The following is a 140,767-nucleotide window of genomic DNA, read 5'->3' as shown; positions in this document are numbered from 1 at the left end:
ACTCTTTGAATGCCCAATGAGAAAACACTCGATTTCCCCTCTCCCATCATCTTTGTTTTTGAAATAATAGTTGGGTGAGAGAAAAAAATAAAAAAAAGGTGGCTCACGCCTGTAATCCCAGCACTTTGGGAGGCTGAGACGGGTGGATCACCTGAGGTCAGGGCTTTGAGACCAGCCTGACCAACATGGTGAATCCCCGTCTCTACGAAAAATACAAAAATTAGGCTGGGCATGGTGGCTCACGCCTGTAATGCCAGCACTTTGGGAGGCTGAGGGGGGAGCGGATCACGAGGTTAGGAGATCAAGACCATCCTGGCTAACACGGTGAAACCCTGTCTCTACTAAAAAATACAAAAAAATTAGCCAGGCCTGGTGGCAGGCGCCTGTAGTCCCAGCTACTTGGGAGGCTGAGGCAGGAGAATGACATGAACTTGGGAGGCAGAGCTTGCAGTGAGCCGAGATCGTGCCACTGCACTCCAGCCTGGGCAACAGAGCAAGGCTCTGTTTAAAAAACAAACAAACAAACAAACAAACAAACAAAAAATTGGCTGGGTGTGGTTGTGGGTGCCTATAATTCCAGCTACTCGAGAGGCTGAGGCAGGAGAGTCGCTTGAACTTGGGAGGCAGAGGTTGCACTGAGCCTAGATCGTCCCATTGCACTCCATCCTGGGCAACAAGAGCGAAACTCCGTCTCAATACAAAACAAAACAAAAAAACCCTTACTTGCATATATGTTACATATAGAGAAAGAGCCAGATTGGGACCTGGGTCATTTGGGACCTACAGAAATATTACATTTGATCTGCAATTTTTCTTCCTAAATCAGGCTGGGGGTGGCGTAGCTATTGATCCATTTTCTCTGCTCAGTGCTTGGGGTCTGATCAAGCGTCCCTCTGCTCAGTGCTTGGGCCTCGATCAAGCGTCCCACCAGCTTTCCCCTGCCAATTTTGTGAAAGTGTGAAGCGGACGGAAGCCAGGACAGGCCTCCTTGTTGTTGGAGGGAGTCAGCCACAGGCTAAGTTCTCTCATTGTGCAGTGAGGACTCTGATTCCCAGGGAGGGGAGGGAAGGGACCCAGCTGATGTCTTAGCTGGGAACATGGCTGCAACCTTTCTGAATAGTGATTGATTGAAGCAGTGTGGGTCTCATGGAAATAATTAGGGTAACATCATTTCAATTCAATTCAATAAATATTAAATGGTGACTGTATTAGAGGCTGTAGACACCACAAAATTGTACCGACATCATCTATGTCTGTAAGGGGGTCAGGGTCCTTCCTTTATGTGATGGATACAATTATTTCCCGAAACCCACATATGATGATCATCTGACGTCGTTGTTTGAAGCTTTGTGAACCTCTCCTTTGAACTTTGCATGACAAAGTGGGTCTTTTCTATTCTCCTCCTAATGCTCCTGGGTGGCCTCTTTCCCTCCACTGTGTAACGCACAGTCCATCCTCCAGCCAAACCGAACCTCTCCCAGATCCCAGGCATGGCTGATTGCACATGGCTTATTGCACCTGACTTCTCCCACTTGGGTTGGTTAGCATTACCTTGGGTTGCCAGTAGAGGATACTGGAGTAAGTGGGCTTAAACATATAGGGCTTTATATGTCTCACATGATAAGAAAGCAGGCAGTGGCCAAACATTGGGTGTTCAGGAATGCTGCCATAATTCCAAATTCCATGTCCCTTTCCACTCTACTGTCTTTAGCTTGTTGACTTTTTGTCCTCGTGCTCAATACCTGATGGTCACAAGATGGCTATAGAGACTTTAGGCATCACGTTTGCATTCAAGACAGGAGGAAAGGAAAGGACAGCAGCAAATCCATCTGCTCTTTAGCTCAGGAAAGCAAATGCTGCCACAGAATCCTCCCTAGCAGACCCTCTCTTATTACCTTAAAAAAAAGAAATCTGGGGTCTTGCTGTGTTGGCTAGGATGGTCTCAAATTCCTGGCCTCAGGTAATCTTCCTGCCTTGGCCTCCCCAAGTGCTGAGATGAGATCACAGGTGTGAGCCATTGCACCCAACCCCCTCTTACTACCTTTATTGGCCATGGCCAGTTGACACGCCCGCTGCCAGGTGCAAGAGGGGCTGGAAAACCAAGACTCTGGCAAATGGGCATAAGGATTTTGCAACAGGTGCAGACCAGTCCTAGAGAGGTACCTGGGGCTGAGCACAGTGCACCCTAAGCAGAACTGGGTCAGCTGGGAAGAAAGGGACAATGAAGGTGATGGGCAGGCAAGCAGTCCCCATTGCATCTCTTCTTCCTCTTCTCAGAGGTAACTCCTACTTGGCCTTCAGGATTCAGCTCAGATTTGATCACTTCTAGGAAGTCTTTTTCCATCCTTGGGAGAATCAGCTGCTACCTCCTCTGTGCCTGGACACTTTGTTGCTTCCTCAATTGTAGCATTTTCTCCTTTGCTAACGTTTATTTGCATATCTGCCTCTTTCTTCTCCTGCCTGGTAAGTTCACCTGTGTGGAAGCTGGGGCTGTCAGTTTCCTGCTCATTTCCCTCAGACCTTACCCTTACTGAGAAGTTTGCTTTGGGAACTTCACCTGCCACTGTTTGCATCTCTTTGAACGAGGGATTTTTCTGGAAGCTTACTCCACTCCCCTGAGTGAGTGGAGCAGGCTGGAAGGGCTGGGGCACTAACATCCCTCAGGGGCAGCCTGAATCAGTGCTTATGGGGAGCGGGTTGAGAGAGACTTCAGCTTCCTCAACCCTAAAGTGGGGATAATTTTGAGGTGCGCTTTACACTATTTTCCAGACTTTCTCCATGGGATTGGGCTTCAGACATCCACTGAGGTAACAGGCTTAATAAAATGCATCTCCTGGATCACTTCCCTTTGCCCTGCTGGTGTTCTCTGCACTTCCCAGGTTAACCAGGGACACTGTGATCCTCAGCTCAGGATTGCTTCTGGCGCCATCCAAACTGGGACAGTGTCTCAGTTACTTCTCTATTCCCAGATATTAGCATAGGGCTTGCTTTACAGCAGACCACCAGAAGTTCTGTGGAATGACTGCCTGAGGAGCTGGGGAGGCAAGTTACATACATAGAGTTTTGAGGCAAAACACCTCGGGCAGTGTTACTGTAGAGACATTTGGCTGGGACCAGAGGCTCCTACCTGTTATCCCAGCACTTTGGGAGGCCAGGGAGGCAGGAAGATCACTTAAGCCTAGGAGTTTAAGACCAGCCTGGGCAACAAAGTGAGACCCCATCTCTACAAAAAGATCAAAAAATTAGCCAGGTGTGGTGGTGCATACCTGTGGTCTCAGCCACTTGGGAAGCTGAGATGTGAGGATCACTTGAGTCCAGGAGGTTGAGGCTGAAGTGAGCTGTGATCATGCCACTGCACTCCAGCCTTTTTTTTTTTGAGACAGAGTCTTGCTCTGTTGCCCAGGCTGTAGTGCAGTAGTGCAATCTTGGCTCACTGCAACCTCTGCCTCCTGGCTTCAAGCAATTCTCTTGCCTCAGCTTCCCGAGTAGCTGGGACTATAGGTGCCCTCCACTACGCTTGTCTAAGTTTGTATTTTTAGTACAGACGGGTTTCACCAAGTTGGCCAGACTTGTCTCAAACTCCTGACCTCAGGTGATCCACCCACCTTGGCCTCCCAAAGTGCTGGGATTACAGGTGTGAGCCACCACGCCCAGCCCTTTGTTTGTTTGTTTGTTTGTTTTTTTGAGACAGAGCAACACCCTGTCTCGAAAGAAAAGAGAGAGAGGGAGAGAGAAAGAGAGAGAGAAAGAAACAGAGAAAGATGAGGAGGAGGGAGGGAGGGAAGACACGAAGTAAGGGAGGGAGGGAGGAAGGAAGGAAGAGAAAGAAAGAGAGACGCCTACTGCTTCTCTATATTTCCCTTCCTCTTTGCAGTTAGGTGGGGGCTATGAGGCCAGGTCTGGCCAGTAGCTGGGTGTAAAAGGGACACAGGTCACCATGGACAGCCCCTGGCTCTCTCTTTCCCTGCTACAGTTATCCATGCATTGATCCAGCAGGTAGGGTGACATGGTGCAAGCAGCCTAGATTTCTGAGCTACTACCTAGGGGACAGCCACCCTGGAGTTACCAGACCTAGAGTGGACTTGCATAAGTGAGAAATCAACCATGTTAAGCTGTGGAAACTTTTTTTTTTTTTTTTTGAGATGGGGGTCTCCCTATGTTGCCCAGGCTGGGCTTGAACTCGAGATCCTCCCACCTCAGCCTTCTGAGTGGGTGGGACTACAGGAGTGTGCCTCCATGCACAGCTGTTTTTGATTTCTTTTTCTTTTCTTTTTCTTTTTTTTGAGATGGAGTCTTGCTCTTTTGCCCAGGCTGGAGTGCAGTGGTGCAATCTTGGCTCACCACAAGCTCCGCCTTCCGAGTTCATGCCATTCTCCTGCCTCAGCCTCCCAAGTGGCTGGGACTATAGGCGCCCACCACCATGCCTGGCTAATTTTTTTTTAATATATATTTTTTATTATACTTTAAGTTCTAGGGTACATGTGCACAACGTGCGGGTTTGTTACATATGTATACATGTGCCATGTTGGTGTGCTGCACCCACTAACTCGTCATTTACATTAGGTATATCTCCTAATGCTATCCCTCCCCACTCCCCCCACCCCAAATTTTTTGTATTTTTAGTAAAGACGGGGTTTCACCATGTTGGCCAGGATGGTCTCGATCCCCTGACCTCGTGATCCGCCCACCTTGGCCTCCCAAAGTGCTGGGATTACAGGTGTGAGCCACCGCGCCTGGCCTTGATTTCTTTTGTTATCACAGAGTAATCTAGCCTAACTGGTGTGCTACCCATTCATTGACACTTATGCCAGGTGCCACGAGAGAGGTAAGTAGAGAAACCTAGTCCCTGTCCTCATATACTTTCCTCTCCCATGTCAGAGTGGCTCCAGCCTGGCTGACCCCCTCACTCTCCTCTCTTCTCCCTGACTTCACTCCTGGTGTCTTTGGAGAAGTTAGGCAGATTTTAGATGCTTGGTACTATTTAGGATGGAAGGCATTAATATCCAATGTTTTTCAAAGGTTTTGACTGCAAGAAGCAGTAAGGAAGGTTTTTTATATCACATCAGTATGCAACACATACGTATGTTCATATACATGCTGTGATCTTTATCACAGACGGTATCTTCTGATATTTTGTATTCTATTTTGTTAAAGAATACTCATTGCAATGCCCTGAATTGATGTCCATGACCTGCTAATGATACACCACCTGCAGTTCGAAAAAGCCTCTGGGAGCTAGAAAATGGAGGTAAACGTTGGCCTGGGGCTGATCTAGGAGGGCTTCCAGGAGGAAAAGACGCTTGACCAGCCTTGTGGAGGATGGGTAGGGGCTGAATCGGTAAAAGTAAGTCATTCTAGGACAGAAGATTCTAGGAGGAATGGTGGTCAAACTCTCTGTAGGGGAATAGATATCTGGGGAGTAATGGGAAACAGGGATGCAGGCAGAGATGATGTTCAAAGTAGGTAGTACCTTGAACAGCGTGGGCTCTGATCAATCAGAACATGCACCCGTGGTGAACTCCCTCCACCCCGCCCCACTCGGGCAATGGTGCTAGTGTAAGGCTGACCTTCATGCTGGAAAGGGGCTAGGCAAGGAGAGGGGTTAGAACCTGAACAGCAGTGGAGGAGGGCTGGGTATCAGAAGTCTTGTAAAATGGCAAAACAGCTCTGCAGTATGCTTTTTAAAAAAGAGCAGTCGATCCCCTTTGCGTGCCCTTCCAAACTCCTCAAGGTTGTGAACCTCTCATGCTTGGGTGAGGGTCCTGTCGGGCTGAAGCCTGGCAGAGACGCAGGACTCCACCAACGGCAGGGGCGGGTCACACGTGGGACCCACTGTGAGTGCCGGAGGACAGACGTGCAGATCGCCTGCCAAGTTGCCTGTGCTCCATGTTGCTGGACTGGATGCTGAGAGAGGCATCAGGACCTGGCTGTAGGTCCAGCCCCACAAACGTCCTTTACCTTGAGTTTCAGTATCTAACAAAGGAAGTACAGCAACTTCTACTCCGTCGACCTCAGAATTACACGGTGAGCTTATGATGAGGAGCAGTGAGAAATTGCCTTGAAAGGGAAAAGTGTTTTACAAGCAGAAGCATTGCCTCGGGGTGGTATAGGGAGTACTTTCCTCGCAACTTTCCTGAGAAGGGAAATTTTGTTTAAATAACACAAATGTAATAATAGAACTGTCCAAGGTACATGATTTCAGCAATGAAATTTGTGGAACCTAACTCATGGTTCTCTTAGGTTTATAACAGTGTAAAAATAATACATTTTTCATCAAGATAGAAGTAAAAACAACAATAAAAATCTAACATTTATTGTGTGCTGATTATATGCCAGGAACTATACTAGGTACTTTGCATCTCATTTAATTCTCACGAACATCCTGTGCGGTGCATACTATTATTGTCCTCATTTTGCAAAGAAAAATGATGAGAAAGTTGGTATAACTCAACTGACAATGACACAGTAGTTATTTTGTGTTGTGGCGAGAGCTAACGTTATGGTGTCTAACATCTTCCTGCAAATGTTTAAGTCCTATGTCCACAAAGGCAAGGCATTATAGGACTGGTCAGCCCTCTAGCGCATTCCTGAGCTGTGTAGGACTGGGTCTTCCCCACAAAGCCACTTTCTTACTCCTTGCCCCCCCGACCCCACTCCTTCTCTGATTTGTCTCTGCTAAAGCCTCTTACCTTTCCAGGCCTTGGGTAGGAGTGAGGAGTATAGAATTTGGGCTCTGGGAGCACAAGAATCCCATCATTTTCTGTGAGGTCTGATCAGTCCTCCTGTTAATTCAGGAGTGGGGTTGAAGTATGTGGGGGGTGGCGAATGGGTTAGACAGACATCTGGAAACTAAATTGGGAGTTGGGTTTCTTCTCACTCCCACCAGCCTAGCCACAAAAACCCAAGGGAGACCTGTGGGTTTTAGTAGGTTCTCCCTGACCTTCTGTCAGTTTCAGGGTCCTTAGCTTTCATCTGCCTTTCTACATACTCCCTGTTGAAGATCAACCTCCAGGCACTTGTACTCAGGGCTTTTTTCCTTCTTGGTACGATGTTTGTTAACAACTGGCCATATGTGGGCCTTACTGTTGGTGAGGTGAATGTAATCCGTGGAAGCCTGTAGCTGGGATGTTCCAGCAGGTAGCTTTCAGGACTTCTTCCTTTGGGACACCCTCACACATCCCCAAACCCACTCAGACTCGCCTCTCTCTGCCCCTGATGAATATTTATGAGAAAGAATGGGATAATAGACTTGAATTCCTCGCCTGCCACTTTCTATCTATGCGACCTTGGGCAAATCACTCCATTACCTCAATCCTGAAATGGGGATAATGATACCCTGAAAAGTTGCTGTAAAAATTAGAAATAATTTATGTAAAGCGCTTAACACAACGGCTGGCTTCAACAAATGGCCCTGGGGTAGTGGAATAAACCCGGTGTCAGGAGAATCGAGTTCTCTTTCTGACTCTGAGACTATCTGGCTGAACTTTAGCACGATACTTCTCTCTTCGGAGCCTCTGTTTCTTCGTTTGTGGAATTAGCAGACAGGTCTGGATGGTAGTTGAGTCTCTTCCAGTTCTCATTATTGTCTCTGACCCTATCCCCAGCCCCCGCAGGGCCTGGATGAAATGTTTTCCTGCTGGGAACCAAGCCAGTAAGACTCAACTTGAAATCCCAAGCACTGGAGTTCGAAGGTGCCTGCTTTTCCCCCGGATCTGGTTGGCTGCCTTTTGTGATGGGGGAAGATTGGGTCCTTGGCTGTTTCAGGCCTGGTGTGGAGAGGAGCCAGGGGCAGGAAGGAAAGAGGGAGGAGGACAGAGTGACCTTGAAGTTGGAGCCCCGTCATCAGCCCAGAAATGACAGGTAAAGGAGGAGTTCTGGCGTGTTGCTCTTCTCAACTTCAATTACTTTAATTCAGAGAAGACTTGCGAGTAAGCCTCAGAATTCCTCCATGGAAAACCATGTCTTTGCAGCGTCCGCAGACAAGGACGTTAGCAAACTGGCAGTCACCGCTCCATCAACTCCCCACGCAGGGAGGGCCGTCGCTGACAGATGGAGGTGTGTTGGCAGCATGGGTCAGAGCCTGCTCGAGCCCCTCCCACGTGCCTGGCTCCCCATTCCCTGTGATCACACGGCTGCTTAGCCACAGTCACTATTACAGAGCTATGAAGATGTCTCTTACCTCTGGGTGGAGGGATGAGGCGGTGGAGAGAGAGGAAGGAGCAATTCTGAGAGAGGTGAAAAGAAGACAGGATGGGAAGAACCAGGGACGTTGGCTTTGGACGTCTTTATGTTTGGCGGCACTTCTGTGTCAGTGGAGTGTAGTCTCTGGTGGGTGCCTTCTTTGTGTGTGTGTGTGTGTGTGTGTGTGTGATTCTCATGGTGAGTGAGGGGGAAGGAACAGCTGGCTTCCACACTTAAGAAAGTGCATCAGGCCCAGAAAGCCCGGACCTTCCCTGATTTTGGAAATGATTATTCAGTAATTTCAATGTTGACCCTTGGCAAAATTCCAAAACTGATGACTGAAACTGATGATTTGTGAGTTCTTGGAAAAGAAAGGTGATTGCTGGAAGCCAGTGTGAGTTCACTTAGGACAAAGAGGATCACTCCAACTTTTTCCTCCTTGTGATCGCTGTTTGATTAGAAAGTCAGTGTAACAGGGCACTTCTGCTCGGCAGGGGCGGCGGGGGGTGGTGGGTCAGAGGTGGCTCCTTTCCTCATCTTATCCATGTGCACATGGGACTTAAGTGTCACAGAGTGGCCTTGTGGGCTGTGCCTCTCTTATGTCTCTATTTTTATTCTGAACCTATACAGGAACAGAGGGGTCCCCACAAAGACTAGGCAATGAGACCCCTATCCTCACATGGCTGGAGAGAATGGCTGCAATGAGGTGAGCAGGCAGTAAAGAACAGCATGTTCCTCAAGAGCACGCTCACCACAAGAGAAAGGGAAGCAAGACCGGGGCCAGGCTTCCAGAACCATCAGCAGGGGCAGCTGGCATGGATAGCTGGCTGCTGCCAGAACCCAGGGCCAGTGTAGAACTCTGGGTGGGCCTTGGGAAAAAGCTGCATCCATCTCTCTCTCTCTCTCTCTCTCTCTCTCTCTCTCTCTCTCTCTCTCTTATGATCTATCTCTATTATCTGTCTGTCTACTATCTATCTATCCATTATCTATATCTATATATTATCCATCTGTCTGTCATCTATCATCTATCTATATTTAGACAGGGTCTCACTCTGTCACCCAGGCTAGAGTGCAGTGACACAATCTTGGCTCACTGCAGCCTCTACTTCCTGGGCTCTCAAGCCACCCTCTTACCTGAACCTCCTGAGGAGCTAGGACTACAGGTGCAGGCCACCGTGCCTGGCTAATTGAAAAAAAATTTTTTTTGTAGATATGGGGTCTTGCTCTTTGCCCAGGCTGGTCTTGAACTCTTGGTCTCAAGCAGTCCTTCTCCCTTGGCCTCCCAAAATGCTGGGATTACCAGCGTGAGCCACCACACACAACCTAAAGCTGCATACTTCTGATTAAATGTGTAATACTTAGGTCCCAGACAGATGAAATGTCCTTCTCCTCACCTCACAGAGTCATCATGGCCACCCCCCAATCAAGCAGACATCCATGGCTAGACCAGTCAGCAGAGTGAGTCTTTCTGAGTTTCTGCTTTCTTTGCAGGTAGCAGCCACATAGCCTCAAAAGGCCTGAGTTTTAGACAAGTGTATACAAGCCTAGGTGTTCTTGGGAACTTCTGGGAATTAGACCCTTGGCTAAGTGGGTGGGGACTCAAGTGGGCTGGTCCGTCTGTGAGCAAGCAGTGCAAAATCTTTCCTGGCAGCCTCATGAATAAATGAAAAAAATAAAGTCTGGTTGGCAGCTCACTTGGGTGGATTTAGAGCTGCTGAATAATGGTTTGTAAAGGGGTTGCTGGGATCCCAAATCTCACTCTTTCCCCTCTAGAAGGGGCACCTACTATTATACCAGAACACTCTGTTCTAAGCCCTGCTCAATTCGACGATTTTATCTGTGACGTGGACGAAGATACAGACAGCAGGATGATTCAATTTCTAGATGACAGAAGAGATAATTGAAGTTCAGAGAGATAGCTGAGGATTTGAAAGCATCCTGAGAAGCTGAAAGGATGCCTGAAACAAACAAGATGAAATTTAACAGGACCAAATATTAAGCCCTATATTTAGGTAATAAAAGTGAATTATGTAGGTACAGTATGGGAGAAGCATGACTTGGGAGAATTTCGAATTAAAATCCTGCGGCCGGGATGCTCTGAGCGAAGGCTGCCTGATGGGGGCAGCAGAGAGCAGGGTGCGGGAGGGGCCCGCAGGAGGGGAGTGGAGCCAGCAGCTGAGGCCCCGGCAAGGGCAACCAGGGGTCTGGAGTTGGAATGGGACAATGCGCCATCAGGCCGGCAGAAGCTGGCAGATGAGGGCCGAGTTGCGGCACACAGGTGCCAGGTATGTGAGTTGTCTGCATTCAAGTGAGACTGGGTTCCCTTTGTCCTGGGCCATTTCTGTCCCAGGACTGCCTGCTCTGATCAGCTGGGATCTACCCCGTCTCCAAGGTGGTTTCGGATGGCCACACGCTTCAGTAGGGGCAGAGACTGGAAATGACAAAATGACAGAGAACACAGATGGGTGATAGCCAGGCGCTGGGGGGAGTGCAGGATGGCGGGATCTATATGGAGAGGGAAGAGTTGCCAATCTTGATTTTCAGTGTTGGTGAAGTAATCAAAGGGCACAGAACTATAGACACACATTGTAACCAAGTCAGTTTCCTGATGTAGCATAGTTATGTAAATTGTAACTCAGGGAAAATGGGCAAGGGTCTGTGAGATTGCTCTGTACTATTTTTACAACTTCCTGTGAGTCCAGAAGTGTTGTTTTAAGTTAAAAGAAAACAAGAGCCAAGCCTTTCTCTGCAATGAGGGGGCTGGAGGTTGGGGGTTGGGGGGCGCGGGGGCAGATCTCCATTCACTTGCAGGGGAAGCTATCTGTTAGGACAGCCTGTGGGGAAGGCGGGGGGAGGACTTGTATGCAGGAGAAGGCCAGGGTCCCTGGACTTTGAAGAGCCTATGACAAAGGGCCCAGGACATGGGGAATGTAAAGCTCAAGCCGAGACTGTTCCTCTGACCCGAGTGCCCTAGGTGGATGGAGGACCCGGGAGGCACCAGACCCTTGGGTTCCTGCCTACGAGTTTGATTTCTTGTTGCCAGGGAGAAATGGTTGGGGATTTAATTCTAGGAAGGGCATTTAAAAGGCCTCTGATCCAGCCTGGGAAAACCCATCCCGAGTTCTCTAAGAGCTGGTAAAGTCACATGTTAGGATCTCCTGCTTGGGAACTTAGCAGGGGTTAGAGTCCCAGGGGAGACACTGCCTCTCAATCTCAGTCCAGCTCTGGCCGATGCAAAGACCCGCTGTGAGGATGCCTCACCAGGAGGCCGATTCCTGCTTCTGTTCCAGGGGAGGCCCGGGGCAGAAAGTACAGAGGGATGCTGCTGGCTGGGCCTCCACAGGGGCCCTAAAGGCCTCTGAGGAGGTGGCTGCCCATGCCGGCTGTGTCCTGGCCCTTGCTCTCTGCAGGCTGCCCCCTTCTCGCCTGGGGCCCAGGAGGGGCCAGCCACAGGCCTGCTTTTGAGATCAGTGTGATTTAAAAATCGGTTTTCTGGAGAGGACAAGAGTGTCAAGCACTTCTGCGAGGCTGTCAAGAGGCAGCCCCTTCCCCTGATGGGAGGCCAGGTGGCTCCCCAGGTGCTTCTTCTAGAGTTGCTGGGAAACGTGACTTCCTTTGTACCCATAGGCTGGTGGCCTGGTTGTGGGGGTTGCTTGGTTGCTGGGGGCTCCTCTGCAGCCCACCAAGTCTGGTTCCCAGGACAGGAGCCTCACTTACGCCTCAGTGACCACCTCACTTCATTCCAGGGGCCCCCTTCCCAGAAGCCTGCACCAACTCCTTTTTTTCCCATAGAGTCCCTGAGAATTCAGGCTCTGTACCTGACATCTCTACTGTTGCCATTGGCTCCACTGAGTGCCTGCAGCCCCCTCCCATGATGGCATATCCTAGGCCCTTGCTGCCATCACAGCCACTGAGATGGGGTCTCTGAGTGACAGCTCCTTTGATGCCTCCGTTACCCTCAATGCCAGCCAGGACCTGCCATTTCTCTGCTTCCCTGTGGCCCAGTTCTTTTGTATTCTGAGCATGCCAAGGAGCTGGCACCAAGTGGTCATAGATTTTGATCTCCATTGGCAGCAAAAGCCCAGGAAGGACTCTGTCCAGGAGGGGAGGACTTGACGGGATTGTGGGGCTACGGCTCCAGGTCAGTGAGGGGGGTGGGCAGAGGGAGAAGGCTGACCTCCCCCCAAGCTGGAGGGGGTGCTAAGGAGGGAGTGGGGAAGGATTGCATGTTGTGGGTCACTTCCACTCCCACAGTCCACTGTTGTGGATGGTATCTGGGGGCAGGTTTGGGTTTGGGGCTCCTGTGTTCATCAGAGAAGAAAGCTGGAAGTGATGTGGTGGTGGCTCAGGTGTGGGAGGGGCTGGATCATCTGCCATGTGCTTTTTGCATTTGGCTTTTTATGGAGCCTGTGAGGCTCACAAGTTCTCCTTGAGCTGAGCTGGTGAGAGACCAAGGCTTGTTTATTCTGCAGCCTATTTCAGATCATGCGTTGGGAGATGATCTAGGAGGGTAAAATATGTGTTCCAGTTCTGCCCAGGACTGTAGGAGAAGCAACATCTGGTGGCTTAAGGTACTGGATCCCACCAGCTGCTGCAAATTTATGTTGTTGGGTGAGGGTTTGGGTGATGTTGCATTTGCTCTTCCCCTGTTTCCCTTCCTGGGCCGTGTTCTATAGCTAAAGACCTCTCCCACCCCTGGTGCCATTGGGCTTCCCAAGGAAGTTACTGCAAGGCTGTTTTTCAAAGACCAAACAGAGGCTGCAAACTCAAGAGCCATTAGCAGCCAGACAGCAACACAAAAGTGTGGGCAACACAGTGTGATGATGCAGGGGCCAGGTAGGGAACTGGGGGGTACAGGCCTCAACTAAAATCATTCAGATACAAATTGTTGGCCGGGCGCGGTGGCTCACGCCTGTAATCCCAGCACTTTGGGAGGCCGAGGCGGGCGGATCACGAGGTCAGGAGATCAAGACCATCCTGGCTAACACGGTGAAACCCCTTTTCTACTAAAAATACAAAAAAATTAGCCAGGCGTGGTGGCGGGCCCCTGTAGTCCCAGCTACTCGGAAGGCTGAGGCAGGAGAATGGCGTGAACCTGGGAGGTGGAGCTTGCCGTGAGCTGAGATCGCGCCACTGCACTCCAGCCCGGGCGACTGAGCGAGACTCCGTTTCCAAAAACAAAAACAAACACAGATACAAATTGTTCAAAAGCTCTGCCAAAGGAGATACATCTGCAGCGGACATGCATTCGTTTCTCTCCTGCCCTTAGAAGGGCTCTCTCCTGGTCCACTTCCTCAGTGTTCCTCCCACAGCAGCCAGCGACAAACAGGAAAAAGCATGGAGTGCGGGTCTAGGCCTAGCTTATTCACTTACTCCTTGCGTGCTGTTGGGCTGACACTTGGCCTCTCTCTGCCTTGCTTTACCCGTCTGCTAAATGGGCACACTACCCTCGTTATCCACTCTGAAACATGGCCCCAAGGAGGAAATGAGATAGTGTGTTTTTAAAATTCATACCCTGCTTCATTCCACAATGCATTTGAGGCAGCTTCTAAAAATACCCGTGATAAAAAGAGGTAGAAATAAATAATATGTGAAATCACTTTGCAATTGTACCGTAAACTCATTTTCCTTATTGTCACTCGTAGCAGTGTGGAAGTGATAATAGATATATTTCCAGACTCATTTTCAATTCAACCTTGGCTTCAGGGCTTTCACTGAAATGCAGCTCGGGTGTGGGAAGCTCAGACCCTGAAGCGGGCCATCCATGTGGCCCTAGGGCCCAAGGGCTTGTTTTGCTGGAGGGGATTTGGGTGGCTGTGTGGTGGTCAGTCCTGAGACTTCAGCTCCTCTGGATAGAGGCTCTTCCAGTAGCTCTGTTATTATTAATGCTAAACCTCCCTGAGCATCCCCTTTGTGCCTGGACCTGCGCTGGAGGCTCAGCTGCAGAGAAGAAAATGACCAAGTCCCGTCCTACAGGGGTTCATAAGGAGGGTTAACGGAAGTGAAAGGCACATACTAGGCTTACTCTGACTTTGGAAAGTTGACTAATTCCTTTTTATTTCAATTCCCTGTCCATAAGATGGCCATCATAACACCTCTTCCTCCATCATAGCAATGCTGGAAGGATAAAATGAGACTGTGCTCTGATAAGAAAAATTGCTATGCAAATGCAAGAAATCACCATCTCTATTCAGTGCTGCTCTAAAGTGATTTCAAAAATAACAGAGCCATTAGGATTTGGGAGCCGACATGACAAGAGGGTTTGGCTTAAATATTCCACCATGGAGTTTTTCAGGGGTTTGTGCAGGACTAGGAACTCCGGCCACAAAGGTGAGCCCTTCCCCCAGAGAAAATGGAATGTCTACCAATTTCGGAGGATGTGTTAAATATTTAATATGTGCCCAGCCCTGAAGTTGGCATTGTGGAGTGAGAAGGTGTTATGAGCTGAACTAGTGCCCTTCAAAATTCATATGTGGAAGCCCTGACACACACTACCTCATATGAGTGTATTTGTAGGAAGGGTCTTTAAAGAGATGATTACATTAAAATGAGGTCATTAGGGTGGGCCCTAATCCAATCTGCATCTGCATAGTAATTTTTCTTATCAGAGCACAGTCTCATTTTATGCTTCTAGCATTGGCATGATGGAGAAAGAGGCGTTATGATGTCCATGTTACAGACAGGGAATTGAAATAGGAAGGAATTAGTCAACTTTCCCAAGTCGGTATGTGGCTTTCACTCCCAGTATCCTTTCTTGTAAGCCCCTGTAGGATGGAACTTGGTCATCTTCTTCTATGTTTTCTCTGGAGTTCTTATAAGAAGAGGAATTTGGACACATGAGGAGACACAAGGGGTGTGCATGCACAGAGGAAAGGCAATGTGAGGACACGGCAAGAAGGTGGCCATCTGCAAGCCAAGGAGAGAGGCCTCAGAGAAGCCTTGATCTCAGAATTCCAGCCTCCAGAACTGTGAGAATATATATAAATTTCTGCCATTTAAGCTACCCAGTTTACAGTACTTTGTCATGGAAGCTGTCTTGGTTTGTTTTCTGCTGCTATAACAGAATACCGCAGACCGGGTAATTTACAAAGAATAGAAGTTTATTTGGCTTATGGTTCTGGAGGCTGCAATATAAGAGCATGGTGCTGGCGTCTGGTGAGGGCTTTCATGCTGTGTCATCCCATGGAGGAAAGTGGAAGGCAAGATAGGGTGAGAGTGAGCAAGACAGCAAGAGGTGGCCGAACTAACTTATGTAACAAACCCACTGTTGCAGTAATGAGCCCACTGTCTCAATAATGACATTAATCCATTCATGTGGGCTGTCAATGATCTCAGTGCTGAATACTACTATAATGACAATTACATTTCAATATGAGTTTTGGAGAGGACATTCAAACCATAGCAGCAGCCTGAGCAAACCAATACAGATTTGTACAGAAAAGTATGAGTAATTTGCTCCTTTAATAAATACTTATAAGGGACTATGGGATTACGTTAGGTACAAGAGATACAAGGATGAATGAGAAAGTTATGGTTTCTGTTTTTAGGAAGCTTGAAGTGACCAATAGCGACATTGTAGCTGCCTTTGAGATAGGAAGATAGAACCAACACCCTGAGAAAATATGATGACATATCATTATGTGTGGATACAAAAAGTTTACTTTGAGAACAGGTGCCCCTCTATTTACAGTGGAGTTATTTCCCAATAAATCTGTTGTAAATTGAAAATATAATAAATCAAAAATACATTTAGGCCAGGAATGGTGGCTTGTACCTGTAATCCCAGTGCTTTGGGAGGCAGAGGTGGGAGCATCACTTGAACGCAGGAGTTCAAGAGCAGTCTAGGCAACACGGCAAGACCCCATCTCTACAAAAGTTAAAAAAAATTTAGCTAGGTATGTTGGCTTAGGCCTGTAGTCCCAGCTACTCAGGAGGCTGAGGTAGGAGGATCGCTTGAGTCCAGGGTCCTGGGCTGCGGTGAGCTATGATCGTGCCTCTGCACTCCAGTCTGGGTGACAAGAGCAAGACACTATCTCAAAAAAATGCACTTAATATACCTAACCTACCAAAAATCATAGCTTAGTCTAGCCTACCTTAAATGTGCCGAGAACACTTATATTAGCCTACAATTGGGCAAAGTTATCTAACATAAAGCCTATTTTATAACAAAGTGTTGAATATTTAATGTAATTTATTGAGTACTCTTCTGGAAGTGAAAAACAGAATGGTTGCATGCATATTGGAAGTAGTTTCTACTGAAAATGTATCTCTTTTGCACCATTGTAAAGTTGAAAAATCGAAAGTTGAACAATCAGAAGTTTGAGACCCTCCGTAGTTCTGACTTCAAGTGGTGGAAATTCAGAGAAAATAAAAAGAAAAGAAAGCAAAAAGGGGAAGTTTTGTGGAGAGGAGGCTTGAACAATTAGGGTAGATGAAGAGCTGGGCTGCCTCGACCCTTTGCAGGGCAGTTATAGGACCAGCAAGAGGTCGTTTACCAGAGGCGCCCATCCCTTGGGACTCAGCTTCAGGTGACTGACCAAGACAGGCTTCTCCCTGAGGGAACTGCCACCCTCTGGGGCTCAAACCTTCTGCCCTGCAGCCGCTGGGGCTTGGCCGGCCCTTCTGTGGTTATTTGCTGTTGTTTCTCCAGGCAGATGGGAACTGCTGGCTGTTCATCAAGTTAGCAATTAACAAGTAATTCATTAGGCGCCTAATGAACAAATTATTAACCTGGCAAGTCATGTCCAGCCACTGACTGGGGAGAGAAATGGCTATTAATAAGGTCTTGGAGTGGCAGCTGCAGTTTAGTGGTTAAGGCACTGGACAGGACCACAGGAGATGTGGGCTCTGGAAGCTTGGGCCATATTGCTTTACGACTCCCAGCCCTAGTTTGACTGCTCATGTAGTGGGGGTAACCAGACCCTATTAATGAGGGTAAATGAAATGTCAGAAACTGTGTGAATGCAGAGCATCAGATTGTATAAACTCCAAGGCCCCTTAGTTCTTAGTCTGCATGACTCTACCTCCCCAAGCCACTGTAACATATACTGGGGCCGTCCCATAACCCCTGTAATTGGTAAGTACTCAGTCGCTGCTTCAGCTCTTCCTGAACTGTGCAGAGGGCTGTGTAGCATAGGGAAAATATGTGTAATATGTCCCCTGCTCTCATGGAGCTTACCATTTGGTTGGGGCTACCAGATGTTCATGCCCAGCAAACTAACTAGAGTATAAAGCAATTTATGATCGGGCCAAGAGCTGTAGAATTTCACAGAAGAAACAAAATCGTAGACTAGGATGAAGGGGAGGGGCTCACAGGAAGGTAGGAACTTAAAACATGACTTCATTGTGATTTCTTTTTATGAGAAAAATATTACGTGCTCATTCCCCCAGACCTCCAAATAGAGGAAATTGGAAAGAAAAAGATAAAGCTAATCTGTAATTTCATCACCCGGAGACAACTGCTGTTGACATTGCATTGTGTGTCTAAGGAGGACTTTGACAGGCGAGGTGGTGGGAGGATATTCTAGATGGGAGGCATGCCTTGAGTGAAGGCTCTGGGTTTGGGGAGAATGTATGGTGGACACTTTTGGGGATGGATGTGTGGACCAGGCATGCTGAAATAGTGGTCCTGTTGCAGAATGGAATTGGAGGCTGGAGCAGGGGAGAAAGGGCAGTAGGGGCCATTCACCAATGAGGCCGGGGTGAAAGAGGGTCGGGAGAGCTTATGAGCCCAGAAGCCCCAGCCAGCAGGCCAGACACTCTGCTCTTCAATAACACTCATGACACAATGGAACTTATTGATGTCGCTGCCCCACTTAGCAGAAATCCTGCAAAAACCTCTGCAGGAAAAGCAGACAAATCTGAGGCTGTGCTCAAGCTGCCAAACAGAGCGTGGGAACAGAGGAAGAAGCAGGGTGGGCCCACCTCTGGTTGTTGTTAGGGGCTGCTTCAGGGGTGTCAGGAAGACTCCTCAGAGTAAGGCATCTGTCCTATTTTGTTCCCCACCCAGGAGTTGTGACCTCCCTTCAGAACTTTGCATCATCCCTAGGGCATATCTAATGCACCATTTTTTTTTTTTTTTTTAGCAGAGAAGTTTATAGTTGACAAAACTCTTTTCTATAAGATAATTAAATAGATAATAGATATTTCTATTATTCCTGTTTTGCCGATGAGGAAATTGAAGTTCAGAGAGGTGAAGGGACTTACCTAAGGTTATGTAACTAGTGTCAGAACCAGGCTGAGAATCCAGATCTTGGAACTGTAAATTGTGTGTATGCATGTGTGTGTGTGTGTGTGTGTGTGCATGTATGTATGTAAAATTAGTGGCTCCATTCCACTATAGGCAGCAGTATAGGTTTGTGGTAAAGCGAATGATTTTTGGAGACAGGGGACTGACTTCTGCATTCAATTTCCTGCTCTGATATGTTATGAATTGAAGAATATGAAGAACCTTTGACTTGTTCTTTATTATCTTCATATATCAAATGGGGCTATTAGTATTATTTATCTTCCTGGGTTATTGTGAAGCTTAAATAATATAATACAGGTGATGTGGACTTTGCACACAGTAAGTGTTCACTTAATGTTAGCTATGGGCCATGCACAGTGGCTCACTCCTGTAATCCCAGTGCTTTGGGTCGCTGGGAGTTTCAGACTAGCCAGGGCAACATGGCAAGACCCTGTCTCTAAAAAAGTAAAATAAATTAACCAGGTGTGGTGGTTTGTGCCTGTAGTCCCAGCTACTTGGGAGGCTGAAGTGGGAGGATCATTTGCACATAGGAGTTGGAGATTACAGTGAGCTATGATTGTGCCACTGCACTCCAGCCTGGGTGACAGAGTGAGATCCTGTCTCTTCAAAAGAAAAAGTTAGCTATGATCATTATTGTGTTAACTCTGTGCTCATTGAGTCATAGAAATAACTTGAGTCTTGTTGTTCCTCAGTTCTCTGCCATTGCCAGTCACTTTGTAGTTAGGAAGAATACATTTCCAGTCCTGTAGCCCAGGAATTGCTTGGCTCTGAGGGGACCAGACTCAGAGTTCCCTAAAGGACTCTCTGATTAGCCAAACACCCCAGTTCTGCGAAATGCAGACAGTTCTTTGTTCTCTGTGGCAGAGCTCTTGATGCTCACCAGACATTCCATGTTTCCTCATATCTTCTAGTCCCACTGTTGCTACACAGGAGCATGTAATTGGTTCTGGCCAATGGGATGTGGGTGAAAGTGACATGTATTCTGGCCAGCTCTCTGCCCTTCAGTTGTCTCTCCTCTTGCCTCAATGACTGAAGAGGACTTGTGTTCTAGGTGTAGCAGCTACAGGATGATAATGCACGAGTCAGCCTGGATCCCTGAGTGACTGTGTGGAGCAGAGGCCCCTGCCAAAGTACATTGAACATGTTGCATGAGGAATAAATAAACCTTTGTGGTGTTAACCCTCTGAGACTTTGCAGTAGTTTGTTGCTGCAGCAATAAACTTAGCTTAACCTAGCTTAACTAATACAACCTATTTTTGTTGACCGAAGTCTGATATTTTACATGAATGCTTTGCACTGTACAAATCCCCACAGCCTATTATAGAGTAGGTTCACACCCATCATCTTTTTGGATATCTAGAACAACTATGTATATGGAAGTACCTCCTGGGAAGAGCTTAGCAAGTGTTATTTCCTTATGAAATGATTTCTCTAAAACCTCCATTTCTATGTATATGCATTATTCAGTCAATCCTTCTCCCCACTATACCATAATTCTACCACCATAGCTTCCAAACATTATTGCACTTATTCATTTGTACATCTGCCTCCCCCTACTAGGCTGTACGCTTTTTGATCCTGTCTTATTGAAGACAGAAGGCCAGGCGTGGGGGCTTACACCTGTAATCCCAGCACTTTGGGAAGCCAAAGTGGGAGGATCGCTTGAGCCCAGGAGTTCTAGATCATCCTGGGCAACATAGAGAGACCTCATCTCTATAAAAAATTAAAAAATTAGCCGGACATGATGGTGCACATCTGTAGTCCCAGCTACTTGGGAAGCTGAGGTGGGAGGATCACTTGAGCCTGGGAGGTCAAGGCTATAGTGACCCGTGATTTAGCCACTGCACTCCAGCCTGGACAACAGAATGAGACCCTTTCTCAAAAGAAGAGGAAGAAGAAGAAGACAGAGGCAATGTGTCTATGTCAGTGCCTGGAACATAGTAGGTGCTTTAAGGCTGGTGGAATGAGTCACCAGTCATGTGAAATAGGCAGGGCAGGTGTCATTGTCCCTGTTTTAACCAAGGCACAGCCAGATTTAGGGACTTTCCCAAAGCCAGGCAGCTAGAAAGTGGCAGAATCAGGGGTGAGCCCCGTCTCCTGACTAATGTGCGAGGGCACTTTGTACAGGGTGAGGAGTGAGAAGGGTGAGACATTCTGGTTCCTTTTGCATTTCCAATCTGCAGACCGCCAGTCAGGAGTCCCGCATGGTGGTGTCAGAAATGGAAGGACCAAACTAGAGCAAGGCAGCGTGCTGAGGAGCACGGGATGAAGTTCCCTGGGGGAGGAGGCCTTGCCTGCCACACCCTCATCTGCAGGACGGAAAGGATGCCTTTCTCATTCTCCAGCACCCGAGTCCCATTCATGCTTCTGGGTCCTATCCAAGGGGCGTGCTGGATGGAGCACTGGGCGTGGACAGTTTGGCGAGGGCTGCGGGCAGCACCTTGTGAAGGGATGCCGCCTTCCTCAGGGCTGATGAGATGTGGAGGCCCTTCTGTAGCAAGGATTTGTTTTAGTGAGTTGTCAGATTCCAGCAGGGGCTGACGGTTTTTCTTGGCAGGATAAGTCTCTAAAAACCCACTTCCTTTACCCACTCTGCCTGGAGCACAGTAGGTGTCTAATGCCTTGTTCCATTGAACCAAGGGGAAGCAGGAAAGAAGTCTCTCACTTGATCTCCAAAGGGCCAGGCCTGTGAAGGGGGTGGGTGGGGTGGGTGGGGTGAGGAAACTGCTGGGCTCTCTTCCTGCCCCTCCTCTGCCTGCATGAATTTCCTGGACCCATAACGGTGCCTGTCTCAGGCCCCTTGCTAACAGCAGCAGGGCTGTGTTGACTGCTGAGCAGATGACATTGTGTGTGGCTGGCTATTGGTTGCTCCTGTGCAGCCCATTTCAATGCTCCCAGAAGGCTCATTAGCAAGCACAACATTAGCCCCGCCCTCCTGCCTCCCAGTCCTGCAGCCACTGTGTTGGGAGGCCTGAGGGGTGACTCTCATTGAGAAATGAGACCACGAGTCCCATTCATATTCCTGGGTCTGATCCAAGGGGTGTGATGGATGGAGCATCAGGTGTGGACAGTTTGGCGAGGGCTGTGGGCAGCACCTTGGGATGTCCCCCTTCCTCAGGGCTGATGGGATGTGGAGGCCCTTCTGTAGCAGGGATTTGTTTTAATGAGTTGTCAGATTCCAGCAGGGGCTGATTGTTTTTCTTGGCACAATAGGTCTCCTCCACAAATCTCCTTCCCTGTTCTCCTTAGGGAAGTGGGATGGTATCTGTCTTCTGAAAAATCTTGTGGATGCCCTCACTGGACTTCTTTTTTTTTTTTTTTTTTTTTTTTTTTTTGACACCAGGTCTCACTCTGTGACCCAGGCTGGAGTGCAGGGGTGCAATCATAGCTCACTGCAGCCTGGAATTTTTGGGCTCAAGCCATCCTCTTGCTTCAGCCTCCCAAGTAGCTGGGACTACAGGTGTACAACACCACGCCTGGCTAATTATTTTTTATTTGTGTAGAGATGGGGTCTCACCGTGTTGCCTGGGCTGGCCTCCAACTCCTGGGCTCAAGCCATCCTCCTGCCTTGGCCTCCCAAAATACTGGGATTACAGGCGTGAGCCACCATGCCTGGCCCCCTGTTGAACTCTTATGGTATGGCTGGGCATAACACAAGTCATCTGTGGTGTGAAGGATAGAGGGCTTCTCAGTTATCTCACAGAAGCCCAGATCCTACAACTGGAGGGGACTCAGAATTCATGGAACTAGGACTTGCAGATGGGTTAGATAAACTTGTGTGCCACTCCAAGCTACTGGTTGTGATGCCTAGAGCATTGCATCCAGAAGCCTTACAATATCTGCCACGATTAGGAGAGGGAGTGGCGTGTGCATGCTGCAGATTCACCTTCTCGGATCTCATTCGAATTCCTTTTTCGTGGTGCGGGAGTTCTAAAGTTAGACATCTATTATTTTACATTAGGGCCTTGTCTCTCTGTTAACATTTCTTTAAAATGCATATGCCTCAGAGAGGAGTAACAAGAAGGTATTGAAGAATTCAGTGATTGATTGAGATTGATTGCAAAAAAGGGCCATTATCAGTTTTGCTGGTTCTGGAAAAAGAGTTTACTGTACCAGTAACTCTTAAAATAAATAGATGATCACTTCCCTTAGGATCCGTTTACAAGACTGTCTTCCAAGGTGGCAGCTGGCTGAAAGGAAATGGGAGAGCAGACTCATTTGGTGGAAGGTGAGGTTGGAAGCTGGAGATGTCCCCTAGCCAAAGTGCACCATGCAATGGGAACACCCGGGGGCCAGAAGTACAGAGGCTCTGACTACCTGTGGGAGGACACAAGGCCAGCTCTACCTTTTCCTTTATTTAGAAGCCACCAGCTCTTGATCTCCCACCCCGAGAGCCTTGCTTGGTTTGTCTGCACAGGACACAGGCTTCTTGTTGGGGGAGCCCTGTGTTTCCAGGACTGTTGCCAGCTCGTTATGGGCCATGCCTTCATCACCCACTTCAGGGGGATTAGCTTGAGGATTGCAACCCCTTTGTTTCTTCAGACTAACAAGTGACTTGGTTCACTAGGCTGGAAGGAGGTGGGCAGGGGATCACACTGCTAACAGGTGAGAATGAGGCAGTTTATTGTGTGGACTGGGAATTCTAATGAGTCTGGCTCCCATGAATGGACTGAGTCTTTATAGAATTAGACTTTAAAGTCAAGAGCATAAGTCAATCTAGCTTGAATTAAAAGAACTTAAATGGTTAAAAAATCCTCTGGTCAGGGCTGGGTGCAGTGGCTCATGCCTGTAATCCCAGCACTTTGGTAGGCCAACGGAGATCGAGACCACCTGGCTAACATGTGAAACCCCGTCTCTATTAAAAATACAAGAAATTTAGCTGGGCGTGGTGGCGGGCACCTGTAGTCCCAGCTACTCAGGAGGCTGAGACAGGAGAATGGCGTGAACCCAGGAGGCGGAGCTTACAGTGAGCCGCGATCGCGCCACTGCACTCCAGCCTGAGTGACAGAGCAAGACTCCGTCTCAAAAAAAAAAAAAAAAAATCCTCTAGTCAGATATATCAATTTTCACTAAAGAGAACGGAAGGGGAGGAAAGAGAAGCATTTATTGTGTGGGTCAGTTAGACCCTAGTGAGTCCCAAACAAGTAGATAAGTGGTTTGAACTAGGCTAGTGATCCTGGGCCTCAGCCCCTGTGCTAAGGTTATATTGGGTTGGAGGCATCATTTGCCCATTCATTCATTCTACACTTATTGGGCAGTTATCATGGGCCAGCCCCTAAGGCTATGGAGATGAAGAGGATGTAGGTCATGTTCGAACAGAGCTTTGAGTTGAGTGAAGAGTACAGATAAGAATGGGAGACTTCAACAGAGTGCAAGAAGAGCTAAGAGAAGCATACACAGCAGGACCTGGAGGCCTCAGTATTCTCACCTGTGAAAAGGGAAAGTTCCTTTTTACAAAGGAGCACCGAGTCACTGGAGTAGCAAAAGCTGTCCCAAGTAGTGCAGTGGGCAGGGGGTACTCATCCTGAAACAGATAGCGAAGGGTGGTCCCCAGAACTCACCATGGGATGTGGGCTGCCTGGAAAAGTCAACAGGTTCTTACGTCTGCAGGGCATTGCTTACATTTCAAAGCATAGTCATATTCAGTGTCTCATTTGATCATCCTTGTCCCTTGTGACAAGGGCAGGGTAGAGGACTGTTATCCTAGAGGAACTAAAGTCACATGGTCAGCTGGTGGCAGAGTGGGTGGCTGAATCCAAGTGTACCTTGCTGGCTCATTCCATGAGGTGAACTGGATGGAAGATGAATTTCGGGAGTTAGGTTGGAGCAGAGATGAGGAGAGCACCGAGATTCAACAGTACACACATCCCTCCCTCCCTCTCTCCCTCCCTCTCTTGCTTCCTTTTTCTTTCTTTCCACTAGGAAATCCTTCCTGAGGGCTGACCATGGGCATTGCGCTACCCCAGACTGTGCTGAACTCTTTTCTGGACTGGCAGCATGTCTGGGGTCAAAGCTAGAACTCAAACCCTTGTCCAAGCCTCTTTCCATAATGCTGGATGGGATGTTCTCCCAGGAGTCAGGTAGGAAGAATATGAAAGGCTGGGCCCATCCCAGGGCAAGGGAAGACTGCAGAATCCTGAGCTTCATTGCTTGGGGGAATGCAGAGTGCCTTTTGTAGTGGGGAGGGAGCAGGTGCCTGTACCCCTGGGAATGTCCCATCCTGGAGCCCACTGTGTGGACTGGACGTGATGGTGACTATGGTGACTTTTGCTGGGGAGTAGGAGAGGGAACTGTAGCTGCTCGTTGTGGCAAGGAGCAGCCTGCGGCTGTTGAAAGCAAACAGCATCCACAACAGCTAGCACTTCAGGGGCAGACATGCTGCTTTCTGCCCAAAGGCCACTGCAGTCTGAGGGACTTCCAGGATCCTCCCCATATACTGGATCCTTGTGGACATGGGAGTTATGGAAAGGCAAATTCCATATTGGTATAAGGAAAAACCACTCATCAGCCTGGGCAACATGGTGAAACCCCGTCTCTACAAAAGATACAAAAATTAGCTGGGTGTGGAGGTGCACGCCTGTAGTAGACAAAGATGGAGATACCATAGCCCATGGAGACCACCGTAAAGTGAGAGGCACGGGTGGCAAAGGCTTTACGTTGACCTTGGCCTGAGGGTATCTTCAGAATGGTGGAGATGATGTAAACATAGGTGATCACTGTGAGTGAGAGGGAGCTGATGAGCAGGACCAGGGAGGTGAGAAAGTTCAACAGCTCAATGGCGCGAATGTCAACACAGGCCAGGTGTGCACCTCCACGCTCAACTAATTTTTGTATCTTTTGTAGAGACGGGAGGCTGAGGTGGGAGGATCACCTGAGCCTGGGGAGGCTGAAGCTGCAGTGAGCTATGATGGCACCACTGCAATCCAGCCTGGGTGACAAAGTGAGACCATGTCAAAAAAAAAAAAAAAAAAAAAAAAGCAAAGAAAGAAAAAAAAAAGAAAGAGGCCACTCAATTGTCCGCGTTATCTGTGATGTAGAATGCAGCCCCTGAGTCAAACAAGATCCTGTCACTGGAGATATTTATAAGAAATTGTCTTTGTTCTTAAAATTAAAAAGTATTTTATTTTATTTTACTGAAGCATTTAAGCAAAAGCTAACTCACAAATAGGGAATTTGGGGTTAGTGAGGACACCTTGGTCCAGTCCTAGATCAGCAACTTCCTGACTGTGTGATCGCTGTCACGTAGTGGGACAGATCGCTTGATGCCTGGACGATACATCTTCCCATGTGAGAGACACTGATTTCAGAGAGCTCTTGGGAGGCCCAAGGGAAGCAAACTTGCAGAAAAAAGCACCGAAGGCTGTTGAGGGCTGTGCACTTGCTGGTAGTTCATTACTGTTGTCATGTAGGGCTCCTTCCAACCTACAGCAGGTGATGACTAAAATTCTACCATTAGCAATTCATTCTTTGAGGTTAAACATTGCTCTGCCACCCAGGGTTTCCTGTTCTGGAAAGAGAGATAGGATACCAGGAAAGCAGGAGTGCATGGGGACAGTGGGGGGAAGGAGAGAAAGTTCTAGATGATGGGAAAAGAAGTTTCCAGAATGAAAGGTCAAGGTGAGAGGGTAGGCATACAGGTAAATGTGCTCATCTGGCCAAACTCTGGGTTGGGCCCAGGGAAGGCATGTGTCCTCAGAGAGAGACACTAGTTTCTGTTTTCTGGCCACAGCCCCTTGGGAGGTGCCCTCTGGGTCCTGCAGTCAGACCTGTGCCTTTTGAGTGACAGTCCAGCTCAGACCTAGCCCTTGGCTAAATAGATACTGCCTGTGGAGCTGTTGGGACTGAGAGCTCTCTGCGGGGGGCATCAGGCAGCAGGAGCCGGCTCCCCAAGGCTTGGCAGGAGGAGTCATTGTCCCTCTTCCTTGATTCTGCCTTGACCTTGGGTACCTGGCAGATGGCCAGTGTCTTGAGAGATGAGGTGGGCGTGTGTGCCCAGAAGAGAAGCTGTGAGGTTTCTCCAGGCAGCTTTCATCTGCAAACACAGCACCAACTTCAGGATAAGGCTGGGGTGTAGCCAGTATAGTGCCAACTACAGAGGGAGTGCAGTGTCTCTGGGGCAGCAGGGGCAGACCAGGCACCCAGCTAGGATATTTTAGGCTTAGGATAGCTCAACAGAAGGGTGGTTTACTAGCTCAGCTCCTGCTGCCATCGGGCAGCTGTGAAGGGGGAAGGCGAGGAATGAGGTTTCACAGTTTTCTCGAGAAGTCTGGGATTTCTGGCGAAACAGGAATTCAGAGAAACAGCCCTTCCCAGGTCTGTCTTGGATGACACAAAGACGATGCCAGATGACTTGAGTGCTTTTTCCTTGCCCTCCGTGAGCCCCTATTGTGGGACAAAGCAGCAGAGAAGCCCAGGCCTGTAGTAGGTGGATGCCTGATTTCTGGCCTGTGAGAGAGGCCAAGTTGGAATTGGAAAGCCCACTGGATGAGTCCTTAGCTCTGCCACTTGCTGGCTATGTTGTAACCTTGGTCATGTCATGAGTGGTCTTCAAGAGTGAGTTTGTTCCCTGAGGCCAGGTGCAATGGCTCATGCCTGTACTCCCAGCACTTTGGGAGGCCGAGGTGGGTGGATCACCTGAGGTTGAGAGTTCGAGACCAGCCTAGCCAACATGGTGAAACCCTGTCTCTACTAAAAATACAAAAATTAGCCAGGCAAAGCAGCACACGCCTGTAATTCCACCTACTCGGGATGCTGAGGCATGAGAATCGCTTGAACCTGGGAGGTGGAGCTTGCAGTGAACTGAGATTGTGCCACAGCACTCCAGCCTAGGTGACAGACTGAGACTCTGTCTCAAATAAAAAATAAATAAATAAATAAAAAGAAAAAGAAAAAAGAAAAAAGAAAAAAAGAGACAATGTGTTTGAGTTTGTTGTCTGAGAAGGGAAATTAATTCTCTCACGCCCCCCTCCCAGGGATGTTGTAAGGACTTCAAGATCATGGATGTGGAAGATGCTTTGTACAGCCGGGAAGTACAATAGTCACATAAGGTGGTCTTGATGGCTTCCTGTCAGAGCAACTTCCCATCTGCTTCCACGGTCTACCCACTCTGCCCAACCCCCATGGGAGCTGCAGCAGCTGCAGGTTCCTCCCTCTCTAATGGGCTACCCTGGGGCTTGCAGGACTCCCTGAGATGGGTGGGGCTACAGAGAGGTCTGCGAGGCCCTGGGGAGAAGCTGGGTAAAACCAGAGCTCCACCTCCTGCCGGTGCCTACCTCTAAAGAGAATGATGAAGCACTGAGAACATTGACCGAAATCAATTAGAGAAATCAATGGCCCTGAGTGCAGTATGCATTTCTTCCCTCCTAGCCCAGTCCCACCCAGCCTGCCCCAGCAGCCCTGTTCATTCTTTGGGATCAGATGGTTTATTTAAATTCCTGCTGGTCTCCATTGCCAGACTAGTGTGCTCCTTCTAGGCTGGGACTCTGGAATCTGGAGTGTGGAGGGAATGTTAGCGATGGGTCAACTTGCCAGTAGGAGGGAGGTAGGGGCTGGAAAAGCCCATGCATGACCCAGGCCCAGGGCACTTAGCTGGGCACCAAGCTGGGCACCTGACAGAATCCTTTCTGGGCTCTAGACTTGAACTCCAAAGCTTATGCCAGACAAGGTCCACAGTAAATATTTTATTTAGTTTTTAAATAAAAAATAAAGTGGTCAGCTGGGTGTGGTGGCTCATGCCTGTAATCCCAGCACTTTGGGAGGCCAAGGCGGGTGGATCACCTGAGGTCAAGAGTTCGAGACCAGCCTGGCTAACATGGTGAAACCTTGTCTCTACTACAAATACAAAAATTAGCTGGGTGTGGTGGTGGGCGCCTGTAATCTCAGCTACTTGGGAGGCTGAGGTAGGCCATTCACTTGAACGTGGGAGGCAGAGATTGTGGTAAGCCAAGATCACGCCACTGCACTCTAGCACTGCAGCCTGGGCGACAGAGTGAGACTCTGTTTCAAAAAAAAAAAAAAAAAAAAAAAAAGTCACTCTCAGGATAAGCTTAATTTTTTTAGAATAAAAAATAAAACAAGGTCCACAGTACAGATTTTAAAAGTAATTTCAGGCTGGGCACAGTGGCTCAGGCCTGTAATCCCAGCACTTTGCCAGGCTGAGGCAGGAGGATCACTTGAGGCTAGGAGTTCATGACCAGCCTGGGTAACATATGGAGACCTCATCTCTGCTAAGTAAATAAATAAGCCAGGTGCAGGCCTATAGTCTCAGCAACTAGGGAGGCTGAGGGGCGAGGATGACTTGAGCCCAGGAAGTCAAGGCCACAGTGAGCTATGATTGCACCACTGAACTCCAACCTGGGTGACAGAGCGAGACTGTCTCAAAAAAAAAAAAAAACTTTGATTCTCATGATTTTTTTCACACTATTTGTGGATAGGGAAGGGAGGAAGAGGGTATCTCAGGTGTTGTGAAGGGGAATATGAACATGTGTGGGCCTGGAGAGCCGCCACTTTTCTTGTCCGATACAAGGCACAGAATTGACCAGTTGAGGGTGCTGGATCCTGACTGCCCGAGTTTGAATCCAGATTCTGCCACTTAAAATATGACCTTGGGCAGTTGAATCACTTCTCTTGCCTCTCCTCTCTCACTTGAAAATGAGGCTATTAATAGTACCTAATAATAGCCATCGAGTTATTATAGGAATTTGAAGGAGTATTAACTTGTATCTAGCCATAAATTTGGCTACTTTAATTATTATTTTTCCAAGGACAAAGGCTGAGCCGCTAGGCTGGTCACTTTGTCTTGGCCTGGCGACTCTCCCTGTGTTCCAGCATCATGCCAATTCATCCTTACACTGCCTCTGACAACCCTCTCCCTCCGTCCACGCCCACTGCCACTCCCTGTTGGGCCCTCATTACCTCTGCCTGGGACTGTTACAATCGCCTCCTAATTGGCCCCTGGTTTCCATCCCTCACACAGTCATCAGATCAATCTTCCTAAAACATTATTCTCATCATGTCAGTTGCCTGCTCACAAACCTTCAGTGGCTCCTGGTGCGTTAATCTGAAGACTGCAAGGCTTGGTTCTTCTCCACTTGAGCACCCCAATTGGACCCTCTAGTTCTTCCCCAACCTGTGCACTTGGCTCCTCCCACCCACTGGATCGTTCCTTTCCTGAGAACTTTCTCTTTTTTTTTTGAGGCAGGGTCTCGCTCTGTTGCCCAGGCTGGAATGCAGTGGTGCGATCTCGACTCACCGCAACCTCTCCCTCCCAGGTTCAAGTGGTTCTCCTGCCTCAGGCACTCGAGTAGCTGGGACTACAGGTGTGTGCCACCACACTTGGATATGTTTTTTGTATTTTTTGCAGAAACGGGGTTTCACCATGTTGGTCAGGCTGGTCTGGAACTCCTGACCTCAGGTGATCTGCCCGCCTCTGCCTCCCAGAGTGCTGGGATTACAGGCATGAGCCACCATACCCAGCCTCCTGAGAACTTTCTAATCACTGTGCTCTTGCCTCTGCTGTTTGCTCGCCTGGAGTGTCCTCCTCTGTGCTCAGCCAAATTCTACCCATCCTTCCAGCTCCAGCTTGAATCCTACCCCTAGCAAGTCCTCTCTGATTGCACTCCTGAAATCCAGTGGTACCAACTCTTCCTTTCTCCCACTGTGCCTTTGTTTTTTTCAGTATCTTCTCATAGCTACACGCTTGACTCTATAAATGCTTTCACGGGAGGGGCAGTCTTGCTGTATTCCCCACAGCCTTTGGCACTGCTGGGGCCAGAGAAGTCGTTCAATAAGTCTGTGCTGATGGATTGATTGTGGGGTGCCCTGGATCAGGCTCTGTCCCATGGCAGAGGACACTTCCACCTTGCCAGTTCTGTGGCTCCTGAGAGTATTAGCTGGATGTGAGGCACCTTCTTTTCACTCCTGGTCGATTTTTATCTCTGGGGTCAGGGAACCCTCAGCCTTCTTCCCTTCACAAAGGAATGAGATTGTGGTCAGTGAGCAGTGTGGCCCAGGCCTAGGTGCGCATGTGTGCGTGTGTTGGGGTGGGGCCGCAACGCCCTCCCCTCCACTGGTCCTTCTTCCCTCTCCTGCTATCCAGAGAACCCACTCCATAAGCAGAGAGGACTAGAGAGATAAGAGAAAGGGAAGGAATGGAAGGATTCGGTGTTGCCTTTCCCTCCCCATGCTGATTTGGACTCTAGGATCTGTGATGGCGAGGGACTGTGGGCAGGAGGCTCAGCTGCTGGTGAACTCAGGAGCACTGGAGTGAGCCAGGAAGGCTGTAAAAGGACTCAGGCACTACGGAATGTGTGGAAGTCTGTTGGTGAGCCTAGGGCTTGCCTCCTACCTGCTAGAGACTTCACATTTTCCTATAACTACCTCTTACGACAGCTGCTTAATAGTCTCTGTTGCCCTTGAACCCCTGTAGTTTTTTGTTTCTGCTTCTCATTTGCCCCTTAGGTTTTATTGCCTTGTCATAGGTCCCTAATTCTTCTTCTAGAACCCAGAGCAAAGCAGTAAACAACTTTATATGGGCCAGGCATTGTACTAGCCGCTTTGTGTAGTATCTTATGTAATTTCTACAACTTTGGTTTATCTTTTTTAATCCCCATTTTATAGATGAGATGACTGAGGTTCAGAAGTCCTCTTATCTATAAGATGTTACAGTACATGTTCAACTGTGTTTCCTCTGTAGATCCCGGCACAAGGCGGGGGGTCTTCCTCATGGCAGATGCTCAGGAAATAAGGGATGATGCCATTTTTAAGAGCAGTTTGGGTTGAGTGTTGGGGTGGGCAGAGGGTGGGGTGTCATGGGATACATCTGTATAGGCAGTAGGTAAGAGAGGGTCCAAGGTCAGAGCGCCCTGCAGTCACACGAGCTGAATGCTGGTGGTGACTGATTGGTGTTCTCTACTGTTCTTGGGATGGCTGGGTGGTCTTGGGTCGCAGAAGGGCCACTTACCTCCTGCTACCGGAATCCTCTTTCCTACTCCCGTGGGAGCTGAGTGAGAACCATCCCCAGGGCTTCATTGCTGCTTTCTCAGCCCCATTTTCTGGATAGGTGGGAGGGGAGAACTACATATATGATTCAGAGAATTTCTCTCATTATGCTCAAATGAAGTTAAAAGAAAGTGAAATTCTTTTTTTGTGGGGAATGGGAGAGGGATATGCTGAGCAGAAATTCTGGAGTTTGGAGCAGGGTCCTTGGAAGAGGGAAGGCCTGCGTGAGATTCCGAAATGGGTGGTGGTGGGGAGTATTTGGACAACCAGAAGACCCTGGAAGTCGAGGAGATGAGAGGGGGACATTCATTTAGGCCAGGCTCCCAGCCTCGGGCCTCCAGGCCAAGCCTGCCTGGCAGTGTAATTCCTGTCAAGTTTTATCTTTTAACCTACACTTATCCAAAGCCGGTTCCTTATGCTCCCCAATTTTTGGAAAAAAAGCCAAGAGACCTTGTCAGATGCGAAGTCACTTCCTAGAACATGAGAGGCTTGGAGGAATGACAGGGAGGGCAGGCCTGAAGGGGGCTTTCCCCAACTCCAATCCCTAAGCCCTCTGTCCCAGACTCGTCACTACCCAGCTAGGGCCTAGGCTCGAAGCAGGCACAACTGGATGGCTGGGGGAGAAGATGGAGGGAGGAAGGTCGATGCCCCAGGACGGACCACAGGAAAGAGGCGTTCACAGGAGACTCGCTCTCTGTGCTTCCAAGGCCGGGAGCAGCCGCCTTCCCGCCTAAATCCTCAAGATGGAAGTTGCTCCCTCTAGCTTTCCCAATAGCTAAGGCTGCTGGTTTTGTTAGTGACCCCTCCCTTCTCGTCCAAGTCGATTTCTAGCATTTACTGGATTCCAGAGTCTTGTTATTTAAGAATGCATCTTAAACGGTACTATCAAATTCATGTTACGTGCAGCCCAGATTGTTTTGGGCAGCACGAAAAGTTTCTGAGGCGCTGCGTGTACCCCACCCCAGGACACCGTGTGTGCGCGCCGAGCTGAGTGCGAGGAACGTGGCGCGAGGGCCGGGGGATGCCGGGCTGCGTCGGTGTGAGCCCTCGCGCGACCGCGACCCCGCGCCTCTCCCGCTCTCGCCGGAACGTGACCGCAGCCGCACCTCTCCTCTAGCCCTTTCCCAGCCAGACGCTTCCTTTTTGGTCCTTCTGGGCGTTTATTGTAAATTCTGCGACTAAAACACGCCGGTGAGCCCGGCCCACCGACAGATGGATCAATCGCCCCCTTCCCGGCTAGGGGAGGAGGAACCCCCCAACCCCGGAGCCTAGGGAGCCGGGAGCTGCCTCGGGACGAGCTCCTCGGAGCCCAACCGGCTGCGGAGCCCCGGCCCGGGTCGGTCTCGGGGCGCTCCTGCCGGGGTGGGGTGCGAGCCCCTGCCCGATCCCTCTGGGGCGGTTCAGGCAGGTTTGCCGGCCACCGAGGAGGTGGTCAGGGCGCCCTGGCCCAGCAGGCTTCTTCCCGAGCCGGGGGAGGGGAGACCGGCTGGGGAAGGGGCATCTCGAAGGGGTGGAGGCCGGGGCGGGCGGGAGGCAAGCGCGCCGCGGGCGTGAGGGCAAAGTTCCCGAGGTCCGCGCGGAGAGCACACGTGTATGTGCGCGCGGGGCTAGGCCGGGGCCGGCAGGCTGCGTTGGGTTCGGGGGCGCGCGGGGCCGGCGCCGAAGGGGATAATTCCTTTCCCTGGCACCATCGGGGAGACGCTTTGTCGGCCTCGGCTCCTGGGCGCAGGGACGCCTTAGCCCACGGAGGGTGGAGCCCCCCTCAGACCCGGGCCACCGGCTGGGGTTTTTCTAACGCCCTGCCCCCCGAGCCCCCGGATGGCTCGGGCCCCACGGACTCCGCGCCCTCCAGCCTCAGCTCGGCTCCCCAGGCTTCCCAGACCCGGCGGCGCAGGGGGCGGGGGCAGGGGCAGTGGGGGTTGGAGGGCGCAGCCCGTCCCCAGGGTGGGGAGAGCTGCGGGGGGAGGAGGAGGAGGGTGCCGACGCTTGAGTGGGTTCGAGCCCGAGCCGTAGCCGGGGGAGCCAGTCAGTTTCCGGCCAAGGCAGCAGGTCAGTCCCAGGAAGGGCGGGCGATTGAGCCGAGGGAGCCGGCGGCTGGGCTCTCCTCTCGGCCCGCGATCCCCGGCGCCGCCGCCGCCGCCACCGCCACCGCCACCGCCTTGTCGCCGCCGCCGCTGCAGAGCATCGTAGCTCCGCCGCGCTCCCGCGCCCCGCGCCGCCAGCCGCCTGGGAGCCCGAGCGCCGAGCCCGGGGCGGAGGAGAGGGGCGCTGGCGCGAGAGCCCGGGCGAGGGAGCCGCGAAGGGAGAAGGGGGCGGGCGGAGGGAGGAGCAGGGAGAGTGGGAGAAGGGGGAGGGAGAGAGGAGAGCGAGGGAGAGCTAGAGAGAGCGAGAGCAAAGAGCGAGCGAGGGAGAGGAGAGAGAGAGAGAGAGGAGAGAGAAAGACACACGCACGCAGAGACACACGGTCACTGGAATTCCATTAGAAAAAAGTGAGCCGAGCAAGGGTTAGCGGGAGAAGATTTTTTTGAATCTTGTCTTCGTCTTGGTGCGAAAGAAGCGACTCCAGTCTCTCGTCCTCGAAGCTCCGACTGGATTGTTCTTGGGCGCTGACACCCGTCTGTGGATTTCTTTTCTATTTGCATTTTATTCCGACCCCCTCCCTCGCCGCTTCCTTCCAGCCCTTCACTCGCAAATCGCCTCTCTCCCCACCTCCCCAGGCCCCTCCTGGGAAGCGCAGGGGAATTGGACCCGCGGGGACTCACGCCTTCCCGGACGATTGGAGGGGAGGGCTGACCCTAGGACTGGGCTGTTGGCTTAGAAAGCCGATACACAGATACGCGTATATTTGACTGTAGCAGGCAAGGGGGGCGTCGAGAGGCAGCAGCCCATCGCCCGCCTCTCACCCCACCCCCTCCAGCCAGAGGCGAGAATCGCAGGACTCGGGATCTTCATCGGGTGGACTAGCTGGGATCTCCGCATTGGATTTGGGGCTGATTACCACTGCTTGGCTATTATTATTGTTGTTGTTACTACTATTATTTTTTTTTTACCCAAGGGAGAAAGACAAAAAAAACGGTGGGATTTATTTAACATGATCTTGGCAAACGTCTTCTGCCTCTTCTTCTTTCTAGGTGAGTACCTGCGGGCGGCGAGCTCGAGGGGGAGGCGAGAAGCCGGAGAGGCGGGGGGCGAGCGGAGCGCCGGTGGGGGGCTGGCGGGAGGTCGGCGGGGAGAGCGCGCCGTGGAGCTAGCCGGGCCCGGTGCTGGCGAACCGAGCGGGGCCGGGCGGCAGGGACGCGGACGAGGGACCGGAGCCGCGGCTGGCTGGCGACGCGGGGGGATCGGGAGGGAGACTCAACATCCGAACCAGCCCCGCAGACACTGTGCACGCACACACACACCCGCGCTCGCTCACACGCCAGTATAGCGCGCATCTCCCCCGAAATAATGGGTTCGAATTGCGGCAACTTAAGGAAAAAAAATATCCAACTCTTGATCTGCAAGAAGGGAGGGAGAGAGAGGCTCCTAGGCGGGGAGAGAACAGTCCTGCGGGGTCTGCCTTTCCTGGTCTGCTCCCCGAGTCGGTCGTGGTGGAGGGCGCGGGTTTCTCCGGCGGCTCCCGCTTGGACATCGCGCGGGGAGCGCTGGCAGTCACTCCCCACCTGCCAGCCGCGCCTGGCAAACGCAGCCCGCGTCCCCACGCCCTGAGCCCCTAACCGGCGGCTCCACTCCCCGGAACACTTTTCAAGTTTCTCCCCACCGAGCCCCGAGCCAGATGGGTGGGCGGGAGCGGAGGGTTGTGAGCAGCCGTTCCCGGCCTTCCCTCCTCCACCTCTGGGGGCCGCGGACCCCCGTGGCTGGTGGGAAGAGGCGGGAGGGAGGCCAAAGTTTGCTTCCTCCGTTGAAGAGGGTGGGAGGCGAGGGAGGAAAAACGGGTCTGAACAAAGACCACGGCTCCTTCTGTAAGCCCCCCCCCCCCCCCCCGCCTCCAGGGCAGGGAGGAGAGGCTGCCTGGCGCCACTGAGCCCCACGCAGTTTCTTTTCCACACAGAATTCCCAGCTCCTCTCTCCCTTTTAAGCTAGGTGAAATCGCAGCTGCTTGGGAAATGGCAATCTCCGGAGGGAGGTGAGGAAAGGCGATTGTTTGCAAGGCTGTGCACCACCGGGAGTCCCAGGCAGGGCTGCTGCCAGGGAGTAGACGCTCCCATAGAGGGAGCCGGGTAACTACTGTGTATGTGTGTGTGTGTATGAGTGTGTTTGTAAGGAGCACACGTCTGCTTCAGTGAGGGTGTAGTTCTACCACCTTGGCTTGCTGTGTAGCCAGTGTTGAGCCAGGCTGCCCAGCGGGGTCATGATCTCACCCTCTCCCTCTTGCAGTAGGGGATCTGGGAAGGCCCGGAGTCGGGAGGTAGGAGCTGGTTACAGGAGGATGTGCGTCGTCTAAGAAGTGCTCGCCAGACTAGGATAGGGGACCGGAGTCATTGGGTGTCCACACAGGCTCTGGACTCTCTGCCTGTCCCCTCTGCTTCCCGCCAGGTGCGAGTCCCCAAGGGGGCAAGTCCCTGCTCTAGGGTGTGGCCTCAGAGGTCCTACCTCCCTCAGCCAGAGGCAGCTTCTCTCTGGGGTGGGAGGGGCTCCTCTAGGAAGCTGGAAGTTGCTCTGGGCCCGCTGTGATCCCGAAGCCCTTCTTGGCAACCCTGGCAAGTGGACTCTCGTTCTGAAGGGGCTACTATAAAATCTGACCTTTTTCTGCCACTGCTAGCTTGAAAACCCAGCCTTCTGGGTCCAAGCATGATCAGGGCCAAGGTGAAAAAAAATTGTATTTCAGGCAAAACAGCCAGATTGCCTGCTGCTGAGCTGCACACCCCAGCATGGGCAGGGCTCCCAGGTGTGGGCACCATCTGTGGTCGGGGGCTGGAGAAGAGCAGTGTGGGCCCCTGGTCATTGCAGGCAGGCTTTCTCCAGCCGGGCAGGCTAAGGAGTCCACCTTTCTCCTTTTCAGAAGTGGCTGGGGTTCCTGCTCGTGGTGGGTGTGTATGTGTGTGCATGGGAGATGATCAGAGAGGCCCAACCCAATGTCTGCAACCCTGGAGGCTGAGTGTTGAGAGGCGGGGGTGAGAGCAGAAGAGCAGCAGGCTCAGCATCCCCTTGCTCCACAGCCCTTCAGTTTCCTTCCCTCGAGAAGTCCCCTTCTAAAGCTGGGCTGAGTGGAGTGACCACGGATACTGAAAGGCTTTGGGTTAGGCCAGTGGAAAGGAAGGGATGGGTTGGTGTTTAGGAAACTTCAGCCCTGGGGCCCTTTTCCTGGCAGGAAGCTGGTTGAAAATCCCACTGGGTGGGTGGGTGGAGGGTCGGGGGAGGTTTTTCTGGGGCTTGAGACTTGGTGGGCAATTTCAGCTGGGGGCAAAGGCCTTTGGTGTGCCCCTACTGAGATTCTGAGTGAGGTCTGGGCTGGATAACCCATGGTGGAGAGAGAGGCCTTTCTTGCCCAGTATCTTGACCTCCAGTGCTGACCCAGGGAGAGAAGGAGATGGGGAAAGTGACTCGGGTGGGGGTGTTGGGCTGGCCAGAGGGGGCCACTTCCGACTGACTTTCTAGCACACATTCTAGCTCTGGTGGGATGTTGGATGCAGTAGGGCAATTGTAGCTCTGTGTTGCTTCTCCACCCCCCTCTACCCCTGTGTCTCTAGCAGCTACTCCCTGTGTCTTGATGGATCAAAGTTTTCTCCTAATTTAGGATTTGAAAACATCACCAGGACACCCCCTGCCCTTCACTCTCTTAGGATTCTTAGCTAAAGGCTGCAGGCTGCAGGGATTCCTTTCTCTGGCTGGGCTTGATTGGTTCTGGGGGTCATGGAATGAGCTAGAAGAGTCAAGGATGGTTTGGTGAATGGATGCCCCCCCGGCCCTTCGCAGAGTGTGTCCCTTGCCTGGCCACACGTGCCAGGTGGCAGGATGGGGGAAGCCCTCAGTTCTGGCACGGGAGCCTCCCTAAGATTGTGTAAGGATCATCCTGTGGGGCTCTAGGCCCAACTGTAGGACAAGCAAAAAAAGCGTCCTTATGCCCTGAATCCCCTGGGCTAATCTTCTGACCTTTAAGCACGCGGTGAATTCTGTGCCTACAGAAGGCTAAGGAAGCCAGGAAGTTCCATTTCCAGGCCCCCATGACAGTGCAGCCTTCAGTTCAGTCAAGGTGGGAGGGCATTAGCCTATGGGGAGGCAGGGTGGTTAAGTCAGTGGAGGGCCCAGGGCTATATTCTTCCAGAGGCTCCCACAGGCTGGCTGGGGGCCGCAGGTACAGGCGGGGCCGTGTCAACTCAGCTGCTCTTGGGGGGCCCGGCTGTACGCGGGTCCTGCTCAGGGAGGTAGGAATCTGCTGAAGCCGGGGAAGAAAGACGCTTGTGTGGAGGACAGCTCTCCAGCCAGTGCCGGGCCTCAAACTCCGGTCTGATTTCTTCTCTGGTCTTGTCTCAGCCTGGCCACATCCATCAGCCTTCCTGTTCTGGGGCAGAGGTCTGGTCAGTGGGAGAAGGGCACGTCTTTGCTCTGGGCCCCGAAGAAGCCTTCTGTACCCCAGGCCCATCCCTGCTGTTCTTCTCTGTTGTCCCCTGGGGATGGGTCTCCTGGCTGGTCCCACCGGGAGTGGATGGATTCCTGTTCTCTGGGGGCTCTCGGGAGCGAAGGCCCGCTGTGCAGCGCGCTGCCTCTAGGTGTCGCTGTCTCCCTGCGGTAGCGCCCCCCTGAGCAGGGCCTCCCGGGGGATGGCCTGAGAGTGGCTGTTCTGGGTAGGGATGGGGAATTCTGCGGTATTGAGGAGGGGACTTCTGGCCTAGGATTTTATTATGTTCTGAGGCGAGATGGAGTCGAGGAAGCCTCCCAAATTACTCTTTCGGTCCAGGAAAGGGCAGTCATGGCTCTGGGCCATGGTGCGGGCTTTTCCTGGTGGCAGGATCTCGAGTTAGGGGCTTATCAGAGGACAGGGGGACTGGGAAGACGGTGTCTGTGTCTGGAGGAAACCATTTTAGGAGCTTGGCTTTGAAAGGATCAGGCGAGCCTGTCCCTGCCGTTCACCTACCTCTTTTTTTCCCTGTCCCCTCCCTCCTGAGGCACTGTGGGTGTGGACATGGGGGCCAGGATGGGAAGGTGGCCTGATGGGGGATTGCACATTGGTGGAGGAGCAAGGTTCCATTTGCAAGGCTGGGGTCCGAGGAGGGGAGCTTTTCCCTTTTGCAATTATTTGGCTTTTGGAAGGAAGAACAAAATAAGAGATAGAGGGGAAGGGAGTTTCAGAGGAGGGTGGAGAGGAAAGAAAGAGAGGAGCTGAGAGAGAAAAAACAAGGCCATTGAAAGACGAGGTAAAAGGTGATGAAGAAACAGACCTCTTGGGAGGCCATCAGCAAGAGAAGCGTAAGATATAGCCAGGCGCAAGCAGAGCTAGAGTGGGGAGGAGAGAGCAGGGGGCGCGGGGGGCATGGATGCTCCCCAGGCTTGCCAAAAGCATTTTCTATTGGAGGGGGCCGGGGCGGAACTTGTCTCTCGGAAGGGGAGAGTTCAGGTCTCCGTCTGGTGTGAAGTTGGACTAGAAGGTGTGGAGGGGTGAGGGGGGAAAGGGGTAGCTCCTCCTTCCTGGGCTCGCCTGGACGGTAGAGTTAGGCTCATCTCTCCCTGTCTTGTCGTAAAGTCAGAATGAGAGTCAGAGTGAGTTCACTGGGAATCAGAGGGGGTGTTTCCACCGCTATGTGTGACCTTGAGTTGTCATCACTCTTCTTTGGGCCTCAGTTTCCCTAGGGTAAAATGTGGGGTTGGGCTCTATGGTGTCTATAAGGTCCTAACAGGCAATGACAACGAAATGACTTCGCACTGCATCCAAGGTTTAGTGCAGCGCCATGGATGGGCCTCTGGCTGGAGCTGGGGTTTATAGGAGGCCTGGGTGGTATGAAAGTGAGATGTTCCCCACTCCCTGCACCCCCCAGCAAGCCATGCAGCCCCCAGCTCTCTGCTGAGGCTGTGACATTCTCCTCTGGGCTCCTGACGTCTTAGACTGAGGTCTTGAGCCGGGACCTTCCTGGCTTTATTGTGCTGTGCTCCTAGGCCCAGGGCCGCTGCTGAGGAGGAATGGAGTGCAAAGGGAGAAAACTTGCTCCTACATCCAGGGGAGGATGACGCCTGAGTTCTCCCTGGGGTATGAGGAGGGCTGTCCCACAGAGTCGCCTTGGTGTGCTTTGGCGAAATGGGGGTGACGTTCCCAGCAGGGCCCAAGCCCCCAGGCCTGCATCTTGGGTGGGAGATTGTGGCGGCCGTCATTCATGCTTGTCTTCCCTCCCCACCACCCAGACGAGACCCTCCGCTCTTTGGCCAGCCCTTCCTCCCTGCAGGGCCCCGAGCTCCACGGCTGGCGCCCCCCAGTGGACTGTGTCCGGGCCAATGAGCTGTGTGCCGCCGAATCCAACTGCAGCTCTCGCTACCGCACTCTGCGGCAGTGCCTGGCAGGCCGCGACCGCAACACCATGCTGGCCAACAAGGAGTGCCAGGCGGCCTTGGAGGTCTTGCAGGAGAGCCCGCTGTACGACTGCCGCTGCAAGCGGGGCATGAAGAAGGAGCTGCAGTGTCTGCAGATCTACTGGAGCATCCACCTGGGGCTGACCGAGGGTAAGCCTGGGCGGGGCTTGCCCAAGGGGAGGGGGTGTGGCGCAGGCAGAGAGGACGTGTGGCGGGCCAGGGGTTCAGGAGGGAGGACTAGGTGGTGGCGCAAACTGGCCAGCTCTCTATGTCTACCTGCTAGGGGAACCTAGAACCCAGAGAAGTCGCCGCCCCACCTAGGAGGGTGGCATTGTTTGGAAAAGGCCAGGAGAGACAAAGAGGAGGCAGAAGCAACAGCTGGAGGAGGAGAGAGGGAGGTGGTGGGAGGAGGAGAACAGGCGCTGGAGGAAGGGGGGTGAGTGGGGTGGGGGAGGTGAGCAGGGGTTGGGTAGGAGCAAGACCACGTGATTCAAGCAAGGACGGTGTGAAGTGGTTCCAAGAGAAGGTGAGGCAAGAGTGACCAGGCAGATGGAGAAGTGAGAACCAGGAGAGAGAAGGGGCAGGCTGGGTGCAGGCTGAGAAACCAGCCACTTCCGCTGCCACGGCTGCTGCCCTGCTACGGCTGCTGCCCTGCCCCAGGGCTGATCCCAGAGCTGGCTGCCCCTACTCTGTCCTTCTGGCTCCTGCCTCCCTGCTTCCAGGACACCAGCCCTTCATGTGGCTTCTGGACCCCATGGCTGACCTGTCACCTTCTACAGGGCTTGGGGCAGTGTGCAGGCAGCAGGCCCCACATCCCTTGGCAAACCAGCCTCCGAGTCACAAAGTAGAACCTATAAGTCCCCCCGCCAATAACACACCTTCACATCCCCTCCCCCTCCAGACCTGGGTGTGGAGGATTTGCATCTGTTTAGGAGGTGGGCCACTGTAACCAGATGTTCATTTATTAATTGAATGCATGTTTATTGAGAGCGTACTGTCTGCTACACTCTAGGTGTTGTAGGAACAGTTGAGGGCAAGCTGATGCAGCTTCTGCCCTCCTGAAGCCGAGTCTGGGGGGGTGCGGATAAATAAGGGGGCTTCTGTCATTTGATGGCATAAGTGCTGTGAGAGGGAAGACACAGGGTGCGATGGTAGCAGCTTGGAGGGGGCATCCACGTCTTTGCTGTAAAATCTAAAGCGTCTTCCTGGAAGAGACAGGCTCCAAGCTGGGGCTGAAGGGTGAGTCAGAGTCACGAAATGGAACATAGGTGAAGGGAGGCAGGAAGAGTGTGGGAGGTGGAGGGAACAGCATGGAAAGGCCCACTGTGAGAATGGAACCTGTTTACAGAGCTGCAAGTGGCTTAGAGTGGTGGTGGTGGGTGGCAGGTGGTGTGTCGTGGGTGGTGGTGGAAGTGGGGAGGAGAATTAGGGGCACAGGGAGGGATCCCTGAAGGGTTTTAAGGGCGATGATCAGATCTGTGCTTCAGCAAAATGCTTCTGTGGTTCCAGTGGAGAGAGTAGATTAGAGGACTGTCCAGAAGCTGCTGCTGTGATACAGGCCAGGAACAGTTGTGGCAGAACCAGCACAGTGGCAAGGAAGGAAAAATGGGTCTAAGAGCTATTTATTTGTGTATTTATTATTTTTATTGGGGTCTCACTAGGTTGCGCAGGCTGGTCCCAAGCTCCTGGGCTCAAGCCATCTGCCCGCCTCGGCCTCCCTAAGTGTTGGGATTACAGGTGTGAGCTACCACACCCAGCTAATTTTTAAATATTTTTTTGGTAGAGATGGGGTCTCGTTATGTTGCACAGGCCTATCTCAAACTCCTGGGCTCAAGCAGTACTCCCACCTTGGTTTCCCAAAGTTCTGGGCTTACAGGTATGAGCCACTGCCCCGGCCCTCTGAGAGCTATTTAGAAGAGAGAATCCACAGGTCTTGGTGACTGATGGGAGAGGAGAAGGGGAGGGGAGGGAGGAGTCAAGAAGGGCACCCAGTTTCCTGTCTTAGGCAGCTGAGCAGATGATGGAGGCCTCAGAAGAATCAGGCCAGTCTTAGAGTGGAGAGGGGCGGGCGGGGGGATGGGGAATCTGTTTTGGGGCCCATGCCTCTCATTGACCACACCCTGCAGATGTGCAGGTCTAGAGTTGAGGGAGGAAGTGGGTCTGAGCGAGACTGAGGAAGGGACATGAGCCTGCAGGTAGAAACCAGGGCCAAGGGGGTGTGCATGACCGCAGTGAGAGGAGGGCGGTAACAGACCCCGGAGACCATGGCATTTAAGGATGTGGGGAAGGGAGCCTGCAGGGAGCTGAGAAGGTGCTGGGGAGAGGTGGGAGGAACAGCAGGAAAACAAGGTAGGGTTCATCCCAGAGGAGAGGACCCTCAACAGGGTCAGATGCCTTAGGGTAAGCTGAGGCTGAGGCTCTTAGCTTCTTAGACACCTGCTGTGTGCCTCAGAGGGTGACACACTGGATTAGCCATGCTCCCCGTGCCGGCCATCGGCCATCGTATGGGGCAGGAGACCTTTCCCCGGGCCCTCCTGCTGGAGGGAGGAGCCTGGTTAGGGAGCAGACAGGAACAGGGGGATTGGGAGTGATGAATGCAGATGACTCTTTCCAGAATTTTGGTGTAAAGAGGAGAGAACAAAGGATGCTTAAAAAAAAAAAAAGATGGGAGAGGATCGAGCAGTTTAAAATCTAACATCGGACAGTAGTGATGGCGATGTTGCCATGAAGAAGACAGAAGGGTCTTCTGTGGAATGGTGCCTTTGGGAAGGGGAGGGGCTGGGTCCAGGGCGCAAAGTGGGCCAGGGGATGAGCCTTCGAACAGGGGAGCAAATGCTCCCTCCAGGTGCTGGGCGGGAGGGAGGAAGTGGCTGCAGGTGTGAAGCCAGATAGAGAGGGATCCCTGACCAGTCAGAGATGGCTCGAATATGTTCTAAATATGGGAATAAGAAATGCATATAATTACTACCATCATTAATAGCAAAGTATTCCTCATGAATCAGGCGGTGCCTTCTCCCTAGCAACCTGGATTCCTAGAACTAGCATGAGCAAAGGGAGGAATACTGTCCTGAGGGTACTGCACTCTATTCTTCAGGAGATAAGGCGCTGTCTTCACCCAGAGCCGGACTCTGTAGCGTACAAATAATTAAAGCGCTCGATGCCTGAGCCGAGTAGTTGTGTTTCTTGTCTTCTTTCTGGCAGCCTTCAGTTTCCACCTAAGGGAGACTGGGCAGCGGGTTCGGGTGGGCTGCAGAGTGGACAGGGGAGAGAACAGGACAGAACTGTCACCCAGAACAGCTGGGGGGGCACTTGGGCCTTTTAGCACCAACAGCCCTTCCCATGTCACTGGCTCCCTCTGTATCACTGCATCAGGCCACGGGAGGACTGTGCTGATGGGATCCCAGGGAAATGAGCACGATGCTGTGTGCGTTTAGCTGCACGCTGCTGTGTGGTTTTCAAGGCCCCTTGATCGGGAGTGCCTGACTGCAGATGGCTTCTCTGGTTCCAAATCTCGTTTTTTGAGACAGGGTCTCACTCTGTTGCCTAGGCTAGAGTGCAGTGGCATGATCACAGCTCACTGCAGCCTCCACCTCCTGGGCTCAAATGATTCTCCCACCTCAGCCTCCCGTGTAGCTGGGACCACTGGAGCCTGCTACTATGACTGGCTATTTTTTTTTTTTTTTTAAAGTAGAGATGAGGTCTTACTATGTTGCTCAGGCTGATCTTGAACTCTGGAGCTCAAGCAATCCTTGTGTCTTGGCCTACCAAAGTGCTGGGATGATAGGCGTGGGCCGCTTGTGCCTGGCCTTGAGTCTTTTTATTTATTTATTTTTTAATGAGATGGAGTCTTGCTCTGTTAATGCAGGCTGGAGTGCAGTGGCAAGATCATAGCTCACTGCAGCCTCAAGTTTCTGGGCTCAAGTGACCCTTCTGCCTCAGCCTCCCGAGAAGCTAGGACTACAGGCACGTGCCACCACGCTTGGCTAGTTTATTTTTTATGGAGGTGGGGTCTTGCTATATTGCCCAGGCTGTCCTCAAACTTCTGGCCTCAAGCAATCTCTTCCCACTTTGGCCTCCAAAAGTGTTGGAATTATAGGCATAAGCCGCTGCGTCCCGCCTGGTTCTAGGTCTTGAGATGGTTTATTCATTCATTTATTCAACAACCATTTGTTAAGCACCTACTGTGTGCCTCAGAAGGTAACAGCACTGTAGGAACCGTGTTCCCTGTGCTGGCCAGCAGACAGGTCGGGAGACCTTTCCTCTGGGCCCTGCCTAGAAAATACACCCTTACTTTTTTCCTTCCATAGAAGACTGCATCTTTTCTCTGTAGGGAAATTCTACCTTCTCCTGGGTCTTGGGAGCCCAGAGGTAGTTTCTGCCCAGGGCTGACCAGGGGAAGCCAGGAGGCCTCCGGGTAGTGTTCTTGTGAGTGGCGGGGTCTACCTGAGAGGTAAGCGTCCATGGCCTGTTGAGCAGTCTCCCTGAGGGAGGCTGCGAGTCCTTCCTCCCTGTTCCTTGATAACATTTAATAACCTGATGCAGGCCTGGGGCTGCGGAGAGGGCAAGAATCGCTGAGAGGAGCGATGTGTGTAGGATTGGATTTTCCTTCCGATTCTCAGCCTCTCCTTGACCCCTGCTGGTGGGCGTGATTTACCATGGGGCTCTGCTCCGCCTTCCTGGGACTTAGCTCTCAGTATGCAGTCAAGGCGCACAGCAGGTGCAAAGAGCCCGTGGCGGCAGTGGGGAGGATGGGGAGAGGGCTGGGGTGGGAATGTGACCGCAAGACGTGGCTGCTGAGCTTCTAGAGTCTGAACTGCAGAGGATCTGGCGATCATTCAGGCTCACCCCTACCATCTGGCAGGGAAACTGAGGCATAGATGGGTGAGATGGCCTCCCAGGGCACACAGCAAGCTCGTGGCAGGACCCAGAGTGGGTCCCAGGTCCCCGACTCCTTATCCAGGTCCCTTTTCACTGTCTTGGGGGCGATCCCACGGCCTGGGCCCCGTTTTCCTCACTGCCATTACCACCACCAGTATTTACACAGGGGGCTGCCACTCTTGGCTGCATGGGGGCTTTGAGACCAGGTTTCTTGCCTTCTGCAAAGGTGACACTGAAATTCAGGGTTCTTTGGTCCGAAGGTGAAGAGCAAAGCCTTCTTCCATTCCCAGAATCTGACATTCTGGCTCTGGTTTCAGTGGCTCACGCCTCGGGATTTCTCACTGGTGAATTCTGTGGCAGAAACAGGCTACACAAGTTGACTTAAAGAGGCTGGGCCCCTCCAAATCAGTTCCGGAAGAGGCTGTTCCCACCCTGCCACCCCCACCCCATTAATCAGACTGGCCTAGCTAAACCTAGGCCCATGGCTGCGCTAGATGCAGTAGGGAAGGACAGGCCCCCCCACCACCCCGGGGGACCATCTGGCAGACAGAAGACTGATCTTGGGAAAAGGGGAACAACAGTACTTATTTAGGAATGACTTGGTTCCGGTAACACTCTGCATTTTGGGAGACAGTATTCACAGCAGTGAAGCACTTGTGCTTTGCCTGGGTGTGAACCCTGGCTCTGTCGCTTGTTAGCTGTGTGACCTTGGTCAAGCTACTTAATGTCTCTGTGCTCCTTGTTCCTCCTTATCAGTCAAACAGGGAGAAAAATAGTGCCTATCTCATAGAGTAGTTAAGAAGATGAAATGAGCTATATCTAAAGCACTTTCAGTACTGGCACCTGGAAAGCGCAGTCTAACATTATTTTTATTGTAAAAGTGATTTCCTAAGTTCCTATATTGTTTGGCCTCAATGAATAGCAATGGCTGGTAACCCCACCCCAAGGAGTTTCTCAAGAGAGTCTAAAGTGCCAGTAGGTGGGGTGGAGGACATTGAGATCATCCAGGCTGGTCAGGGGCCCAAAGGCCCCAAGGAGAAGGTGGGATCAGATATGGGCCGTAAATAATGTGTCTTGGCTGGGCGCGGTGGCTCACGCCTGTAATCCCAGCACTTTAGGACGCTGAGGTGCACAGATCGCTTGAGGTCAGGAGTTTGAGACCAGCCTGGCCAACATGATGAAACCCCATCTCTACTAAAAATACAAAAATTAGCTGGGCATGGTGGCACGCGCCTGTAATCCCAGCTACTTGGGAGGCTGAGGTGGGAGGATCGCTTGAACCCAGGAGATAGAGGTTGCAGCAGTGAGCCAAGATCGTGCCACTGTACTCCAGCCTGGGTGAGAGTGAGACTCTGTCTCAAAAAAAAGAGTCTCGTTTGGATGAGGCTGTTGTCAAATTCCAGCTGGGCACCTGCTGTGTGTCCTGGGTGTTGCAGGGCATGAGGGTTGCTTTTAGGAGGTGACATGAAAGGTGGAGGCTGTTCCTAATGCAGGGAATGTGCTTCCTCCTTGTCCTCTGGGGCTGCCCATTTCTTGGGGGTCTGCCGGAAGTAACAGGCAGCCTCCTTGCTCGGTGAGCCTGCAGGGGGCTAGTTGAGTCTCCAGTTCCAGCCTCTGGGTGACCACATGCAGTGGGGTTGCAAAGCCCCTCTTCCAGGTCCATGATACCTTGCTGCAGGTAGCCCTGAAGAGGCTGCCCCACCTGTGCTCTCTTAGGCAGAGGGTGCCTGCCTGGGCACCAGGCCCTGCCTGGATGGGAAATGAGTCTGTGAGGCTGTGCCCTGCTTTTCACTACACACACACACACACACACACACACACACAGGATGAGTGATAAGCCATCAATTTCCCCTCACCAATAATGTCTCAAGAGACTATTTCCTTTCCCGCTGAGGCCTCAGCAGAGGAGGGTGGGATTCCTGACACTGGTGGGGTCTTCGGGGGAGCCCTGGGCCATCCATCTCCTGTTATTCACTTGCTTTTCCATTCCTGAGCCCCCAAGGCACCCAAAGCCTCGAGGAAAGGTCCAAGGAGACTGCAGGTGGTGGGGAGAACAGGAGGGCCCTGCAGGAGAGGGGCCACGCAGATGGAAGCTAGGGATCAGCCCACCCACTGAGCAGACCTTCAGCCCCTCCAGCAAGATTCTCCTGGTGACACGATGGGGGGCAAAGAGGAAATTCTGTCCTCCTCAGTGACCTGGGCGGAGCTGGCGTGGTGTGATGGGAAAGGGTGCTGGTGGGAGGGCCAGGACAGCAGAGTCTAATTCTGGCCCTTCCAGGAGTAGCTGCGTGATCTCAGGCAGGTTTCTTTACCTCTCCGGGCCACCTCAGAGCCCTCTCTTGTCAAATGGGGAATGATTGTGGAGAGCATTCTGGCTTCAAATCCTGCAGTTGATACCTGGCCTTACGTGGGCCAGCATTGCTCCACTTCCCCCAGATGCACCTGCAAGTCCTTCCAAGGGGGCTGGCCATGCAGGGTGGTCACGAGAGAGAAGCATCAGGCAGTTCTGAGCTGCTGTCAGGGAGCTTCTCCTCTAGTTGGGGAGACAGACCTGCCCAGATGAAATGCTAAACATTTCGTTGCTAATGTGCCCTGGTCCTGCACTCTTCACTTTGGGAAGGGCTGCCCTGTCTCTTATCCTTTGGGTGGCACGAGCTTTCCCCTGGTAGAGAGCTTTCCTCCGGCAGATTTGCTAAGTGCCGGCAGCGCTCTGGCCCGGAGGAGCCCGCATCTGATGCCTGTTCTGTCTTCCAGGTGAGGAGTTCTACGAAGCCTCCCCCTATGAGCCGGTGACCTCCCGCCTCTCGGACATCTTCAGGCTTGCTTCAATCTTCTCAGGTAAGTGAGCTCGCACTGGGACTTGGCCCGTTCTCCTCTCATCCCTGTGGCATGGCAGATGGAGCTCTGGGCTTGGACAGGCATCCTGGCGTCCGATGATGGCCCTGCTGCCCATCAGCTCGTCCCTTAACGGTTCTGAGCCTCAGTTCCTCCTCTGTAAAGAACACGATGCCCACCTCCCTGGGTGCTTCTATGGAGCAAGGCGTTGGTGGAAATTGCCTGGCCAGGTGGCTGTCATGGAGTAGGGCTTGAATCTGGAACCTGGTGTCACCCTTCTATCTTACCCTTGTTCCCTCTTTCCAGTTCCCTGGCTCTCCTGCTTTGGAGCTCTTCCACTTCGTCAAGTTGCTTAACCTGTCTGGGCCTCAGTTTCCTCAGCTGTGATGGCAGAGTACCGTACCGACCTCATTGGATTGCCGCGAGGTCTAAGTGGGTCAGTGGGTGGTAAAGTGCTCAGCGCGCCGCATCAGTCAGCGTCAGCTGTGGCTTGTTATTACTGGTCCTATGACGATCTGTTCTGCCCTGGGTTTTCCCTCTCTCTTGAGGGCTCTGCTTCTTGAACCACATGAAGGGAGGTGTCTGCAGGAGCCACTCTGGTCCTCAGGCCACCCCCTGGGGAGTGATACCGTCTGCATTGGGTTCTAGCTTTGTCTGCCAGGCTCCACATGTAGGCACCAGGTAAAGCTCTGGGGGTCTTTCTTCTCGGCTTTGTTCTCTCTGGCATCTGGGAGACACTGGGCCCAGGGCAGCCCACCCTGCCTGGGCACTGGGGAGGGGGTTCCGGTCTTGGGAGTGCTCTGTGGGGGTGGGGGGTGAGCTCCTCTAGGGGATTGCTGGAGATTGATGCTCCAGGGGTGGCCAGAGTGGGGCTTGTTCTCAGGGATCTTTGAGCACAGGAAATCTCGTTTACATGCAGTTTTGTGGCAGTCTGAAATCTTCTGGAGTTTCTGTGGCTCTAAAGCGGGGTTTTCAACAGCAGCACTATTGACATTTTGGGCCGGTTAATTCTTTCTTGTGGGAGGAGCCGTCCTGTGAGTCTGAGGATGTTCAGCAATGTCCCCGGCCCCACTGGATGCCAGCCGCGCTCTTGCAAGCTGTGACAACAAAGATGTCCCCAGACAGGGCCAGATGTCCCCTGGGGGGCACAGTCACTGCCAGTTGAGAAGCACTGCTGTAAACTGTGAGCTGAAAGCATTTCCAGTGAGACCCTAAGCCCTTTCAAATAAAGAACTCTCTAGGACCATGTTTCTCAACCATTCTTTTTTTTCCATTATTGTTTTCCAAGGAGAAAAAATAATTCTTCCTAACTAGAGAAATTAAATACCAAGGAATAACATTTTGTCTTGAAGGTTTGAGTTTTGGAGGACCATAAACCATTGTAAGATCTCCTTTTTCTTTTTCTTTTTGTCCACCCAAGAACCAGCTTTTGCTCCCTTGAGGTGACGCCCTTCCTTCCCGTGGAGAAAGCACGCTCTAGGAGATTGAAACAGGGATGATACACGTGTCCATAGTGGGAGAAATCTTGGATGCCCAGGAAGGGAGGCACTGGCCAGTGGGTGGCCATCTGGGTGTGGCCTTGGGCACTGGCGGTGGTTGGGGTGGTGGTAAATGGAGTGGAGACCTCAAAGTCAGCTGGGTTGAGCACCTTGCCCTGGGCTGTCAGCATCATAACCCCCAGTGGGGCCATACAGAGGCTCTGAGCTCAGAGCAGCTCCCATGCTGGCACTGCCTGTGGGCACCATGGCAGCTGTACGGTAAGTCTTGGCCAAGGGCTGGACTGGATGGGGCTGAGAGTCCTTCCCGCACAGACATTCTGATTCTCACATTTCCTGATGAGTTTTGCATAGAAATCCACTTGGGACCATTCCTTCTGAGACAGTGCTCTGGGGCTCAGAAGCAGGTTGAGGATGCCATTGGCCTGTGGATGCTATGGTGGGCACACCCTGGTGGCCGCCAGATGCACCCACGTTCTACTCTGTGTGAAGCTCAGGTACCAGCAGATTACTACTGCGTGCACAGGTGGCACTGGGCTGCCCTCCAGTAATAAATAGCTTTGACTTGCTCCTGGATGTTGAAGCGCAGAGATCCTCGCCTTAGCCCAAGCCCCTTCTGCTCCCTGGACTCATGCTTAAGTATCTTCCTAGCAGAAAATCTTTACCTAATGGACTTGACACTCTGTGGGACAGGATGTTGACAAGACAAATGAGGAAGTTACTAGGTCTGCAGCTCACCGAATTAGCCCCCTTTTACCTGCTGCCCAGAGATAACTGGGCCCCACGCAACTCTGGGTTTCTGTGCTCCAGGGACCACTCCCTGCCATGAGGGCTGGGCTTTGGGGACTGTGCTGTTCCCTCCTCATTGCCTCTGTTGACTCTGCTTCACCCAGAGAAGCGTTAGGGTTAGGTGAGTAGGCAGCTGTGTCTGGGGAGACTTGGGCACATAGTTGAGTAGGGAGGCCCCGGCCCTGCTACCAAGAAACCAAGCTGGGGCTGGGCACAGTGGCTCACGCTTGCCTGTAATTTCAGCACTTTTGGAGGCCAAGGTGGGAGGATTGCTTGAGCCTAAGAGTTCGAAGCTGCAGTGAGCTGTAATGACACCACTGCACTCCAGCCTGGTCGATAAGAGTGAGACCCTGTCTCAAAAAAACCTCCAAAAACAAAGAAAAGAAACCAAACTGGCCATGGTGAGGAGCTCAGCAGAAAGAAGGCGAGAACGGGAGCTGGGAGGCGGTTCCAATGCAGTCCCCACCACAGATCACCTGTAGGATCTTGGGTAGGCTCATTTCATGTGCCAGATCTTCTGTCTGAATGAGGACATGAGCTTGGAGCAGTGCTTCCCAACCTTTGTCCCATCAAGGCGCACAGAAAATGGTGATGCGGCAGGGTGAGCAGACCAGCTTAATGCTCAGGCCATCACGAGCCTCCTGCTTGTCAATATCCGGGCACATGTATCCCCTACCTGTGTGTCGCACGCTGGCTGCAAAGTCTTGTTGTGAGTATCCCAAGACCTGCACTAGAGCTTTGGCATTAAAAGGCTGCCACCCCATAGGATTGCATGAAATCCCGTGGGAAGCCCCTCCCCACCCAACTCATATTGCCTGCGTGCTGCCCCCTTCACTTCTCTGTGGGGAAAGACTGTGGGTAGGGAGGGAGGCATGGAGTCTTGGTGGCTGCTTCTGGGTTGTACTACCTCCAGGTGGGACACCAGGGAGGATGCTCCTGTGTCTTTGGGACTCAGTTGCTACTATCTGTTTACCAGCTCCTGTCTGAGAATTCAGGGCCCTGTTATAGGGGCCTCCTGGAACGTGTATTCTTCTTCATCTCTTTCTGTTGGGGTTCTCGGAAAGTCGTACTGGGATTCTGTTGCAAAGAAGCTGCCAGGATTCCTGCAACACCCTCCAGTGTCCAGAAGCCTTGGGGAAGGGCAGCTTCTTCCCTCCTCTCTGCCCAGTGCCGCCTGACAGGCCCTGGGCTCAGCAGTGGGTCAATGAGTCCTGAGTCCAGGGCGAAGGAGGGAGCAGTGTGGCTGTGTCCTGAGTCACAGCGACAGTGATGTTGGACGTGTCCACATGTCCTTCCCTCCCCTTCTATGTGGGAAGAGATTTCATGGAGAGGAAGTGAGTTTTGTCCTGTTTCTAGCAATTCAAACTGCCCTTGAAAGTGTGAGACAGTATTTAGGGAGGTGCCTGGAAGAGCGCGGGCCTTGAGCCAGATGGTCCTGGGTTCAAATCCTGACTTGGCTTTTTAGGGGTGTGTGATCTTGGGGCTCACTGTGGCCTTTTTGAGCTGTGGTGCCTGTGTGTGTAAGATGGACATGTGATGCCCTAAGAGGGTTCGGTGGGAATGGATGTTGGCACAGTGCCCACGGCGCATCAGGGACTGAGCCAGCCTTGGCGCAGTGGGTCATCCTCTGTCTGCCTGGGGTGCTCAGTGGAGGCAGGAGGTTGTTTAGGTGGATGCAGGGGTTGAGGAGCTGAAGTGGAGCATCCTCCTCATCCCCAGGCTCCATGACCCTGTGAATGCTGAATCCCAGCTGGTTTCACCTGGGGAGGCAGGAGAGGGTGGAACCAAGGTGGGGAAGAGAGATTGCGGAGGGAAGGAGGACCTGGAAGGGTGGTGTGGAGCCAGCAGAGGTGTGGACTTGTGGAGCTAGAGAGAAGTGGGTGGACATCAAAGTGGTGATGAAGAGGACTGGGCGGGTTGGGCAGAGGCATCCTCACCGCCACTGGGGCCATGCCTAAAGGACAGGGAGAAGTGGTGGGCAGATGGCCTTGGCTGTCATCAGGCGCTGTGTCTGCATCCTGGGTGAGGGGCAGGGGCTCTGGGGTCTGGCCATGCCGTGCAAGTGTGGCTAGAGGCTTGGGCATGGGGCATCCTTTCTGAAGCTGGAAGGGAACTTAGGGATCATGGAGGCCCACTCCTTCACCTGACAGAAGGGAAAACTGAGGCCCAGAGGGAAGGCACACATGTTGATGGGATTCTAATCCCTGTCCCACCTCTGAAGCGCTTCTCCTCTAAGCCCCAATCCTGTCCTCTCCCCCAACCTGGAGCCAATGGCAACACCTACCTCTGAGGATTTTTGTTAGGACTAAATGAGATAGTGCAGGTGAGTGCTTGGCCTGAGCCTGGCATGCTGCACTAAGCCAGGTTAGCTTTTAAAACATTCGTATGGACTGATTTCTCCAAGGTTCGATGGCAGGTTGTGGCTGGGCCAGCCTAGAACCCGGCATTCTAGAAACTGTGTGTGCCTTTGCTGATTCGAGGCCACCTTTCACGCTGGGATAGTGCTTGGTGGTGATTGGAGTAGAGGTGATCAGGTGATTTCCAGAGAGCCGTGGGTCCCTGAAGCTCAGAGGGAGTCTTGGGTGGGGACGGTCATCATGTACTATGCTGTGACAGGGACAGATAGAGGCTGGTGAGTGGCCTGGCCTCAGTGGCCTTTGTGAACTGAAGGTAGAAGACATGGCATTGTCTACCGTGGTTGGCCAGCATGCATCTGGGGTGGGCCATCTTGCTTGGTTGGAGCCTGGAGAGGGCCAATGATGTTCTCGTTGGATGCTCCTGTGGTCCTTCTTGGAGGATGGGCTCAGGAGAGGAGGGAACTAGCACTCAAACGCTACCCCTTGCCAAGAAGCCTTGCATACGGCCTCTGAGAGGTAACCACCACCGGCCCCTGGTGCCACAGCACTTTGTCCTTTATCATGGTGCTCACTGCCACGTGTTGGGGGCATGTGTGCGATTGTACGTGTTGGTCTCTGTGTCCTGTGTGGCCATCACCCTCTGCGTCCTCTGTGTGTGTGACACTGTGCTTTGTATCTAATACATGGCCCCCGAGGATCCTGGCATCACGGCTGGAATGTGAACTTTGAGGCCGGCTAGTCCTCGTTTTGAATCCTGGCCTTACCCTACTGTGAGAGCTTAGGGTCACTAGACCCCCGGAACCTCATGTTTCTTATCTGTAAGGTGGAGCAGTCCAGCTGCCCTGCAAGCACTGGCATGCAGCGTGCCAGGGTACAGGAGCACCCTAGGTGCTGGTGAAGGGTGTCACCGTTCTCTGACTGGAGGGAACTGATGGCTTTGCAGGAGGTGCTAAGCAATTGTGAGGTGTCACATGTGTGTGACATCTTAGGAGTATCTGGGGCATTGAGAAGGGGTGGATCCTGGCCGTGGTGTGCAGGAATTGATCATGGAAGGGGCAGGGCAGGGGCGGGGCTGGGGCGGGGCTGGGGCCAGACTTCAGAGGAACATGTTTTGTTCAGTAAATAATGAGTGCTCTGTGTGTTCCGGAGACGGTCAACCACTGCTGTAAGAGAATCAGACCTGTGTCCTCACTGTGTGGTGCAACAGGCAGATACTCACTTAGGCACTCCCTAAGTGGCTTGTTTTCAGTAGCAATGTAGACCAAGTGCTGCCCCAAGAGTTCAGGGGAGGCAGCAACCAGCAATGCCTGGGGAAATTGAGGAAGTCTTGGAAGAGGAGGAAGTGTGATGTGGGAATGATGTTCCTGGTGGCATCATGGCTGGGAGGCCTGGCTAAGCCTGGGGTGATGAAGGAACCTCAAGTCTTTTGAGCCTGGGGGCTCAGGGGACGGTGAACAGGGATCATTGTGGCAGACAGGACAGTGGCCTCTCTGGGGTGCCCCAGCCCAGGACTTCTCCATGACAGAGCTCAGGATGACTGCCTGATTAGGGGTCTCGGGTCCCTAGGGAGGAGCTGGTCTGTCCTTGGTGTGGGGAGAGACTTATCCCTGGGCTCAAAAGTCAGTTCCCAGGAAGACACACCTGTGGCCTTGGTGGGGGCTGTGGGAGGATTGGGCCCGGCTTTGCTCGGCCGGTGTCTAGGGAAGCCCCTTGCCTTCCCTGGGTCGGCTCCCTCTGTGCACCCCAGGCCTGGGAGCAGGAGACCCAGCCTTTGTGCAGGCACCCCCTGCTCTCCTTGGGCTGCTGAGCAAAAGAATAGACGGTGAGGCTTTAATGTTTCAGCAGGTCGGGCTGGTGCCTCTCAGAGACCCCCTTCCGAGGCCGCCCTGTGATGAGGTGGGGGCACAGGGGGCTGAGGGCAGGGAAGAACTGGAAGAACAGCAGCAGCTCTCCCTGCCCCCTTCATGGTGGCTCGGGCGATAAACTGCTTATCCTCAGGTTGTCTCCCTGAGCCGAATGCAGAAGCGTGTTATTTAAATTTCAAAATCACATTCTTCTTCTAACAGCTGTCAGAGACTCTGAGTGTCAACGAAAATTGGGCTTTAGCTGCAGCTCTGTCACCTCCGACACCTGCCCTTTCAGGGAGAATTCATCTGATGGCCAAGGAGCAGGTGTGGGGTGCAAGAGAGTGGGGGCTATGGAGACGGGGAGAGGTGGACTGTCAGGAGGTGGAGATAGGTGACCGAGTGACTCTCACGGCACTTGGGGCCGCCAGGAGGAAGGCAGCTTCCCTTTCCGCAGGTACCAGAGCTGGAGGGATCGACATTTTCCCTCTTCTGTTTTCATCTGCTCTCTCTCTCTGTCTGTCAACGCCAGTGACCTCAGGCTCTTGTCAGTCGGTAGAAGGATTTGCTGGCACTAAGGTGTGAGCAGGGTGTTGGTGACTTCATCTGTGGTTGCCTTTGTGTCCAAGGAAGAAATTGCTGTGAAAAAGACGAGGAGGGAACAAAATTTAGTGCCCCCTCCCACAACCAAAGCCTCTTTCATGGTGGTATTTCAGGTGCTGTGGTTGAAGTGAGATTTTTTTGGATGAAGGTATTTTCTGGTACCCTCCAAATAACATCTTCCGGGAGCCACCTGCCTGCTTCTCCTTCCGTGTGTGAGGCAGGCTCTGCCAGTGGCTGGGGTGTGGGGCGGCTCTTGGCCGGACGCCCCTGCTCTGTGCTGCTCTTGAGATGGCGCTGGTGGGGCTCCGCGCTCCCTGAGCACACCCTGGCTTCGCCGTCAACTGCAATCACTCCGGCTCAGAAAACAGGATGTGAGCACGTGCCCTGGGCATTCCCCTCCCACCCATGCCTGCACGCTCCTGTAACCCCCGTGCACAGTGAGGAACAGCGGGAGAGGGGTCATTGTGTGACGGGAACACGTGTGTGTGCCTGGTGTGTGGAGAGTGTAAGTATGCATGGCATATGCATGGTAGGGTGTGTGTGTGTGAGAGAGGTGGGGTGTGTGTGTGGAGACGGTAGATATGTATAGGCAGTGGTGTGTATGTGGTGGTGGTGTGTGTATGTGATGTGTGTGAGGTGGTGTGTGTGTGTGGGCATGGTGGATATGTGTCGGCAGTGATGTGTGGGTGTTCGTGGTGGTGTGTGTATATGTGATGCATGTGTGTGGTGGTGTGAGGTGGTGTGTGTGTATGTGATGTATGTGGTGGTGTGTGTGAGGTGTGCGTGAGATAGTGTATGGGGTGCCTGTGATGCATGTGTGGTGGTTTTGTGCATGGCAGTGTGTGTGTAATGTATGTGCTGGTGTATGTAGGTTGTGTGTGGTATGTAGTATGAGGTAATGTATGTGTGTCGGTGGTAGAGTGTGTGTAGGTGTTTGTGTGTGTAGGTATGTGTTAGCATGTGTGTGGATGTGGGGTGATGTATGTGTGCGGGTGTGTGTGATGTGTGTGTGGGACAGGGTGTGCATAGGTGTGATGTGCATGAGGTGTGTGTGTGGAGTGTGTGGGTGGGCGGTTTGTGTGTGTAGGGGTGTGTGTGAAGTAATATGGGGTGGTGTGTGTGTAGATGTGTGTAAGGTAGTGTATGGGGTGTTGTGTGTGTAGTGTGTATGTGTGAGATGGTGTGTGTGTAGGTGTGTATGAGGTAGCGTATGGGGTGTTGTGTGTGTTGTGTGTGGGTGTGTGTGGGGTGGCGTATGTGTGGGGTAATGTGTAGGTGTTTATGAGGTAGTGTATGGGGTGTTGTGTGTGGTGTGTGTATGTAGGTGTGTGTGGGGCGGTGTATGTGTAGGATAGTGTGTGTGTAGGTGTGTGTGCATAGGTGTGTGTAGGTGTGTATGGGCTCTTGTGTATGTGGTGTGTATGTGTACTGTGTGTGCAGGTGTGTGTGGGGTGGTGTGTGTGGGTGTGTGTGAGGTAGTTTATAGAGTGTTGTGTGTGGTGTGTGTATGGTGTGTACATAGGTGTGTGTGGGGTGGTGTGTGTGTGTATGTGTGGGGTGGTGTGTGTAGGTGTGTGGTGTGTGTAGGGGTGTGTGTAGGTGTGTATAGGGTAATGTATGGGGTATTTGGTGTGTGTGTAGGTGTGGGGGTGTATTTGTGGGGTGTTGTGTTTTGTGTGTAGGTGTGTATAGGGTAATGTATGGGGTATTATGTGTGGTGTGTGTGTAGGTTTGTGGGGGTGGTGTATTTGTGGGGTGTTGTGTGTGTGTTTTGTGTGTAGGTGTGTATAGGGTAATGTATGGGGTGTTGTGTGTGGTGATGTGTGTGTAGGTGTGTGTGTAGGTGTGTTTGCGGTAGTGTATGGGCTGTTAGTATGTTATGTATGTTTAATATGTGTGTGTAGGTGTGTGGGGGTGGTGTGTGTGAGGTAGCATATGGGGTGTTGTGTCTGTATGGTATCTGTATGGTAGGTAGGTGTGTGGGGTGGTTTATGTGTGGGGTGGGGTGTTTATAGGTGTGTGTGGTGTGTGTAGGTGTGTATGGGGTAGTGTATGGGGTATTGTGTATGGCATGTGTAGGTGTGTATGGGGTGCAGGTGTATGTGGGGTAGTGTATGGGATGTGTGTGGTGTTGCATGGTGTGTATGTAGGTGTGTGTAGGGTGTATATGTGGGGTGTGTGTGTAGGTGTGTGGTGTGGTATGTGTGGTGTGTGTGTGAGGTAGTGTATGCGGTGCTGTGTGTGGTATGTATAGGTGTGTGTGAGGTAGTGTATGGGGTGTTGCGTGGTGTGTTTAGGTGTATGTGTGTAGGTGTGTTTGGGGTAGTGTATGGGGTATGGTGTGTGGTGTATGTGGTGTGTGTGTAGGAGTGTATGGGGTAGTGTATGGGGTGTTGTGTGTGTAGTGTGTGTGTAGGTGTGTATGGGGTAGAGTATGGGGTATGGTGTGTGTGGTGTGTGTATAGGTGTGTGTGTACGTGTATATGGGGTGTGTGGTGTATGTGTGTAGATGTGTATGGGATAGTGTATATAGTGTGTGTGTATGTGTGTGTGTGGTGTGTGTGTAGGAGTGTATGGGGTAGTGTATGGGCTGTTGTGTGTGTGGTGTGTGTAGGTGTGTATGGGGAAGCATATGGGGTGTGGTGTGTGTATAGGTGTGTGTGTACGTGTGTATGGGGTAGTGTATGGTGTGTTGTGTGTGTAGGTGTGTATGTGGTACTGTATATAGTGTGAGTGTGGTGTGTGTGTAGCAGTGTATGGGGTAGTGTATGATGTGTTTTGTGTGTGGTGTGTGTGTAGGTGTGTATGGAGTAGTGTGTGGGGTGTTGTGTGTGTGGTGTGTTTATAGGTGTGTGTGGGGTAGCATATGGAGTGTGGTGTGTATAGTGTGTGTATAGATGTGTGTACGTGTGTATGAGGTGTATGGTGTGTGTGTGTGTATGGGGTAGTGTATATAGTGTATGTGTGGTGTGTGTGTATGTGTCTATGGGGTAGGGTATGGGGTGTGGCGTGTGATGTGTGTGTATACGTGTGTATGGGGTAGTGTATGGTGTGTTGTGTGTGGTGTGTGTGTACATGTGTATGGGGTAGTGTATATAGTGTGTGTGGTGTGTAGTGTGTGTAGGTGTGTATGGGGTAATGTATGGGGTGTTGTGTGTGTGTGGTGTGGTGTGTGTTTGCGTGTCAGTGTGTGTGTGTGGGAGTGGCTGTGCGTCTTTGGCAGTGCCTTCTGTCTGAAGGGACAGGGAAGGAAGGGAAGGAGGGACAGGGAGGGAGGGGCCAGAGCGGCTCAGAACAGTCTCAGCTCCGACCATCAGGGGAATGACCCCCCAGGCTCCTGTTCATCCTCTTAGGGGAGCCATGGAAAGAGGGGCTCAAGGGTGAACAGGGAGGGGCATTAGAAAAAGGGAGGCCATCTTTGCCTGATCAGTAACAGGAATGTGTGGACTGCACTTGGTTCGTGTGTTTGGGGCGTCCTGCGACTGGAGGCTTCCGCGCTAACTCGGGGAGCTTAGGCTCAGAGGGAAGGTGTGTGAATTTATCCCCAGATAACTCACTGAGCACCCTCTGCAGGCCATGCCTTGTTCGAGGTGCTGAGGATACATCAGCGAACAACATGGGTGGGTGCTGCTCATATGGAGTTTATGTTCTTCTTCTATTAGTTGGAGACAGAGAAAAATAGAAAACAAGCCAACAAACAAATTAACAAGACATGTGAGATAGTGATGAACGCCAAGCTGAGAATTAAAATAGGATGATGGGACAGAGGTGACTGGGAACCACAAAATCTGACTCACAGGAAGGATCCAGCCGTGGGAAGATCAGGGAAATGGCAGAGGGAACAGCTAGCGAAAGGCCTGGGTGGGGTCCTGCACTTGGAGGTTGGGACCCAGGGAAGCACATGTGGCTGGAACCTTTTATTTTAAGAGTGATGAGAAACCGTTGGAGGCATTGAGGCACTTGACTAGCACAGTATGATCTATGTGTTTGAAAAGATGACTCTTGCACTGTGGAGGATGGATCATGGGGCTGGGCACAGAGCAGAGTGGAGCCGGGGAGATCAGTTAGGAGGTTGCTGCAGACGGTCATAGGTGAGATGGAGAGGTTGCATGGGCTGGGAATATATTTTGGAGATGGAGTTGAAAGGAAGTGAGATGAATTTATGGATAACTTGATATTTTGTACTTGAACAACAGTGAAGCTGCTTGTGCCATTTACTAGGATGGAGAAGATGAGAGGAGGAACAGATTGGGAAGTTCAGTGGGCAGAAATTAAGAGTTCTGTATTGGCCATTTTAGGGTGGAGTTGCCAATTAGATCGCTCCCCGGAAGTGCCAAGGGACACAATTAGATGTAGGCCTGGAGTTCTGGGGAGAGGTCAGGGTTGATACATGGATTGAGAGTGATTAGCATATAGACAGTGTTTAAAGCCACGGAACCATGAGGTCATGGAGGGAGGGTATATAGTCAGGAGAGAGTGAGGCTGGGTCTCACCAAGTAGAGGAGGAAGAGCTAGCAAAGGCAGCTGAGACTAGGGCCAGAGAGGGAGGGAGAAATCAGTCAGCTGTGTCAGAAAAGCCAAGTCAAGTAGAAGTGTCAAGAAAGGGGAAGTGGGCCAGGTGTAGTGGCTCACACCTATAATCCCAGCACTTTGGAAGGCTGAGGCGGGTGGATCTCTTGAGTCCAGGAGTTCGAGACTAGCCTGAGCAACATAGCAAAACCCCATCTCTACAAAATACACAAAAACTGGCAGGCATGGTGGCACATGCGGGTGGTCCTGGCTACCCAGGAGGGTGAGGTGGGAGGATTGCTTGAGCCCGTGAGGTCAAGGTGGCAGTGAGCTGTGATCATGCCACTGCACTCCAGCGTGGGTGACAGAGTAAGACTATGTCTCAAAAAAAATAAATAAATAAAAAATAAAAAGAAAGAAAAAGAAAAAAAGAGGAAGTGGTTAGCCTGGTCAGATGCAGCCCAGAAGTCAAGCCAGTGAAGTTTAGCGAAGTGACTTTCTGATTCAGTGACATGGAGGTCACCCATGATCTTGCCAGAATATTCTTCTCGGAGGGTGAGGTTGGAATGTTGACGTGAGGAGGATGGAGGAGAAAATGTGAAGGGAGAAGGTAAAATCAGCAAGCAGAAATCTACTCTTTCAAGCTTTGCTAGGAAGGGGAGGAGTGAAATAGGGGGCTGGGTGGTGGTCAAGGGAAGGCTTTGCTTTTGGTTTTGTTCTGTCTTGAGAAAGGCAATGATGGTGGCACATTTGTACCTGTTGGGAAAGATCCCGAGAGAGGGTGGAATTGAAGGATGTAAGCAGGAAGGGGCGATTTCAGGAGTGATGTCTTCAATAAGTGAGGAGGGATGGGGTCCATGTGGCGTGCACCAGCACGCATGGCAGGGCAGCCTTTGGCGAGGCTGGAGCTGGGTCCTTCTAACAGAGAGAAGGCAGAGCTGGATGTCCACGTGAGACAGACTGGTCACTGGTGGGTGACAAGGCGAGGGCATTTCTGTCCAAATCTATTTTCTTATCAAATAATGAGTTAAGGTGCTTTGGTCTCAATATTTGGTCCTGCTGCCCAACAAATTTATAGGTTGAAATCCTAAGCCCCAAGGCAAGGGTTTTAGGAAGTGGGGCCTTTGGGAGGTGATTAGGACATGAGAGTGGAGCCCTTATGAATGGGATTAGTGTGCTTCTAAAGGAGACCCCGGAGAGCTCACTTGCCCCTTCTAACAAGTGAGGACACAGCCAGAAGATGGCTGTCTGTGAACAAGCAAGTGAGTCCTCACCAGACACCAAATCCACCAGCACCTCGATGTTGGACTTTGCAGCCTTGAGAACCATGAGAAATAAATTTCTGTGATTTATTTATAAGCCACTCAGTCTGTGGTATTTGTTATAGCAGCCCGAACAGACCAAGACACAAGGTAATCAGCTTCAACAGGGGAAGGTGAGAAATGGCTGCTTTAAGCCATTTGGAGCTTGAGATTGGGACCTCAAAGTGAGACCACTCAGCTGGTGTGTGTGTGTGTGTGTGTGTGTTACCTAGTGACCTTTGGCTGCTCAGGAGCCAGCATGGAGTGGGGGTGGCTGGGTTTCACTGGGGTTATTGGTTTGTGACTATGATGGAGGAAGAGAGGAGGAGAGGGGCTGAGGAGCTCAGGAGGTTGCATGCAGGCTGGGAAGTGTAGGCTGGGTAAGAAGGAATTGAGGACAGGGTAGGGGGACGGATGAGGGAGAGCAAGTGTCTGGGTCAGTGGGTCAGGGTCTGGGAGAGGTTGAGGGTTTGCTGCAGTGGGAATTCCAGAGAGGGAGCTGGAAGGTGAGGAGAGGGTGGCTTGAGGTTGGGATGTGATGTCAACCTTTCAGCAGGGATTTGGATGTTGATGAAGGTCAAGGTCAAGGATATGACTATGGCAGTGGGGAGCTAAGGGTAGGAGGAGATCACTGGAGGCAGATAGAGTGTTGTGCAGACGGACTGTCCCTGTTGAGTGGAAGCCTCTAGGAATGGTGCCCAGGAAGGGATGAACCGGAGATGGTGAGCCAGGCGTGAGGTCATTCCTGAGAGAGGGGAATGGCAGGGTTGGTGAGTGACAGCTTCCAGGGGAGTAGGGGCAGCTGATGACATGAACTTCCCAGGAGGACAGATGGGGCAGAAATGATGAGGAGAAAGGAGGCCCCCAGCCATCCATGAGCTGCCCAATAGCCACTTCTTTCAAAATTAGGATGCTAAATAACAAAGTCACTGAATTTACGAAATGCATTGATTTACCCAAACTAAGTCTTTGAATTATTTTTCATGGTTTTAGAAATTCACATTTAATGGTTTTCATGGCTTTTGAAGATTTTTGCAAATGGTCTTCATAGCTGTATTTTAAGATATATTCAGTTTTTGGGAAGCTAAGGGTCATGAGTTGATGTGGACTTCTTATGGTGAGAAAAGTATATTTCATAATCAGTAAACAAAAGTTTAGCTTATGATGGGTGCTTCATATCCTGTGTCCATTCTCTATACCATCAAATAAAAAATGCTGAGGAAAGATTTAGGTTAATCACATCAATATGAAATGCCTCAAATTTGGTTTTTAATGGTTACAAATACAAAATTAAACCCAACTCATCATTGTGGGAATTTGTATGAGAATGGTAAAAACCCCAAATATTAAAAAACCCCCCAAATACCAAAACTATATTTAAAAGAAATAGGCCACTCGAAAGCGGTTGAAAAAATTCCTTTGAATGTGAAAGAATAGAACTTAAATTTTTAATTGTCAGAACCACAAAATTAAGACTAACCTGAAATTTGAGGACTTGGAGAAAGAAATTTAAGTGTGGTTAAAATTTGACAAAATATAAAATGCAATTTGAAAGGTTCCAAATTGATTTTATTTCAAATTGATGTTCAGTGTATTTGCCATTCATCAAATTGATTTTTGGCGGGTTAGCCTGCTTCCAAAAATGCAGCTTGACCTGGAGAGTGCTGGGTGGTCCTGGTGTCATGGTAGGGCTGGGAATGAGGGGAAAGTTCAGAAAGAAAGTTGAGATTATAAAGAAGCTTGGACTAAGACTTCCAGGACTGATTTGAGGAGGGTAAGCACCCTGACCTACAGAGCAGTAGGGGACAAGGGTTCAGGTCCCATTGGATCCTTGGGCTTTGATTGACAACTGAGAGGACTGGGAGGCAAGGCTCTGCTATTGGTCTTGCCAGCTCCTGGGGACGGGGACACTGATGTATTGCTTCCAGCTAGATGGTATGGTGTTCCTGGCCCCCACTCCTGGTGGTGAGGGGGCCCAGAAGGGAGGAATATGCCCCGAGATCTTGCTTGGGATGGAGCAGAGGAGGCCCTGAAGATCTTTTGCTTATGGAAGGGAAGACTGGGGACCATTTTATCTTTTGCCACATAGTGTGTAGAGGCCGGAGCACAAGGGACTGGCTTCTTTTCCTAGCAGGGCAGTGTAATGTGAAGGTAGCCAGAGAGGTGAGATGGGAGGGAGGACCTTTCCAGCCAGGGGACACTTTTTTTATTTATTTTATTTTTTTAGACAGAGTCTCGCTCTGTCACACAGGCTGGAGTACAGTGGTGACAGCCCTCAGCTCACTGCAACTTCCACCTCCCTGGTTCAAGCAGTTCTCGTGCCTCAGCCTCCCGAGTAGCTGGGATTACAGGTGCGCACTATCACGCCCAGCTAATTTCCATATCTTTAGTAGAGATGGGGTTTCACCATGTTGGCCAGGCTGGTCTCGAACTCCTGGCCTCAAGCGATCCACCCACCTCGGCCTCCCAAAGTGCTGGGATTACAGGTGTGAGCAACCGCACCCAGCCAGGTGACACCTTTTTAAACAAGCATTTATTGCCTGTGTACTATGGATTGGAAACTGCAAGGGGTATTTTCATCCACATTGTCCCTTTTTCTCTTAGCGTAGTCCTCTGTGTAAGGCAGGTAGATGTTCTATCCCAGTTTTGCAGGTGAGGAAAGTGAGGCTCAAAGAGGTTACATAACCTGTGCACACTTGCTCTGATAGTGGCCCCGTCAGGTCCTCCATCTTCCCCACAAGCCACTGCTGGACCAGGGTCTCTGCTTTTTATGGGACTCCACACCCAAAGGGGAAAGTTTCCATCTGTTTACTTGTGATCTCTCACCTGAGCTAGAATGTGAGCCCCAGGATGGCAGGTGACTTGGTGGTTTTATTCGTCAATCCAGCCTTACTTTACACACAGTGGGTTGTCAGTACGTGTTTGTTGCAAAAAATAAATGGATCTTGAGGGCGGGCTGGGGTTGGATGCTCCATGAGGAGATCCAACGTGAAGTGTGGAGGTGATGCACATCCAGCATGAGGTGTGGAGATGACAGTCATCCAGCATGAGGTGTGGAGGTGATGGTTGTGGTGGCTTTAACCCTGCAGGGAGGGCTGGGATTAGGGGAAACTCCCTGGAGTCTCTGCTCCTGGACCCTCCCTTTCTCTACCCGCCCTTGCTGTCTTCCTTCCAGCCCTGCTGAGAGTTTATTTATTCTACATCTCATTGTGAGTTGCCCCTCCGCTCACCCTTATGCCCCTAAGTATTTGGGGGGGTGTCAGTTGACCATCCTCCTTTTCGAAACTCTTGCCTTCCATGAAATCAGCATCTCTTGATTTTTCCACCAGCTAAAGGTCCTCTCCTTTCTGGCCTCCATTGAACATAAGGCGACCCAGAGCTCTGTCCTGACTTGTTTCCCCTTCTTTGTTCTCATCCCCAACCTATGGCACCTCACTGAGTTATGTGGCTTTCCACAACCTCCTCCAGTGTCAACCGTGCCAAGTTTTGTGTCTTTAGCCCAGACCTCTTTCTTGAACTCCAGGCTTGTGGACCCTTCTGCCTATTCAACATCCCTGCTTCGACATCTGATAGACATCTCAAACTTAAGTCGAAAACAGAATAGTCCATTTCATTCTGCCTCTCTTCTTTCCTTCCAAGTCTTTCCTTTTTCGTGAAATGATATCTCCATCTACTTGGTGCTCAGGCCAAAAATACAAGATGTTTTCTTGATTTCTCTCTCTCCTCCCACTCAAAATGCAAGCAATCCTTGGCTTTATCTCTAAATTATATGCAGAATGGGTTCACATTTTGCCCTCTCTGCAGTCACCACCCCACCCCAGCCTCCACTAGCTTTCTGCTACTTCAACAGCCTGTGACTGGTCTCCTTTTCTGCTTCACACCCTCAGATATACCCTCAGTTCCATGTGTCATTGAATGAGGTCATGTGCCTTCCTCCTTAATGCTCTCCAGCGCTTTGCATTTTAGAATAAAATCTGAAGTTCTTACCTGCCCCGCAAGGTCTCCCCTGACTGTCCCTCTGAATTCTACTTCCTCTAACTTCTACCTCCTCCAGGAAGCTCTGGCAACCTTACCCTTCCTTTTGATTAGGAACGTGCCAAGCTCATAGCTGTCTCAGGACCTTTGTGCTTGCTCCTCCTTTGCTTGGAATTCTCTTACCTTGTTTTTGTTTTTGTGTGTGTGGTCCATTCCTGCCCGCCATTTTAGTCATTCTACCTCAACTTGATGTCACCTCCTCGGAAAGGCCCCTCTCTTATTTGCCGGTCATTCTTTTTTTTTTTTTTTTTTTTGAGACGCAATCTTGCTCTGTTGCCCAGGATGGAGTGCAGTGGCGCGATCTTGACTCACAGCAACCTCTGCCTCCCGGCTTCAACCGATTCTCCTGCTTCAGCCTCCTGAGTAGCTGGGATTACAGGCACATGCCACCACACTCGGCTCATTTTTGTATTTTTAGTAGAGATGGGGTTTCACTCTGTTGGCCAGGCTGGTCTTGAACTTCTGGCCTCCACTGATCCACCTACCTCAGCCTCCCAAAATGCTGGGGTTACAGGCGTGAAACACTGCACCCAGCTGGTCATTCTCTTTTAAATTCCCTTATTTTCCTTTCTTTAAATTTCCTTCCTTCCTTCCTTCCTTCCTTCCTTCCTTCCTTCCTTCTTTCCTTCTTTCCCTCCCTCCCTCTCTCCCTCCCTCTTTCCCTCTTTCCCTCTCTCTCTTTCTTTTTTGAGCCAGAGCCTCACTCTGTCGCCCAGGTTGGAGTGCAGTGGTGCGATCTTGCCTCTCTGCAACCTCTGCCTCCTGGGTTCAAGCCATTCTCCTGCCTCAGCCTCCCTAGTAGCTGGGATTACAGGTGCACGCCACCACTCCCAACTCATTTTTGTGTTTTTAGTAGAGACGGGGTTTTGCCACGTTGGCCAGGCTGTAACTCCTGGCCTCCAGTGATCTGCCCGCCTCAGCCTCCCAAAGCGCTGGGGCTACAGGTGTGAGCCACTGCGGCCGCCCTTCTTTTATGTATTTTTGTGTTTACTATGAGTCTTTCCCTTACTAGAGTGAAAGCTGTAGGAGAGGGAAGATTCTTTCTTTCCTGCACACAGCTGGATTTTAGGGCCTGGCATGTAGTTGGTGTATGAAAATATTTGTTGACCGGCTACTAATGCAGGGACTCCGGTTCTGCTCCTGGAGAGGTGGGTATGGTTGGGTGTCTTCGTGTGTGTGTGTGTGTGTGTGTGCACCTCGGTGTGCACACATGCTGTTGAGTTTGCACAGTACCAGAGTGGGCTCCTTTTAGCCTGCCACAGTGGACCTGTGGCTCCGGCTCAAAGGAATGAGGTGAGACAGCAGGGCTTTCCCTGGCCCTCCATCCCTGAGAGTCTTGCACTGGTGTGTTGGGTGGGTAAGTGAGAGAGGCACAAAATATAAGGGATTAGGCAGTTCAAAACCCATCATCATTCAGGTAAAGAAATGAGACCGAGAAAGGCACAAAGATTTACCTGGGGTCTTCTTCAGCTTGGAGAAGCAGAGACAGAATTAGGACCCACGTTCTTTAACCCCTATTTAAGTAGTAGAGCTCCATATCTTGGTTCAGGGACCCAGGGTGGGCTCAGGGACGGACACTGCAGCTGCAAATGGGATGAGGGGCAGTTTTCTGGGAGGCAGGAAGGGTGGTTAAAACGCCTGGGTCCCCACTGGCTGGGAAGCTTTACAGCATGGGGAACCTCTCCTTTCTGCCCACGGGCACATTTGTGATTGGAAAGTCTACCTTGAAGATCCTCTCTGTTGGGAGGTGGCAGAGGGGGATGAAACAGTTGAGGGGCGTGCTTAGGTGACAATAGCTGGCCACAGACCACCGTCTGTGAAGGGCGGGCTAGCTAAATTGTGTGCTGGGTGAGGTGTGTGTGTGTGTGTTTGGGGAGTGGGCCAAGGGCAGCCCTGCTCCTCCCCTAAGCTTTGGGTCTCAGTCTTTGGAAGGTGGCCTCAGAATCACAGGGAGCTTGTGAAATCCAGATGCCCAGGTGCCAGCCACAGAGCTCCTGACTCGGTGGGGCCTGTGAGTCACAAATGCACCAGAGGTCAAGTGCCTTTTCTCTAAACCAGTGACTTCCCCCTCCGAGTGCATTGCACACCACTGCTAGAATGGGAGATGGGGCCGACGAATATGTATTTTTCTCTTTATTGCATTCTAATGGGTTAGAAAAATTCAGAACCAACATAGGTGTTATCATTTAGGATAAATCTAGATAGGTATTGAAAAACGTAAAAGGTGAGTCAATAAGGAGTTAAACAGATTCATTATTTAAGAATTAAGGGATTTAGGTCCAGTGTGGTGGCTCATGCCTGTAATCCCAGCACTTTGGGAGGCCAAAGCGGGCGGATCACCAGAGGCCAGGAGTTCGAGGCCATCTGGCCAACATGGCAAAACCCCGTCTCTACTAAAAAAAATACAAAAAATAATTAGCCGAGTGTGGTGGCAGGCGCCTGTAATCCCAGCTACTCTGAGGAGGCTGAGGCAGGAGAATCTCCTGAACCTGGGAGGCAGTGGCTGCAGTGAGCCGAGATCATGCCACTGCACTACAACGTGCAACAGAGCGAAACTCCATCCAAAAAAAAAAAAAAAAAAAAAAGGATTAAGGAATTTAAAGAAAAAATCAATTAAACATTAGTAGAGGTGGTACTGTTAATATGACCAAAACGAGATAGGGAATTGAAATTTGGTAAACCTAGCTCAATATAAAAGCCAAATAAATATTTAAAGAATATGAGTTTAAAGAGCACTCATATGCCTGCCTGCTGGTGGTGGGGGCTTCCAGTGTCTGGAATCACAGCCTAGTGGTGCAGATGGGCTCTTGGCTCAGGGCAGCACTCCAGGAATTAACAGGAGAGGCTGGGCTGGGTGTGGCCGGGGCAGGGCAGTTGGGGAGGCTGAGCTGCAGCCTCTGGTTGTGCATTCCCCAGCCGTCCTGCCCGTCTGCTGCTGGCTGTACTCCCCAGCTGGCTGCGCTCCCCGGGTCTGGCCCTCACCCAGGGAGGAGGAGGGGAGGAGATGAAGAAGCCAGAGTGTCCCCTAGGGCCAGGAGCCGGGGGTTGGGAGGATGACTTAACTGAGGTTTTGGAGAAGGCCAAGTGTTAAATCCCGCCTCCCTCTCCCTTGGGCAGCTGTTTACCATTTACTCCTTGGCCATCAAGGCTGCTCTCAGCCAGCCTGGGAGACCCACCAGGGCTGGCGCTGGAGCACGTGTTGAGTTCAGGCTCTCCAGGGCCAGCCCAGGACTGGGATCAATTTCTAGCTCTGGAATCTCCCTCAGGTCTTGTGTGTTCTCAGCTCTCAGTGCAGGGGATCGGGGCAGGGAGACGGAGGGGGCTGGGTTTCCTGAATCCCCATTTCCTGCCCTTTGTACATTTTAGCTCAGGGGCTGTAGCCCCAGTGCCAGGCAAGGACTGTGAGGGGTCTTGGTAGGTGAGGTTTGTATTTAGAATCCCCCACCTCCTTCTTCCCAGTGGGGACTCACCTTCCTGACAGGAGGGACAGGAGCCTTAGGGTAGGTGGCAGGGCAGTGGCTGTCTCAGAAGGAGTGTGCGTCCAGTTTTTCTGCTGCAGATGGCAGTGGCTGGCCCTGTGCCCAGCCCTGACCCCACCATCTCCCTCATAATGAAAACGCAGCACAGGCTGCCTCCTTGGCGAGGTGCTTGGCAGAGCCTCAGAGCCCAGGCCCGCTCCTGGGGTCTTTTCTCCCGTCATCCGGCCCACTCAAACCCGGTTCCTGCTGGGAGGATCATGGGGCATCTTCCTGGTAACCAGGTAGGAGCTGCATTTCTTGATTTTTTTTGTTTCCTAGGAAATTTACCAAGTTTTGGCCCAGGAGTTTACACGTTCTGCCCCCTAGCAAAAGCTTTCACTATTCAAGCTCCAAATGGAAGCCACGGAGGCTATAATTACACCAGCACTAGCTCAGGAACCTGCTGAGATGAGTGGGAACGGAGCACCTGGGGAACCTGGGGGCAGCCGCAGCCCTAAATTAGCTGCTGTTCCGCTTGCAGTTGCTAACCTCCTCTCTGGGGTCCCTCCTGTTGTCTCTCCTCACCTTGGCCCCCGGCCGCTCCACTCCTCCAGCCAGCAGCCAGCCAGCCTCTGACAGGTGCATCCTACGGCTGGCCTGGGAGAGAACCTGTCCCTTAGAGGCAGTGTCCCCACAATAGCCCTTGTGTTGACAGGCATCCTGGGATCCTTCTGTCCTGGGCAGAATGGTTTGGTAGCAGCTCAAGGAATTGCCTGAGAGGCCACATGCCCCAACGTGGCTGAAGGCCCTTGTCTTGGCATTCCTTGCCTTGGTTTCCATGTTCAGTCGTATTGAATTGCTTGCAGTTCCTCCCAGCGATTGCACCTGCTCCCCTCTGTGCCTGGGATCCTTTTTCTGCTGTCTTCACTTCCTCTGAGTCCTCCTGTAGGTTTCAGCAGTGATGTCACTGCTTCCAGGACCCCTCCCCCGGCCCCCACCAAGGTCTGGACAGGATGTTTTTCTCTCCACACCTGACTTCCCTGACACAGAACTCACATTGGCATGGGCTGCTCCTCCGTCCCTAGCTGTGTCTCTGGCAGGGTTGCAGCCTCAGTGTCTGGGGAAGTGCCTGGCACATAGTAGGACCTCATTAAAGATATATTAATGGATTGATTGGGAAAACAAACCTTGATTCTCTTTCTGCCTTAATTTCCCCCAGCCTCCATTTTTGTAGTAAAAGGCTTATTTTTTTAAGAGTGGTTTTAGGTTCATAGCAAAATTGAGAGGAAGGTACAGAGAGTTCCCATCTACCCGCTACTCCTCCCCAGGCACAGCCTCTTCAACTATCAGCATCCCTCTACAGAGGGATGCATTTGTTACAATTCTTGAACCTACATTGACACATCATTATGAGGCAAAGCCTAGAGTTTACGTTAGAGTTCACTCTTGGTGTTGTACATTCTGTGGGTTTGGACAAACGTCTAATGACATGCATCCTCCATTACAGTATCATACAGAGTGATTTCATTGCCCTAAAAATGCTCCATGCTCTGCGTCTTCCTCCCCCACTCCCCACTGACTCCTGGCAGCCACTGATCTCACTGTCTCTGTTTTCCCTTTTTCAGAGTGTCATACCTTTACAATCATAGGGTGTGATACATGTCTCCTTTCATGTAGGTTTTCTCCGTGTCCTTTCATGATTTGATAGCTCATTTCCTTTTATCACAGAATAAGATTCTTTTGTCTGGATGTACCCTCCCCTCTTTTATTTTTATAACAAGAAGAGAGGGCAGTTTTCTCTTTCTGCCTTTAAAGGGCTATTGTTGGCCAGGCACAGTGACTCATGCCTGTAATCCCAGCACTTTGGGAGGCCGAGGCGGGCGGATCACCTGAGGTCATGAGTTTGAGACCAGCCTGGCTAACATGGTGAAACCCTGTCTCTTCTAAAAATACAAAAATTAGCTGGGTATAATGGCAGGTCCGTGTAATCCAAGCTACTCAGGAGGCTGAGGCAGGAGAATCTCTTGAACCCAGGAGGCAGAGGTTGCAGTGAGCCGCGATCACGCCATTGCACTCCAGCCTGGGCGACAAGAGCAAAACTCTGACTCAAAAAAAAAAAAAAAGAAAAGAAAAAAAAAAAGACCATTGTTGGTCAGACAAAGTGTTGGGTGAATGGCTTAGTCTTCGTTGATCATCCCCCAAGTTTCAGGTCTGGGCTAGGCCCCACATGGTCCTGTGTTGATCACTGTTGCCTACTCTGTACCATTTTGCTTGCTTAATAATATTAGTCAACATTTTTTGAGCACTTACTGTAAAATAGACACTGGCCTAAATACATTTATTCCATCACCCCTTAAATACCTATTGCATAGCACCTGCCTGTCAAACACAGGGTACTAGGGACACAGCACTGAGCACAGCCCTGTCTTCCTGGAGCTTGTATTTGATGCAAACAAACAAATGAGGAAGTAAGTACATACCATGGCAGATAGTGATGAGTGCTGTGGGAAAAATAGGTTGGAGTAGGGGGTACATGGAATGTGCATGGGGTGTTGTTACTATGTGTGGGGTGGTCAGGAAGGACTCACACATTAGGTAACATTTGAACAGAGTCTTGAAGTAGATGAGGAGAGTGGTTGTATGGCTGTGGTGGGGAGGGAGAGACTTCCAGGCCAAGGGGACAGTAAGTGCAAAGGCCCTGTGGCCACGCCATGATGGGCGTGTTCCAGGAAGATCCAGGAGGCTGGGGTGGCTGGAGTGGAGTGAAATGGGCCTGGAGAAAGGAATAGGAGGTGAGGCCATATACAGCCTTGCTGGCTGATGGAAATATAATATGCATCACATATGTAATTCTACATTTGCTTGTAATCACAAAAAAGAAACAGGTGAAGTTATTTTTATTACTACATTTGTTTAACATCATAGATCAAAAATACCCCTTCGATGTGTAATCAGAGTAAAAATTTATGAGATACTTTACGTTATTTTTTTCTTTTCTTTCTTTCTTTTTTTCTTTTTTTTTGAGACAGAGTCTCCCTTTGTTGCCCACTCTGGTGTGCAATGGTGTGATCTTGGCTTACTGCAACCTCTGCCTCCCGGGTTCAAGTGATTCTCCTGCCTCAGTCTCCCGTGTAGCTGGGTGTAGTCCACCACATGTCACCACGCCCAGCTAATTTTTATATTTTTAGTAGAGACGGGGTTTTGCCATGTTGGCCAGGCTGGCCTCCAACTCCTGACCTCAGATGATCTGCCTGCCTCGGCCTCCCAAAGTGCTGGGATTACAGGCGTGAACCACCGTGTCCAGCCTACATAATTTTTTTCTTATTACATTTTCAAAATCTGGTGTGTGTTTCAAGGCCTTGTGTGAACATGTGAAATGACCTAGCCACATTTCAGGTTCAGCAGCCGTGTGTGGTGAGCGGACAGCATTTCAGAAAGCACTAATTGTTCTGTCACAGCAAATCAGACAGCACACATATAGAGGTGTGTAGGCCATGCTGAAGCCCCCCAATGAGCTGGGGAATCCAAGGGGGGCTTTGGAGCCTAGGAGCAATGGCTCTCTGCTGTAGGTTCTAGAAGGTTCTCTCCAGCTGCTGTGATGAGAGAAGATTGTCATGGGGTGGGGTATGGGGGCGCAGGGCAAAGCAGGAGGCTGGGAGAAGGAGGCTCTTAACAGGCACAGTGTCGGTGGCTCAGATCCAGGTGGCAGCAGTGGCGGTGGTGAGAAGTGTCTGGATTCTGGCTGTGTTTTGAAGGTGGAGCTGCCAGTGTTTGGCGGTGTATGAATAAGAGTCAAGGAAGCGCCGAGAGTTTTGGCATGGGCTACTGGAAGGATGCAGTTGTTTCCAGCAGGGTGAGGAAGACTGTCAGAGGTGGAGGGAAGCCCCAGGTTTTGGGGGGAAATACGGGGTTTGGTTTGGATGTGTCAAGTGTGAGATTTGGGTATTAGGCTTGCAGCTAGAGGTGTTGAGTTGGCAGGTAGACAGATAAGTCTGGAGCTCAGGGCAGAGGTCTTGTCCGGGGGTATAAATCTGGGGGTTGGAAGCACAGTGATGGTGTTTCAGGCCATGAGATGAGTCCCAGGGAGCAGGTGCATGTAGAGAAAAGGAGACTGGGCCCTGGGTATGGAAGATGGGACCAGCAAAGCAGGCTGAGGAGGAGACTGTGGGGAGGTGGCAGGGAGCCCAGCAGAGAGTGGAAGGAGGCAGGAGGGAGGAATTGGCTGTGTCCAGTGCTGCTGATGGGCTGAGGGAGATGAGGCCCGTGGATTCCTGAGCATCCATCAGACAGGCGGGGCCAAACACCAGGCTGAAGCAGGCCTAAGAGAGAATGGGAGGAGAGCAAGGGACAGGTGGTGTAGACAACTCGATTGAGGGGTTTTGCTTTCAAGGGGAGCAGAAAAATGGAGTGGTAGCTTAAGAGGGGTGTGTGGTCACGAGGAGGTCTTTTTTAAATTGAAGATGGGTGATGTAATAGCTGATGGGAATGGTCTAGAAGACAGCAAAATCATGATGTAGGGGAGAGAGAAAAAAATGAGCTGTCTCATTCATGCTTACAAAGGCCCTATGTGGTAGATACCAGTTTGCAGGCAAGGAAACTGAGGCAGAGGTTCAGCCATTTGTCCCAGGTCACAGAGCCAGTAAGTATCAGGGCCAGGAGTTGAACGCCGATGGCTGAGCTCTAGAACTCCCAGTCTTGGCTATTGTGCTGTTCTCCTCTTGGTTTTCTGGCTGGAGTTGTGAGCTCTTCCAGAGTGGGCCCTCCTCTTGCGCTTTTATATGTAACACGGCACCCTGCAGAGGGCTGTGCAGAGGTAGGACCTGATCAATCTTTAATGGGCAAGTGATTAGAACACCAGGAACTGTGTGCTGTAAGTGCTCGGTCAGTCACCTGGCCCATGTGAGAGGGACGTGTGGCCTCAGCCTACCTCACCCCGAGTCCTTCCCACCACCTTGCGGGACCTTGTGTGGAGAGAGTGGTGCTCAGGAAATACTGGAAAGCGTTTGTAGGGTGGATGAAGAATGGATGAGGAGCTTAGACCAACGGTTCTAGCTGGCATAACTGCACTACTGGGTGTGACTTGGGTTCCTGTGCTGGGCAACCTTGGGCAGGCCCCTTGCCCACACAGTGCTTCAGTTTCCTTATCTGTAAAATAACAAGGTTGGGTGAGGTGATCTCCCATCTGGCTCTCACCAGAATTCCTCAGGAGGGCATGTGTGTGCTGTCTGCACCCAGGCTGCTGACAATCCCATCATGAGCATTGTCTGACCCCAAATGCCAGTGTCCTGCTGGTGGGTGCATGGGGGCCCCCTCGTTGTATGACGCTGAGCCAGTCACTTTATTTCCCATATTTGTAAACAGGGCCATACACACCTGGTTGCTTGCCTTTTAGGCTTGTGATGAATTTTAAGTCCACTATTGTCCTAGATTGCCATGGTACAGCTCACCCTGCACCAGCTGCTTCCTAAGCGCTCCCTCAACCTGTATATTAACTCCTTTACTCCTCACCACAGCTTTAGGAGGTAGGTCCTGTGAAGTGATCCCCATTTCACAAAGGGGGAAACTGAGGCACAGAGCAGGCACATGGAAGCATATTGAGTACTGGGAGTCATCTCCCAGCGAGGGGGCAGCTGTGTCCTCCTCATGCTTGTGTGGCCTCTGACCTGCTCTCTTGTTCCTCCTCCAGGGACAGGGGCAGACCCGGTGGTCAGCGCCAAGAGCAACCATTGCCTGGATGCTGCCAAGGCCTGCAACCTGAACGACAACTGCAAGAAGCTGCGCTCCTCCTACATCTCCATCTGCAACCGCGAGATCTCGCCCACCGAGCGCTGCAACCGCCGCAAGTGCCACAAGGCCCTGCGCCAGTTCTTCGACCGGGTGCCCAGCGAGTACACCTACCGCATGCTCTTCTGCTCCTGCCAAGACCAGGCGTGCGCCGAGCGCCGCCGGCAAACCATCCTGCCCAGCTGCTCCTATGAGGACAAGGAGAAGCCCAACTGCCTGGACCTGCGTGGCGTGTGCCGGACTGACCACCTGTGCCGGTGAGTGCCGCGGCAGCCCCGGGGGTGCTGGCAGGAGGGCGCTCGCATTGCCAGGCTGTGTTTTCCTTTCTCTGCATTCCTTGGGTGCATCGAATTATGACCCTGAGTCCAGCAGAAAGGGTGTCAAAAAGGGTAAAACTGACTTGGACATGTGCAAAATGAATTTTCCATTTCATTCATCCATTCATCCATCCATCTACTTCTTTATTCATTCATTTGTTCATTCATTCACTCAGAACAGGTTTATCTTTTGCTTACATTGTGCTCAGCTGGGGAAACCAAAATGAACAACCCAAGGAGCTTATAATTTAAAACCACAGACTCCTTGAGTCTTGGAATAAGAGACCTTTGGGTGCAGTGGCTCATGCCTGTAATCCCAGCGACTCAGGAGGCTGAGGCAGGAGGATCATTTGAGGCCAGGAGTTTGAGACCATCCTGGGCAACATAGCAAAACTCAGTCTCTACCTATATATGTGCGTGTGTGTGTGTATACAGACACACACATATATACACATATATATACTTACATATATTGTATAGAGCTAAATTTCAGCTCAGTATAACCATGCATACCCCCCACAACTACCTTCCTAATAATGAGGCTACTATGTTGTTAAGCACTTACTATGTTCCAGGCTCTGCGCTAAGCTTTGGACCTACGTTATGTCATCTAACGTTCACAATAACCCTGTGATGTGGGTATTTTTACTCCTATTTTATAGGTGAAGGGACGGAAGGTCAGGAAAATTTTGTAAACTTGCTCAAGGTTACATAGCTAATGAGTGGTAAAGACAGGATTCAAAGCTAGGACCGTCCGACTCCAGGACCCATTCCTCACCCTGACTCTAGACCGGATCAGACCTGAATACAGAGTGAGCTGGCTTTATATATATATAAAAGGGACTTTAGACAATTTAGTCCCACTTCTGAAGACAGTTTCTGCCTAATATCCCAACGTAGGTCACGTGGCTATCAGGAAAGGTGCTCTCATAAAACGAAGAGCCAGCTCACTCTGTATTGAGATATGATCCAGTCTCAATGATCATATGAGTGAGGAATGGGTCAGGGTGAGGAATGGGTCCTGGAGTCGGACGGTCCTAGCTTTGAATCCTGTCTTTACCACTCATTAGCTGTGTAACCTGGAGCAAGTTTACAAAATTTTCCTGACCTTCCGTCCCTTCACCTATAAAATAGGAGTAAAAATACCCACATCACAGGGTTATTGTGAACGTTAGATGACATAACGTATGTCTAAAGCTTAGCACAGAGCCTGGAGTATAGTAAGTGCTTACCAAGTGTAGCCTCATTATTAAGAAGGTAGTTTTTTTTTTTTGCAAGGGGAGGGGCGGGTGGTGGTGCATGGTTATACTAAGTTGAAATTTGGCTCTATATAATTCTCATGTTTGTCCTTTTTGTTTGCTAAGTATTTATTGAGACTCTGTTGTGTGCAGTTCTTGGTCCTAAGGCCTGAGGATACAGGGGAAACAGACAAAGGGAGTGGTAATCCCAATTCAGTGGGGTGAGGCTGTGGGCTCCCAGAGGAGAGAGCACAGGAGAGGGGCATCTGCCACATCCTGGGTGTCCAGGGGAGGAGGGGGCCTTGATCTGAGCCTTGGGAAACAAGGAGGAGAAAGCCAGGGAAGAAGCCTGTTGGAAAAGCATGGCACAGGGTGGAAGTGGGAGAGGGCCTGGGCTCTGGGGAGCTGCAGGTGTTGGGCACATGTAGAGTGGGCCATGATGGGAGGCAAGTCGGGGGAGGCTGTTGGAGAAATGGGGATTGTAGTGGGTGCAGGTGTTTATAGATAGCCTGTTGTGTTGTGGACACTGTTCTAGAGGCTTTCTGTCTCATTTAATCCTTGCAACAAATAGTAGGTGCTATTATATTTATCTGTCAATGAGGAAACATCTGGCAAGTTACAGAGAAAGTAACTTGCTGAAGGTCACACAACCATACATTTCAGAGTCAGATTCCAGCTAAACTGCTTCTTTTCAGTATTATTGAGTGCTCCAGACTAAGATAGTGAGTGTGGGTATGGAGAAAACTGGATTATTTCAGAGGAGATTGGGAAGTGGCCTTGATGGGGCTAGGTGACTGGCTGAAAGTCACCTGGAGATAGAACCCTGGTGGCAAGAACTATTTCTGTTTTGTTTACTCCACACCCTGTCCTGCATGTAGAGCCTGGCACTTGGTGAACATTCCATAAGGTTAGTTGAATGGATAAATGAATGATGTCTGCCATGTTTCCTAGTTGAGTAATTCTGGGGAGATGGAGCCATTCAGTGGGGGTGGTATTGGACATGCAGCATTTGAGGGGACTGGGGGACTATTGCCACCTTCATGGCAACACATAGGGGGCGCTTGGACTTGTGGGTCTCGACCTCAGTAATGAGGCTGGAAAGAAGAGATGGGTTTGGAAGTTATTGAGTACTTTGCTAGTGATTAAAGCCACAGCAGTAAATGAAATGGCCTAGGAGGGGTTGCTAGAGCTCAGGAGGGCGTCTGGGCTGGAGATGCCTGAAGATTTGGGCATCCTCAGTGTTTAAGTGATAAGGCTTGGAGCGAACGTTGGAGGCAGAAACCTACTGGAAACACCAGTGCTTAAGGGAGGGGCAAAGGAAGTAGGATGTGAGACTGGAAGGGAAGGGGGTTTCAGAGGGAGGAGGTGACTGAGCTGTGGTGTCTCACAGAGTGTGTATACGTGTGTGTGCATGTGTGCATGTGTATGTGTATGCCTGTGTGCATGTGCATGTTTATGTGTGTGCGTGTGTGTGTGTGTGTGTGTGTGTGTGTGTGTGTGTGTGTGGTGGAAGATGGACCACAGTGGGCCCGGCCTGGCAGGGAGGCAGAAGTAGAGGCATTGGGCACAAACCACCTTCTTCAGAAGGAACCAGGGCCAGGGCCAGGGACCGCAGAGAGATGGGAGATGGGGAGGAGAGCTGGGGCCCTGTGCACACTGAAGGGGAAGTGGTACTTTGTTTGGTTTGCAGAACAAGCTCTCCTGGAGTTCGGAGAGGGGCCTGATCCCAGAGCTAGCTGCAGGGCTCAGGGAAAGCTCTGTGAAGAAGGTGGGTTTTTCTCTTTTGCTTACTTAAAAAAATATATCTTATTGCCTACACAAACCGATTGAGGCGATTGAAGATGAAACTATGCATACCACAATGAGGAGGGCCAGCCTTAGAGAGGAGGAGGGAGCAGATGTGGCCACGCTGCCATTTGCCACAGTGACTGAACTTGAGCTCCGAGCTTCCTGGTTGCTGGGATAAAGGGGAGGCTTGATGGGCCAAATAACCCCCCCAAACAGGATAGATGGGAGCATGATTTGAGACACATTAGCTTCTTCTTCTGAATGCTAAAATGACCTTGGGGGCTGCATCCTACACAGCTGCGTGGAATGATGGAGCAGACCGGAACTGGGCCTTGAAGGGGCTGGAAAAGACCAGCATGAATCCAAGCCCAGGACCCAAGCGTAGGAGTGGGCTGGGTGCGCTCAAAAGCTGGAGGACAGCAGGGGGCCTGGCGACGGGGCCTGGAATCAAGCTGCTCAGGTGTCTGAACTAGGCATCTCAGGTAGAGGAGTGGCTGGGACAGGGCACCCATTTTATTAGTATTGCTTTAAGGAAGGATGGATAATGTGACAATGTAGTGGACAGCTCCTACCAGGCCTGCAGCCCTGAGATGGGCGAATTTGGAGCAGGGTAACTTGTGGCTTGGAGAATTCTGTGTCAGTTTAAAGAACTAGAAGCATTTTTCTTTTTTCTTTTCTTTTTTTTTTGCTTTTCTGGAGGTGGGGGAAGCTAGGAAACAGGAGAATCAAGTGATACACTTCACACAGTGGAACCAGAAAGGGCGTTGAAACAGGGCTAAGTATTGGGAGGGTCAGGACTGAGGAATCCTGGGAGCTGAGGGCTGACAGTTTCTGAGGTGTGCTGAGCCAAGCAGATGAGCTTCTTGCACTGGGAAATAAATTTAAACAATGGAGACTCCAGGGCCCACAAACAGTGCTATGTCTGGATTATTGAATTAGGTACATGGCTCACTTTAGGAGGCCTGGGATCCTGAGTAGGAAATTCTGATTGCTCCAGGATGTGGCTGGGTGAGCTCCTGATCTTGAAGCAGGTCGTTCTTCCAATCCCTCTTTCCCTATCTCCCACCAACACACCCATCTGCATGCAAATTTCAATGTGGTCCCGAAGAGGTAGGGAAGGAATAAGGGCGGAACCTGCATTAGGAAGAGTCTGGCAGGAGCATGGAGAAGTGCCCTTTAGGGAACCTTGTGCATGATGGAGAGTGGAGGTTTGGGGTGGGGTGCATTGAGACATGCATCCGGAGCAACAGAGACTGAGATGCACAGACACTGCAGGTGGTGGATGGAGGTTGCTCTGGTGGTGCCCCAGAGTCAGGGGACCTACCTTTACTCTTCACTTGCCTGGGGCCTCCTGCATGGTCCTCAGTGGGCTATTTCACTCCTTATGCCCTGGGGGGGTCTTCATCTATCAAATGAGGATGCTGAACCAAGTCATCTGTAGGGACCCCGAGGTCTTACAAGTCTATGGTTCTGATTCTGTTGAAGCAGTTTTCCTGCCTGCTTTCTCCCTCTGCTCCTGCCCTCTCCACTAGAGGTTATTTTACTGGAGAGATGAGCTCTTGGTATAAGGGGAAATGACTCAGCCAGCCTCATCAGGGTGGATGGTGTGGGAGCAGGTATTTGAAGGGCCCTTCTCACCAGGCTCTTCCCTGGGCCGGGCCTGGAAGGAGAGGAGTGGCTTCTTTCTACACTCTTGCAGGCCTGACTTGCCAACCCAAGTGTCACTGTCCCCAGAATCCACAAAAGTGCTCAGTTGTCCTATGGATGCCAGTTGTTAGCATCAGAGGTGACAGGTGGCTCAAGAGGGGCACCCGGAGAGCAGGAAGCTGGGTCATGGCTCTTGACTGTGCCTGGGAAGGGGTGCACTTCTTCCTTTCCCTGGTTTGACTTCCTCCAGGCTTCTGACCGCAGGTGGAAATCTTCATTCTGAAAATGGGAGAGCCCAATGCCAGGGTGTTTGCAGCAGGAATTGCAGAACCCCCAACCTGCCTTTGCTGGTACTTTAATGAATGAAGCCGGCTTTGATGGGTGTCCCGGGAAAGCCTCTCTGGGCTTGCGACTCTGGAAGTAAGGCCCCAGCCCTTGGCATCTCCTAGGAGCATGCCCATGCTGCAGTGCTACAGCACCCAGCCCTGATACAGCCAGGCCTGCTTGGCCCCTGTGGTCCCTCCTCCTGCTGAGGGAGTTGGCCTAGAGATGCCCAGGCCTCCTGCAGGGCGAATCTTGGTGGAGGATTCTTGGGGGAAGCTCTTCCAGAGCCGACCTCACCTGGCACTACATGAAAGCAAGCGCATCGATTCGCCGTGTGGCACACTGCGTGGCAGGCCTCGTCCATCACCCGTGTGAGATTTAGCAGGCTCTGCATGCTGTCTTATTAAATGTCACCAACGATAAAGTGTTGGAGGTTTCCTTTGATCTAGGGTTTAAAGATGCCTTGGTTAAACAAGGATATCTGCTTGCTGGGCCTCGGGGTTTTGGGAAGCACTTCTGAATCCTCCCATCATCCTTTGAACTCAGAGCAGTTTGGGGTCAGTGGCTGAGGATGGAGCCTCTGGGAGTGGAAGCTTTGGGCTCTACTGACAGTTCCACCTGGCTTTGAAGTTGCATCTCAGGAACCTTGGCTTATGTCTTTGGCCTTTGTCTGGTTCATATCGCACGAGCCTTAGGGCTGTGGAGTTAAGCTAAGTGAGCATCTAGGGATAGATCAGGAGAGATGTTTCCTTTAAAAGCCTTCTGATAAGGAGCCTGGAAAGCCTGGAGAACTTCTTGGAATGCATCCATGGCATTTGGCTGGATTCATTCCAACCCCCACATTGGGCCGAGATCTACATTTTAAAAACACAGTCTTTCGGTTTTTACCCTCTCAGCTTACAGCCATTGCAAAGATGGTCTCAGATTGTGTGTGTGTGTGTGTGTGTGTGTGTTGGTGGTGGTTGGGGGGTCGTGGGAGGATGATTCTGTTGTTCTCTAAGCTGTGTCCCTACCAGGCCTCATTTGGAAGCGGTCCTCTGAAATGCCCTGTTCCTCTTAGTCTGCCAAGAGAACATAAATAACTCCTTGCTGGCTCCGTGCCATCTCCTGGGCTGTAATTTAACCTCTGGGTGCTGAGGATGTGTATAAATAGATTCCAGCCTGGAGCTACCCTGGCAACCTGGGCCCTTTCCTGCAGTGGACACTGCCCTTGTCAGAGAGGCTTGTTGGGAAGCAGAGGAAGTTGGGCTCACCTCCCTCAAGGCTGTCCTCAGGGGGTGGGAAGGAGTCCCTTCCACACACTCTCTTTCTTGCCCAGCATGGGGGGTGTTCAGTGTCTTCAGGCAGTGTGGATGGACAGGTCTGGGTTTGATTCTTGGCTCCTTGGGACTGTCCCTCAGCTTAGTGGCTTTCCATAGGATCTGTTGGCTGATGTTTTTAGCAGATCATCTCTAAATGGCAGCAAGTGGTTACTTGCACAGGGTTAGGTGGGCTGTGGTGCTTCCAAGCCTTCACTCCCCTTAAAGTAGAGGTCCTTGAATATCTTGAAATTATACGGAAAGTTTTGTGTGTATTTTCTAGAAAGAAATTTGTTGCCTTCATTAGATTTCCTAAGGGTTCCTTGATCTCTCAAAGCATAGGAACCTCTTCCTTCCCTAGATGACCAACTTGGATTGGCTCCCTAGAGAAGGATTTTGAGTCTGGCTCCTGGCTCAGCAGCAAAGAGGGCTGTGATTGATTAGTGATGCCTGCCACAGGCATAGGAGGGGCAGCATGGATGTTCCACGGAACCCAGCCAGTCCTCCCTGGGGCCAGCAGATTATCTATAGCAGGAGGAGTGGGGGTCCTGGGACTATTTCTTTATTAATTTCACTACACTTTATTGGTCATCCACTTTGGGCCAGGCATTGTGTTCGATTGGGAGAGTTAATGAAGTAGGTAGAGCTTGTCCTTGTGGCACTTAGAGCCTAAGGAGGGGACTCTGTGTCAATCTTGTCTGTGGTGGGAGAGGAGCCCCACTACCATTGTAGCTACAATTGTGTAGATGATAGCTTTTCACTCAGGTTCTCTTGAAATCCCAATTCTACTAGGTCTTCCCTGGGTAACCCTGCTGGCATTGCAGAACAGCCCTTGCTTAGGGGAGATGAGTCACAGAAAAGTAAAATCTCGCTCAGGGGCCCATCTGGCCTTGAGCAGTGCCCAGAGTCCAACAGCCACATCCAGCCCCAGAGCAAAGCTGTGCAGAGGAGCGTCGGGGGGAAAAGGCCACCCCCTTCCTGAAGAACCTAACTGCAAGGAGCCGAGACCCTGAGATCCAGCTTCCCCTTGGGGATCCCATGTGGCTGCTGTTGCTGGTCTCAGTAGGGGCTCTGCTCACTCTTTAACTCTGGGCCAAGGGTCCCCGAGTGACCCTCCCTGGAATTTCCCGCGACATGTTGAGACAAGGCTGGAATACTGGATATTACTTTACTAAAGGCTCTGGGGAAATAAACACAGAGAGAAGCTCCAAACCAGAGCTCTAGTTTACAAGATAGGGTTCATGCTTCGCCCTGCTGTGGCTGCTACTGCTTGGCAGGGCTGCACAGAGCCTTCACCTTAACTTTACAGGCTTCTCTCAAGGCATCTGGGCTCCAGAGGCTCACACCCCAGGTGAATGAGATGCGGATCCTGTTTGGCTAAGGCTCCCACTTGTGGAGTTGTGCTTGAGGACCCAGGCATCTCTGAGTGGTTGGGGAGGAGTGACCCATTCGTGACAGGTCACTTACACAGGGAGAATCCGAATGCAAGCCAGCATAGTTTGTTTGTACCAGAGGCCTCACCTACAACTGGGCATGTGTTTGTTCACACAGGGGCAGACACACTTTCAGCCACCCTGGTCTTGCATTGTTCACACTGGCTCCCTGAGTATTTCTGCTTTCACTCACTGGCATGGACTGTCTCCTTGCCTGGTATCTTAGTCAGTACAGGCTGCTATAACGGAATATCATAGACTGGGTTGCTTCAACAGCAAACATTTACTTCTCATAGTTCCAGAGGCTGGAGATCTGAGATCCTGGCTGGGTTCTTGATGACACCTTGATCCATAAAGGCCCTGTGATGAGGGCCTTTTTCCTGGTTATGTCCTCGTATGGTCTTTGTTGATGTGTGCACACAGAGGCAGAGGAGAGAAAGAGAGAGATCATTCTGTTGTCTGTTCCTCTTCTTATAAGGCCACTAATCCCGTCATGAGGGCCCCACCCCCATGACCTCATCTAACCCTAATCACCTCCCAAAGGCCCCATCTCCAAATACCATCACGCTGGAGATTAGGGGTTTAACATATGAATTTTGGGGAGACACAAACACTACATTCATAACATCTAGACTTCCCCTCCATCAAGCCTGTTTGGCTCCCATTCTGTATGTTCCCCTGGTCCCTGCTTTTCCAGACACTCTTTAGAACTTGTCTGTATCCTTCCTGTGACATCATGTGGCTTTCCTTTAATATTTTTCTTCCCAATCAGTCCTCTGTTTTTAAATATTCTTATTTTATATTACTACCTCATTGGCATCTTTCTTTTTTTTTTTTGAGATGGAGTCTTGCCCTGTCACCCAGGCTGGGTGCAGTGGCATGATCTTGGCTCACTATAACTTCTGCCTCCTTGGTTCAAGCGATTCTCCTGCCTCAGCCTCCTGAGTAGCTGGGACTGCAGGTACGCACCACCACACCTGGCTAATTTTTGTATTTTTAGTAGAGACGGGCTTTCACCATGTTGGCCAGGCTGGTCTTGAACTCCTGACCTCGTGATCTGCCTGCCTCAGCCTCCCAAAGTGCTGGGATTACAGATGTGAGCCATTGGGCTTGGCCAGCTTATTTCTTTAACAGCTGTTTGTTGTGTGCCCACTCTGTGCCAGGCACCATGCTAGACACTGGCTACCCCCTGGAGAATACAGTGTCAGTGGTCTCTGCCCCCTTGGAGATGACAGTCTGATGGAGGAGGCAGATGGTGAGCAAGCACACAGACAAGCATCTAGATAATGCTGCCGAAATGAGCAGGATGTGGAAATAGAGAATAACAGGGGCAGAGAGGGGGAATCTGCTTGGCCAGGAAAAGTTTATCTGCAAGATGACATTTAAACTGAGACCTGAGGAATGGGGAGCCTGGTGTCAGACCAAGGGAGAAAGAGCATCATGTGCAGACGGCATAGCATGTGCAGAAGTTTGCAGGAGGGAAAGGGGGAAAGGTGTGGCTGGGGCAGCGGGGCTCGGAGAGAGATGCACAGGTTGAGGTTGGGAGGCAGGCAGGGGCCAGATCACTCGGGGCCTCACAGGCCACAGCAAGGAGTTTGGACTTCTGAGTACAGTTGGAAAGGAGCTTCTGAAGCCAAGCAGTGCATTGTGAAAAATTGTGATAAGAAAGATTACTCTGGCTGCTGTGTGGAGAATTAAGGGAGGAGGCGAGAACGACTGCAGAGAGGCCAGGGAGGAGGTTATTTTAGAATCACTGGATCAGAGATGATGGCCACTCAGCCCAGGGTGGTGGCCAGGTGGAGAGAGATAAGTGGATAAATTGGAGATATTTCGGAGGTAGAAGTGATATACCTGGTGTGTGGCCTGAGGGTGATGGAGGAGCTCAAGGATGACTCACCGGCTTCTGGCTTGAGCAGCTTGGTGGTGATGGTGCCACATTCTGAGATGGCGAAGGCCTGGCGGGAGATAAATCAGGAGTTCCATTTTGGGCATGTTAATTTCGAGATGCCTTTGAGACATTCATAGCTGGTGCTTGACTGAGGTTGTAAATTCTGGGGGCATTAGCATATTTATGGCATTTAAAGCTAGAGGAATGGGTAGGATTCTCCTAGGGAGAGTCTGGGTGGAGAGGAGGCACTGGGAACCTGCCTGGCACCCTGTCAGTGCCCAGTAGTGCTGGATGCTGTTATTACGGTATTCTAGGAGTCAAAAGAATGTGTTCTGAAAAAGAGGGAATGGATAGCTGTGCCGTATGCTGTAGAGAGGTGTGGAAGGATGAGGACACCTGGGTCACCATTGGGTTTGGGGATGTGGAGGGCCTTGGTGACTCTTACACAGAAGTTTTGATGGATTGGTGATTACAGAAACCTGATCGGGGCTAGAGAAATGTTGGCCAGTTGGTTGGTTAGAGCTTCCTGGGAAAGACGTTAGTGGAAAGGGAAGATGTCTGCCCCTTGGGTGGAGACATGGCTGAGGAGAGCTCAATAGCGGTTTGGCTTTGATGGCTGAGGAGAGCTCAACAGTGGTTTGGCTTTGGGAAGTGTGGAGTGAGGTCGAGGAAGGCAGGAGAGTGAGAGTGACCCTGCCATTGCAGAGGAGCCAATCCCAGCTGCTCCGTCATCGCACTGGGCAAGTCTCAGCCTTGGGACAGCCTCTAGTGTGGGGAGCACACCACTGTTGGTCTTTGATACGGACTCTGTCCACTGCACTGTGCTTGGGACCCTAGAATGTCCCACCCGCCATGTCCTCCCCGGGCTTGGAGGGGCCACGATATGGCTGCCACCAACTCAGCTTCTCCTGCTATGGCTAAAAGAGTCCTTCAGGTGTGGGAAGAGACTCTTCCCCACATCACTGTGCTCTTGTGAGCAACCTTGATGGCCCAGCCCCTTAGAGAAGCCAGCTCTCGGGCTGCCCAGAGGAGCCTTGCTTTTCGGCTTTCAATCTTCCTCCTTGAGGAGGTGTTTGAACAGTGCAGGGGCTGTTGGAGAGGTGCCCCTGGCTCCTGCAGTGGAAGTCCTGCCCAGGATGTTTTGAGGATGTGGCCTTTCCCATGGCAGTCTTGGGATGTGCTCTGCCTTCCACGTGGGCATCCCCGGGGGGGGCAGCCCTGCTCTCCTTCTTGTGAAGTGGCTTGTGGTGCCTGGGTGTCCTGGATCCAGCTCTCAGCTTCAGGGCCCTTTTGGGGTCTCTCATGGAAGACTCAGAGGCCTCATGCAGGTAGCCCTGTTATCTCAGGGTTCTCTAAATGTGTTACTTAATAACAGGACAAAGTCAAGTCAGGGGGAAGGGGTCCTGGATTAGGAGTTACACTAAATCCTCACACTATCCCTGCCGATAACTAACTCTGTGATCTTGATGGAAATTAGGGTGAGTTGCTTTGTTAGATAGTGAGTTCCCCATCCTCAGGTGCAGAGGCTGGAGGTCCTCTTGCCAGCATTAGAGGAGTGTCAGGGAAGGGGTCTTGGAGGTGAGTAGGCACATCAGATCACTACTGGCATCCTCCTGCTTAGAGCAGAATGAGGACATTGACTTATGAGCAAAGGAGCAGTGAGCTATTTGCTCTTCATATAGAGGGAGAGGGAAATTTGGAGATCACTGTCCCTACTCTCCCTGGTCCAAGACACATTCTCTGAGTCCAGGAGGAACCCTCTGCAGCACGTGACCCTTCTTCCCTCCATCCATGGGGGTGCACTGTGATCTCTGGGAAGTGCCCAGGAGAAGAATCCTGATGAGCTGGGGTCAAATAGATGCTCACTCAGCAGCTGCAGGAGCTGGGCATGTTCTTCACAGCACGGAGCTCCTGTTTTCCTTGTCAAAATAAGGACAGTAGCACCTCCATGGAAGCTCTGGAGTCCATTCAGGAGGCCTTTCGTGGAGCTCTGTGTCTGGGAGCCTTGCGCCTGGGATGCTGGAGTGAACCGCAGACCTTCCCTAAGGCACCCAAAGGCTCGCCCTGGCTGTCACATGGCGGGGCCGGCCCCCACAGGCTTGGTGGGGTTGTTGAGAAGGCCTCTTGGAGGTGATGTCTAAGCTGGGTTTGAAGGAGGAGTAGGCCTGTACTAGGAGGAGGCCCTTCTCTCTGTTCCTTGCAGAGGGCACATGCATGTAAAACTAGAGGTACGCCAGAGGAAAGAGGGACCCAGCTCACAAAGCCGTGGACTCTGGGCCAGGGAGTCTGATTTTCCCCAGAAGACGGTGGGGAGCCATGAAGTATTTTAAGCAAGAGATAGACATGATTCAACTAGTGTTTTAGAAAGATCCCTTTGGCCGCTGTGTGCAGATGAGTTGGAGGAGAGCAAGGCTGGAGAGAGTCCCTTAAGGAAGCTGAAATGTGATGGAGTCTGAGATAGGACCAGGGCAGAGGGCAGAGGGTACGTGGTCAGAGACCTTCAGAGGTCAGCTCCCAGGGCCTCACTGGATGCAGACAGTGAACGGGGGAGCTTGGGATGGTGCTAAGGTCTGTCGCCTGGTGGCCAGCTGGCTGGTGATGTTGTCACCTGAGAAAAGGGGGTGGGGAAGAGGGGAGGAGGATGAGGGGGAGGAGGAGGAGGGGGAGGAGGAGGAACAGGGGGAGGGGGATGAGGAGGGGGAGGGGGATGAGGAGGGGGAGATGGTGGTCCTTGTCTGGCATGGAGGGACAATGTTTGGGTTTCAGACTTATTTGAAAGCCTTCGGAACATACAAGAGGAAATGTCAAATCCAAAAAGTGTTTGTGTATCTGCGAGTTCGGGAGAGAGGCAGGGGCTTGGGATGGAGATTATGGGATTAAGGGAAATAATGCATGAAAAGCAGCGAGCATCCGGCCCGGCACACAGGCACATGGTAAACATCATTCCTTCAAAGAGTGTTTAAGCTCGTTTGGGGAGACAGGGCTCACCCGTGTGAACCACTGTTAACTATGAAGAGGAGGCCCTGTTTGATTAGGTGTTGTAAGGATTACACTGCTCGATGCAGGCATTCTGAGAAGGGAAGCCGTGAGGCTGGGAGAGGCAGGGAGAGTGGTGTGGAGACAGGGTCCTGTGGCGGGGGCCAGAGGGAGGGAGGCTGTCTTGGGCGGAGGCTTCTGGGAGAAGAGGACAGGAGGGGGAGGCAGGACTGAGCCTCCTGTACGGCGGGACTGTCCTGCTCAGGGCTGCAGGTGCCGGCTGAGGGAGGAGTCTGTGCGTGTAAGGTTGGAGCTTTGGGATGTCCTGGAAGACATTGAACAGGCGGGGGCTCCCCTGTTCCTCCCAGGCCCCGCACCTACCAGTCCTCAATTCCAGCCAGCTCAGGGTTCTCTAAAGGTGTTGCTTGATAAGAGCATGAAGTAGAGTCAGGTGGAGGGGGTCCTAGATTAGGAGTTACACTAAATCCTCACACCACCCCTTTTTTTTTGAGATGGAGTCTCACTCTGTCGTCCAGGCTGGACTGCAATGGCGTGATCTTGGCTGACTGCAACCTCCACCTCCCAGGTTCAAGCGATTCTCCAGCCTCAGCCTCCCAAGTAGCTGAGACTACAGGCACGTGCTACCATGCCTGATTAATTTTTGTATTTTTAGTAGAGATGGGGTTTCGCCATGTTGGCCAGACTGGTCTTGAACTAATTCTATGATCGTGTTGGAAATTAGGGTGAGTTGCTTTGTTAGGTAATGAGTTCCCCACTCTCAGAGGGGCAGAGGCTGCAGGCCCCCTTGCCAGCATCAGAGGAGTATTGGGGAAGGGGGCTCTTTTAGGTCCCTTCTGAGCATGTGTAACTCGGACCTGCTGTTTCTTGGGACAGGTGAAAGGAATAGATGATGTGCTCTTGGAGGCCTCCCCTCCCCTCCCCTCCCCTCCCCTCCCCTCCCCTCCCCTCCCCTCCCCTCCCCTCATTTCTTCCTTTCCTTCTTTTCTCTTACTTTTTCTCCCTAATTCTCAAAATGAAATTCACTTTACTGCTTTGTTGATTAAAAAGCCCTATGTGCTCATTATAAAAATAATTTCAGGACAGAGCACAGTAGCTCATGCCCATAATGCCAGCACTTTGGCAGGAGGATTGCTTGAGGCCAGGAGATTGAGACCAGCCTGGGCAACATAGTGAGACACTGTCTCTATTAAAAATACAAAGGAAAAAATTAGCCAGATACGGTGGTACCTGCCTCTAGTCCCAGCCACTTGAGAGGCTGAGATGGAAGGATCGCTTGGACCCAGGAGTTCGAGGCTGCTGTGAGCTATGATCTTGCCACTGCATTGCAGCCCGGCAACAGAGTGAGACCCTGTCTCTAAAAAATTAAAAAAAAAAAATCAGACAAGACAGAAAGGTATACCTAAAGAAACTAGAAATTATCTTCAATCCTAACACCCCAAAATAAGCCATGGCTAACATTTTGGAGAATGTAACTTGCAGCTATTTTTTTAGGTGCATATACATATTTGAACAAAAATGATGTCACACAGTATGTGTTGTTTTGTAGGCTATTTTTTTTTCTCTCTAAATACATTGTTAACATTTTCCCACTGGCTTTTTATGAGAGTCTGTTTTTTCCTGATGGGTGTGTGTCCCTGTGGATGCTTGAACAGCTTGGCTTTGCACACTTGTCCATCCACTCTCATTGAAGAAATGCGTGTCTGGACCTGAGCCTGCCAGATGGTAGGGAACAGCCATGTGCTAGGCTTTCCAGGGGAAGGGGATGCGCAGGCAGTAAGACCCTCAGAGAGCTCTTGGATCCCCGACGTGGGACTTCCCAAGGTGAAGGGAGGAGAGGGAGCCCGAGTGAACCAGTGGTCTTCACAGCAGGTGGGGAGTGTTTCTGGGCAGTTTCAGTTTCTTGAAAGCAACAAGAATGTGGCCAGGTGCTTTAGCTTACACCTGGAATCCAAACACTTTGAAGACGGAGGCAGGAGTTCAAGAGCAGCCCTGGGTAACATAGTGAGAGCCCATCTCTACAATTTTTTTTTTTTTTTAATTAGCTGGGTGTGGTGGCATGGGCCCGTAGTCCCGGCTACTCAGGAAGCTGAGATGGGAGGACTGCTCGAGCCCTGGAGGTCAGGCAAGGCTGCAGTGAGCTGTGATCATGCCATGACACTCCAGCCTAGGTGACAGAGTACAGACCCTGTCTCAAGAAAAATGAAAACAACACAACAATGAGCACCCGGCTATATTCTTGCTGCTTTCATTTGGGCTTATAAAACCTCGCCTTTAAGGAGGTTGGCCCAGCTGGGGGTCCTCAGAGAGACCAGACTCAGCACCAGCAGTGGGTGGGGAAGGGTTCGTCTCCACACAGCAGCTCTCTGTGCCCTGGACCACCTTGCCTACTGGCCCAAGCACTCTGCCTCATCTCCTGTGTGTGTGCGAAGGAGAACTGGGATAGAGGTGGTCGCTGGTATTATGGTGCATAGCAAGGGGCTTGGCAGGGGTGGATTGGGGGGGGGCTTGGTTTCCACATCTTTCTACACCTTCACGATGGGATAGATGTGTGCTATCTAGAAAGGCAGCGGCTGTGGGGCCTTGGAAGACGTCGCTGTGCCTGAAAACATGGTTGATGGACTCCACGGGATGTAAGACTTCACCTTTGTGAACCCTGAAAATTTGAGACAGATCTCAGTCAATTTAGAAAGTTTATTTTGCCAAGGCTGAGGACGTGAGCCCGTGACACAGCCTTAGGAGGTCCTGATGACATGTGCCAGAGGTGTTCAGGGCACAGCTTGGTTTTATACATTTTAGGGAGACGTGAGACATCAATCAGTATATGTAAGATGAACATTGGTTTGGTCCAGAAGGTGGGACAACTTGAAGCGGGGAGGGGGCTTCCAAAAGGTGAGAGACAAAGGGTTGCATTCTTTGGAGCTTCTGTTCTCAGTGAGCAGAGGGATGACTCTGAATAGAATGGGAGGCAGGTTTGCCCTGGGCAGTTCCCAGCTTGAATTTTCCCTTTAGCTTAGTGATTTTGGAGGCCAAGATATTTTCCTTTCACACCTTGAAACGGAGGAGATATAAAAGATCATCACAGCAGAATTTCATCTGATAGACGAAAGAAGCTGAAGTCCAGAGAGGTAAAGTTATTTGCCCAGTGTCACCCAGCTAAGGAGTGACAGGACCCAGACAAAAGGTCAGGTCTCGCCTCCCTGGGCAGGTGCCCTGTTCTTCGAGGCAGCTTCCATGGCACAGGGCGAACTGGACAGTGAGTCAAAAACCTGGGTCCCAGACTTGGGAGATATCCCATCTTTGACCTTTAGTTTCATTATGAAAAAGAATGGACAGAATCAAATCTGTCCAGAACACCTCACTAGGCTGTTGCAGAAAAAAAAGAGAACCACTGTGAAGGCAGTTGGAATGCTGCAAAGTTAAAAAATGTGATGTTTCCCAGTGCCTCTGCTGGCCTGCAGACCTGGTCTGCTTCCTTCAGGAGAAAGGTCTGCATGTTGGGTAGACCCCCAGAAGGCAGCAGGGGCATGGGCAGAGTGGCAAGGAAGGCTGGGTGCTTGGATACGTGTGGAGCCCTGGCAGTGGCTTCTGGCTTCTAGCTGCGGGTAGAAGGTCTAACACCAGCTGGATTTCAGGCTAGTCCAATCTTGGCAAAAGGGAAACTGCCTCTGCTTCCTTCCCTTTTCTTCCAGCTGTTTCCCAGGGAGCCCAACAGACTGCCCCGAGCCCCTCTGCTTCTTCCAGAAGCCAGGCCGGTCCACTGCACGCTGCAGGCTTGGAAGGAAGGGGTTGGGGGTGTTGGGGAGCCCATCGGTGGAGGCCCCCAGTTCAGAAAGCACGGTCCCCTTTCTCCATGAGGACTCAAGCCTGCATCGTTTTCGTCCCCCGCCCTCCCTCCCCTGTGGATCCACCTCCCAGAGGTCAATGGCAGAAAGGAGGGGGAAGAAACAGAAATGATGATGACTTTGATTTTTTTTCTTTTGTCGGAGCCTGGGGAGGGTGGTTGTTTTGCTTCCTGGACCTCAGCGGAGGATTCTCTGCCAGACAATCATCTCGGCGCTTTCATTGCTTTCTGATGCTCCTCTAACTGCGCGGGGTCGGCTATTAAATGGTCATCAAACCTCAGCCTCTATCCCATCAATAGTCATAAAGTTGGGGAGATAAAAGCCATCAGTTTTCCATTATAGCTGAAAACAATACTGTAGATAGCTATTTTCTGAATGCTGCAGAGAGATGTACTTTAACTAGAGCAGGGTATCCAGTGGGCCCCGGCTCAGCCACGGGTCCTATTCGGCCTGGGATAACCTGCTAGGTGTTTAAAATGCGGGAAGGGCTGGGGCTTTCTCTCCCTTTGCCCTCTCTCTCCTCAAAGAATGGAATGGGCAGATCATTAGGCTTGGGGTGCAGGATGACACCTCCGTGGTGGGACTATGGGTTTCTACCTTTCATTCTAAGCCGATGCTGGGGAAGAATGCAGTGAGTTGTCATCAGCTCATTCTCATGAGAAAGGACCCTCCTCTCCCTGATCTTGGGCTTCCGGCAGGCCAGGGCCTGGGTGTGGGATAGGTGTCTGCTCATCAGATGATCTTCGGGGAGCTTGGCAAAGGCAGGAGAGGTCGGTGCCTGCAGGGTGGGTCTGCGTGGATCAGGAGCGGCGGCAGCCGGAGGAAGGTGGGTACCAGGGATGCGGAACATTTCAGGGGATGGCGTCTCCTGATATACAGTCCCCTGTAGCTTCTCACAAACGAGCAGGCCATTTGGAAATGGATTTTGCAATCAAACAGCCTGGCAGCCGGCAGCCAGCAGATAAGTCCTCAGAATGAACTTTTCATCGCACTCACAGCCCAAGGCTCTCCTGACTCTGTCTCAGAAGAACCTGGGTGCCAAGACCTCCTGCCTAGGTTTCCACATCTGCAGTGGCCTTTCTTGGCACCCCTGGCCTCCCTGAATGGGTGACTGGCCTCTGGCTTTCCTGCCTCTGGGGTCTTGCAGGAATAGGTTCCCCTGCCTTGGAAGTGCCCATTCCTCAGCTCTTTGTAGCCTGTCCATCTTTTCCCTTTCAGAGCTATTCTTATGTGTTGAAGTGGTTAAGTGTGTGGATTTAGCTCCACAATACTCTAGGGGGTGTTTACATTTCCTAATTTTTTGAATTCCTTCAAGTTCCTCCTCCCTAGCCTGGCTAGCAGGAAATGTAGCTGCAGTGAACTGAGCCGCCCCTGTCTGTGGCCTGCAGGACCCTTGGGCTGGGCTCACGGGACTCAGACCAGGCTGATCTGTGCTCTTGCACCTCCTCCTGCTGGTCTCATGGGGGCTCCCTGGTGGATCCTTCAGCATCTGCTGGGGGCTCTTCCCTGGGTGGACCCATGTGCCCCCATGGCTGTAAACTGCAAAGACCCTGGATTTGCCCAGAGAGATACCCCCCTCCCCTCTCCGCAGACTCATCCCTCACAGCCATGGGGCTCCCTGTTCTGTAGCTGCCAGTGCCTTGCATCTGGGCCATAGGACAGTGGCCTTTCCCACCTGCTGGCTGCTCCACTCGGCAGGCCCTGGGCATCTTCAGACCTTGACCTTCCTTCTTAAGGCCTCTGAAAATGAGGCCTCTTCTTAGTGACAGAGACAACCAGACTTCCTGACCTCAAAGTCCTGCTTGTCCCCTGGAAGGGACACAAGAAGGCGAAGGGAAAACACATCTCATTTATTTTCCATCTCCCCTGCTGTGTCTCTAGGAATGTAAGAGGCAGCTTCCTTGTCTACCATGTTCTATGCAGTGACGCCAGGAGCTCTTGGCCCGCTGGCATGTTCACTCGCCCCTGCATTGGGCCCAGGGCCTGGCACGACTCAGGGCCCATAAATACTTGTGAAGTTCTTAAATGCTCTTTGTCTCCTTAAACAGAGATAGTGGAAGACACCTTCACCTTTTCTTGGTGACACAGTGTTATTCTTGACTCTGGGTGAACTTGCACAGATGGTGTACGCCATGCCTTCAGGTGCTACTGACTTACATAGAACTGTTGGCCCCCATGTTAATGAGCGCCAGATACTGTGACTTTTGAGTCATTGTAGTTTGCTTTTCTAGTATTTCTGTCTCCTTCGCTGTTTGCTGTCACTTCTTGCTGCAGTTTCTGTCTGCCTCTCGGAGCTTTCTTCCATCACCCTTTCTCCTTCGCGGGTTTTCTGTGGCACAGAAAACCAGATAATTGAACACGTTGGAATTATGTATGCACGAGGAGCCGTTAGACTTTAATGGGGGCGCATAAAGGATTTTCTTAGGAGTTCATGATCTGTTTTGATGAACAAACTTTATACTGTCTGTTCAGGGGACTTCCTCATTCCTGGCAGGCTGCCAGATGAGTGACCTACAAATGTGCCGTTTTGGCGGAGCCCTTTTAGATTAAAAAAAAAATATTTTAAGATGACTTTGGAAAAGAGAGAAGGGGCATATGAAGGCCTTTTGGAGTTAGAGTTGGCCATTGAGATGGCTACGGATGATGGACCTCCCAAGATTCCTCTGTTTCTTTGCTAAATGATGTGGCCACATCCTTATCGTTCTCAGCTCTCCTTGGTGACCTAACATATTTTGACCCTGTGTTTTTGTCACAGACTGTGGGTCCTGGGGTTTGATGAGGATGATTTGGTCTCAGTGGGTGGGGTTATGGCACCAGCATAGAACATTGACTCAGAAGACGAGGCTCTCATGCTAAAGCTGTCACTGCCTCGCCACGTGACGCTGGGAGAGTTGGTGGTGGTGACAGTAACACTTGTTCTAGATGGGGGTGCTGGGAGGATCAGGCAGAAAGAGGGGATCACATGGTGGCAGGGCCCCTTTCAAACGAGGGGACATGCGAGCCGAGTTAGTGTCCGCAGCACGAGGAAGGGAAGGAGCCCGGGGCCAGAATTCCCGGGTCCCAGCCCTGAATCTACCTCGTCTCGCTGTGGAAACCTCGGGGTACGCATGGAACTTCTCTGGGCCTGCTCCTTTATCTTGATAATTAATACTTATCTCAAATTCTGTGCTTCCTACACTATGATTTACCTTATTTCTGAAATGTGGGGAAAGGAAGGAGGGAAGATACGATTTGAGGAGAACCATGGGCTCAGGGCATTAATAAAGCACGTGCTGCCCTGGGAGGTGGGGCCTTGAGGGCTGTACATTCTGTGGCCATTCTGCCAGCGTTGTGCTTCTGCAAGTCTGAGTGAGCTTGTGTGGACTGTGTGTGTTTCTGAGTGTAGTACCTGTGTGCATTTGTATGTGTGAGAGATACAGAGGGCGATGGTGCTGGAGAGGCACCTGGAGAATGAGGAGCCACTGGGAAAATTAGGAGAGGGTCTCTCCTTCTGCATTGCCATGGAAGGCTCAAACCTTCGCTCCCTCTGTGGTGCAGATAGGGGCCAAGGAGGGACCTTAGGTAACCCATGTCCCCATCTGGCTGCAGCTCCTTCATTTCTGTTGCGAGAGGATGGGTAACCTGTTTTTTTTTTCTTGAGACAGAGTTTTGCTCTTGTTGCCCAGGCTGGAATGCAATGGCACTATCTCGGCTCGCTGCATCCTCCACCTCCCGGGTTCAAATGATTCTCCTGCTTCAGCCTCCCAAGTAGCTGCACTATAGGCATGCGCCACCATGCCTGGCTTATTTTGTATTTTTAGTAGAGATGGGGTTTTACCATGTTGCCCAGGCTGGCCTCAAACTCCTGATCTCAGATGATCCACCCACCTCAGCCTCCCAAAGTGCTGGGATTACAAGTGCGAGCCACCGCGCCTGGCCGGGCGACCTGGTTTCTAAGGTCCCTTCTCGTGCTGTAACACTGAGAACCCAGGAAACACCTTTATGAGGCCACCCCTCCCACCAAGAGAGGCCCTCGAGGTCCACCCTGCAGCTCCTCCTCCTCCTCCCTGGATTCCCCAGAGTGTGGTGGGATCTCTGCCTCTCTAATTCCAGGCTTGCTGGGTCTGGGAGCAGACCTTTGGGCCCACCAGCTGTTCGGTTTAGTATTTGTGCTTCTTAGGCCCAGAAACAGGAGCTCCAGGCAGGTCAGGGTGGGATGTAGTCCCTTAATTCTCATGGTCTGGAAGAGTGGAGAGGAGAGTCGTTCTCTGGTGACTCTGAGAAGCCCTTTGGGGGTGGCAGTGGGAGGGAGGGGAGACTCAGTGTGCGGATTCTTTGGGCTGTGAATGTGGGTTTGTACCAGGCTGTGTGAGCGAACAAGTGTGTGTGGGCTTGAGAAAGGGATTTCCCTGCGAGCTTGTCTGTGTGTGTCTGTGGATTTTGACAACATTGTAGGTGCTCCTTCTGTAAGGAAACTGCCGTCTTCTTTAATGACAGTGAAGCCCAGTTTTCTCTGCGGATATGAAGAGGGGAAATCTGTAAGTGCGAGGAAGGGCGGGGGGGGGTGGGGGCGGTCTCCCAGGCCCAGCTTTCACTCTCTGAGACCTTCTTCCCCTTGGGGATCTTTTGGAGAGGACCTCAGCCACTCCCTGTGGGCCTGGAGGGGAGGGGCAGCCCTGCTCCCCTGTAATACTCAGGTCCCAGTGGGAATGCCTATCCACTTTTAAAGAAAATTTATATAGAGACAGAGTCTCACTCTGTTGCCCAGGCTGGAGTGCAGTGCTGTGATCACGGCTCACTGCAGCCTCAAGCTCCTGGGCTCAAGTGATCCTCCCACCTCAGCCTCCCGAGTAGCTGGGATTACAGCGTGACCCAACACACCTGGCTCCTGTCAACTTTCTAATGCCCCACAGCTCAGCCAGAACCAGGCGGAGAGGTTTATGACTGCTAAGTAAAGGCCCAGGGAGACAGAGATGAGCAGAGGGTCACCTGGGCTGCCTTGTTTTCCAGGCCTGGGTTGGCCCCGTCCTCCTCTGGTCTTGAACTGCCCCATGTGGTGGACACCACTGCGGAATCTGCCACTCGGGCACAGGCCTAAATGCCCGATTCTGCTGTCCAGACCCCAGACAGCAAGGCTGCAGAGGAGAACTACCCGCTCCATCCAGTAGTACTAAGGTGACCCTGAGTGAGCTCTTGTGTGTTAGCCACTGTGTCACCATTTTAGGAATTTCCATGTCAAACCGTGCATACGTACCCTTTATAACCCTTTGAGGTCCCCACTCTTAGAATTTCTTTGTGTTCAGATAAGGACGCAGGATTAGAGATTTTAAGGGACTTGCCCAAGGTCACATGGCTTATGATAAGGTCGAGCAGAAACTTGAAGCAGGGCCTATTCTGAGGGTTGCATTTTCCATGCATCCTGCACTTTCTCTCCAGATGTGGTCCATGGACGCCACATCTCCATCCATCATGGTGCTTATGAAAATGCTAGTTCTTGCCTGGGTGCCGTGGCTCATTCATATACTCGCAGCAGTTTGGGAGGCCAAGGCGGGTGGATTACCTGAGGTCAGGAGTTGGAGACCAGCCTGGCCAACATGGTGAAACCACATCTCTACTAAAAATACAAACAATAGTTGGGTGTGGTGGTATGTGCCTGTAATTCCAGCTACTTGGGAGGCTAAGGCAGGAGAATTGCTTGAACCCGGGAGGCAGAGATTGCAGTGAGCTAAGATCACACCACTGCACTCCAGCCTGGGCAACAGAGTGAGACTCCATCTCAAAAAAAAAAAAAAAAATGCTGGTTCCTGGAGTCTGTGGAAACAGAATCCTTGGATGTAGGGCCCAGGAATCCAGTGTGTCCTGGGCTCCCTGGGGAATTTTGTTCATGGTGAGGGTTGAGAACCACAGTGGGCGGGCACACCCTATGGCACTGGGGCCCGTACCTGGAATCAGTGCTGTGTGGTGGCCTGTGGACCAACAAACTAAATTAGTCCAACAAACTAAATTACTTTCTACCATCTATTAACATGTGCCTAATGTGTGTGATGAGGAGTTTATTTTCTGACGTCGCCCCTGCCTGTGCATTTTCTAGAACTCTTCCTATGGTAGAAGGAGTGTGCCTGGGCTGAAGGGCGGCCAGACTCATCTGCACGGTGCATCTACACACTTTTGTTTTAATATCCAGCTGGCATTTTTACTACGAAAATAACCCCCGTTTGTTTATCCTCTGGAAAATAATCAAAGTATTTTCCATGAATCCAGACAGTCCCTGGACGTGGGCTGTCATTGTGGAGAGACTGCGGTGGTAAGGAGAGGACAGATGATTGGCCCGGCCCTAAAATACTGAGGGAGGCCCAGCGGGGAGGCTGCCTTCTGCGGGCAGACGAGGAGCAGTAGTGTCCACCCCGCTGTTCTGGCGGACTGTGGCCTGTCTAACCCTGGTCCGGAGCATGCCTGGTCTTGGGGAAAGGGCACTGGGAATCTAGGAACCCGAACCATGCCTTTGGTCATCCAGCCTGCCTCCTGCGGGGGCCGTGATGGGGAGGTGGTGTCCAGGCGTGGAGCGCTGAGGCTCAAGCCCCACAGACTTCTGCCCTGGCAGAGCGCTTGGAGGAGAGGAGCACACTGGGATCTGTGCCCCAGTGGGTCACGCAGGGCCCAAGGCCTGGGGACTGCACTTGGAGGGACCCCCAATCCTCTGTTCTTACACAGAGGAGCCCCTAGCAGAGGCAAGGGAGGCCCTGTCCCTGGCTCCCATGGGAGGTAGGGCCCAGCTCCAGATGGCAGCAGAGCCTGTGACCCTGGAGAGCGAAAGCCTGTCCTTGGAGGAGTGACCTCTCAGTCTGGACACACAGAGGGTTCAGCCTGCATCTGAATCAAACTGGGGTGAGGGAAGTGAGATCAAACACCTCGTGGGAACAGAAGGGGAATGATGAGTGTAGTGGGTTGAATAATGTCTCCCAACATTTATGTCCACCCGGAACTTCAGAATGTGGCCTTCGTTTGAAAATAGGGAATTTAGGGCTGGGCACGGTGGCTCATGCCTGTAATCCCAGCACTTTGGGAGGCCGAGGCAGGTGGATCACGAGGTCAGGAGATTGAGACCATCCTGGTCAACATGGTGAAACGCAGTCTCTACTATAAATACAAAATTAGCCGAGTGTGGTGGTGCGCGCTTGTAGTCCCAGCTACTTGGGAGGCTGAGGCAGGAGAATTGCTTGAACTGGGGAAGTGGAGCTTGTAGTGAGCCAAGATCAGGCTACTGCACTCCAGCCTGGGCCACAGAGTGAGACTCTGTCTCAAAAAAAAAAAAAAAAAAAAAAATAGGGTGTTTGCAGATGTAATTAAGATAAGATCATACCACATTAGGGTGGGCCCTAAATCCAGTGGCCAGTGTCCTTATAAGACAGGAGGACACGCAGAGACACAAGGAAGAAGATGGTGAGATGATGGACACAGACACTGAAGTGGTGCAGCCACAAGCAACGGGATGCTGGGCGCCACCAGAAGCCGGAAGAGGCAAGGAAGGGCCCCTCCTTGGAGCCTTCAGAGGAGGCAAGGCCCTGCCAATACCTTGATCTTGGACTTCTGGCCTCCAGAACTGTGAGAGAACAAACTTGTGTTATTTTAAGCCACTGAGTTTGTGGTAATTTGTTACAGCTGCCCTAGGAAGCTAGTGAGGCAGGGTCTCCCCTGTTTCTCCAGGGGCTGTCACCAGCCAGAGAAGGACTGTCTTGTTCATGTTGCTGTGATCCCTAAGGTGGGTGGTACCTGGCTGCCTTCATGACAATTAATACCCCCTGAGAGCTGGGCAGCAGGGGCTTGGATGCACAGGTGCAGCTTAAGGAAGATCTGGAAATGGGAAGGGAGATTTCTGAGGAAAGGGATAGGAAGTGCGTGGGTGCCAGAGCTCTGGTTGGAGACGGTGGGGTGGAGTCCACCCAGGGTGAGGGATGACTGTGGTGTTCTTGGCAGAGGGAGGTGCTGGAGATAGACCACTGTTTTGAGGGCAGAGGCCAAGTATAAGGGGGCTGCCTCCTTGTAAGGGCCTGGCTTTCCTCTTGGCAGCAAAACCCAGCTCCTAGCTCAGGGGGACACTCAGGAGAGAGCCACAGCATTCAAGATCAGGCAGCTCTGGCTCTGCCCTTGTGACTGTCACCCCCATCCTGGGGTCTCGCTCGGATTCTGCTGCCATTACCACACCCAACCCCAGAGGGTGATGCTGGATGCATGTTGGAACAGCGGCCCCAACACATGCATGCCTCTGAGAGGACCGGCGGGCCTTGGGCTTGTACTGCAGAGAGACCTGGGTTCAAGTCCAGGCCCCACACTTCCCAGCTGTGCCACAAGTCATTTAATTGTTCTAAGTCTTGGCTTCCTTCTCTGTAAAGTGGGGAATTTTGCACTACCTGTGTATCTTAGGGTGTTCATGAGGATTAAATGCACTAATGCTTTTAGAGTGCTTAGCAAATGCCTAGTAAACACTCAAAATTGTTAGTTATTATTATTTATTTTGACTTTGGTTGGTCTCTTAGTAAATGTAAAGGCAAGACTAAAAGGAAATAATTATAGAAAACATAAACAGCATAAAAATACAGGTTTCTAAAGTACAGATTTCAGCCTGAGTGTCTGGGCTGGCTCAGCATACTGGTGGCTGTCCCCCCGCCCCAGGCTGGGCTTTCACTGGGCTTCTGTAAAGGGCTTCTGCCCTGGCCTCTTGCCCTCTTGAAGCCACCGAGGCCCTTCAGCGTGCTGTTGCTGACCACAGCTGCCGATTGCTTTGTAGTAGGATCTGGTCTGCAGGTCTCACTCTTTGTCAGGACCTCGATCAGAACAACCCAGCCCTGAGGGCTCTGCTTCAAGAGGAAGTCAGGAATCTTCTTGGGATGAACTGGTATTAGTTTTGGCTCCTCAGCCTCTCCAGACTGGCTGGTTCTGCTTTGAAGATGGAAGCTTGGGTGACATCCTACGCTCATGTGTGCTGCTGCCCCCTGCAAATCCCCTTCAAATCAATCACTCAAGCAGGATGGGTTTGGGGAAGGTTTGCAGTGTGAGGTGAGTAGGAGGAAGGCCTAGCTGGGAAGGCCAATGTCCAAGGATTGTGCTGGTGTCCAGGGACTGTGCCAGTGTCCAGGAACTAGAGGACGGGTCCCCATTGCTGCTGGCCATTGCAGCCTAGGCAAGACATCGTATGTGTCCCACAGAGACCTCCACCATCAAGGACTCTGTATGATGCCATTCCCTGTGCTACCTGTGTTTGAGCCTAGGGGTGGGCCTTTGGAGGGGAGGTGTCAAGGGGGCTAACACTTCCCCTGCCAACTCCTGAATGCTCCTGGGATGGGATTGTTCTTGGTTTCCTTTATGTTGTTTCTATGTACACGGCCTTGCCATTGTCTCAGGGCCCTGAGTACCTTCATTAAAATGTGAGAATTCACCCCCTGCAGACCCTTTGCTTGCAGATCACCAGCCATCTGGTCTCGAATTGCCATTCCCAGTTTGCCTCCTGGTTTACAGGGCTTTGTCTAAGGCCTTCCAGCAGTGTTTTTATCAGTCCATTACTTGCAGACCTAGTACTGCAGAGGAGGCTATCAAATGGCCATTCAAGAAATAGTCCTCCTATTAGCTATGCCACTGGTCGACTTTCCTCACTGCCACAGATTGGCATATATCAGAACTCACGGTGCTCCATTCCAGCGTGGCAATACTGGGAATCTGCTTGCTCTTCTCAACAGCCCCGCACCAACCCCCCAGCAATATCTGGATGAAAGTCTGCCTGTAAGGACATCTGGTATACCTCCGGTAGGCCAAGGGGCAACAAGATGGAACACCAAGAAACACCAGGCCCCCCACACAAGACCATCTGCAGGGAGATACTGTCAGGCTCTGCTGCTGAGACACGTTACCTATCTGTGCAGGAAGTGGAGGATTGTTCCCTAGAGCCTGGGGTCAGAGGTAGTCATCCTGGTTCACTCTTCTCCCTGCAGATTCTGTGGCTCTGAGGGTATTGTCTCCTCTGTGGGCAGATGGCCTCTCTTGTTTCCTGGTGAGCCTGGGCCATGGTTTCTGGCTTTCCATACACTCTACTCTGCCAGCGTCCATTCCTTCTGCCCTGTTTGACTTCCTTCCCTGGGGCTTGTCTGTTGAGTCAGCCTCTGTCTTCTGCCACCTGCTGTGGGGACTCCCCTTGGTTGACACACCAAGATTGCCTTTGACCTAGCACCCCAGATGCCCGCTGCACAAGCGGGATGAAGGAACTGGAGTTTGTTCTGCAGGAAGTGCTGCATGGCCAATGGTCTTATGGCCAGCCCACTTTCTAGCCTGTTGAGAAGAGGACGAGTGAGTGATCTTGGCGACCTCCCTCTTGCTGCAAAATTTCCCAGGAGTGTCCAAAAGTCTTCCCAGTGGACCCCGGGGGGTGGAGGGGGGCTGTTCCTTCCACCCACTGGAGAGAATCAGAGGGTGGTGGTGGAACCCTCAGGGGCCTCCTTCTGCCCTGTGCTGGGGTCCTGGTGCCTGGCAAGGCTTCTGTTCATTTATCCAGGCTCTCTGGGGAATCTCTTTTATTTTTTGTAAAGCTCTCTCCAGAAAGCTTTCCTGTGGCTGGGATCTATTTCCTGCTCTCTGCAGTCCCATTGGCCTTGCTGGCCTTCCTTCTCTTCCTGGGTCTGCCTTTTCTTGTGTCTGGATTTAGACTCAGATTTTTCTTCCTTTGGTACCTTGTACTTCTATATCCTGTCTCCTGGCAGAGCCCTGAAGGGTGGTGACAGAGACCCCAGTAGAAGACATGAAGAACCTTGCCAGATGCCTGAACCTGCTTGTTCTAAGATAAATGCATTCAAACTCTTGATGAACTAAGAGTCTCCTCATTCCTTCTTGCTTGGTGTTAGAACTTTATATAGAAGTCCCATCCTTTTTCTGCCCCATGGGAAGAGTCTACCTGGATGCTTTATCTTTTCCTTGGATGAAGCCAGAGGCTGCAGTTCAAATTCTCAGAAGCACCCGGGTCCTGATGCTCAATTTCTTTACAGCAGAGGTTTTGAGACGGTTGGTAACGAATCCAGAGGGACCCAGTGACTGCCTCCTCTCCCTGGCCTGAGTGGTCTGCTGTGTCCCCTCTGATTTTTTATCCAGCCCACTCCACGTAGGGAGGCATTTGTGGGAGGTGATTCATTGCAAGACTGTAGCTCTGTGTAACCAGCCCTGGTGCATGCACTGCCTACATGAGGAGGCCTTGGCTTCCGGGCCATGGGCATGGCTCCCAGTCCTCTGATGTCAAAGGGGCATCTAACGTTGTCACCTGTTGTGGAGTTGGAGGGTAGAAATAGAGAGGACCCATAATTCAGGTTTTAGGGAGAGGGCCTCTGACTGGGGGGGAAAGGGGACTCTTTCACTGAGGGTGTGTGGCCACGCGTGTATCGGTTGGAGTGGCAGGGCCTTCGTATGGGTCTGCGTGTGGGGACACGTGGGAGAGCTCACTGCATGCGGGCGAGACCAAGGGCCCATGTTCTCTCCTCCCTGGATGCTGTATTCTGTGCACCTGACCTTAAGCTGACAGGTTAGAACCCCACAGTTCATAGATTTTATTTTTTGTAAAGCCCCTTTTGTGAAACACTAACCTCAGCTAAGAGGAAAGAAAGAAGAAAAAGAAAAAGAGCTGAGTTCAGCAGCTGCAGTTTGCTGTATTTTTCATCTTGCATCAGCAAGTTGGGACCACAAATAATCTGGTCTTATATGCTCCAGTGATGCTGCTGTTAAGACTTCACCCTCCTCCTAAGGCGCTATGTTCCTGGGAGCCTGCATGGCTCCCTTCCCTGGCTTCTGGCTCAGGTGGCCAGGAGGTGGGCAGACAGGGCAGGGAGTCCAAGTAGGAGGAAGGGCACAGAGGGGGAAAAGCACTGGCTAGCATGGGGGTGTGTAATTAATTTCTGAATGGTTTCTGGGATCAGCTAAACATTTCCTTTTAACCGGTTACCCCCAGCCTCACATCCTTTGTTAGTTCAGGAAAAATGTCATTTATAATAGATGTTGCCTTGATAAATTGCTCCAGAGAAGCACAGCGTTCTCATTAGTCTATATAATGAGAAAGACTCCTAGTGGTGACATAGCTGCCCAGATATTTGCCTGATAGGAAAAATATTTGTCTACGCAGTTTTCTCTAGAAGGCTTGGAATGGAGGGCCCAATGCCCCCTGAAGCCTGTGACTCCGAGAATATATTTGCCCTGTGCTTTTTTAGAGCGGAACCCAGCCATGCCTGGTCCTCCCTGCTTCCTGGTGGGTCTGGGATGTGGTGGGCAGGCTCCAGCCCACGGTACTCACATGAGTCTCTTTCTCCCTGCTTTGCGTCCTGTGCTGAAAGCTGAAGAGGATTTGGGTGCAATTGGACTGCCTTTTTCTTATTATTCCCAAGAAGAAAGATCATAAACAGGTATACAGCAAATTCTATTTTTCAGAGCTAGTTTTGCATAGGGTGGTTTGGTTTCGTCTCCCAAACACTCTTTTGTGTGGGTATCACAGCCACTTAGGCATGGAGAGGTGCAGCGGGCGTTTTGACCCGAATCCTCCTCCTCGTCTCTGACTTCCTTTGCCCTTCTGCGTGTTTGAGAATGGACACTCTACCCAGCCTTCCTCCACAGGGACCCATTGGATTCTCCTCTGTAGGTCCCCAAGGCACTTCTTCATGTTAAGAGTGGTGCTTAAGGATGTGTGTTAATTCTCGCAGGCCACTGGGGCCTCCTTTAGTGAATGGCTGTTATCAGAGAAAGCAGAGACACTTTTCCAAGTTTCTAACCACCACCAGGCAGGATAAGAGGAAGGGGGGAAAGGCAGACACACTGGAGGGCATTTCTGGGAGCTGAACTATCTTGGTGCTCAAGTTAATGAAACATTGATACATTGTGCTTTGCTGCTAGCTGAAGATCTGCCTATAATTTTACTTTTCAAGGGGAGGTGTTAGGAGAGTTCTTAGATCTCCTGCTGCTTAGAGAAAGTCCTCCATGCCTCCAGACACAGTCCCAATCAATCAGTCCCTTCCCTTCCCTCCCCTCCCTTCCCTTCCCCTCCCCTCCCCTCCATTTTTTTTTTCTTACTAATTCTCTTCCTCCCTCCATCCGGTGGCAACTGAGTCCCTTTTGAGTGTCAGGCATTTCTTTGGGCACTGAAGGTTTAAACATTAATAAGATGGTTTCTATTCTGAAGGAACTCGTAGCTTAATAGGAGAAACAGATATGAAAAATGTAAGTTATGATACAGTGATGCCAGTGCGATAATTGGAGTTTGTGAAACATGATTAGAGTTGGGACAAGGCATTCAGGGAAGGTTTTCTGGAAGACCTGGTACCTGAGGTGGGTTTGGAAGGGTGAACTGGAGGAAGTTTAAGGAGAAGACTTTCTCAGCAAGGGAATCAACACAGGACCAAGGCATATGAAACGTCACGGCTGGGGAACGTGTGTGTTTGAAGTTGCTGTAGGGTTGGGATGGCAAAGAGGAGAGATGAGATGGGAGAGATCAGTACATCCTGATCATGGATGGGGATCAGGGTGGCAAAGATGGGTTGTGGAAGCCCAGGGACTTCTCCTTCAGGGACTTAGACTAGAAATACACAGGGCTCCTCATAACAGCCAAGGCTGGCATGCCAGGCATGGTCCCTGGTACTTCTTGGGCATCTCGGTTACTCTTCCCAGAAACTCCTTGCCCCCTTTTATGGATGGGGAGCTCAGTCACAGAAAGGTGAGTTGGCCTAGGCTATACCCTTTGTGACTGGCAGAGCTGGGGCTTGAACCCAGGGGATTTGGTGCCTGGAGTCTTGCTCTCAGCCACCGTGCTTCCTGCCTCTCAGAAGAAGTTCATGCTCAGCCTAAAATGCCACGGAGTTTAGGCCAAGCATTCATCTCTGACTTTTCTCCATATGTTATGTTTCAGGAAATGTGATTTGATGCAAGAATCTATCTGAATCTTTGTAACAATATGCCATGGAATAATAGGGTTTGCATGGATTGTGAGGCTGAGAAACACATTCTGTGGAAGTTGAAGGGAGAGGCAATGTTGGGAGTAACAGAATTGGGGAGGGGGTCTGGGTCTGTGAGTAGGAGGTCTTCAGAATTGGGAATGGGAAGAATGAAGGCTGGAGCTGCTAGAACTAAGAGCAGAAGAACTTGGCTAATGAGACTTCAGTTGTCAGGTCTTCGGACAAATTACTGGTCTAGGAAGAGCATTTGAGAGAGTGACCACTGCAGGGGCACCTGCCACCCCCTTCTCAAGGGAGTAAACCTGGTGCTTTCTACTCATGAGCAGGAGGGAGGGGAAGGGTGGGGAGGGAGAAAGGGAAGAAATCCATCCTCGTACCACCAGCAAGAACCGTATCAGCATTCAGAGAAAGTTGAAAGAAATCTTTCAGCTGGCTGGCTACCTAGCTCAAGGCTAACCACACTCTTAACACAATAATAAGTCATCCTCACTGAATAATTAAATAGAGAGCCTTCATAAGTATTGACTTAATGTGACAGCAAGTCTATAGTGACTCGGGGTTTGCTTATGTAAACACAATCTCTTGTTCAGCTTACTTAGCAGTTCAATGAAATAGAACAGTCCTTCAATTAAAATCAAATGATGCATACGTTTAATTCTTTCTCCTCTTTCCGAGTAATAAGAGGTTTGGAACATAGGTGAAGGGACTGGGGAGAGAATTGGAGAGAAGGGGATCTGCCCATCTGCTTGTGTTTTTGGAGGACGTGAAGGAGTGTGTCCAATGGCGGTCTCAAGGAGAAGGATGTGGCCTTGGCTCCCATCTCTGGGCCCTGTGGGAAGATCCAAGTGGACTTGGGTTGGCCTCTGTCTCATCTAGGCCCTCCTGACCCTGTTCCAGAGCAGACTTGGACCCCCTGCTGTGGGTGGCATATTGGTCTCTTGTTGGTGGCTGGGGTCTGATTGATTGCTTCTGGTCAGCTGGGGTTCAGTGCTCCAGCCACAGCCCTCTTAGGTCATTTCCCATGTTCACCTTCATGGCTCCCCCAGAGGAGAGAGGGGACACTGAGTGAGCTCCAGGCTGGATGGCAAGGGGGGGCCAAGGAGGCAGGTGGCACCACAGTGACTCCCTTGGATGGCTGCAGGAGAGAAAGAAACCTTTATTCTGTGGCTTCAGAACACTGGGACAGGGGGATGGGTAGGGGGCTGGGCAGAGTTGGGGGCTGGGGAGAGCACGGCAGAAGGGAAAAACCAGAAAACCCACTGGCTTTGTGGCTAGGATTTGAACCTAAGTCTTCTGGCCTTGCTGCTGTGTTGTGAGTTAATTAACCTCTCTAGGGCTCTATTTCCTTAGCAAAATGGAGCAATGATTCCAATGTCAGAGAACTGCGCGATTACCACTCAGTGATGGTAACGAACCCTTGTTGCGTGGCCCTATGCTAACAGAGGAGGTGCTTGTTAATAGGTCAGAGAGAACATGGCCCTTTGGCTTGAAGGGAGATAGCTCCTGCCTTCTACATGGTGTCTCATGCTAAGGATTGGGTGGTGGAGCCTCCTAATGTTAATCACAACATCAGTGAGCATTGAGGGAGCGCCCACTGTGTTGCAGGCACTGTTCACACACATATGCACATTTGTTCACTGGATATTTCATTTAATCCTTGTAAGGACTATCTATTAGTCTGTTTTCACACTGCTGATAAGGACATACCTGAGACTGGGCAATTCACAAAAGAAAGAGGTTTAACTGGACTTACAGTTCTATGTGGCTGGGGAAGCCTCACAATTATGGCAGAAGGCAAGGACGAGCAAGTCATGTCTTACATGAATAGCAGCAGGCAAAGAGAGACAATTTGTGGAGAAAAACTGCCCCTAATAATAACCATCAGATCTTGTGAGACTTACTCACTATCACGACAACAGCATGGGAAAGACCTGCCTCCATGATTCAGTTACCTCCTACTGGGTCCCTCCCACAGCATATGGGAATTCAAGATGAGATTTGGGTGGGGACACAGCCAAACCTATCAGACAATATGCAATTAAGTAGCCTTATTACCTCCATTTTGCAGATGAGGAAACTAAGGCCTCCTTTAATTACCTGCTCAAGGTCACACAGCCAAGAGGAGCTGAGCCAAGGTTCAAACACAGTCAGTGTGACTTTAGAAATTGGATCTCATGGCTGGGCGTGGTTCTGTGCAGGGTCTAGGTAGAGGGGTTCTTGAAGAAGTCAGGACCTCTTGTGGGAGGAGATCAAAGATTTCTACTTCCAGCAGCCCCCCTGAGGTCTTGGTTGTGTCCTGAAGGGTTTGGTGGCCATTTCCCAGGATAGCCCTAGGCTCTTAATCCAACCTGCCAGTTCCTAGGATCTGGAGCAGCCCAGGAAAGAGTAGCCAGGTCTTCTCTGAGATGGTGGCTTTTCTGTCTCAGCCACTTTGTCTTAGGATAGACAGTCAGTTGAATTTGCTGAGGCTTCCAGAACCCGTAACATTTTTTCTAACAGAAGGCTTAGAGAAATCATTGTTTATAATAACTCTGGATTCCTGAGGCCTAGTTCAATTAAAGTTAAAGAAATAATTGCAATCATAAGGCAAGTTTATTAAAAATGAACATAATGAACAGTGTCTTCTATTAGCATCTTTTGAAATATACTTCTGAATCTTGTTGGTTCATAACTTAACATTTTCTCCATTTGTAACTGGGGGGCATAAACTCTATTGTCTCCTGCTTTTTAACTGCATATTGTGATTTCATGTTTAAATTTTCATACATTGACACGATCTACGTCCTTGCCATTTTGATAGCAATGTAGCTTTCCCTGGTGTTAATGTCTGTGTGATCCGTTCCTTTCAAGTTAAGCTGGAGAAATAATCCAAGGCCAGTTCTGTCTTCTTTCATGAATTTGATCATCATCTGTCTTGAAAGTTGCTCTCCTTGAAGTGCTCCTGTTACTGGGAAATATGGGAATTCTTGATTCTTGTGTAACTTGGGAGAAAGAATTCAGCCAAGTGACGCACAGTGAGGGTTAAGCAGCAGAGTTTCTTGAAGGAAGATAAAGTAAGCTCCAAGAGAGCAGCCTTCTGACCTGGCTGGAAAAATAGCAGTAGCAGTGTTTATTTAAAGAGACAGCACACTTTGAAGGACAAGACCGAGCAGGCTGCTCAGAAGAATGAGCCAGCAGCAGCTAGTGCTGGGGGACTCTCATAATGAGAATCTTACCTGATTATTCATGAAGGGGCGTGAGGTGTTGTTATTTGCAAGCATGTTTCGGGAGGTCCTTTGGGCTAGGGTTGTGCTTGCTAGTCTACGTGTTACATGTCTCATTGGCATTGAAAATCTCCATGCATGGCTGTGTTTTTTTACTATTATAATGAGCAAAACTCTCCTAGTGGGCAAGTTATTGGAGGCATATGCATGCTTGTCAGTGGGGAAAGTCCCATCACGTTTATCTCTGGCTATGGCATGGTAAGTCCCCTTTAGTGCTGGAGGAGCCCAATCTCAAGGCCAGAAGTAGACAGTATAGCCGTTGTCTCTTCTGCTGAGTGTCAGTGGGCAGCATCTCCGGGACTTCATTTCCCAGGGGCCCCCTTGCCTGCGTACTTCTGGCCATCTCCCTACTCCAACACTCCTGCAATCCTGGCTCTTTTGCTTGGGCTGGACAGATCCTTTGTGGGTTTTGTTTTTGGCCCACATGGGAAAGGAGGTCATGCAGAATTAGAGAGTGACCTAAATAGTAGTCAAGAATGTTTCTGTCTTTTTTTTTTTTTTTCTTTGTTTCCCAGGCTGGAGCGCAGTAGTGTGATCTTGGCTCACTGCAACCTCTGCCTCCCAGATTGAAGTGGTTCTCCTGCTTCAGCCTCCCAAGGAGGTGGGATTACAGGTGTGTGCTAGCATGCCTGGCTAATTTTTCGATTTTCAGTAGAGACAGAGTTTTGCCATGTTGGCCAGGCTGGTCTTGAACTCTTGACCTCAAGTAATCTGCCTGCCTCTGCTTCCCAAAGTGCTAGAATTACAGGCGTGAGCCACTGTGCCTGGCCGAATGTTTCTGTTCCAAGTGACAGAAATCTAACTACCTTAAGAAAAATAAAAACAGAATCAATTGGCTTACATAATAAAATATAGGAAGGGCAGAGGAGAATCCCAGGGACTCATGTACAGATAGGTCTTGGTCTCTCTCTCTCTCTCTCTCTCTCTCTCCCCCCCTTGCTTTTCTTGTACCTTGTTTCTGCTTCTCCCTCCGGTTAGCTGCATGTGTATTCTTATTAGGATTATGAGGCTAGAATTGTGGTTCACATCTGTTGTATCTTAGAACCAAAAAGAAAAGCATGTTTTTCCTTGCCTGCCCCATTAGGAAAACTTTAGACAAGGACCCTGTTGGGCCCAGCTGACATTATTTCCTTATCTCTAGGCCAGTGTGGCCAGGAGAAAGGGGTGCCGTGGCTTCCCAGCCCAGGTCATGTTTTCCCCTGGGCCCAGGAGGTGGCATACAGCCTTAAATAGAACCACCTGGCCCTTGGGAGGCCAAGGCAGGTGGATCATGAGGTCAGAAGTTAGAGACCAGCCTGGCCAATATGGTAAAACCCCGTCTGTACTAAAAATACAAAAATTAGCTGTGCGTGGTGGTGCGTGCCTGTAGCCCCGACTGCTTGGGAGGCTGAGGCAGAAGAATCGCCTGAACCTGGGAAGCGGAGGTTGCAATGAGCCCAGATCACGCCATTGCACTCCAGCCTGGGTGACAGAGCGAGACTTCATCTCAAAAACAAAAAACACTCAAAAAAACAAAACTATCTGGCCCAACGAGGAAGTCCTCTTCCCCAGCCCACCCCAGGGGAGCTGCTGTTCTGGGCAGAAAGAATAGTAAGTATCCACTGTACAGTTAAAGAATAAACAGGAAGGAAGGGAGCCAAGTTGGTCCTTGACTTCATGAAACCAGTGGTGGCGGGAAGACACTGGAAAGGACAACCTGATGGTTGTCCACAGTGAGCCCTGGAGGTGTGGGAAAGCAGCCATGTGGGTGACATTCATTTTCCCTTTTCTCAGTGTCACATCACATTGAACCCACTTAACCAAGGCCTGCACTGCCAGAGGGGACGTTAGAAAGCCATTCCAGAGGCACTTGGGTCTATTAAGGCCATTTTCTCCGCGTTTCCATAAATTGTCTATGAAACCTATCATGAGTAATTTGCACTTCTTGGAAACCCTTTTTACCCTCCATGAAATATTCAAGTGCCCCATTCCTTTGTGTCAGGCAGTGCTGGTGGCCACCCTTGTTTGTGTCAGCCGCCGTACCTGGCCTGGTGTGCTGGCTGCAGGTTGTGTGACTGTGCAATCCAGCCTTTCTGAGCTTCTGTGTCCTCATTATGAAATATGCTACTTCATGGGATTGTTCAGAAAATTAAATGAGATAATAGCGCCTGACACATAGTAGGTCCTCAGTAAATGTCAACTCCCTTTCTTCCCCCTCCTGTTTCACTTCTGCAACCAGGATAAACCTGGTTTCCATGGCAGTAACATAACAGGTATCACCTGATAAACGAGAACTTCAGTCAGGCCTGGAATTCTAGCACTTTGGGAGGCTGAGGTGGGTGGATCACTTGAAGCCAGGAGTTTGAGACCAGCCTGGGCAACATGGCGAAACCCTATCTCTACTAAAAATACAAAAAAAAATTAGCCAGGCATGGTGGTGCATACCTATAATTCCAGCTGCTCCGGTGGCTGAGGCACAGGAATTGTTTGAACCTGGGAGGTGGAGGTTGCAGTGAGCCAAGATTGTGCCACTGCCCAGCCTTGGCGACAGAGTGAGACCCTGTCTCAAAAAAAAAAAAAAAAAAAAAAAGAACTTCAGACCAGTATGTATTGATCAGCATTGGAAAGTTTTGGGGTTCCCCAGTATTATTCTACATCAGACAAATTTGGGAAAGTATGCTCTTGGGAAGGTGTTTACAGCCTGGACCAGGGGAGGTTTCATTAACAACAATTTCCTGTATACTTCCTGTTGATGAAGACCAAAGCATAGTGCTGGGAAGTATGTATCCAAGTGTAACTGTGTGTCTCCGTGGCGATAGGTGTGTGTGTGTGTGTTTGTACACAAACACGTGCACTCTTTGCCACGTAACTGTGGGCTTTCTCCGGCTGTGGCGCAAAGCACTGCTTTTTTTTATGGGTAAGCCATAAAATGTGGATATTTAAAGCTGAGACTAGGAGGTGAGGTCTGAAAGGTACCCACAAGCCCAGCTCTGAAACCTGTGCAGGTGGCCACATTCTCAAACTTCAGCCTGCCTCAGAATCACTGGGAGGGCTTGTTAAGGTGCAGATTGCTGGACTCTGCTCCTGGAATTTCAGATATTGCTTGTCCGGAACCAGGCAGGGAGATAGGGTGGAGCTAGAGAATCTGTATTTCTAAGAAGTTCCCAGTTGATATGATGCTTTTGGTCTGTGGACCACACTTTGAGAACCAGTGACCTATAGAAAGTCCACCTGTACCCACGCAAATCTAGATGACTTCTGCTTGTGTGGCTTGATCTTTGCACGCTCAGCCCTGCTCTCTTCCCCTTTGCTGGAGGCTTATGTGTTCATCAAGTACTGTTGCCAGGCTGGGTGTTGTGGCTCACACCTATAATCCCAGCACTTTGGGAGGCCAAGGTGGGTGGATCACTTGAGGTCAGGAGTTTGAGACCAGCTTGGCCAACAAGGTGAAATTCCATCTCTATTAAAAATACAAAAATGAGCCAGGCATGGTGGCGCACACCTGTAATCCCAGCTATGGTGGGTGGGGTGGAGGTGCTGAGAATCACTTGAAACCGGGAGGTGGAGGCTGCAGTGAGCCGAGATCGAGCCACTGCACTCCAGCTTGGGCAACAGAGAAAGACTCCATCTCAAAAACAAAACAAAACAAAACAAAACAGAACAAAACAGAGTTGCCAGATCCAACAAATAAAAATATTGGATGCCCAGTTAAATAAATACTCTGGATAAAAAAGAAAAACTGTTTAGCATAAGTATTTCCCAGATATTATGTGGGACATACTTATGCTAAAAAAAGATATTCATTGTGTCTGAAATTCAAATGAACCTACACGTTCGTCGTTTAATATGGCAACCTTTTCATCCAACTGGGGGTCAAGTGTCTCTCTCTCTCTCTGTCTCCCTGTCTCCTGCTGCTGCTTTCCTGCAACTGAACAGGCTACAGCTGCCAAGGAAACACGCCCAGAGAGGGTTTGTGTTTTCCAGACAGATCCACCTGCTGCCCTGAGCTCACTTGGCAGACTTAGCTTGGTCGCAGCCGAGATGGACTTGGCTCCTCTTCATTTTGGTTCTCTTGCTGGCTCTCTGTTTTTTTCCTATCTGTTCCTCTCTCTCTTTCTCTCTGTCTCTCATGCCTTCTTTTATGCCATCTCTCTTACAAGGGATTTAAAAGGCAGGAACCTGCAAAGTGATAGGGCTGATCCAGGAAAAGTCTGTTCTCAGCAGCAAGACCAGAGTCCAGGAGTGACCTCCTGGTGTTGGAGGGAAGAGTGACGTTTGGTCTAGAGAAGGCAGAGAGATCACCAGCAGCCTTGTATTATGAAAAGCATAACATTTGCCTTGGAGAAGTTTGCCTAGCAGTGCTGGGGCGAGGGGTCATGGCTGGAGTGGGACAGTGTCCAGGGCTTGAAGGAAATTATACCACGTGGTCTCTGATGCTCGCAGAGGGAGCCCACTACTGTGGACTTGATCACACATGGAGGGGCAGAGAGAAACTTTAGCAATCAAAGGCCTCCTGGAGCCTTGGGCTTGGACTCTGTGTCCTCCTAAATAGCTCCATTTGTCACTTTATCTTGCCAAGGCTGCTGGACGCTGAGGATGGCGCAATGGAGGAACAGAAGGCTTAGCTGCTTCTCTTCACTTTGCCGTACGCTTTGCTGTCTGCCGGGCTCAGGCCTGTGTTCTCGCCCTCCCTTTGCTATGAATAGCTCTCCAAGGTCCTGGCACCAGCAATCAGGCCTGCTTTGAAAGAAGTAGGTCATAACCTCAGAGGAGTGAGGGGGTGCTCTTGTCAGTGGTCACCCGGGGGCCTAGCCAAGGGGCCCTGAGTGCCTTGCCCTGCTTCGAGGGCTGTGTGCCTCTTCCTGTGTCCCCAGCATGGCGTGGAGAAGGACAGTGGGGTCAGGAGGCCCTGGTTTCCAGCAGGCTGGGGTATGGTAGAACGGAAGAGCGAGAGGGAGCCCCGTCTCCTTGATGCGCTCACTTGCCCTGTGTGGGACCGAGATCCACCTTGCAGGATAAGTGGGTCTGTTTTTCCTTCTGTATCAGACACCAGGGAAAGCTGTTCCTGCTGTGCACTTGCAGTGGTAGGCACAGCGCTAGGCAGAGAAGGAAGATGAGGATGGTGCCTCCTCTCTCCATCGGGCGCCTGCCATTCCAAGCGCCCTCACGCATTGTCTCCTTAGCTCTCTGTCGCAGCCCAAGGCGAGAGGTTGGCAGGCGTGACTCTCCCTGTTTGTTCACTGGGGACACAGCCCCAGAGACATGACAGGCCAGCCCAAGGTCACACAGCCAGTGAGTGAGAGACCGAGCGTGGCCATGCGACAGATACCCACTCCTTCCCCCGTGGCTGGGTCTGCCCCTCTCCTCTTCCCTGAGGAGTCCCTCTGGCCAGCCCCACCTGGGTCTGGATGCTTTCACCTCTGTTTCCTGGCTGGCTTCCTCTACTCCCGCCTCTCTCCCTATGGCCCTGCTCTCCTTGTGGCCCGTCAGGGAAATATTTGGGATTTCCCAAAGGGCAAAGGAACAAGAAGCCATGTACTCCCCATTCATGCTGCTGTTCCTTCTCCAGCGTGTGGGGCTGGAGGCGTTTGAGAAGCTGCATGGATGGTGAGGCCAGTCGAGGTCCTGAGGGTTCCCAATGTCAGGGATGGGAGAACTGGCCTTGCGGGAGGGAAGCAAGGCTCCCTGTGCACTGGGTGGGAACTGGCATTGCCTGGGAGGCTCCCAGTACCTGCAGAGAGTGTGTGGGCCCTCTGGTCTGCTGTGGTGGGCAGTGTGCTCCCCCAGGGAGATAAGCAAGCAATGACCTCCCACTGCCTCAGTCCCTGGCCCCCAGGCACACTACCCCGGCCCCTTAGCTGGAGTTTCCTTTCTGATGTGGCGTCCATGCTTGCCATTCCCATCTTTTGTCTGTTAGCCACGCGGCAGGGCTCGATGTGTATTTGGAGAAAGGATGCATGGCTATCTACACCTGCCCAGGGGAGCAGCTGTGGAGGATATGGATGAGGAAATCAATGGAATCTGCCACTCTGAGAATGTGTGTTCTAGTTGGAAAAACCCAGTAGGGCAAAATCAGGAACTGCTCATGCAATGAATCTTTCAGTTGCCTGGTCCAGGCTATGTGTGTGTAGCTAGAATATGGAAATGGAAGAAATCCACACAGCTAGGTGGGAAGGGCTTCATGGGGAGGGACTGGTGGGTCAGGAGAGAGCTGGGCCTGATGCGCGATGGCCTGGCATTAGAATGGACTCTTGCATTAGAGCTAAGGCCTGGTGCTTGGTGCCCTTTGGTGGGGAGAGGATGGGAACCAGCGGCTTTGCTCATTATCCAGTGGCCTCCTTGTCCCACACCCTGAAGGAGCTAGGTCCTGCCTTTATCTTCTTGCCCACCTGCAGCCCACTCTGGTGTTCGGACCTGATCATATTCCCTTAGCTTCTTCTGGAGGGAGACATTTGGCCAAAGCAAACAGTGAAATCTTTGAAAGGGCTGCATTCGTTTCCTGGGGCCGCTGTAGCAAAGTACCACAAGCTGGGTGGCTTACAACAGAAGTTTATTCTTTCACTGTTCTGGAGGCCAGAAGTCTGAAATCAAGGTGTTGGCAGGGCCATGCCCTCTCTGAAGGCTGAAAGGGAGTCTGTTGCATGCCTTTCTCTTTCTCTTAGTTTCAGGCACTGCTGCAGCCCTGGGCATTCCTTGGCTTCTGGCTTCATCACTCCTATCTCTGCCTCTGCTGTCTCATGGCGTTCTTCCTGTGTGCCTATCTCTTCTCTTCTGATGAGGACACCAGTCATTGGATTTAGGGCCCACCCTAATCCACTGTGACCTCATCTTAACTTGATTACATCTGCAAAGATCTTATTTCCAAATAAGATCATGTTTATAGGTCCTGGGGATTAAAATTGCAACTTGTTTTGTGGGGGACATATAATTGAACTCAACAGATTTTGTCTCTAAATCCCATCTACCTGTTAAGAGTCTCTGTCCCCTCTCAAGCCACCTCTTGGATCTCTGGATGTCTGGGACATGAATGGAGACTCCCACCTTCCCCTCTCATAGCACTCTCTCTCATTTGCTGGTTGCGGAGGGGGATGGATGTGGGTTTTGACATCTAAGATGGAGTCGTCTCCTGCAGGGGTGAAGGATTGCTTGGAAATGCTCCTGCTGCTTGTTTTGAGGAAGCAGAGGGTGCATTTATGGGCAGAAGAGAAGGCAGGGATAACTGCAGATTTCCTCCTCATTTCCTGTGGAAGACATTGCTTTCCTGGGCTGCAGAATGATGGCTCTGGAAGGGCCTTCAAGGGCTCCAGGCCCTCCTGCCACACAGGAGCACTGGGGCCTGCCAGAAATGGCGCCCACCTTGTTGGAGCTCTAGACTTGAGTCTTGGCTCTGCTACTCAGTGACTCTGTGATCTTGGGGGCAAGGTTGTTTAGCTTCTCTGAGGCTCAACTTCTTCATCTATAAAATGGGATAATAATAACTGCTTGTCAGATCTCACGGAGCATTTGTGAGGGTTAAATGATAAAAGATGGATATGAAAGTACCTTTTAAACCATCGTTGTGGTAAAATACACATAACAGAAAATGCACCATGTAAGTGTATAAGTCAGTGGCATTAAGTATATTCACATGGTTCCGGAACCTTCACTGCCATCCATCTCCAGAACTTTTTAATCATCCCAAACTGTTAAAGTGCCGTTTAAAGTGCTAATTAGAGTACTTTTTATTCATTTGATACATAAGAAACTAGAGTCCCGGAGAAGCAGGGAACTTGGGCATGGTCTCCCAGTGAGTTAGGGCAGAGCTGAGCTGACTCTTGGTTTGGTACCCATGGCCTTCTCTTAGCCTGCAGGGGCCTGGGGCACATCCCAGGAGGGTTTCCTCCTCTCAGAACCATCCCTCAGGATCGCGGGGGCCTCCAGAGAAACGAATTTGTCCAGTGGTGGGACATACTCAGCCCGTGTCTGCATGGTGGGGGCCCCCTCAGCAGGCACCAGCACCTTCCGGTGGAAAGCCTGCATTCTCTCTCCTGTCTCAGGCTGGCTCAGTCCCTCTCAGCCTTCTGTCTGTCTCTCCTTCTACCTGTTCCTTTCTCAAATGGGACAGGGTTCCAGTGGAGAACCAGGGGAGCTGAACCTGTGGTGAACTCGGAGATGGCTTCATGAGGTGCTATATGTGCAAAGGATGTGGTCAAGGGATTTGGGTGACCTGGGTTCTGGTCCATCCTGCAGCTAGCTTGTCGAGTCACCATAGAATTCTCATGGAGTGCATGGCGACTGAAGTCCTACTTAGTTCCCATCATTGGGAAATGCCCGTGAACAGACCTTATTACTAGCTATTTGGAGCTGATGTGAGACATAGTTGATATGATACATGAGGGCTGTGTGTGTGGCAAAGGACACTCACCTGTAGAAGGTGATGATTGTCACTTGACATGGCAGAGGGGGAGCATCCTCCCCCAGCCCAGGCTGTTGGTAACATTCCTGGCCAGGGCCCAGGGCAGGAGGAAGAGGAAGGAATGGAGATGGCCATGCATATTAGACTTGGATTCCCCGTGTTCCATGGAACCTTCCATGTCTAGGTCTGGAGCTGAGGGCTGGGGACAGACCCAGCTCAGACACTGTCTGCCTTCAAGTGGCTCATGGCCCAGTGGGGAACATAGAGCTGTGCACAAGGAGTTTTGATGCAGTGTCATCGATGCTGACAGAGGGGAATGGGTGGCGGCGTGTTACCATCACCAGGGGAAGGGAAGGCCGCTTCTGCCTGGTGGGATTAGGGTAGGGGTAGAGGGATGGCAGAGGAGCCTTTGCTCTGGCTTAATGCAGAAGAGACCAGGGGAGGATGCCCGTGGCATGTCTCACCCAGGGAGACTCTTTTGCCTCCCTGGCCACTGGCTTCCTTGACCCTCAGATAGGTCCTATGAAGCATCTAGGGAAGGGACTAGTCACCTGTTTTGCTGGTGGGATTTTGCAGTGCCGGGTTGAAGGACTTGGGCAGGCTCATCCAGGACTGCAGCCTCTCAGAAGGTGGACCCAGCTTTCCTGCCTGGGGTCCAGGCATTCTCCACAAACCCACTCGGCTCCAGCCTAAAAGAGCCATTTAGAGCAGGCTGTTTCTGTGCCTTGAGGGGTCCTTTTTGTCAGCCAATGGCTGGGTTTTTCTTAAGCTTCACTATGTGCCTGTCTCTCCGGGAAGTCTCTGTCCTCAAGAAGCTCACAGATTGAGCCCCGGCAAAGACTTGGTTCCCCCAACTTTCCTCCCCTCCCTCTTCCTGGCTTCTTCCACCCTGGGAAGCTGCAGGGAGGAGATGCCACTGGCAGGACAGAGGAGACAGAAGGCAGCTAGAGTGAACCCCTGTTTTCTCTATTGCGTCTTCTACCCACCACCAGGTCCCGGCTGGCCGACTTCCATGCCAATTGTCGAGCCTCCTACCAGACGGTCACCAGCTGCCCTGCGGACAATTACCAGGCGTGTCTGGGCTCTTATGCTGGCATGATTGGTAAGCTCTTCCTGCACACCTGGGCTCTGTGGGTCCTTGCTGCCCCCATCTCAGCAGGGCAGGGGCCGCAGCCCAGCTCAGGGCCAGCTGGGGGAAACAGCCTGAGCCCGGCCTTCTCTGCAGCAGATTCAGAGAGAGCTGCGAGGGGAAACCAGGGGAAAGGCAGTTTTGTAACAAGGCGGAGGACCTAGCTCTTTATCATGGGGGAAGGAGGGCCCCAGGGGCCTCCTAAAGCTTTTGAAAAAAGAAGCAAAGGTAATATTTATTGCATGGTTCTGACATTCCAGGCTCTGCACTGAGCAGTTTACATGGACTGTCTTACTGAATTCTCCCAACAGCTCTTGCTAGCGGGGTGCTGATCATCTCCATTTTATAGATGAGGAAACTGAGGCTGTAGAGAAGTTGAGTGACTTGCACAGGCTCACCTCGCTGATAAATGTCGGCACTGGGGTCTGATCCCAGGATGTGAGCCTCATTCACCCTGATTTGAGAATGTTGGCTGCTTGTTGGTGAAGGAGAAAGCAAGGGCCCACACTCTGGGAGGGGCTCCAGGGCATCTTCTCTGCCTTCCTGGTGGCAAGGAGCCCAGTGTCCTCTATGCTGCTGGCCCCTCTGCCCCTGCTGAATATGGTCCCTGGGATAGTCATGCTCAGAGTTAGGAGTGTGGTTGGGATGGATGTGTGTTTTGGGGCCAGGTCAGAGGATGGGTACCACGCCTCTGCCCTGCTGTGCCTGGGGTTGGTCTGTGGGCCCAAGGGGAAGGCCCCACCGTACCTCTCTCCTCTCCCCCACCTTTCTTCCTGCCCAGGGTTTGACATGACACCTAACTATGTGGACTCCAGCCCCGCTGGCATCGTGGTGTCCCCCTGGTGCAGCTGTCGTGGCAGCGGGAACATGGAGGAGGAGTGTGAGAAGTTCCTCAGGGACTTCACCGAGAACCCATGCCTCCGTAAGTTCTGGATGTTCTCCCCAACCCCAGCAGCCCCTCCCACCCCTCCTGGAGTCTGTCCTAGCCATTCCCATCTCCTTCTGTGGGGATGGCTGGTGATGTAGATGAGGCTTCTCCGCCATGGGTGTTGCCCGTGGGGACCTTAGGTTTTGAGCTTTTGGAGATTCACACCAGAGCTGTCAGTAGGCCAGCCTCAGTTTATCACCAGAGGCCTTGAACCTATGTCAAGCCTGTTATTTGGTCTGGTCTGTTATTGGGACAGCTTCAGCCATTTTCCTTTGGAGACTGAGCCCTCTCATGAGGATCGCTGGCATCTGTCATGTCTCCCTTTAACGAGTTTATTTCCCCCTAGAATCGACTTCCTTTTCACATCGTCAAACTCCTAACCCAGAAGCCAGAGAGAGGTTAGCCACAGTCTAGCTCAGTCTGCCTTTGATCTTTCCAGCCCAGCACCCATTGCCATCCATGCCCACCTGAAGATTTCTTCCCCCTTTCCTTCCCTCCATGATTTATTCTGTCCATCTCTCCATCCTTCTGTTCCTCCCTCTCTGTGTGGCACTGGAGATTCAGGGATCCAAGTCTTTGAGGAGGTGCCTGATGGAGGTAGACTGAGAGGGGTCACTCATGATCACAGTGCAAGTGAGCTGCTCTGGGCGGGGGGTCTGCACAGGGTTCTTGAGGAGCTCAGGGTGGGGATGCCCAAGTCAGCCAGGAAGAGGGAGGCCCTGAAGTCTTCTTGGAGAATGTATCTGTGGATGGTTAGCTGGCCATCGGTCAGTTGAAGAGGCGGGGGCGCCTGCCAGTCCACCCTGGGCAGAGGTCCTGGGCTCCACAGAAGACCATGGCGGGTGGAGGGAACTGCCAATCATGTAGCCTTGCTACATAGCACTGAAGATGACCAGAGTGGCAAGAGTTATCTGGACAGGTAGATAGCATCCTTGTCATGCAGGGCCTTGCAGGCCTGAGGCATTTAGATCTTCTTGTCCGGCAGGGGTGACAGTGGTGCTGTGGGTGTTTGAAGGAATGTCAGCAAGGGTGTGAGATCAGATCAGCATTCCAGAAAGTGAATCTGCCTGTGTTGTGAGGCAGCGGGAGTCAGAGTGAATCAATTCCGACAGGTGACCTGACACAGAGAGGCCCATCAGAAGGCCATAGTAGCTGCTCACAGGGGCACACAGTGGTGGCTGTGAACCAGAGCAGTGGGAGGGGAACAGCGATGGGAGATGGGGTGGAGGGATCTTTAGGAGGTGAGCTCAGCGGGCTGCCAGCGCTTGTGCAGGGAGGCACCAAGGGTGACCCTCAGGATTCTGACATGGGGGACCTGGGTAGATAAGAGATGATACCTTCAAGGCTGCAATATGAGGGGTCAAAGGGAAAGGAGCGTTGACAAGGGTAGGAGGAGACGCCTAGCCCAGGCTTAGACATAACGAGTTTGAGATGTGTGTGGCTCGTGGAGGCGGAGATTTTCTGGGCACCTCTCTGGATGGTGTGGGAGGAGCAGAGGCCACCCAGGGAGAGCCTGTGATGTGGAGTGGGCAGAGGGCTGAATGTGGGACCCCTGCATGCCAGGGTGGGGAGCTGGGAACATCCGAGGAGGCACAGGGGCCGGAAGAGCCTGTGACTAGGGAGCTGGGGGTGAGGAGCTTTGGGAGGTGTGGCTGGTGGCACCATGCAGAGGAGGTGGCCCCCTCCTCCCCTAGGCTCCCCTGCATCCCACCCCCTTCTTTTTCTCCTTTTTTCTTCTGTGTTCCCCATCATGTACACTTCTTGCTATTCTGGCTTCTGTGTTTTTTAACCTCTCTCTTGCTATATTCTGTAGCTGTGAGACCTTTGTAGATATCTGAAAAAGAGGTTCAGCAGAGGGAATCTGGCTGTGCTATGCCCTGTCGTGGCTTCTGGACCATTCCAGGGAAGGGGCTGGTGAGGGTGAGGAGGGTGAGGAGCAGGGACAGGAGTGACGGACGTGGGTTCTGACTTCTCTGCATCTACCCTCACCCCCATCCCAGGGAACGCCATCCAGGCCTTTGGCAACGGCACGGATGTGAACGTGTCCCCAAAAGGCCCTTCGTTCCAGGCCACCCAGGCCCCTCGGGTGGAGAAGACGCCTTCTTTGCCAGATGACCTCAGTGACAGTACCAGCTTGGGGACCAGTGTCATCACCACCTGCACGTCTGTCCAGGTGAGGGTGTGTGGCTGAGGCGTGGGGGGAGCACCATGGCACCGGAAGTGGCATGGGAAATGACTCAGCTGAGGCCAGGGAGGGAGGGTCCTCCCTTTCGATCAGGGACCCCAGAGGCAGGGAGGAGCTGCCGGGGGTCATTCTTCACCAGTTCCTTTATTTGGGCATTCATCTTGCAAGTGTTAAACCCCTGTTACATCACAGTGTTATACCTGCTTTGCAGGCTGTAGGGTCTGAAGAACAGGCAGTGGGGCACAGCCTCGGTGCAGGTGCAGGGGTAACAAGTCCTGGCTGTGTGTGGGGCAGTGAGGCACCCGTCTAAGTGGGGCAGCAGGCTCCTAGGGTTAACAGTGCACATCCACAGTGCCAGGATGCAGGCTTGACCAGGGACGCAGGCTTGACCAGGGACTCAGCCTGGCGGGGTTTCAAGTCCCTCCTGGGCACCCATTGCAGAAGTGCGTGTGCCTGTTCTGGCTATGGAAGTCCTCCCCTTCTCTTTCTGCTTCCTTCCCCCTCCCTTGTGGGCTCCCCTGCTCAGGAGCAGCTGACCTCCAAATGCCCTCCTGGCGACTGGGTGGGGAGCTCTTCCATGTCCTGCTCCCTCCACTTAGCTCCCCTCCTGATTGGAGCTGAGGTGCTGTTGTCACCCTTGGGCAGCTCCTAATGACACTGGGCATGCTTGAGTGGCTGCGAGCAGGGGGCTCGGGGTCCTGCTCTGCAGACAATCGCTCAATTTCATGCTAGAGCGGCGGGCAGCTCAGCCAGTCGGGGCTGTGCCATCTGTCAGGTCCTCCAGACCCTACCAGCCTCCTGCATGCACCCTTCATCCTGAGCCTCTTGGACCGGCCCATCTGGGGAGAGGCTGACTCGGCAGGACGCTGGCAACCTTCCCAGGACTCCCACTGTGGTTCCTTGTGGTCATAAGGTCCAAAGCCGTGGCTTTGGGAACCCCACCCAGCGCCCTTCACCATCAGCTCTGATGATTCTGAGGCCCATTTAATTCTTTTTCTTCTGCAGTTTGCCGAGCCATCAGTTGCTTGGTTTCTTGTAGCCCCAGCCTGGTTTTCTGTGGTCTCACCATCGGGGGCCTGCTCAAATCTTGGTTTGATCTCAGTGGAGATACGGGTGATCTGTATGTGACATGATACATGCGAAAGTGCTTGGTCAATGGAGGAATGCTGCACGAATGTTAGGCGTTACAAATCCGGGGGCTGGGGAGGCTGCCTGGCAGGTGGCTGGAGGCCTACAGACTAAGTCAGTCTGGGCAGGACAGCTGAGAGAGCCTCCCAGGAGGAAAGGAGGAGAAATAGACCCTCCAAAGGGGTCCAACCTCTACCACTCTCCAGGCTTCTTCTCAGAGAAATGGAAGAGGAAGGGCCTCTGATTCAGTTTTAATTACAATGTTTTTATTTTTTATTTTTTATTTTTTGAGACGGAGTCTTGCAGTCTCGCCCAGGCTGGAGTGCAGTGGCGCGATCTCGGCTCACTGCAAGCTCCACCTCTTGGGTTCACGCCATTCTCCAGCCTCAGCCTCCCGAGAAGCTGGGACTACAGGCTCCCGCCAACATGCCCAGCTAATATTTTTTATTTTTAGTAGAGACGGGGTTTCACCGCGTTAGCCAGGATGGTCTCGGTCTCCTGAGCTTGTGATCCACCCGCCTCGGCCTCCCAAAGTGCTGGGATTACAGGCGTGAGCCCCCGCGCCCGGCACAATGTTTTTAATGAGCGCCTGCTATCCCATGCTGGGAGCTGGAAGTGTCGAGTGAATAAGCCCTCGCCCCTGCCTTTGGCTTGCCTGGCGCTGGCATGGGTGCCTCCCCTCCTTCCCAGCCCACATCTGTCCCCTGTCTCTCAGCTCCCCTAGCTTGGACCATCTCTGATTGAGTGGCTTTGTGGTGGCCCTTGTGGGGTTGTAGGGTGTTAGGGGCACCCATAGCTATAGAAGGGAGTCCCTGAGTGATCACAGGGACAGAGAGCTGAGCCTGGATGGGAGGAAGGGTGGGGGGAGCCTGTACACCCTAGATACACCCTAGAGAGAGAGGCAAGGTTATTTTGCTGATATCTGTCCTCCTCTGTCCTTCCTTCTTCCTTGGGGGAAGGCTTAGGGAACCCCAGAGATGGTAGCCAGTTGGGTCCCTACGTGGGTATCTGTATGTCAGGACTTGAAAGACCCTCCAAGATCTTCCTAAACCCAAGCCACCAGAGGCCTGGTGACGACAGCAGCATGTCCACAGCCCCACAGCCAGTTGGCAGTCGAGAAGGGCCAGGAACCCTGCCTCCTGGCCACCTTCTGGTTCCTCCTCCTCCAAATCTGCTCCCCACAAAGGACTTTCCCACGGTGGGAGTGGGGCTGTTCAGTGGGGCTGTGGGAGTCTTGGACGCCACCACAGTAGAGCCAGGAGCCCCCTCCCAGTTGGCCCTGTGGCCGATGTCTTAGGTCCTACTCTCAGAAGTGTCTCCTTCAGGCTTTGGCCCCCTTTCTGGGCAGCCCTGCCTCCCTGGGGCTCTATGGACCTTGGAGAGGCCTGATAGGGTCTGCAGAATGGTCTCTCCTGGGGCCTTCTGGCCCGGCCCATGTATATTAAATATATACCTTGTCTGAATTCCCTTGCCCTTCTCTCCATCCCACTGGGCTCTAGAGCAGGGAACCTGAGTGTCAGGTCAGTCTTGGACACCTGCAGGATGGGTGAGCTACCTGCTGGTCTGCACTTGGCCGTTCCTCTGAGTAAGACGTCTCTCCTTGTCCACTCCTCTCCACCTGGTGCGTCCTACCCTGATGTCACCTCTTGGGAATGCCTTCTCCGATTCCGTCCACACCAGGTTGCCTTCCGCCTGCTCTGGGCTCCTGCTTTGCGTGTTCATGGCCCCATCGTGATGTGTTCTCCTCTCCCCTGCTGGGCCAGGGCCCCCAGAGGCCATAGTGGCATCTCACCCTCCTGCGTCACCCTGCGTAGCTGGGTGCACAGTGCCTGGCATGGAATGGGTGCTTTGTTCAGGTGGAAGGAGAGACCCCTGTGTCCCCAGTTCATTGGATTCATTGAAACTCCCTGCTGTCCTAGAGGATGGGCTCTGTGTGTTTCAGTGCCCGCAGCTCTCTTCCTTCTCCTAGGTGCCCTCTGTGCGCAGGACTGGGAAGCTGCAGAGGTGAAAATGCTTTTCTATTGAAGGTGTAGGAAGGTTTGTTAGAGACTCGTGGTCTTATGATGGGGCCTGGACCAGGGCAGTGCAGTGAGGGCTGCAGGGAGACGGGCGATGGTTGGTGCTTTCCTGGCCATGGCCTGCTGTTCTCCCTGACACTCCCTTGGGGCTACTCTGGGCCCAGAATGCCAATTTGTAGGACCCCTTCAGATCAGCTGGAGTCCCACCTTTCCCAGCACCAGGGAGCCCTGCAACATACCATCTCCTTTGCTTCCCCGTCTCCACCTGCCCACCTGTGATTTGGACTGCCAGTCACATCTTGGGCAAATTAAAAATGAGTTTTGAGAGACTGCCCCAAGGCCCCCTCACTGCATGCCTGCAGCCGACTCTGCAGCCAGCGGCCACCTCTCTCTCCTCCCTCCTCCTGTCTGCTCCTGGATGGGTCTCATACCCAGCACACAGACCTGTGGACCTCAGAGCATGGGACTGAGAGACCTGTCAGTGCATTCATTCATTGACTCAACAGAAATTCTTACTGCACGTCACTACATCCCAGGCACCGAGGCTAACAAGCCTCATGGGCCAGGACCGTGGTCCCGGTGCTGGAGGATTGACAGGATGAAGCTCACATGGCTATGAGGGAGAAGGTGATTGGTGCACCTGCTGCGTGCGGGACTGGTAGAGGGTGATGGGGTCCAGAAGAGGGAGAGAGTGTGTTGACTGGGAGTGGAGGCCAAGGACCCGTGGGCATAACAGTGCCTGCTGCTAGGCCTGAAAAGAATCGGGAGAATGGGTGTGGGCAGGCTGCCCCAGGTGAATCAGCAGCGGAGCCGAGGCACAGAGTCAGGACAGCACAGAGTGCTGAGTGGGGGTCTGCTGTGCTGAGTGGGGGTCTACTATACTGAGTGGGGGTCTGCTGTGCTGAGCGGGGGTCTGCTGTGCCTGGTTTTACAAATGAAGTGTTACACACTTCACAACCACACCCTGTCTCCATTGTCTTCTGTCACAGGCAGCACTGAGTTGTCGTGATGGAGACAGTGTGAGAGGTGTGAGTTACTGGGGATGGTCCAGGTCAGGGAGGAAGGCCAGGAGCGCTGACATTTAGGGGCGGGGCCAGGGCCAGAAGCAGGGAGTGCAGGAGAGCCACGGCTTCAGCCGGCAGGACAACACTGGACTAGCGCCTGGGCCAGACCAGCGAGGCTCTGGGAATGCCGGCCCGCGCTTCGGGGGTAGGCAGGAGGTGGGCAAGGAAGAGGAGGAAGACAATGATTTCCTTCTCGCTTCCTGGGCAACAGAGCATCCCTGGGAGAAAGCTATGGAAGGATGAAGCATGCCTTTCCCACTGTCCTTCTTCTTTCTGCATCCTTCCCCCAGTGCCATCTGCAAGGGCCAGTTCTTTGATGCTTCTGGGGCACCCACAGCGCAGCCCTCAGGGGTCAGCTCTTCCCACAGTCCCTGTGCTGCCTCCATGGTGGAGGATTTGCTGTTAGCAGCCTTGTGTCCTGCCATCCTTGCAGCCTAGGCCTGTGTGCTTTTGGACTGGAGCCACAGATGCCTCTAGGGGATGAGAAGCTCTGGGTAGGGATGGAGTAAGCTCCAGGCTATTTCCCTAGACCCACAGGCAGCCTTCTCTCCCCTCTGTGTATTCGTCTACTGTGAAGATGGTTGTATTAGTCTGTTCTCACGCTGCTAATAAAGACATACCTGAGACTGGGTAATTCATAAAGGAACGAGGCTTAGTGGACTCACAGTTCCACATGGCCGGGGAGGCCTCACAATCATGGCAGAAGATGAAGAGCAAAGGGACGTCTTACATGGTGACTGGGAAAGAGAGAGCGTGTGCAGGGGAATTCCCATCTATAAAACCATCAGATCTCATGGGACTTACTCACTACCACGAGAACAGCATGGAAGAGACCCACGCCCATGATTCAGTTATCTCCCACCGGTTCCCTCCCACAACACATGGGAATCATAGGAGCTACAATTCAAGATGAGATTTGGGTGGGGACACAGCCAAACCATATCAGTGGTTATGTGCGAGTTTATTTCTCTATTAGAGTATGAGCCCCTGGAGGGCAGGGAGGCACTGAATTTGAGACACTGGTGGTTTTGGCATCAGAGGTGGTCTCTCTTTCTCTCTGCCCCTCCCGCCACTAGGTGCCACCTTCAGGAAAGGTCAGCTGCTGGGCAACACTCCCACCCAAGGGCCCTGTCGCCCCTGGCAGAGACCACACCTTGGGGCAGATGTCCCTTGGGACTGGCCCAGGGAGGTGTTTCACTGTCCCCTGATAATCAGCATCAGATGAGAGGGTACGGTGGTTGTCCTCAGCCCTCTTGCCTCCCCTTTTATTCTCTCCCCTGCCCTCTGTTGCCTCCTTCCTCTATTTCTTCCCTCTGTCTTCTGTTCCTCTGTCCCCTCCCCTCATGCTATCTTTCTCCCTCAGCTTCCTCCCCTTACCATGCCCTCCCCTCCCCTTTCCGTTTGTCCCCTCTCCCTCTCCTCTGTCCCCTCCCCTCTCCTCTGTCCCTTCCCCTCTCCCTCTGTCCTCTCCCCCTTCTCTCCCCTCCCCTCTCCTCTGTCCCTTCCCCTTTCCTCTGGCCCCTCCCCTCTCCTGTGCCCCCTCCCCTCTCCTCTGTCCCTTCCCCTCCCCTCTGTTCCCTCCCTCGTCCTCTGTCCCCTCCTCTCCTGTGTCCCCTCCCCCCTCCTCTGTCCCCTTACCCTCTGTCCCCTCCCCTCTCCTCTGTCCCTTCCCCTCTCCTCTGTCCCTTCCCCTCTGCCTCTGTCCCCTTCCCCTTCTCTCCCCTCCCCTCTCCTCTGTCCCTTCCCCTTTCCTCTGTCCCTTCCCCTCTGCCTCTGTCCCCTTCCCCTTCTCTCCCCTCCCATCTCCTCTGTCCCTTCCCCTTTCCTCTGTCCCTTCCCCTCTGCCTCTGTCCCCTTCCCCTTCCCTCCCCTCTCCTCTGTCCCTTCCCCTTTCCTCTGTCCCATCCCCCCTCCTCTGTCCCCTTCCCTCTCCTCTGTCTCCTCCCCTCTCCTCTGTCCCTTCATCTCTCCCTCTGTCCCCTCTCTCTTCTCTCCCCTGCCCTCTCCTTTGTCCCTTCCCCTTTCCTCTGTCCCCTCCCCCTTCCTCTGTCCCCTTCCCTCTACTATGTCCCCCCTCCTCTCACTCTGTCCCCTCCCCCTCTTCCTCTTTCCTGTTTCCCTTTCTCTGCTTCTCCCTTCACCTGGTTTCCTCTCTTCCTTCCACCCCTTTCTTCACTCTCCTCTTCTCTGTCATTTTTCCTGTGTATTACTTGCCAGTGTCGCCTCCACTCTATCCTATTTAAGAGGAACTTGTCAAGTTCTGCTCACTCCAAGGAGCAAAGTCCAGTTGCAGGCCCCCTTTGCTCTCTGGAGCGTCGGCCTTTAGATCCTCTCTCTCCACACCTGGCCAAGCTCCCAGGCCAGGGAAAATGCACTTGGTGTGTGCCGGTTCCTTTGCCAGCTGCTCTGCATGGGCTGACCTTGGGTGTAACCCTGCAGAGTATCTAGGTCCGGGGCTCCCCTGAGAGCAGCACCCACAGCCACAGCACATTGTGCAGGCCCCACCCTGGGGCCCTTCTTGTCGGTTGTTTTCTCAAGCCTTATTTTGTTAAGCAGTAGACTATTATCCAAACAATTTTATGCGTACCTCCAATATACAAGTAAGCTAAGACTCCAGTATACAAAACAGCTAAGACTCCAATATACAAAACAAATAAAAATAGAGCTGTTTTGGTGGATGGGGGTGAGGATCTTGAGTGCAGGGGGCTTCTGCCTCTGTGATTCCCCGTGGGATCCACTGGTTTAGTGAGGAAAGGGGAGGGGACAGAGGAGAGGGGAGACGACAGAGGGAGAGGGAGAGGGGAGGGGAGAAAGAGGGAAAGGGGACACAGGGAGAGGGGAGGGGACAGGAAAGGAGGAGGGGACAGAGGAGGGGGAGGGGAGAGAGGGGGGAGAGGACACAGGAGATGGGGAGGGGACAAAGGAGAGGGCTCCCAATGGTTTAGTGAGCTCTGTTGGGGGTAGGGATGTAGGGATAAGACATGGACTCCCAGGAAGGGTGGGGACTGGCCTGCTACACTTGAAACAATGAGAGTAGGAAGTGACGCTGGGTGTCCGTAGGTGTCAGGCCACAGGCACAGACTCCAACAAGCCATAGGATGTCACAAGTAGGGACTGAGGTGACTGAGCAAGGATTGGCCAAGGGACTTGGGAGGACAGATGCGAGGCCATGATGACAGCACAGCCTCTGAGGGGGTGGGCGTGTTCTTTTTCCCTGACACCCTTCCCCGTGGCCTCACAGTCTTAGCTGGAACAGCACCAAGTCCTGGGGAGTGGAGTCCAGGCCTTGGGTCTGGAAGAGTTGTCGAGCACGTGCCCTTCTGCAGAGGGCAACAGCTGGGGAGTTGGCTGGGCATCACCTTGGCACCTGGGGACACTCCTGGTTCCATTCTTGCTGTGCTAATCATCACCGTGGTCCTATCTCCACCATTGGCAGTGACTCTACTCTTGGCCAGGGTCTCCATGTGACAGCTGGGGTCTTGTTTAGCTGACCAGATGCCCTGGGTGGTAGATTGCCTGTGATGTCCAAGGGGTTATTGATACTTCTGGCCGAGGGCAGTGATTGCGGCATAATTTCTTGGGCTTCCCAGTTGCTTTTGGTAGCCAGAACTTCCCTGGAAGTGCCTGGGAACAAGCCATTTGAATCCTGGATGAAAGCGCTGCATCCCCAGCTGGTTCCCATGGATCTCCATTACAGTGATGATAACAGAGGGCCGTTCATCATGTGCGCCGTCTGGCCCTGCATCCAGGTGGCCACACCAGGGTAGACAATCTTGGAATCATTACCAAGGCAGCCTTTCTCGTCCCTCACCTTGCCCACAGTGTTCCCAGGTGTGCACATCCGTGTAGGACAGAAATGGTCTGGTGCAGTTCCAGATATCCACCTAATGGACCAGTGGCAGACATCACTAATCAATCATGCCTCTCTTCCCCTCAAGCCCAGATGAATGCTCATGATCTTTTTATATAGAGCCCTCCATCAGCCATGGCAAATTAACAGGAGTTGGCTCTTGGAGGCCGTTTATGATCTGTGGCATTCATTCATTCATTCATGGGTGCAGGCATCTAGTGAAACATTTGTTGAGTTGTTGTTATGAACCAGACACTGCTCAGTGTAAGGAAAAGAAGACATGGTCCCTGCCCAAGAGTTGCGCTGAGTATGTGGACAGACATGCGAATGGCTGATGACTATATAATGCCGCTAGTTGGGAGCAGAGTCAGAACTCTGTTCTCCAGGAGCCAGAGGAGTCGGGTCCTAATTGCTGAGGGTGTCAGAGAAGGACAGAAGCATTTTGTGCTGGGTGGAATTGAGCTACCCTCTTCACCGTGTGCGCTGGCTGTGCTTAGCGGAGCCAACAGTGCATGGCGGGGCCTCATCGAAGTCTCTGGACAAAGCCCAGCCAGGAACAACAGCCTGGTGACTCGTCCTGACTGGCACCTTCTCTCTCGCAGGAGCAGGGGCTGAAGGCCAACAACTCCAAAGAGTTAAGCATGTGCTTCACAGAGGTGAGTTGGGGGCAGAGTGGGGATGGGCGCAGAAGGCTGGGCCGGGAGGGGCGGCATTTCCCCGGCGAGCCTCAGATCCAGCGCCCTCAAATCTCATCGCATGGGCTGGGCCAGCTGAGCTTCTGGACCAGGGTGGGCACTTACTCTGCTGGGGTGGGGTGGGGGAGTGCGAAGGCTGCATCCAGGGCCCCTGGCTCTCTCCTTGGGGAGAGACAAATGGCTGCTCTGAGCAGAGGCCCTCCCATGCCTTCCTTACTCTCTAAGACAATTGTGTCGACCACCTGCTCGGCACTGTTGCTGTGATATTTAGGAGGCACAGAAGTGGAAACAGACACAGTTCTTCCCTTGAAGAAACCCCCAGTATAGGAAATATATACATACATATAAAAATATATCTCTCTCTCATATATATATGTTTATATATATTTATAAATATTTATATATGGCATATATATATATATGTCATATATATGACGTATATATATATATGACTTATAGACCCAAGATAGTAACTTAGATGAGAAGAAAAGGCAGTGTGAGACCTCACAGAAGAAAGAGAAACTCAGACAAAGATGTTCAGGGAGGGCTTCATGGAGGAGTGGGGATTGGAAGAAATTGAGAAACAGGGCGAATGTGGGCTCCCTTGTCTCCCCTCCCCTCCCCTTCCTCTCTCCTTCCCCTTCCCTTCCTCTCTGCTTCCCCTCCCCTTCCTCTCTGCTTCCCCTCCCCTTCCTCTCTCCTTCCCCTCCCCTTCCTCTCTCCTTCCCCTCCCCTTCCTCTCTCCTTCCCCTCCCCTTCCTCTCTCCTTCCCCTCCCCTTCCTCTCTCCTTCCCCTCCCCTTCCTCTCTCCTTCCCCTCCCCTTTCTCTCTTCTTCCCTTCCCCTTCCTCTCCCCTTCCGTTCCCCTTCCTCTCCCCTTCCCTTTCCTCTCTCCTTCCCCTTCCCTTCCTCTCTCCTTCCCCTCTCCTTCCTCTCTCCTTCCCCTCTCCTTCCTCTCTCCTCTCCTTCTTGTTCTCTCCTCCTTCTTCAGCTCTTTATACCATCTGCCTCCTCACTGGGACGCAGGTCCTCAGCCCTGATGCAGGGAGGAGTAGCCTGTTATCCTGGTGACCACTGCCCTCCTCTCCAAACCCCAGGGCTTGTGACCAGAAGGGACAAAGCATTCCCTTCTGCTCCTGCCTGGGCCAGGTCCGGGAGAGTCAGTGCTCCCTTCAGAGTGCAAAGGAGGGTCCCTGTGGGTGGAAGAGGACAGGGGCTTGAGGTGTCCAGTTCCTGAGTCCGTTTCTCTGCCTGGTCCCAGGCCTCCTGACTGTTTTCTTTGTTTTCATTCTCTTTGTTCCTGATTCTTCTCCTGCTGTGGACTCAGCTCACGACAAATATCATCCCAGGGAGTAACAAGGTGATCAAACCTAACTCAGGCCCCAGCAGAGCCAGACCGTCGGCTGCCTTGACCGTGCTGTCTGTCCTGATGCTGAAACTGGCCTTGTAGGCTGTGGGAACCGAGTCAGAAGATTTTTGAAAGCTACGCAGACAAGAACAGCCGCCTGACGAAATGGAAACACACACAGACACACACACACCTTGCAAAAAAAAATTGTTTTTCCCACCTTGTCGCTGAACCTGTCTCCTCCCAGGTTTCTTCTCTGGAGAAGTTTTTGTAAACCAAACAGACAAGCAGGCAGGCAGCCTGAGAGCTGGCCCAGGGGTCCCCTGGCAGGGGAAACTCTGGTGCCGAGGAGGGCACGAGGCTCTAGAAATGCCCTTCACTTTCTCCTGGTGTTTTTCTCTCTGGACCCTTCTGAAGCGGAGACCGGACAAGAGCCTGCAGCGGAAGGGACTCTGGGCTGTGCCTGAGGCTGGCTGGGGGCAGGACAACACAGCTGCTTCCCCAGGCTGCTCACTCTGGGGACCTGCTGGGGGCTGGCAGAGGGCATCGGTCAGCGGGGCAGCGGGGCTGGCCATGAGGGTCCACCTTCAGCCCTTTGGCTTCAAGGATGGAGATGGTTTTGCCCTCCCTCTCTGCCCTCGGGTGGGGCTGGTGGATCTGCAGCTGGTGTGGGAACTTCCCCACGGATGGCGGTGGAGGGGGTTAGCACCACGCTGGGCTCCCCCTGACTGTAGCACGGAGTGGTGGGGCTGGGGGCCAGCTCCAGGAGGGCTTGAGAGCTCAGCCTGCCTGGGAGAGCCCTTGTGGCGAGGCATTAAAACTTGGGCACCAGCTTCTTTCTTGGTGGCAGAAATTTTGAAGTCAGAGAGAAATGGTCCTTTGTTGGCTTCTTTGCTTTCTCGTGGGTCCTTTGGCAGGTCTCCCTTTGGGGAGAGGGAGAGGAGAGACCACAGCCGGGTGTGTGTCTGCAGCACCGTGGTCCCTCAAGCTCTCCTGCTGTCTTCTCCCTCCTCCTCCTTTCCCCTTTCTCTTTCCTAATTTCCTAGACATACGTCAACTGTATGTACATACCGGGGCTCCTCTCCCAACATATATGTATATACACATCCATATACATATATTGTGTGGTTTCCCCTTTCTTTCCTTTTTTTAAGCAACAAAACTATGGAAATAGTACCCCAACAGATGAGCGAAAATGTATTATTGTAAAGTTTATTTTTTTTAATACTGTTGTCTATAATGGGGAAAAAGGACATTGGCCCCGCAGTGCCCTGCTCCAGTCAGCCTGGCTGGGCTCTGGTGGGGGCTCCTGATCCGTATCCACGCTTAACCAAGGCTCCAATAAACGTGCTAGGAAGCAAGCTGCCTCTGCCTCGGTCCCGTGGGGTTTTGCCCCCATTTTGTTCTTGGTCCAGTGTTACCTGCGAAAGTGGAGCTCCCAGTGGGCTGGGGAAATGTGTGTCTGTGTGTGTGCCTGTGTGCATGTGTGTGCATCCATGTGTCTCACCCATGTGTCCACATTGTGTGTAGATGGAGCTCTCTTAGGAGCTGGTTTGACACTGGGGGCGGGATCTGAGGGTCCCCGCTGTGCTGAGCCTGGTGGGCTGTTCTGTTCCCTCCTTGCTCACTTCTCCAGTTGGCACAAATGCCTGTGGCTCCCAGGCTGGAAGAGAATGCAGTGGACGTGGATGTGGTGGGGAGCGACAGCTTGGCATCACACGTTGGGAATGTTTTATTGTCAGGCTGTCTGGGTGGCCCTGTTAGTCTTACATAGAGCAAAGTGGTATGTCCCTCTGGGACTCCTGGCTTATTTGAGATGTGTGATTGTGAGTGCAGTGACCTGGCCTTTTGGGTCCCACCAGAGAAGAAGGAGATGACTGTGCATGTTCTGGGGTCATGGTCTGAAATCATAAGTATTTTTTGGGTCTCCCTCTATTCCTTCCTTTCCTGTTTCTCCGTTTGCTACCCAGGCCCCACTTGGACACTAGGCCTGCCATAGTCTCCAAGAGAGATTCTCCCCAGAGAGGACCAGGAGGATGCCTGCTGGCCAAGTGTGTGTGTGTCCATGTATGTGAGCATGTGTACATGTGTGTGCGGTCATGTGCAGGCTCGCACATGTTCACGTGCACGTGTGAATATATACCCATGGCAGGAGGGAGAATGGAAGACTGGCAGGCAAGAAGATGTTTCTACTGTCAGCCTGGCCTTCAGGGCTGCATGTGAGCCCATCCCATTTCAATTGGACAACAGGATGCAGTTTTCCCGTCTCCCAATCGCAGGTCCCCTCAATGGCTTTTGCTTCTGGTTGTATATGTGTGAGCAGCATCCGTTCACAGCGTTTATCACTGTGGTGTATTGCCTTCCAGCCTCTGCATGGAAGGGGTGCAGTGAGCCAGCCAGGTCTCTGTCCAGCCATTGCGGGTAGACGTGGTCATGGCATCCACTTAGGAATCCATGTTCTTTGCAAACAGCAAAGACCATTTAACTTAAAAAGTACTTTACTGGAAGCCTATGGGAGAAGGTGGCTCATGGAATTTGTGGGAGGTGGGGGGACCAGGGGAGGCGAGGGCAGGGACTAGAGGGCATCTGAGGGGCTGGAAGGCAGGATGTACAGGGTCAGCATTCTGCTGCCAACCATTGCCCATCTGGCTGAACTGGGCCTTGTGCCTGCCCTCTGCCATACTTGAGTGTGAGAGAGAGGATATATATGTCATGTCTGGTATCCCTAATAGGAGGTAAGCCCTTAGGCTACATCATGGGGGAGAGAAAATTTCCCAAGAGGAAATTGAGGTGTCATTATGAAGGAGGAGTGGATACCAGCTAGCTTTACTCTGCCCTCAAATGTCTCCCTATCCAAGTATCAAATGGCTGAAATTTTACCATTAGGTATTCATTCCTTTGGTTGAGATGATTCCTATTTGTGATTCTCTCAAAATATGCAAATCGAACTAGAAGAATAAATTGTTGCTATGTTAATGTTAGTTAATTTAATGGTGTGAATGAATTCTAGTAACATTAAGACATTTGAGTCTAGACATTGAAATTGGGGTTGAGGGACCAAAAACAGGAAGTGAATCACAGAAAGTTTGGTAGGGACCACCAGAGATAGATTTTTTTTTTTTTTTTTTTGAGATAGTCACACTCTCACCCAGGTTGAAGTGCAGTGGTGTGATCTCGGCTCACTGCAGCCTCTGTCTCCTAGGTTCGAGCGATTCTCGTGCCTCAGCCTCCCAAGTAGCTGGGATTACAGGTGTGTGCCACTATGCTTGGCTAATTTTTTTTTTTTTTTGTATTTTTAGTATAGAGACAAGGTTTCGCCATGTTGGCCCGGCTGGTCTCAAACTCCTGACCTCAAGTAATCTGCCTGCCTTGGCCTCCCAAAGTGCTGGGATTATAGGCGTTAGCCCCCAAGCTCAGCCACCAGAGACTGATTTTTAGATTTTCTTAGAGTTGCTGTGGGAGACTGCAGCCACATGCAATCCAGGGCCCTGTGCCTTTACCCCCGAGTCAGCAAAGTGTATAAAATTAGCTTTTTTTTGCCACCAGCGCCCTGAGGATTCCTGATCAGGGGCATGCCTCTATCTGCAAGTCTGGCTCACTCCGTTTTCTAGGCTCTGATACCTTGTCAAGTGTGAAGTCATATAGGTGGCCAATTCAGAAGCTCAGGATTGAGTGAGCAGTGCCGCAGGTCCCATGTTGACCCACGGTGGTCCTCACAGCAGGGCGCCTACCTGGTATCAAGACCAAACACAGGGTCGTCACCTTAGTTCCTGGCACCCCAGGCCCTGCCTTTGCTATCGGCTTGGCACACAGGTTTCCCAGAACTGGGCTCAGCACTGCATTTGCTAGTCCTGCCCTGACGGGGATGCTTAGGCCATGGAGGTGCCCTGCTGTTTCCCACAGACCTTCCTGATGGTGGTCCCAGGCCTGCCAGGATGGACACCTTTGGCCAATCTGGACTTTCGCCTATGACTCGCCTGCTCACTGAGGAGCCCACCGGGTCTCTGGTTTAGCCTCCCAGTGTCGGCTGCCTGCTGGTTCCTGCCTCTGAGGGTCTCATAGCCCATCTGCTATGGCTTCACTTCATGCCAAAGGGGCTTGTGTGTGTGTGTGCGTGTGTGTGTGTGTGTGCGCACACACCCATGGCTTCACTTCTGCCAAAGGGGCTTTGTGTGAATGTGCATGCACCGATGGCTTCACTTCATGCTGAAGGGGCGTGTGTGTGTGTGTGTGTGTGTGTGTGTGTGCATCCACACATATGCACCTGTCTCTAGTTCCCAGCCACAGACCGTTGAATGCCTAAGATGAAGACTTTCCTTTACTCATGAAGATTGAAGCCCCAGTGTTCCCTGCCAGCTGGAGAAATTCTTTACCAGCATTTTCTAATCTGTGAAGTGAGTTTAAATTGGGCTGCCCCTCCCAAGTATGCTGAGACTGGTCACTTACTGCATATTTTTAAAAATTTGTGTATTTATTTAAATATTTTTATTATTATTTTTTGAGACAGGGTCTCATTCTGTTGCCCAGGCTGGAGTGTAGTGGTGTGATCATAGCTCACTGCAACCTCAGGCTCCTGGGTTCAAGTGATCCTCTCACCCTAGACTCCTAAGTAGTTGGAACTACAGGTGTGTGCCACCACACCCTATTCATTTTATTATTTGGTAGAGATGGAATCCCACTATGTTGCCCAGGCTGATCCTAATTGTCTGGCCTCAAGGGATCCCCTGCTTCAGTCTCCCAAAATCTGAAATTACAGGTGTGACCCACCCATGCTCCTGGCCCATACTGTGTTAATACAAGTAAACAGATTCATTGCCTGTTTGTCCCTCATTTTTTTAGAGTCTTAGTAGGGGTAGATAATCTTTTTTTTTTTTTTTGGCTGGAGTGCAGTGGTGCGATCTTGCCTCACTGCAACCTCTGCCTCCCAGGTTCAAGCGATTCTCCTGCCTCAGCCTCCCAAGTAGCTGGGATTACAGGCACCTGCCACCACACCCAGCTAATTTTTGTAAATTTTGTTTTTTTAGTAGAGATGGGGTTTCGGCATGTTGGCCAGGCTGGTCTTGAACTCCTGACCTCAGGTGATCCACCCACCTCTGCTCTCAAAGTGCTGGGATTACAGGCATGAGCCACCGCGCCTGGCCCATTCATCTTTTAAAAATGGATTAAATTTTTTAGGAAAATCCAAAGTCATTTAGAAGCCAAACTGGTAAATAAGGTTGATGACATTCTCTGTGGTGGGTTTACATGGTGGAATGGCTGCCTTCTAGTCATTTAGGGTGACTTTCAGGCAATCTTGTTCAATCTTGGTTGCCTCACCTACAAGATTGTATTGGATGATTCAAGTCCTTTTCACCTCTAAACGAGCTCTGGAAGAGAGGAGAGAGACTGAGACAGAGATGGACAGAGGCTGCTGAGGCTGACTAAGCAGTCAGCTGGGTTTTTCCGGCCCAGCGCATCCCCTCCCCTGCAAGGAGTACCTCCAACGTCATGAGCGATGGGGGTGATCCCAGCCTGCCGAGGTGACCACATTGAATCTTTAAGGTCTGATGTGTTTTCTAAAAACTCAGCAGTATGGCGTCATCACTCTACCTCCTACATTCAAGCAAGTGAGTAAATAGAAAGGGCTCTGAAAACCTCACAGAGATGTTGTTTACACAATCAAGGCCATGCAGAGCGTCAATTAACCAGACATATTTGCCACATTCCTCTTTTAGTGTGAAGTGGAGTTTTTGTGCTGTACCTTCCAGAGCGGAAAAATGGTATCAAACATTTTAGGAGGATTTTAATAGCACTACTGCAAACCAAACCAAAACCAAATGTAGATACTTAAAAATAAATATATTTAAGAATTAACTCATGCTTACATAGCCCTCTCCATGTGCCAGACATCATTCCAAAACCGTATGACTGTTACCTCGTTTCATCCCCATTAGGATGCAGTGAGGCTGGTGCTGCAGCCCATTCTACAGACGAGCACACTGAAGTGTGGAGAGGTTACTATCTGCCCCGAGATGTTATGGGGTGTGGCAGTGCTCAGACACAAACTTAGCAGGCTGGCTCGGGGCCCTGTGCTGTAGCTGTCATGCCAGGCTGTCACCCTGAAATGAGTCACACATGCCACCTGTGTGCTCTGCCTGTGCTGACCACGGGGTGCTCCAGTTAACTGGGCTTTATCATTGCTCCTTCTCCTCCCTCTCCAGCAGCCTCATGCTTGTGCAGGTCGGCGGTGACAGACAATCCACAGATGAAGGGCTGAGTATACCTTTGTGGGCTTCACAAGGGAGCCCACAGAGCAATGAGGGGGGAGTTCTATAAGTGACTTCATTAAATCAAGTATGGTGTGGACTTGAAACGAGGGAGGAGGGAGTGGGGAGGAAGGCGGTGCCCAAGGACACAGGCCCCTGCTCAGAGCCTTTCCAGTGGGGTAGGGGGATGGGGGTGGCATTCCACTTCAGGGCTTGCCATCCTGATTTTGCTGGGGTCGATAATGACCTTGCTGGGAATGGCTTTACTGGAAGCTGGCTTTTCTGGGAAAGAGACCGACCAGCTAGGATCTTGCTTGCTTGGACCTACCTGGACAGCTCTTACCTTGGGGGCGCCATGGTTAAGAGGTTTGTAAGTTTGGGAATTAGGCAGACCTGGGTTTGAGTTCCAGATTAGCCACTGACCAAGGGGGTGACCATGTCCAGTCTGAGTTTCAGTTTGCTCATCTGTGAAATGGAGATAGTGGTCCCTGCCTCCAAGGAGTGGTGTCAGGATTCAATGCAGTACCCTGCCACATGCCCTGGCATGCAGGGGTGCTCAGCCACTCCCTCGGTCCAGTGGCCACCCTGCCCCAGCCTCCAGGACTCCTCAGCACCTGCTGGCCACCGGGCTCCTTTAGGCATTGAGAGAAGCTGCACTGGGACCCATGCTTGGATCTTCTTCCTTCCTCCTCCTCTCTGTGGACTAAGAAGCTTTCACGGATTCCCCATGGCAGACGAAAACATGACTGTGATCAGGCCCCTGGGATGTGTTCTTGCAAGCATTGCCAAGTGGAATTGAGAGGGCAGGAAGAGAGAAGACAGAGAGAGAGAAAAAAGAAACTTCCTTGTGTTGGTAAATAGAGTTGATGTGATCTGTGAGCCACTGGGGACAGTGGCTACAGAAGATGCAAATGTCACGCTCTTTGGAGTACCTTTGACTGGCTGCCTCCTCTCCACGCATGCAGGCAGAGGATGTGCTGCCGGAGCAAGTGCACCAGCTCAAAATGGTGAATAAATATTGATCAGATGTGGAGCTGAGCTGAAGGGAATGTCAACACCGATGGGAGGTGGGCTGGCATGGGGTTGCCCTGTCAGGCCTGATGCAAAAGCAGAGTGGGCTTTGCTACCTCAGGCTCCTAGGAGATTCCTCCAGGGAAAGCCCCAGGAGGGTATGAGTTCTGAGCCACCTCGATGTTTTCTAAGTAGAGCCACTTCTCCTTTGTGTGCTTTTCTGTATAGAGAAAAGGCTGGCAGGGGCTGGGCGTGGTGGTTCATACCTGTAATCCCAGCACTTTGGGAGGCCTAGGCGGGTGGATCACCTGAGGTCAGGAGTTCAAGACCAGCCTGGCCAACATGGCGAAATCCTGTCTTTACTAAAAATACAATATTAGCCAGGTGTGGTGGTGTGTGCCTGTAATCCCAGCTACTCAGGAGGCTGAGGCAGAAGAATCACTTGTACCCAGGAGGCAGAGGTTACAGTGAGCTGAGATCACGCCACTGCACTCCAGCCTGGGCAAAAGAGTGGGACTCCGTCTCAAAACAACAACAACAACAAAAAGGTTGGCAACGGGGTGAGAGTCTGATGACATAGTAAAGTCATTTCTTTTCTCAAGGAGTCTGGAATATACCAGAAGGAGTATCAGGGGATCCAGGTTCAAATGCTGGCTTTGCCATCCAGCAGCTGGTGACATCAGCTAGGTCACTAAACTTCTCTGAGCCTTGGAAAGTTTGCTCTAGGTCAGGGATGGGCACACTTTCTCTGTAAAGGGCCAGATGGTGAAAATGACAGGCCTTATGTGCTATGCCATTTCCATTGCAACTAGCAACTGTTCTGCTGTAGTTCCAAAGCGGTCATAGGCAATGTCAATGACTAGGCATGGCTGTGTTCCAACAAAACTTTATTTACAGAAACAGGCACAGGCCAGATTTGGCTCCTGGGCTGTAGTTTGCCAACCCCTGCTCTAGATGACCTCTGAGACCAAGCTGTCCACCCCAGGCAGTTGGAACTCTGAGGGTTTGCAGCGGGGAGTGACGGATGGGTGACAGGGCTGAAATCATCCTTAAGTTGGAGGAAGAGAGAGGGCACGCTGGCCCATTGTGCAAAGGGAGGTGAACTCACATGGGAGTTGGTGGAGGAGAAAGCTGGGAGGAACCGTCCTGCCTGCGGTCCAGAGGTGCAAGGAGAGAAGCCAGGTAGGCTGTGGACCAGGCACACATAGGTGTGGGCTGGAATGTGGGGACTTTGCTTGCCACTGTGAGATTGTACTCTGCTCAGGGGCATCTGGTAAGCAGGGCGAATGGGGCTGAAAGCCAGCCACCCTTAACTCACCCATCTGTGCACCCAACCTGGGCCTCAGCCCTGAGGAGGGGGCATCATTCTCTAATTTGCACCAAGGTTTCTCTGTGTGCTTGCGGAGAACTTGTGGCCAAGAGCAAATGGAGCTGCCACCCCAGTGGCTGGGGAGGGGACAAGGGTCCTGAGTGCACAGAGAAGTCCCTGAGAGCGCTGCATGGCTGTGGGCAAGTCACTTACCCTCCCTGGACTCTCCTGCCCTCATCTTCAGAGGGAGAGGTCAGAGGGGCTGCTCCCCAACCTTCCCTCGGCAATGGGATTCTGTGATTCTGTGACTGGCAGCCATTCCTGAACTCACCGGCCTGGGGAAAAATGACTTGAAAGGAGGCAGAATTCATCTCCCTTTCAGCAAACACCGCCACATGCTTGGTTGCTTCAATTTTTCTCTGAGCCTCTAGTCCAGAGCTGTGGACTGCCATCTTAGAGCTTGCTCTGTGCGTGGCACCTTACACGCTGGCCTGTTCCCACTCCTTCAAGACAGCATTTCTTGGGAAGCCGACCTCTGGGGCCATGTGAAGCAATGACTCAGCCCCCGCCTGGCCTCCCTCCCTGGAGGAGGGCACACTTGAGTCACCACCTTGACCTAGACACTGCCCAGCATCAGAGGTCATGAAGTCTCCTACGCATGGACCACCCTGGCAGAAAGTGACTAATCTCATCAAACATCTCTGTGGGAGGTTTGCACAACCACCGTGGTGAGCGTGACTGCGTGTGTTGAAGCTCTTGCAGCCAGAAGAGAGGCTTCCAGGAAAAACTCTTTGATTTTTTCCAGCCCAGCACAGTGGACTGACCCCGCCCCTCTCCTTCCCTGCCCACCAACACACAGGAGGCTCACAATGTAAGATGAGGTCGCTGCTCTCATCCTACTCCATTTAATAGTCAGGGTCCAGCCTGGTTGGTCAAACAAATCCTTGTGGAATGACCCCGCCTGGCCCAGTCTATCCTTCACTTTTATCCTCAGTGGAAGATAAAAAGCCTTTTTCAGGGGCCCCAGCAACCTGAAATTACTCTTAATTCTCGTTTTGCTAGAAAGCTGGCTGAGTGGGAGGCTGCAGTGACATGAGGGATCTGTACTAAAATATCTTATTCTGGGAAATGTATTTCTGGTATTTCTACCTGGAGTGCGTGGTGGTGATGGGGGCTGCTGGAATAACCTTTTCTTCCAAATGGAGGAAACTTGATCTTCTTCACAACTGGAAATGGTCCAGGGGTGCTGTGGTCCCAGGTGATGACAGTGATGACCTAGCCCGACCCCTCAAACTCACCCTCCTGCATCTTCATATGGAGTCCCAGGGCAGCCTTGGAGAGGACAGGTCTAGAAAAAGCACCGGGCAGTCTGAGAAATGTTTGTGGAAGCAGCCACACTGTTGGGTCCCTGCTGTGAGTGGGAAGTTGGGCTGAGCTGGCCCCGTGAGCCTCCTTCCTTTTTGGGCATTGGTTGGCAGGACTAGGAAGTCCACACCACCCAGGATCTGCTTCACTGAGTCTGCACCTTGCAAAGGATCCCATCAGAGATAAAGCCCTCCTGGGGAGGGCTCTGTTTAGGGCCAGGCCCTGGGAGCATCCACAGAATTAAATTAGACAGTGGCAGGACAGTGGGGGGACGCAAGGAGGGTACTACTCGTTCGGCAACCAACATGACTGATGGAGTGATTG

At 51.7% G+C, this 140,767-nt stretch overlaps 1 protein-coding gene across 5 annotated transcripts; it reads left to right on the top strand.

The window, feature by feature from the left end:
* The first annotated feature begins 33,411 nt into the window (after positions 1-33,411).
* Positions 33,412-131,874, top strand: GFRA2 (GDNF family receptor alpha 2). 5 transcript variants are annotated; one of them, XM_016959184.4, is made up of 10 exons: positions 33,412-33,478; positions 34,485-34,560; positions 39,764-40,078; positions 47,561-47,644; positions 73,720-74,074; positions 117,162-117,271; positions 118,080-118,220; positions 120,227-120,399; positions 129,074-129,127; positions 130,493-131,874. In XM_016959184.4, the coding sequence occupies exons 2-10, from the start codon at positions 34,521-34,523 to the stop codon at positions 130,613-130,615; spliced, it is 1,395 nt and encodes a 464-aa protein (XP_016814673.1). In that variant the 5' UTR covers positions 33,412-33,478; positions 34,485-34,520; the 3' UTR covers positions 130,616-131,874. The 5 variants fall into 5 exon arrangements, with proteins under 5 accessions (XP_016814673.1, XP_063672973.1, XP_054513253.1 ...); XM_063816903.1 differs by lacking the exon at positions 33,412-33,478 and having other exon boundaries at positions 33,777-34,560; XM_016959185.4 differs by lacking the exons at positions 33,412-33,478; positions 34,485-34,560 and adding an exon at positions 35,447-35,555.
* Positions 131,875-140,767: the final 8,893 nt, after the last annotated feature.

The sequence above is a fragment of the Pan troglodytes genome, chromosome 7 (genome assembly GCF_028858775.2).
Source record: "Pan troglodytes isolate AG18354 chromosome 7, NHGRI_mPanTro3-v2.0_pri, whole genome shotgun sequence".
NCBI classification, from domain to species: Eukaryota; Metazoa; Chordata; class Mammalia; order Primates; family Hominidae; genus Pan; species Pan troglodytes.
The sequence above is the reverse complement of the archived record's forward strand: the minus strand, read 5'-3'. Positions and strand labels throughout refer to the sequence as shown.

What these genes read in the sequence shown, in the direction of transcription:
- GFRA2 (XM_016959184.4), top strand. Translation starts at nt 34,521, where the DNA reads ATGATCTTGGCAAACGTCTTCTGCCTCTTCTTCTTTCTAG. An exon ending in CTGCCTCTTCTTCTTTCTAG is followed by an intron (nt 34,561 to 39,763) that starts GTGAGTACCTGC and finishes CCCACCACCCAG; the next exon opens with ACGAGACCCTCCGCTCTTTG. An exon ending in TAAGCATGTGCTTCACAGAG is followed by an intron (nt 129,128 to 130,492) that starts GTGAGTTGGGGG and finishes CTGTGGACTCAG; the next exon opens with CTCACGACAAATATCATCCC.